The following is a 137,755-nucleotide window of genomic DNA, read 5'->3' on the forward strand; positions in this document are numbered from 1 at the left end:
TAATTAATTATTTTTGTGTTACAAATTTTCTTTTTGTCTCTTTTATCTTACATTATTTTTTTGTGCCCCTTTATCTTGCATTATTTCTTTTTTTGCCTCTTTATCTTGCATTATTTTTATTTTTTGTACCCCTTTATCTTACATTATTTGTCTCCTTTAATCTATGAACACGGAACGGTCGCACCGCTTGTCCCTCTATCTAAGTTGGCACTGCGTATGGAATTGTAAATTCTAAAAATCAAAACACATGGATTTTGAAATAACATGTTTTATCCTTGGATTTGAATCCTTCTATTTTACATTTTTAAATCCATTAAAAACATAACATGGATTTTGGAATCCAAAAACAAATCATTAAATGAATAACATGGGATTTTAACACGTATTTGTAAATCATAAAACCAATTACACATGATTTTGATAAGTATTTTCAAACCTATGATTGAATAACAAATAATTTTTGTTTGGATTTCCAAATCCATTAAAACTAATAACCCTCTCTAAGTTTCAGTCCGAATGTTTTTAAGCTGACGTTAGGACTGAAGTGCTTTCCTTCTTCAACACGTGGGGGCCTACTTGTAAACCGAGAAATGTCATAAGAAGAGGTTTGTTTTGTAGAACAATTTCATTATTCAGTAATGAAACAACCCGACCCCTTTTTTTTTTTTAACAATTAAATACAATGTATAATTAAGCATCCCATACTACTTAATTAACCAACCCAAACCACAACTCAACATTAAACTAGCAATAACATTAAGCACAGCGGAAACATACCAATAATACAAAACCAACAACATCATCAATACAATAACATTCCTAACCATTCTATCCGGCAACCTAACATAACACTAACCGAGGTTCCAACAACATAACCAACAAATCCAATAACACACAAACGAGACCCTAGATCATCTTCCTCCTCATCGCCATGATTCCACAACACAAACCTGCACACCACAAACAACAATTGAGATGCGTAACTATTATCACAAATACTTAGTGAGGCAATCCTCCCATCTACTGGGCTATACACACAAGCAACTGAGAAACCAATGCTTAACAAATGACAACCAAACACAAACAAACCAGGAAAATCACGAAACAAGCAACTTGGTGTCGACCGACACCAGAGAGGTGTCGATCGACACTGGCCAAACATGGTGTCGACCGACACCTAACTGGTGTCGATCGACACTCCCTTCGCAGACGCGAACTGCACGAATCCGAACGACGAACCTCCGTTTCCAATCATCTCCAATCCGTTCCAACCTCACCCAAAACCTTCAGGAACCTATAAGAACCATAACACAACCACCACAAGCAAGAACAACACCACTAACACCACCAATCAAGCAAGAACAATACCACAAAGCACCACCAATCAAGCAAGAACAACAAAGGATTCTCAGGCTTAGATAAGCCATTGTCATGCACTCACCTTATCAACTGATTATAACAACCAATACAACCAGTTGAGACCCTCCTAACTTCTGAAACAGCCCAGAAACGCCCTACAACAAGCCACACAACCAAAAATGACTTATAACAAAACTGGACAGAAACATCAGAAAAGAACAGTCTCAAAGACATAACCCTAAAATAAACACCAACCGTTAACTATCAAATCGCTCCGGTGAAAAGCTACCCCTAGACATCACGAAGCTTCCCACAAAATTTCAGCATGATCAGGCACCACACGCGACCACGATCTTAGTTACAATCTTCGATGGTCCCAACTCGCGTCTGAGAAAACGTGTCTCACGAAACTGCCAATAACTCATCGAGTTTAAATCCAAATCTATTTCTGTAAAAAGGCGAATGACGATGAAAGACTTGGAAATAAACCTACCAAATTTCATTACCTTTGAGAACGATTTGATACACCGAAACTATTTCCTCCCAAACCCTAACGATTCTGCTCTTTCTCCTTTAATCTCCTTCACACCACAATAGGCTCTCTCCTCTCTCTCTATCTCTGCAAACGGCGACCAGACACCCTAAAACCCTTAATTTTTCGCTTCTCTACTTATATACTCGTTTCGGTTAACTAAACCAAACCAACCAAACCAAAATCGCAAATTAAAGCAAACCCGACGAACCCAGAAATAGTGGTGTTGATCGATGCCACAAGGGTATCGATCGATACTCACACCAAAACAACAAAAATTGGTTCGCGGATGTTACAATTCTCCCCCACCAATAAGGATTCGTCCTCGAATCCCGCAACACCGTCCATCCGTCAAGGACCTCCGTGCCACCGTCAACACGGCCCGCATGTCCTCCGACCGGACTAAATACTGTCAGCCAAGGTTTCCCGTGCACTGTCGCAACAGCCCGCACACCTCCGACTGACCCTCGAGGTCTCCCTCTAGCCAATATACTCGCATCATAAACACTATTTGCTCACAACTCAGTGCTTTCCCCGTCCGTGGTCGCAACCAACGAATCATGCCGGCTCGCTATCAGGCCAACCGCCTTAAGCTACGGCATCCAGGAAGTCACTCACACACACTTCCCCCGCTCTCGGGTCGCAACCCTTGAGACATACCGGCTCACTGCCAAGTCTCGGCTCACAGCTACGGTATCCAGGGAGCCTCACATATCCCGCTCTTGGGTCGTCACCCTCAAGCGCGCTCTCGGATCGTCATCCGAAGCAACATACCACTCCCACTCTCTGGCCACAAAGTCCATCGAGCTATCGGTATCACGTGAGTTGGGCCCGCACGACCTTGAGCAAAACAAATACTGATGCCAACGAGTATCTCCCGGCTAGATCTACCTCAACATTTCCACAAAACTTTCCTTTTTTACAAACTTTCTGATTCTGGAAACTTTCCTTTTGTGAAAACTTTCTATTTATGGAAACTTCCAAAAATAGAAACCCGAGCTATTTCTCTTTTTTCCCATGACGACAACAGTCAAACATAAAGAAAAATACTCATCTTATTAATCTCAAAATGTCATAATCGTTACAACCTCAACGAAAATACAACAGAAACAATAAGATACAACAATCCAATCCATCAACCCGCATTCCGAGCACCACCTCATCTTAGTACTGAGTCGCACAACCAACCACCCCTAAGCGACCAAGTATCAAGAGAGGTGGGCTGGAATACTCCGTATCCGCTCCAGCCACAGACTACAACTCAGTCCCGGCTAGACAAGCTCAAGTCGCGGCCTGCTTCTCAAACCACTTCTTAAACCTTGCCTTCGTCCTCGCCTCAGGCTCCCAAGTCTGCTCCTCTACTCCATCACAGTCCCACAGGACTCTCATCAAAGGAATCTTCTTCTTCCGAAGTTCCTTGACTCTCCTCCCGAGTACCCTCAACGGTCTCGCCTCCAACGTCATGTTGGGCTGAAGATCCTCAGGAATCTTAGGCAACAGCCAGTCACCCTCGTGAAGACAGTTCCTCAGCATCGACACATGAAATACCTTGTGGAACGCACGCATAACCTCAGGCAACTCCAGCCGATATGCCACTGGTCCCACCCACTCAACCACTCTGAACGGACCCATGTACTTCGGACTAAACTTAGTCTCTGTCAATGACCTGTTCGGACCCCGCAACATAGCCATCTTGAGGTACACTCTATCGTTAACCTGAAACTCAAGATCCTTTCTCCTCTTATCAGCATAGCTCTTCTGCTGATCCTGAGCCTCCCTCATGTTCAGCCTCAGAACCCGAATCTTCTCCGAGGTCTCCTGAACAAATCCGCACCATATATGCTCCTCTCCCCCACCTGAGTCCAACATAACGGTGTACGACATGGTCTCCCATACAAAGCCTTATAAGGAGTCATCTTAATACTTGCCTGAAAACTATTGTTGTAAGCAAACTCTACCAGGTTCAGGTGATCTGCCCAATGGCCACCCCAATCCAACACACAAATCCTCCAGCGTCTGGATCGTCCTCTCAGACTGTCCATCTGTCTGGGGATGATAAGCTGTACTCATATGCACCTTAGTGCCCATCTCTGCCTGAAATACCTTCCAGAACACCGAAGTGAACTTAGAATCCCTGTCAAACACAATGCTCGCTGGCACCCCATGCAATCTGACTATCTCTCTCACATACTTCTTAGCCAAGACCGCTGCTCCATCAATCTTCTTAATGGATAGAAAATATGTTGACTTAGTCAACCGGTCCACAATGACCCAAATAACATCAAAAGTTCGTGACACTGGCAATCCCACCACAAAATCCATCGTGATCATATCCCACTTCCACTCTGAAATGGGTAGACTCTTTAGTAATCCGCTTGGAACCTGATGCTCAGCCTTCACCAGCTGACACACGTCGCACCTCGCGACCCAACTAGCTACAACCTTCTTCATCCCGACCTAATGATAGTACCTCTTGAGATCACGGTACATCCTAGTCGCTCCTGAATGAATAGAAAAACATGCTCGCATGAGCCTCCCTCAAGATCTCCTATCTCAAATCCTCATCCTTGGGCACACAAATCCGACCGTGCACATAGATAGTACCATTAGTTGAGACCTGATACTCTGAATCAACATCCTTAGAGACATTCACCAGCCCCAAATCCTTCTCCTGAGCCAACCACACCCTGCTCAGAAGATCCGCTCCATAAGCCGCCTCCTAACCCAATGGTTCTCGAGGAACCACACACAAGCTCAACGCACTGACCTCTCCTACCAGAGACTTCATCTCATGGTCCTGTAGTAACCTATCAAACCAAGGAAACTCCTGATCTTAGTGACATTTTGTTGTCTAGGCCAATCCCTAATAGCCTGAATCTTCTCCGGATCTACATAAACTCACTATGCAGAAACAATGTGACCCAGAAAGCCCATCTCACGCTACTAAAAACTGTACTTGCTCCACTTAGCAAACAACTCCTGCTCCCGCAGCTTCTCCATAACTGCCCTCAAATGCACTGCATGCACCTCAGGACTCTTAGAATAAACCAGGATATCGTCGATGAAAATGATGACAGATACATCCAGAAACTCCTGAAACACACTGTTCATCAATCTCATAAATGCTGCTAGCGCGTTAGTCAATCCGAAAAGCATCACCACAAACTCATAGTGCCCATACCTCGTCCTGAAAGCAGTCTTCCTCACATCTGCCTTATCTATCGGTATCGGTATCTGATGATAACCCGACGCCAGATCTACCTTAGAGAACCGAGTAGCACCTCCCAGCTGATTCAACAACTCATCAATCATGTGAAGAGGGTACTTGTTCTTGACAGTGACCCGGTTCAAACCCCATTAGTCAATGCACAAGCGGAAACTCCCATCCTTCTTCTTAATAAATAACACCAGTGCTCTCCACGGTGATACACTAGAACGTATAAATCCCTTGCTCCATAAATCCTCTAGTTGCTTCCTCAGCTCAACTAAACAAATACTCAAGTATGCCGACATCAACTCGCCGCCACCTAAATATCAACCCTCTTGTTCGTCCAAGAACCTCTAGTAACTTGCCACTTAGGGAAACTTCCCCAAGATAACTTATTCCAGAAATAGCTTTTCCACTTGGCAATTCTCCACAGTAAATCATCAATACGAGCGTAATAAAACAAACAAGTACCATACGTTCGCATATTCTGATTCACCGCGTCAAATGCTTTGCAGGCAGCTAACTCAAACCACTTGACTTATTCCCTCCAACAAGTTTACCAAAACCTTGGATCTAGCAACCCTGTCCAACTCCAATGAACTTCATCCAGCATCGTTACAACGATTAGTTTATCCTGCCATGAAGGCTTTTCGTGAACTTATGTATCTGGCAAACATGCCTCTCCCGGCTCAATCCTGCTGTAACTCCCCTTCCCGGGACTCCGGCACCACCGGCCTCACAATCCTGGCACACAGCCAAACATTCATAAACGCTATGGTCATAAAACCTTGTCCCAAAAGTCAACACATTCAAAACCCGAGATTAAATCACCGTCAATCTCTCAAGGTCTACATTCAATCGTTATGTTTATACTCACGTCCTAGGAATTTCTTGCTCCCAACTCTTCCACTCTTAGGTTGCAACCTTCGAGTCATACCGATCTCACTCTCAGACCAGCGTCTTCGAGTTATACCGTCTCACTCTTGGACCACAATCCTCAAGATCTCGGTATCAGGGGAACTACTCATCCCCTCAGGAGAACAACATCCCCTCTGCCACTCTCGGAGCCCTCAGCCCCTCGAGCTATCGGTATTCAGGGGAATCACCATCCCCTCAGGAGCAACAATCCTTAACGACTATAAACATCTCTCGACACAACTACCTCCTGTGGTCCGAGTATAACATTGCAATGTTACACCTGGCCACTCAACTTATATCCAACTGGATTAACCACCAAGCAGAGAAATATCTGCTCCAACTGCATATGTCCACCTATCCGCCTCTCTAGGCCCGATACCTCTTGAGAATAATCTTATACCGGTCATCTACAACCGCTCCATCCTCTTAACATAAGGTGGAAAGTCCTCAACATCCGCAGCCCTCGACTGCACCCCGCCACACCGAAGCTCAAAACACTACACAACTAACAACACAAAATCACTTACCGTGGAATCTCATTGAAGGCTCGAAGAGGATGATACCAGGAGTCCATACCACAAACAAATTGACTAACTATGCATAATCAATTTCTTCACACAACATCATGCATCAATCAACAGGAAAATAATTCCACCAATTAAATTCTTAAACCGCTCTAACTCATTCACTTAACCATCCTAGAACCGTAAGGGCTCTGATACCAAAATGAAACAACCCGACCCCTTTTTTTTTTTTAACAATTAAATAGAATGTATAATTAAGCATCCCATACTACTTAATTAACCAACCCAAACCACAACTCAACATTAAACCAGCAATAACATTAAGCACAGCGGAAACATACCAATAATACAAAACCAACAACATCATCAATACAATAACATTCCTAACCATTCTATCCGGCAACCTAACATAATACTAACCGAGGTTCCAACAACATAACCAACAAATCCAATAACACACAAACGAGACCCTAGATCATCCTCCTCCTCATCGCCATGATTCCACAACACAAACCTGCACACCACAAACAACAATTGAGATGCGTAACTATTATCACAAATACTTAGTGAGGCAATCCTCCCATCTACTGGACTATACACACAAGCAACTGAGAAACCAATGCTTAACAAATGACAACCAAACACAAACAAACCAGGAAAATCACGAAACAAGCAACTTGGTGTCGACCGACACCAGAGAGGTGTCGATCGACACTGGCCAAACATGGTGTCGACCGACACCTAACTGGTGTCGATCGACACTCCCTTCGCAGACGCGAACTGCACGAATCCGAACGACGAACCTCCGTTTCCAATCATGTCCAATCTGTTCCAACCTCACCCAAAAACTTCAGGAACCTATAAGAACCATAACACAACCACCACAAGCAAGAACAACACCACTAACACCACCAATCAAGCAAGAACAACACCACAAAGCACCACCAATCAAGCAAGAACAACAAAGGATTCTCAGGCTTAGATAAGCCATTGTCATGCACTCACCTTATCAACTGATTATAACAACCAATACAACCAGTTGAGACCCTCCTAACTTCTGAAACAGCCCAGAAACGCCCTACAACAAGCCACACAACCAAAAATGACTTATAACAAAACTGGACAGAAACATCAGAAAAGAACAGTCTCAAAGACATAACCCTAAAATAAACACCAACCGTTAACTATCAAATCGCTCCGGTGAAAAGCTACCCCTAGACGTCACGAAGCTTCCCACAAAATTTCAGCACGATCAGGCACCACACGAGATCACGATCTCAGTTACAATCTCCGATGGTCCCAAGTCGCGTCTGAGAAAACGTGTCTCACGAAACTGCCAATAACTCATCGTGTTTAAATCCAAATCTATTTCTGTAAAAAGGCGAATGACGATGAAAAACTTGGGAATAAACCTACCAAATTTCATTACCTTTGAGAACGATTTGATACACCGAAACTATTTCCTCCCAAACCCTAACGATTCTGCTCTTTCTCCTTTAATCTCCTTCACACCACAATAGGCTATCTCCTCTCTCTCTATCTCTGCAAACGGCGACCAAACACCCTAAAACCCTTAATTTTTCGCTTCTCTACTTATATACTCGTTTCGGCTAACTAAACCAAACCAACCAAACCAAAATCGCAAATTAAAGCAAACCCGACGAACCCAGAAATAGTGGTGTCGATCGATGCCACAAGGGTATCGATCGATACTCACACCAAAACAACAAAAATTGGTTCGCGGATGCTACAAGTAATAAAAGTGACCGGTAATGTAGGTCCAATTTATTAATTGTTGGATTCAATTTCGTACCTAATTTAGCATCTATATATATTTTGGCTCTGGTGCAGCCACCTCAGCTGCCACATCAGCCACATCTTCTTTAATTTTATGGGTCTTACAGATTTTAATAAGCCCTTTAAACAATTATAAAAATGACAAACTGATCAACTAGGGGGTGTATTCAACTTGACATTTTAAGTGATTTGTATGAAATTTACAAATTTTATGTTATTCAATCATGGATTTTAAAAAATCTATTAAAATCTACTGTTATTGAACTGATGATTTAAAAATCTACTTTAAAATCCATTAAAATCTCTTGTTATTAAACTGATGATTTAAAAATCTACTTTAAAATCCACTGTTATTCAAAACAGTTTTGTAGATTAGGATTTTAATAATTTTTAGGATTCTGGAGGATTTGTTTAGTTAAAAATATAGAAATCCAAATCTCATGGTTTTAGGTGGGATTTGAAAGAATTTTACAGAAAATCATATGAACTTTCCTAAAATCTATCAAAATTCTAAATTTCCTAAATCCCATCAAATTCTCTAAAATCATGGTTTGAATATACCCCCCTAAATTTTATCTAAAATCTGTAGGCCCAACACTATTTCATTCAAATTCTCTAGACCCATCACTATTTTTAAATCCTATGAATTCAATTTTTTATTTTAAAATAAATTTAAATATTCATTTAGTGCATATTTTTTGTTAATTATAATTAATCGAAAGTTTAAATAAAAAATAATTATGTAAAATGAATTAAATGTTAAAATAAGAAAACAATACTATAATTTTTCATTAGTGGTAATAATATAGTTAAAGATTTCTATTAAACTGATCATAATTTAAAACTTCAAATATCAAAACAAGGCAACCCAAGCAACACTTTCAAAGAATCAAGGAAAAATAACTACAAATCAGTTAAAATAATTATTTGGCAGCACTTCACAAATCCATCACCAAAGACAAAGACGCAAAGAGCTGAACACACATTTAATAAACTAAAAAGATTCAGATATATGAACGTCAGAATCAGATAACCGTAACACAAAATTATATGAAAAAGACAACCGAAGAAACAAAAAAACAACCTGGACTTTATAAAATTATAGCAAGATAAACAAGAAAATTAATTTTCCCCAAAACACAGCTCACATCGAATCAAAAATCACAAGACAAACGGGAAAAAAAATTACAACAAATAACACAAAACAACCGCCTTACAGATTTTAATAAGCCCTTTAAACAATCATACAAATGACAAACTGATCAACTAAATTTCATCTAAAATCTGTAGGCTCAACACTATTTCATTCAAATTCTCTAGACCCATCACTATTTTTAAATCCTACGAATTCAATTTTTTTTAATTTTAAAATAAATTTAAAATATTCATTTAGTGCATATTTTTTTGTTAATTATAATTAATCGAAAGTTTAATAAAAAATAATTATGTAAAATAAATTAAATGTTAAAATAAGAAAACAATACTATAATTTTTCATTAGTGGTAATAATATAGTTAAAGATTTCTATTAAACTGATTTAAAATTTCAAATATCAAAACAAGGCAATCCAAACAACACTTTCAAAGAATCAAGGAAACACAACTAGAAATCAGTTTAAAATAATTATTTGGCAGTATTTCACAAATCCATCACCAAAGACAAAGACGCAAAGAGATGAACACACATTTAATAAACTAAAAAGATTCAGATATATGAATGTCACAATCAGATAACCGTAACACAAAATTATATGAAAAAGACAACCGAAGAAACAAAAAAAACAACCCGGACTTTAAAAAATTACAGCAAGATAAACAAGAAAATTAATTTTCCCCAAAACACAACTCACTTCGAATAAAAAAATCACTCACAGGACAAACGGAAAAAAAATTACATCAAATAACACAAAACAACTCACAACTTAATTAGGAAACCTAAAGAAGCCAACATATTTTCATATAAACAAATTTGCAACCCAATTGACATTCACCTTTAACAAAATCAACAAGAGATAACCAAATATCCCCAATAGATGCGAAGCGAGCAAAGAATCAACCAAATACGCAAACCCAAAAACAAAATCAAGGGAAAATGATTACGATAGGAATGACTGAAAAAACGATTACGAGCATCAAAGACATAAGTTCAATCCTCAAACAGACCTCTAGATCGGAAAATTTCTCTTCTCCTATCCGTTCACGAGGACATCGGATTTTGAAAAAGAACAAATCAATTTCAACTCAATAACATACAAATAATGGTCCAATTAACCCACAAATTATAAGCCTTACAGAAAAATTGGATCTGAATGAAACAAACAAAAATAGCCTAGAAAAAAAGTTGACAATAAAATCCACAATAAATAACTTATTTATTTTTCTTAATAAAATCCACAATATTTTTCACTCCAAACACTAAAACATTGACAAATATATTACTCCAACAGTTTACAAAATACATATGAAAATATTAAATAACAATCCAACCACAAAATGGAAAATAATAATAAATTAATGACAACTAACAGCTACAACAAAACAACAACTTCAACTAAACAATGTTAACTTCTAATAATAACTTTTTTTAAAAGCATTATAAACACACAAGATGATCTCAATTTTTCCTTTAAAAACAGCAAACTAAATTATACTTACTCCAAAACATATTTTTATTAAAATATCCAACAAAACAACATAAGCAACCAAAATTAAATACAAAAACAAACGTAAAGATGAATTTACAAAAACAAAAAAAAAATATACACAACAAAACTCGGAATACACCTTCATCTAACTACCGCGCGTAGCGCGGATCGATTGCTAGTACGGATATAATCGAAACTTGAAAGTGTTTTTTTTCTTTTTTTTTCTAAATGGATTACAAATCTACACATCAGAGTTCGGTTTCTTTCTAAACCAATGAGAACCTGATAAAATCGATCTATTGAAATTGAAACTACCGAGTTAAGTTACGGTCAGAACTTGGAACTATACAATGTTCCTCTGTTTTAAAAATTCCCGTCTAGCACCGATTACGCCCCGCAAAATCGTTAGGCCCACCCTCTCCGCCTCGATTAATGACTAATCCCCGCCTAGCATCGATTATCCGATTATACCACTCAATCCGATTACTTCCTGTTAAATTTTGTATATAACAATTATTTTTGAAGTCAAATATAGATCAAATATATATATTTTGTTGTTTAGATATTGAAATTACGAATTTATGATGTTTTACAGTAACCAATGTACAAACAATTAAATCATATTTTTTAAAAAAAAATTATGTTTTTATGTGTTTACCGTCATTTTACAGATAATACTATAGTTTTATATTTTATTTTATTTTTTCTTTTCACATAAACAGAATTATATATATATTTAGTACTATATATCTTATTTTATTATAAATTTAATAAAATAAATCTAAAACTAGTTCCTGATTAATCCCTGTTTAATCTTCGATTTTTTTGCTATGCGCTAGGCCCATCCCGTCCGCCCGACTAGCGCCTAGCAATTTTTAAACGAGGGCAATGTTCTTTTGACCTAACCAAAGTAAATTGAATTTTGGTTCGGTAAAGTTCGGTTATATAAAAGAAAGGACGAGATTCTAATCTTGTTTTGTGAGATTCATCAGTTTCCAAAATTTAGAGAATCTCTCTCTCTCTCTCTCTCTGTGTCGCCTGAAGTGATAACATTCTCCATTATTCATTCATTCACACCCCCAAGGATTATTAGATCGGAGCTATCAAAACCCATCCTCTCGCCGGAAAATTCTCTGTTTTTTTTTTGTTTTTTTTAATTACTTTCAATCCAGATAACAACAACACGACAGGAGAATCTTAGCCTCTCTCTCTCTTCCACCTTTTATCTCTCTGTCTATAGAAGTAATTGAGATATATATCTTCAACACGAAGCTTTCATTCAAGCCAATGGATTCGTTGGTTCGAAACCAGTAGCTTCAAAAGGTCATGGATTTAGTCAGGTGTGTGTTCTATCTAATCTCCTTTTTATGTCTCACTATTTTGATTTCAAGTTCCGTAGGGGTTTAGGATAAATTAGGTTTTTTTTTTTAACCTCTTTACGATTGATTCCATGTTTTAGGGGTTTCTGGAGGAAACATAGAAGGAAGATTTTGGTAACGACGACTTGTTTGGGAAGTGGGTATTTGCTTTACAAACTATACAATGCCCATACTCGTAACCTCGCTGACTTGGAACGAGAGCTTGCTAACGAGCGTGAGAATGATGAGATTATCAAAACCCAGTTGAGTTTTTTGTAACCTCCCTCACACCAAAAGACAGAGTCTTTTTTTTTATAGCTTTTGATCAAGTTTTGTAGTGAGCTTATATTGTTTTTGGGGTTGGTTGTCTATGCTCTGATGATAGAATGAAGGCACATTTCGATAACATTCAGATGATTGCTGATACTGCAACATTGCCTCACGCAATGCATCACTTGAGTAGCCGTTTAGTTGAAGAGATCGATGTCTCTAGTATTATGGATAAGCTTAGCAAAGGCAAAGGGATATTGATTCCTTCTGAGAAGCTTCAACTCTGGAATGAGCTCAAAATTTTGAGTGCGTTGTTCTCTCTTGCTGTACATTTATCTGTGTCAACATTGGATATTCTCATCAATCAGTTTTTTCTACTTCTTGTCTTTCGTTGTGTTCAGGTTTCACGAGGCTGGTTTTGTCGCTTTGGTCAGTCACTATGCTTAGTTTGTACATTAGGGTTCAAGTCAATATTTTGGGCAGACATTTATATATCGACACTGCTAGAGGTCTTGGCAGCTCCCATTTACTTGTAAGCCATTTTTACTACTCTCTTTCATTGTCTTAAGATTCATTGTTTGTTTATCAATCGCTCAAGACTTATAAGCTTCTTCCTTCTGGTCGTAAGATTCAGTATGTATATGTTAATCTAGTAATTTCATTTTTTAACAAGCCACTTCTAGCAAATTGGCTATTCTGATAAACTTTTGTGTAAATTCGTTCTGTTCTGTAGCATTGTATCTTGAAATATCATATTTCATACTGAGACTCATGAGTGGTATAGATAACTTTTTTCTTCTTTTCCTTTCGAAAATATTGATATAACTCTTGTTCCTTTGGCTGGATTACCACAATCTCAGGATGAATTAGATCTCATAGATAGAGATGACGAACAAAAGTTTTTGGCAAGCGCTGATTTTCTTGCAACCAGTGGTATGCCTAGTTTGATATCTGATATGCAGAGTGCAGTGAAAGAAGTACTCAAGGGGTAAAAGCTACTATACTATCAAAGATCTCTCGCTTGTTTCTCATCCTTAAGAAGTGATCTTATGTTGCCTCATATGCGGGAAATCTAATTATGTGTTGTATAATTGCAGAAAGCAGTTAAAGGATGTGTTGACCACAAAGGTTCTTCAAGAAACTGTGATGCGGATTCTTGATGTGTTTATGAGCACTGGAAGTCCACATCACTGGGTAGATTATCTAATGATGTCCCAAGACACGACCACTGATGTTTCCTCTCCTGATGCAACTCTCTCCAAGTTTCACCAACTCATAACCGAGACTCGGGAAGTACTCACTAGGTAAAAATAGTCTTCTTGAAAGCCTTGTCCTCGTTTCTTGCTTTGATGCTAAAAGCAATCCTGTAACCATTTTTTTTGGTCTTTCTTTTCTTGGTTGCAGCAATGATTTTACAAATGTAGCAGAGATCTCACTCAAGTCGTGTGCTGTTGCGTTAGTAGAGGAGATGGAAACACAGACCGGTCTGGCCACGGGGATGCAATTGGCGAAGCTATTACCACAGATTGAGAAGACAATGCCGGAGATTTCAGCTGAACCGGACAAGAACCGGTTCTTGCAACTCATCCGAGATTTGCCCGAAGTTAAACTCTTTTTCACTCTTTTATACGCAAATATGCCTCAGTAGCATTATTAAAATATCACCGATTCCGAATAGCCAAATTGTTTTCTTTGATTACTTCTCTTGTTTGTTTCATCAGTTTACTTAAAAATTAGTAAAATCGAATTTCATCAAAATAATGTTGTTCAATATGTATCAAAACATTTAATATTGGCAAAAAAACATTATGATTTTATCAGTAAGAAAGTAAAAATCAAAACATTGTGTATACACCAGAGCTAATGAATTCGATTTCTAAAACCATCAAATGTGATACATGAATTCGATTTAACCAACATTTAACCAAAGGTGGTTTAAGTCAGAACATATTAATGTAAACCGAAATTTTAGGGCCTTAAAAAGTCTAAGGCCCAATAGATCCGGGTCGGGTAAATTGAACCGGTTACAAGTACCATCGTTTTTTTCTCAACTTGGGTCTCTCTCTCTCTCACTCTCAGGGAACTTTGTAAAGTCGAGGCTCGATTATGGCGACGAACAATGGGGACGTTCTGATGCTAGAGGCGGCGCCGGAGGCTGCGAGACCCTGGGCTAGTGCGGCGAACGCAGAAGTAATCGATGCGCTTCCTTATATAGACGACGACTATGGCAATCCATTGATTAAGTCGGAGGTAGACCGCTTGGTGGAGGAAGAGATGCGTCGGAGCTCTAAGAAGCCTGCTGACTTTCTCAAGGACTTGCCTCCTCTTCCCAAGTTCGATTTCGAGGTTAATTTCACTTTTATATCGATTTCTTTGTTCGTTTCTCTAGCTCGGGTTTTCAATTTTTGTTGAATTAGGGTTTAAGTGAACACGATGAAATTTTGGTGATTTCGAATCGTTTACGTTTCTGGTTTGTGCTTCTTCGTCTCGGATTTTATAGTCGGAGTGTTGATTTGAGTTTTGTTATGTTAGGGTTCTTGTTCTCTTCTTGGTGTTAATTCTAGTATAAGGGTTTTGAATCAACTAGAATCTTGAGATTGAACTGAATCCTCATGAGCAGTTCGTTTCTTTTCCTGAAGATTTCATTGTTTCTAGCTCTTTTTTTAATTGGAAGAACTGTTTCAGATCTTGTTAATAGTTTTAGGATTTAGGTGATTAGGTGAAGTTGTGTATTCAAAGTTCTGATGTATTGATTGGTTTTTGTCTCCCTTGTTTGTTCTAAAACGAATATCAGAACTGCCCTGCCCTAGGCAAAGAGTATGAGCGTCTTCGAGCTGGGAAGCCTCCAGTGCGGATAGATTTTGAATCTCGATACAAGCTTGAAATGCCGCCTGCTAATAAGAGAAATGACGATGCTGCCTGGAAGCAATATCTTCAGAAGAATCAACGGTCATTGCAACAGAAGATGATCGAGTAAGCCAAAATCTCTGAATGTTTTCTATATTACATGTTTTCTCTTCTGACGAGTGGTACATTCTGCTTTCCTTTCTTAAACTGTTGATTTGTTAATTCACAGGCTTGAGAATTTGGAGATGATGTCAAAACATGGCCCTGAACTTTGGAGACAGAACAACCATCGGTTAGAAGTATTCTTGTCCAGGTTTGTTGTTCACATTCATATTTACAACAGCATTGATTGAATTGTGTCTGTCGTTACATTGTAAATTGGGGATTAAAAGGGTTTAATATCTTTAGTTGATGAATTGTGTTTATCCTAGATGATCTGCTGAACCATGCTTCTTTGGCTTTTAGTACATGAGTCTTGCTTTGCGTTTTTCTTCAAGTGCTTTTTGCATTAAAGCTTCTTTGTTCCCATGAAACATAAGAAGCTCTTCGTGTGGTTGAGGCATGTCACTCTTTGCCAAACTCTTATCTACCTTTCTGGTCCCAACACTCTATTTGGTCTCTATTTTGTAGAATGCAAAGACTAGCTCAGGAGCAGAATGAGGAAATTGAAAAAGTAAATAGGGAAAGGAAGTATCATCAGGTGAATACTTTTTTATCATTTTGCACTGCACTATTCTTTTCAGTTTACGGGGTAAGCTGAAACTTTATTGTGTGTGTGTGGCCATACCAGCAAACCACATCATACGAGCTCAATGCCCTATCTCAAGAATGGAGACAGCTATGTGTGAAGAATAAGGAGATTCAGTCTGCTTGTGCCGTGCTTGAGACACAAATCGAGTCTTATAAAAAAGAGGCTGCTGAAAGGTGAAAAAAATATCTTCTAACCTCTTTCCAACACTCAAAAGTTGAATTTAATCGTAACACTAAAATCGTGGGTTGTGTGTTTCAGGGGATGGAACTTGGAAGAGAAACTAGAGAACGTTGAGCCACTTCAACTGCAATGAGGTACCTCCCTTGCTTGAGCCACTACAATTGCAATGAGCTGCCTCCCTTGCTTGAAGTGGTGCTCGAGTAAAGTGGATTCAGATCGAAACAGCAGCTGCTGTAGGTCAGTTTGGTTTGAGTTGTGGACTAAAGACGAGACAGTTGCAGTTTTTTTTGGCAGTTTTGTGTAACCATCTACTTTCCTGTCAGGTAGCTGTGTCGGACAAGTAACAATTTGGACGTATCGAAACTCTTAAATTTATCAAGCATGTGACGTTTTACGATGTGGTAGTGAAAAAAAATGTTGATGTTTATTATTAACCTTCTAATAATTTATCATGTCTTCCGCTATATATTTTTATTTTTATTTTGATCTTTTTCTCTGTCGCCTAAAAAAAGATTTTGATTTTTTTCTCAAACAAGATTTTTTTTTTTCCCAAAGTATGTTTTATATATAACAAACAACAGCAACAACCATCAATGGTGTAAACCATGTTGGTGAGTCAAAGTTATTACAGCAAACATGAAACTAAAGAAACTTTAGTTTACAAAGACATTGATAGAACTACTGGATGATGTGGGATAAAGCTTGACTCCAAATCATGCCCATCAAGACCAAAAGACCAATGAAAATCATTGGAATTGGCCTTAAAGCATACATCATAAGCTTAAGATGTGGAAGTTGCTTTCTTATCACCTCATCATCATCAAAAAGATTGTAGTCAAAGGTCTTCATGAGTTTCTTCTTCAACCTTTCATCATCATCTGTTAAGCAGCCCATACACCAAAAGGTATAACAAAAAACCTCCACTTTTTTTGAACTGAAAAGTGAACGTTATTATCAAAGCCAAACTTAAACCTATAACAAAAGGAGAAATCTCAGAGATATAGAGTTCGATCAGTCTCTGAGATTAAGACACTGTAATCAGTGTTCATGGAGCTTCATGCTCCGTCGGATAAAACCGAAGACCGGAGCTTTTCCTGCATTGGCGAGTGCTTCGCTCTGTTTCTACCTGAATTTGCTTCCCTTTTCTGCGTTTAGAACATTCACCGCTTTCAAACTCGACTTTCTCTTTCCCTCTAAGAACTTCCTTAGCTTTTGAAGAGGTACCAAAGCAGTCTGAGCTTGAGGAAAGTCTAGTTCTGAGTGGATGAGCAGCTAAGAACTCCTCCAGATTTGGTGCAGGAGTAGGAGGTCTTGGAGGTTGTGAGATGGGAGAGTAGGAGGAAAGTTCAGAACTGAGGGAGGAAGTCTTCTCATTCAGGAAACTAAAAACTTAGAGCCCTCTCCTTCTTAAAAAACAGGGGCTAAAGGAACATCAAGGATGTCATCATGCCTAACTGGTGGAACAAGATACGGGCAGTGGGAGGAATCATGGTTGATGCGAGAGCAGTTAGTGCAAATCCTCCTGAGTTTCTCATACTCAAACCCTATCAAAGCCTTTTCACCTGATTCAAATCGGACTTTTCTCAAAAGGCGCAGTCGGTCAGTGATTCCAACACTTATCTTTACTCTTATAAAAGCAATCCTCAAACAAGATTCTAGATGGAGTATTTTACTCCATAATAATAATTTTTTCTCTCTTTGTGAAAAAGTTGCATTGTAAATCAGAAGCATACAGACAAGCAACTCCATCCATTTTTTTTCCTTTTCTAAAATTAAACTGCCAATTTTGTCGATCTCGTTGACTACTTCTCTTTCTTTTTTTCCTCCTCATTTAGCTAAAAAAAACTATTTTTGATGTGATCAGTAATTGTCGATAAGTAAAAGTTACATACTTGTTTGAAGAGCCAAACAAACAGGAAGTTTCTGCATGTAACAAAGACACTATAGATATCATCAGTTTTGTTGAATCATGAAGTCGAGTACTTTGTTTATGGTTTCTTGTATTCTCATGTTTTGTATTCTCAATCACGTGAAAGGTACGTTACGTAGTCTGTATACTATTGTTCTTTTGACGTAAAATTTATTAGTAGTATCCACTATATATAAAACCTGCTAGCATTTATCAATTGTTTATATATATTATCCCATTATAATTTTAGAGGTGAAATCGGTGGAGAACAAGGGGAAGAAGGTGAGGAAGGTGTGCACAAAGGCACAAATTTTCAAAGAAAATTGTGGGATGGACGGAAACAAGACGTGCATCAAAGGCTTTAACAAAATCAAAGAGTACCCTTTTCATTGCGACTGTGAACTTCATGTACCAACCGAGAGCAGACGTGTGTGCATATGTAAATTTCCATATACCCCTTGCTAAGTTTTAATTATGTTATAATACGTCAGATAAATTCATCTCTAATGTATCTTCAAATTAAATTACCTTTTATATCTATCTATGTAAAAATCAATAATGTTATAAACTAGTCCGGTTATGTCGATAAATATCTTACGTACTCTACTCATTTTCAGATTATTTTTGAGACGTTCTCAAAGTTTTTGTCAATCGCGTAATTGACATGTATGGTATATGACAGTATGTACGTAACTTTTTTTTTATCATCGTTTGATATTAGATTAGGGTATTGACAAAAAAAGAAATATATATATATATATATATATATATATTACTATCAGATTAAGGCAACAATAATTATTTATGTTTTAACCACTTGGTAATTTTTTTTGACAATAACAAAAACCATGCATCAATGAGAGTCGAGAGACGCATGTAATTGAATATGATTAATACCAATTTGATCAGACTTGTAAAGGTCATTAAAGGCTTAGAGCTGCCGAAGGCACTCAGACCATTGTTAAAGTTATTAGAGCTGCGGAATGCACTCAAACTGTTGTTAAGATCACTAGAGCTTCGTAATGCGCTAAAACTGTTATCAAGATCAAAGAGCTCGGAAGGCACTCAAGTGGTTGTGAAGGTCAAAGGAGTAGCGTAAGGTACTTAGAATGATGTGAGGATTGAAACAGCGGAAGATGCTTTAAGTCATATCAAAAAGTTTATGTTTTTATTTTACTTTTCAAGTTGGGTGTTCTTGATAGACTCACTCCAACTTGAAGGGATAATAGAAAATATGGGCCACTGACTATTTAGATAATATGGACTAACACACTCCAACTCGAGGGAGTGATAAGAAATATGGGCTACTAACTATTAAGATAATATGGACTATGGGCCATTGAGTATTGTATATGGGCTTAAGTAGAGTTGCATTATGAGATTAGGGTTATTGAGTATCCTATTTATATGTATGTGTAGCTGTTTATCTCCAGAACAGACATACAACATAATCTTCTCCCAAAACCTTCTCTAAAAATTAATCTCTAAATCTATTAGAGTTTGTGGAATCATCATGAAGTCTAGTACTTTGTTAATGGTCTTTTTTGTTCTCATGTTTTGTGTTCTCAATCACGTGAAAGGTATGTTAATTAATATCCGCGATAAGAAAATATTATTTATTCAAAAATCAAACTTGCTGCATATACATTTGATCCCTTTATAATATAACACCATTTTTGTGTGTGAGTGATTTTTTTTTTCTTTAACAAAGAGGTGAGATCTCTGGAGAATAAGGTGTGCATAAAGTCACAAGTATTCGAACAAAATTGTGGGTGGGACGGGAACAAGGTGTGCATCAAAGGCTTTAATAAAATCAAAGAGTACCCTTTTTCTTGCGAGTGTAGCATTTATGATGTAGCTAATAGCAGACGTTTGTGCAAATGTAAATTTTCTTGCTAAGAGTTTTAATCCCATATTATATCAATGTAAAAGTCAATAAAGTTATAAACTAGTCCGGTTATGTCGATAAAAATCTTGTATACGTACTCACTTTTGAGACATTCTCCAAGTTGTTGTATTTCACGTTGGTAATTTGAGTTCTACATTGGGCCTCGTTATTTAAAGGTTTTAATTTATCGATAAAATATTAATATATAAAGAGATTTTCTCATTTTCATAAATTTGAAAAATTTTGACTATAAAATAAACTATTTTTGTTATCATTCACATTTTAAAAGAATTTTCTTAATTTATAATTTTGGCTATCGTAGTAGGATGAAATTCAATTAATTATTAAATTATCTAGGTAAAAATGATAAATGTTAGAAGTTTAGAGTTTATAAGAATTTGCTACTACTATCCTTCATGGTAATAATGAAGTCCAAGAAGATATTGTGATAACTAAAGAAGCAATTATCGCATTTAGGACTCTCTATAATTTTTGGATGTGATTTGAGAAGATAACAATGAAAAGGATTAGTGATGAGCTCCAACAAAAATGCAAATTCAAAAATAGGCAAACAACCATAGTCATATTTCACTATATTTTCATAAATTTATATATATATATATATATATATATATATATATATATTAGTTTAGTTGATTATTAATTTATGCTATTAATGAGACCATATTTTTACTTAGGATTTATAACAATGTTATTATCTTATTATTTTATCGAAATGTGTCATTTTTTACATCGGCTCAACTCGGGACCAGAAGAATTTATTAATTTATAGCGAGTATTAATTTATAGAGGTTCTATTGTATCGTTAATCAATATATCCTCTATTTAATATTTCGTAAGTACATAACTTCTTTTGGTAGACTATATAATCTATCTTAACATTTTTTAAGTACATTTTTGTGTCATCCTCTCTTATCTTTGTATCCAAACAAGTTCCAACTAAATTCTCTACAATCCTTACAACCAAACATAATCATTTCTTTATTTGATAATATTAATTTCCTAAAATCAATCTATCTAATTTAAATCAATACGTTAGATTAAAATATCATTCTCACTTTTATTTAATCTTATATTTAATTATTTTAATTACTATTTAATTGATAAAGTTAATAAAATTTTAGATCTTTTTCAGCATATGATGTGATTTAAATTTTTATAAACGGATATATATTTTAAAAATTGTCTTAGGTTATTTGTAACCAAACAAGTATATCCACATATAGAGCTCGGAATACATTTTTGGAGTACAATAGGGTGCCATCACTTTTTGCTAACTTCGGGTCGGGTTTTTAACTAAAATTATAACCGATTCAATTATCCGGATCCTTCTTAAGATTGCCGAATATTTGGGCCGGTTTTTAATCCAATAATATCAATTGAGAATCATAATAAGAATATGTCATATCATTCATTCCTAAATCATAACTAACCAAATCGTAAATTATATATTCTCAACTTGCGAATCAAGAGTTTCTACAAAATCCTGCCTACAACCGTTAACAGTATATGCAATTCACCATTGACTACAAGCACCTCTAAACCATTACAATATCATATCAACAAAAGAATAGACCTGTCGTGTACCACGTGATAAAACCTAGTAATTATAGGTTATAAAGTTATAGTTATATGGGTTGGCATCCTTAGTTATACCGAGATACACTTAAAGAGAATATCCCAAAGAATAATACAGCTTAAAGGAATAAAATCTTTAACAACCATATATTGTTAGACCATATATACTGTTAGACAATTAAAAAAAGAAATATAATAAATTCTCAGAAATTAATCACCCTTAAGCGTGATTTTTGATTAAGCAAACAAAATAAGATCTTACCTAACACCCTTCCAAATTTTTAGTATAAATCATTGACATTTCCATTTATCGAAATACACTATATTCATACCAAAAAAAAGTTTTTCAATCTCTAAAATCTTCAAGCTTTAGTAATATTATTCTTCTAAAAATTATCTATTCAACTAAAATTTTGACTGAGTAACGGATCAAAAATTGAATATTTAAACTCAATTTTATATACTATAATAAAAAAAATTTAAAAAGTTAATTTGAAATATTATAAAATAGTCTAATTTGATATTTTTATGAATATTATAAATATATGATAGATCAAAAAGTTAAAATTATAAACACTCTAATTTGATTTATTATAGCATGGATCAATAATATGTCACTATACTATGAAAGAATTCATATTTCTTGCTAGAGCACGGGTTGAAATTTCAAAAAATATGATTTCTCGGATTAGATTAAAGTTTGGAATAATATTGTTTGGTAAGTTTTCTCGGTCAAGATGATTTTGACAAACATACGTTAAATATTTAGTCCTAAAATTAATATGCGGTATACTATGGGTTGTCATAGAATTAACAATCAAAATACAATATATAATTCTAAACACTAACAAATCAAATAAAATTAACAAACAAAAATTAAAATTTTTTATCTCACAATTTAACTTTCGGTATGTCGCGGGTAAAAATCTAGATCTATTATAATAAATCTTATAAAATATATGTTATTTTCATAAGTCAAATTTAACATATGATTTCATGGCATAGTATTCCATAAAAAAAAATTAACAAATAAAATAATCACATATATAATATTTTGAATAAAAATTACGAAACAAAAAACATAAATTTTCATCCGTGCTCTAACATGAGTTATATTCTAGTATGTTAGTAATTGGTGTTAGGTTCGATTAATTTTGTGGCCAACAGTAAAACTCTAGTTTCCGTTTGTTTTCTTTTTAGTTCTATAAACATCGCAAAATCATTATATATTTCTTTTTAGTTCTAGTACCCGTATTTCGCCGAAGCATCCGACTGATTTTGAGGGTGAGCCGTGAGGATGTTTTTGGAACTAATATATTAGTTTAAAAATTTGTAGTTGTTGATTTCAAATGTTAATCTCTGTTATGTTACGTTAGAGATGTTAATATATACTAGGTTGGTACCCGCGCTACGCCGCGGGTTGTAATTTTTCTTCTTTCTAAAAATTTATTTTTTGGGTTTTTTTTAAACTAAATTGAAATTCAAATTGTTAAACTTATATTTTTTGGTTTTTGTTTTCTAAAATTATAATTTTTGTACAATACAATAAAGGAAGAAAAACAAAGATTTGTACTCTGTCCCTAAATTTGATTTTTTAAACCCCACTTTAATATGAACCCTTTTTTGCCAGAAAACATGCTAAAATAATTGGAATTAATCAAACCACATCTAAAAAAGAAGACCACAAAAACTACACTAATCAAAAGAGAGTAAAATGATCAAACTATTGACTTATATAGTTACATATAACAATGAGAACCCCAAAAAAAAACAAAAAAATTTCTATATATAATCTGAGTAAAAAATGTAAGTGTTTTTTTAATCACACTACTTCGTTTTAATCTCCGGTTATTGCCAACTCGATTCCAAGTTGATGAAAACCGGTCGACCCAATTCTTGTCTTCTGCAACAGCTTGGTTCCACCGTTCTTTAAAAGTTTGAAGCTCCCATGTTGATTGCCTATGTATCTGTTCAAGAAAACACACACAAATTACACTCCTGCTCTACGGACAAAACCATTTTTATCATCAGGAAATAAACTCACTTCTGTTATTGAATCAAAAGCCGGAGAACCTCGTTTCTGTTTATATAAAAAAAAAAGGTGATCAAAGTTGTGACTTGTGAGACGTCTGTTTATTTTACAGTCAGGAAATGAGTAACTGGATGTTAAAATAGTGCTTACCCGAGTCACACCACTGCGAGCTGAGTTCTGTAATAATTAGGAAGAGAGATAATTCAATATTTGGTATTTTACAAGGAGAAGATGGAGGGGGAATTGAAGTAGAGTAGCTGACCTTCTTATCAGGATCACCACTTCCACCTAGTCCAAACGCTTCATAGTCTAATCCAAATGTTGAAAGATTCATGGAACTGTCGAACAAAGCAATACTCACCAACACTAAGAGCAGGACTCACTAACAGCTCATATGGAAAAGCACAACTCAATTCAATAATCCGAGCCTTATTTAATGCCTGATTTCTTACAATGATCAATAAGAACCGGAGGTGAAGAAACAAGATTTAATTCAATAAAATCCTCAATATAACACATTACAGAATCTTGATGAAACTAACAAACAAACAAATATCAGGCACAAGAAGTATTCCCCAATATAACAAACTACAAAATTTTGATGATTCCAACAAACAAATTGCAAATTCCAAGTACCAGAAGAAAGAAACCCGTCGTCTTTGATTCGGGGAAGAAGAAATTGAGAATCAATACCATAATGACACATAAACTGTTTCTCTATCATTACCTCTCTGTTAACACAAATCAGATGAATCAAAGTCGAACTGAATCCGGAAAGAAAGATTTGAAGATTCACTTACCTAGAATCGGAGAGGAGAAATATACATTGAAGCATCTCTTCCTACGATGCACAAATCTGAGATTGCTTCGTGAAAAGTAGAAATCTAATTAGAAAGAAGAAGAAGAAATCAAGCATCGAAGAAGAGAATAAATCAGCTGACATGTAGATTCCGGTAGATCGAAGAAAAACAAAAGACAACGTCGAAGAAGAGAAAAAAAAAAGGCCAACGGAGAAGAAGAACTCGAAGAATAGAAAAAACACTCACACGTTCACTTCTATTTTCGTTAGTACACGTATGACTAAATTTAGATGAGCTGTATTAATTAAAATGTTTTCATTGGTTACCTGTTTTTACTGATATGTCAGCTTCTGGTTCAATACAGAAGCTAAGGTGTCAACTGGAGAGAAACTCCCTAGTACTTTTATAGTATTGATATTTTACAAATTGTAAGACATCCATGGCTAGCATATAATTTAACCGAGAAAATAAATAAAAGTAACGTAGTATTTATCAAATAGTTGCATTTGGTTACACATTCGACTTTTTACTGCAAATTCAGATATAACTAGGTGCTTTCCCACGCAACGCGTGGGTTGTGGTGTAGTTGACACTTGTTTTTTTTTGGTCTTTTTCGTTTTCTCTTTTGTATTATTTCGTTTTAATTAGGCATATACGGGCTTTGCCGTCACTTTTATTTATACACTATATGTTTATATCATTTCGTTTAGATGTGTATAATTGTGGCGTTTATTTTTTATGAATTATGAAGATGTTGTTTCTTGCTTTTGAGGATCCAATCTTATCATTGACTGATATTGTTTCTAATACATTTATTGTATTATAGATTTTCTAATTAACTGCTTATGTAAACCTTTCATACGTTGATGTTGCAATAATAAGATATTTTTTAAAAATATATTTCGTGTAAGTGATTATGTTTGTATGCCCATGTTTTGGTCTAATATCAATAAGATCGTTTCTGTTTTTCTTCAGTTGGCTTTGAAACCAATTTTGAGTTAAGCAAATAATGGGTCGAATTATGGTGTTAATAAGTAATATAAATTCTTATGTATATATATTGTATATATGTGACTATAAATTTAGCTAACTAAAAAATTATATAATATTTAAATACAATCTTGAACATATATATATATATATATTTTATTTGTGGGAGGAATGTATGAAATTATTGGATAGAAGTTATTTTTGAGTTAAATGACCTTTAATGTCTTTAAAGTGAGTTAAATATTAATAAATTTTTATATGTGTCTTGACTTTTTTTAAAAGGAATACCAAGTGTTTCCTTCCAAATTTGAAGTGACATAGTATCTTAGTTTTCTTATATGATTTTATGAACTTCAATGTAAAAGTTTTTCAAAGTAATAAGTACACTCACTGATTGAATTATAAAATTTGGAGAAATGTTTATTTTGATTAATCATCTGCTCTTTTAAATAAATTAAATAAGTATGTTGTTATTCCTACAAATAGGACAACATATATTATAGTTTAACCATGGAGTTAAGCAATGGAAATGGAACTTGTGATTGCAAGACAAAATGCTTATATGTTACACATTGATCGTTTAAAAATGAATAAGAACATCTAATTCTCAAATAAAATTGATTGTTTTGTTAAAACCAACATATGTGAATTTAAATTTAACTATGCAAATTTAAAAAATAAATATGAATAGATTAGAAAGGCAAGAAATATAAAAGAAATAATTTTTTATATAAATAAAATAAAAATTGAAAACAATGTTAAATATATATAATACTTTCTACATTAAAATAGAGAATCAAACTCTTACAAGTTACAACACATATAACAACATTTGATATTGGTAGGAGAGGAGGAGAGAATGTTTACTATAAGATGGTAATCCAAATTAGATAATGGAAATGAATCTTTTAAAAATAGAACAATGTAATATATATATATATATAATACTTTTTAAATTAAAATATAGAATCAAACTCTTACAACACATATGAGATATAACAACATTTGATATTGATGGGAGAGGAGGAGAGAATGATTACTTATAAGATAATAATTCAAATTAGATAAAGGAGATAAATCTTTTAAAATAAGAACAATGTAAAATATATATATCATGTAATCTCTAAAATTAAAATTTCGCATTAACAATTTACAATGATATTTCATTTGTTTTTTACAATCCATACAACAAAAATAAGAAATCAAAAATAACAAAAAAAAACGAAAAATGATTTGAGGTATTGTAGAAGAGAATGAGAGAATGTGAAAATGAGATAGTAAAAGAATATCAATATAGAGAATGATAGATTGAGAGAATGCTTATTTATATGATAAGAAATTATGGAAGTTACATTTAGAACTATGGAGTTACAATAGTAATTTATTGTGTTTGAATAAAATTGAGTGGTAGAATATGATTAATGCATAATTTATTTTATTTTCAGTTATAATTTTATTTTAATGTGTGAGTTAAATGTATTGTGTTTATTGGATCTTAAATATTGTTTAAAGCAATTAGAAAGCAAATAAAAAAATAAATAAAAATTAGAAAACATTAAATGAAAACCAACCAATAAGGAGAGACAAAACCTTACTTTTATATATATGATATATTGCTTTAAACTTTAAAATGAGAAATATATTATAAACAATAATTTTACATGAGAAATATATTAATTTAGCCAACCAAAATATGAATATAAGTTTAGCCAACCAAAATAAATAAAAAGTATTAAAATTTAACCAAAAATATTTTCTCTTGAAAGATAAATAAGTTAGTAGGAGGAATGAATTAATGTACAATTATTGGATAGGAGTTACATTTGAGTTAAATGGAGTTACATGTCTTTAATTATAAATAAATATTTTAAATTTTTATAACCTAAAATAAAAGGAATACCAAGTGGCTGAATCAAAGTTCACATGATTTGGTTGTTTGTTGATATAAACTCAACATTTACACATAATATTTCAAAATAAAAAATATTACTTTTTAAGTGACAAACTAAATTAGTTTTCTTATAAAATTATATGAATTCTTCAATCTCAATAATTTTTAAAATCCCAAGGATAACTTATATTTTTTTTGGTTTTCACTCATCAATTTAATTTATAGTGCTAGATTTCATACTAATGGTTTCATGTTTAGAGAATTTAGTGAAATGATATTTTTAAAATTATATTTTATTTTTATATTCAAGTTTCAGTTGGATATGTTTTGTTTTTTGGATCATTTTTTATTTTGATTAAAGACATAAAAACCAATTGTTTAATTATGTTCTTTTTGTTTTCAAAAACCTCAAATCATAAAATATATATATATATATATATATATATATATATTATATTGATCTCTGCAGATTTATCAATTGGATCACAAAACAAAATAATCTTTATAAATGGATAATTATATTGATCTTTAAATATTATATTGATCTTTATAAATTATTAAAAATGATACATGAATATGTGAGATAACCAGAGACATAATAGATAATTACATATGGATCATTTCAACTTTATGATCTTAAGGTGTGGTGAATATTGTAAGGAAGTATGAAAATAATGACTTATAAGATGTTAATATAAAATAGAAAATAGAGATAAACATTTTAAAAGATTAAAATAAATATATAAGATATACATATCATATAAACTCTAAAAATAAGCTTTTACAATAACATTTGATTTGAATTTTTATAACCCATACAACAACAATAACAAAAAAAGTACAAAACAAAACAAAACAAAAAAGAGATTTGAGAGTAGTGGAAGAAGATGAGAGAATAAAAGAGTGATAGACTAAGAGAATAAGATAATGAGTATTCATAGGAAGAGAAATGATGAAAAATTACATTTAGAAAAATGAGAGTTACAATTCTAATTTATTGTTTTGTTTTAATACAATTGATTAATACAACTTAGTGGAGAAATAAAGTTAATGCATAATTTATAGGGAGAATTTATATGATTTCAGTTTTATATTGTGTGAGTTAAATGTGAAAATTAATTGTTTTTAAGTTGTGTTTTAATATAAATAACTTTTTTTGGTTAAAATTGTATTGCCAAATGGACCAATAAAAAAAAGTAAAACCTTACTTTTACATATATGATTTCAGAAGTCTATGAATTCAGAGGCATTTAATTTATAAACATATAATAAGAGCACACATAGTACTACGATTCACGTTTTTGTGTTTTATTTATTACTAAACAACATATATAACGTAAGGCGGTCAAGCCCAGAGATATTGTTGTTTTTTAGTTACAAAGAGACAATACGTTTTTTCTCTTTATTAATTAAGACCAGAGACAATGCTGTCATGTTGTATTTTGGTAGATTTTGAAAGTAATATGTTTCTTCCATTAAATACCAGCATTTCTACATGTTGTTTGACCAAAAAAAATATGTTACTTGTTGTGGTTTCGTGTGGTACGAATTGAATTTTCTACTCAAATTTCTTATAGATCCATGCATTATATATATTGTCAGTTTGTCACTGATCCTTCCTTGAGCATTTGTAAAATGTTAATGAGACACACACACACAATGACGGATCCTTTGCTCATAATCTTTTTTTGATCTTATACCAATCTTGTCACAAAACATAAATTATGCATTTCTAACCGATGATTCTGCCAACTTTTTAAAAATAAGTATAGTTTTATATGTATCAACACAATTTAAAATTTCATATTAAAATTTAACCAAAAAAAAAAAATCGTATGTTGGAAGGTGCACACGTACGTCGTCATGCGACCCACCAAATAGGCTATAAGACGCGGAACTGGTTAGAATGTCTCTTTCCTACTTAACAACCTTCTTATATTGCTATTATTATTATTATTATATGTTTCTTATTACCACCTAGATTAATTAATGGAAAAGACCATATTTTGCTTCACACATTTCAATTGGATGTTGAGGTAATCACCGCACGTTTCGGATGATTAGATATAAGCTTCTCTATAAGTAGATTTAGTCCTTCAGATTCCATAGTAAGACTCAAGTTATATAGTAAACAAACAATAACAAAAGGAATCATTGTTGATTTGAAAACATGAACCAATGATTATAACCAGTAGCTAGATTTGTGATGATACAATTACACAACTATACCAGTCACATCCGCAATGACATTATGATCATAGTTCACAAACATCTAAAAGTTTTGACATGTATATGTAAAATCGTTTGTCATATATTCACTGATATTAGATTAGGGTAACGATCACTATTTACGTTTTAACTAATCTATAAAAAATTTCAACGGAGTAAGTCTAGTTAGATGGAGATAGTTAAAATTTCATAAGACCATACAGCAATTATTGAATTCAAATATACATAGAAAAAAATGAAAAAAAATGTAATGAGAGATTGTTGAGAAAAAGTCGTCCAAAGTCGACAATCGAACAACCAAGTATCATAAATCTAGAAATACTTCACCAACTGTTAGTTGATTCATAGCTTTCAGGCCACATTTTGATTCTGCCTCCTTCGTTAATTGGTCTCAAGGAAACAAAAACTAAACAATGAACAATCAATCATTTAGATTTTGGTTGTGTCTGTCATAACAGTCAACTACAAAAATTTCTTTCATTTCCATTATTTTATGAAAGAAAAGTACTAGTTAATGAACTTCTAATCAATTTCCATATGTTCGATATTTTAAGTATATTCATTTTTGTGTAAGTTGTATTCCACAATTTTGTTTGTTTTTTCTTTGGCAGCCACACATGTATATTTAAATAAAAATTTCATCATCGGTAATCTAATTTGGAAAAGAAAAGTTTACAAAAAAGTAACATACATATATGGCTTTATTAGCTAGCTCTACTGCCGAACAAGTAGCAGTCATCTTAGACATTTTTAACTAAAAATGACAATAAATTTTTGCAAACTCGTCCGGAGATTTTGAGAAACTGGGATAATGTCAGAGTTATGCGACAGTTTGATCAGCTTAGAACTATTCTATAGATTGTCTACTCCTAGTGAAATCATGATTGACAATTTTGTTAATTCTTTGCTGAACTTGGTATATTTTCAAAATATTATTTTGGTTGTTCGTTATAATTATATCTATTAAAGTACTCATATTAACGAAGCTAAAAAGAAGAATCGTGGGGAGCATTAATTAAGCTGCTTACTAAGACTTCTTCTTCTTCGACTAACTACTTCATGCCCTCCAAATCCTTCCTCTCCAATGCCGACACTCCCCCTGTTTTATTAAATTAATAAGACTCTCTCCTTTTATTAAACACTAACTAATATCTTCTTTTCTTTTTTTTTAATCTTCAACACCTAAACGTTCTCTTCTTGATCCTGTCTTAAAATCCAGACATTTTTAGAGACACGACCAATATATGTCGTAGAACAAGTTCTTAAATACCACAAAACTATCCTCTCCTTCTCTCACATTCATTCATTCCTTCCTTCATTCATCTCTCAACATTCGCGAGAATACTGGTTTCAAAAGATTTCTTGTAGCACAAGAAAGATTAGAAAAGTTTGTGTAACTTTAGAAACAAAGTAATGACAGAAAAGAATCTTCTTTACGATACAATACTTGCTCGAAGCTTTAGCAAGAACGAGCAGAAAAGACTTGGCTATGGAGCTTTCATTGCCTCTCTTCTCTTCGTCTTCACTCTTTGCACTGTCTTTAAACCTTATCTCAGCCCTCTACCAGTCGGTATGTCCCTTGCAACGTTTTCCAAAACGTAAGAAAACGCAGAAACAATCATTAACCATAACGTTTATCTTTTGTGTCTTCAGTGGAGCTGCAATTATCAGTGGACGAAGATGGTCTCCGAATGCTGAGAATAACCGAACCGCAGAAACCGCAAGCAATAACGAGCAGCAACGATGCAACATCCGAAGATTCAGAGAAACTCATTGTCCCAACGAAGCAAGATAACGTTACATCAAATGGAGTAATTACTCAGAGCCTAGTCAGTTCTGAAGATGACAAGCTTAGTGTGTGCAACGACACAAGCTTGCCTAAGAATCATCATGATTCGTTTAATTGTACTACTACCAACACTACAATCTCCGAAGAACAAGTTATATCAGGTTCGCATACATCAAATTATTTTCTCCATCTATATTTGTCTTGTATTGTTATTGGTTTTAGTCAAGTTATTGATATTTTCAATCTTTTGGGTGAATTTGAAGATGAAAGCAAATTAGAGAAAACTATGAAACCAATATGCAACAAGCTAAAAAGAACAGAGTTGTGCGAGCTAAGCGGCGACGTGAGAATCCATGGCAAATCCGCCACCGTTTCTGTAGCGATCACGTTTGCGTTTTCTGGGAATTCCACGTGGCATATGAGACCATACGCGCGAAAAGGTGATACTGCGGCCATGAATCGCGTTAGAGAATGGACGGTGAAATTGAAACAAAACGCTGACGACCAATTAGAGAACGCTAATTTCTCGCGTTGCGATAGGAATCACAGCGTTCCAGCGATGCTCTTCTCACTCGGAGGCTACTCGATGAACAATTTCCACGATTTCACCGACATCGTGATTCCTCTGTACACGACGGCGCGTAGGTTCAACGGGGAGGTTCAGTTCCTCGTGACGAACAAGAATCCACGGTGGATCGAAAAATTTAAGGAGTTACTGAGGAAACTCTCGAACTACGAAGTGATTTACATCGACGACGAAAACGAAACGCACTGTTTCAGCATCGTCGTCGTCGGTCTCAATCGCCACCGTGAGTATTACAAAGAGCTGACGATCGATCCTTCGAATTCGGAGTATTCCATGTCCGATTTCCGGAGTTTTCTAAGAGACGCTTACTCGTTGCCTAACGCCGCCGTGACCACGAGACAGACGCGGCGGCGGAGGCCACGGATTCTGATTTTGTCTAGAGGCAGATCGAGAGCGTTCACGAACGCCGGCGAGATCGCTAAAGCGGCGAGGCGAATCGGATTCAAAGTCGTGGTGGCGGAAGCCAACACCGGGCTCGCGAGTTTCTCGCAAACGGTGAATTCATGCGACGTGATGGTCGGCGTTCACGGCGCGGGGCTTACAAACATGGTGTTTTTGCCGGAGAACGCGGTGGTGGTTCAGATTCTTCCGATCGGTGGATTCGAGTGGCTGGCGAAGACGGATTTCGAGGATCCGTCGAAGGGGATGAATCTGAGGTATCTGGAGTACAAGATCACGCCGGAGGAGAGCACGCTGATGCAGAAGTACGGACGCGATCACGAGGTCGTTAGAGATCCATCGGCGGTTGCGAAACACGGGTGGGAATCGTTTAAGTCGGTTTATTTGGTACAGCAGAACGTTAGCATTGACATGAACCGGTTCAAACCGGTTCTTGTCAAAGCTTTCGAGTTTTTACAGAGTCAGTCGGTGTAATTTATTATTTTACTGCATTCGTAATACTGTAAATTCTTGTAGACGTTATCGATCTGATTCATTATTATTCGTGCAAAAGTTTAGAATTGTCAATTATTTTTATTAACAATAGTAGTTTGATAGTCTAATCAAAAAGTCAAAGGTTTGTTTTCAATTACGTAGGAAACATATGAATCGACATATCTAAGCTCAGATAAGCCGGCTCTCTGGTCTCTTCTTCGCTGATGTCTAGAGCTAGATGGAATCGTTTTAGTTTGTTTTCAAGTTAGGTTTATTTGGCTAGTCTTTTAAGCAGTTGTTTGGCCTTGGGTTGGAGAGTTCATTGGTTTGCTTAGAGTTTTGAATTGGGGTTTGTGGATGTAGTTGGAGCGATATTTTCCTTGGGGTTTGTGGTTGCAAAGAAGATCGTAGTAATTCCGAATTTGATAGGTCCACCGTACGACTCGAAGAATCCGTCTTTAGTGTTATTTCAGTTCATGTATAGTTCATCGTTTTGAAGCTGTCAGTGTTCTGTCTCAATTATTTTTTGGACCCTGAACTAAAAAAAAGTTTTAGATCCTATTTCTCATGCTAAAAAAAAAAAAAAAAAAAAAAAAAAAAAAAAAAAATTGGACCCTAAAATCAAAGGAAAAAAGTCCAAAAATTAAATGGACCATGTGTATTTGCACCCCCAACACATGTATAGAGCCGGGCCTGGGTTGTGATTGTGTTTAATTCACCCACCCTTTATCTTTCCCTCGTTCCCTTTCCTCGTTCATCTTTGTTTGTAGTTGCTTCTTCTCATTGTTGGTGTTCATAGTGGTTGTTAGCTTCTCATTCTGCTCATCGTACATGATTGAGCTCAGTATTTTTTTGGAGGTTAGACTTTGCTCCTTGCCACTGTTTTGCAGATCCGGTTAGATCTGATTGCTTTTTCAAAGTCTTCTACCTAGACGTTAATGGACGCTGTAATCGTCCTCATCGCATCCAAAAGCTTTTGAGTCTTGCTTACCGGGTTATGAAGTCTTTGGTTCTGGTTTCGAGAATGTGGCTCTCATCATGATAGGAGATGGTTTATGTTATTATTGGATTGACTATGGGCATCCCTGGTAAATCTCATCCACAAGTGCTTTAGGTAATGGTTAAGCCTTTTGTCTTTGTTGTTAGTTTATGGATTTGTCCTCTATCCGGTTTGAATTATTATTTTTTATTGTTTATTCTCTTGGTTTTACTTTTGTTCTCGGAGATTTTTAATTATCTGCGGCATTTGCCTCCTTCTTTTGGATTTTAGACTCTGAGAAAATTTTAAGAGTTCGATAAAATCATTAAAAGTGAATAAGTGAATGATTGTTGAAGATTGATAAAGAGTTTTGTGGATTAGTTTTCTAAAATCTTGTAAAGTCTCCAAACAATCCCTGTATTTTTGTGATATTTTCCATGACTTTATTTTCTAAAGAAAGTTTTTAAAATCATGAACCAATAACATAATAATTGAACTCATTAACAATCCTAGATTCTTTTGTTTTAACTGAATAACACAAAACTTTTAATGACTTTATAAAAGTCTGAATCCAATAACCCAAATTTCTTAAGATTTTAAATGACTTTTTACAAATCACAAACTAATAACACTAAACTTTAACAGAGTTTAACAAAGTCTTGTTCTAATAACAACAGATTCTACATAACATCTAAAATCTTTAAAACTCTATTCAAATCTCAAACCAATATCCCCCACTTATCTTCCGCCAGCTTAAATTGTATTTCACCTTGTATTCCACCTGGTTTTATCAATATCATCACATGACAAAAAAAAGACATATCTAGCTCAGATACAAACAAGTTAAACCAAACTAATTAATAGTAAGAGTTTGCAAAAATGATGCTTCATTTCATATTTAAGAGATATTAAGAAGAAAATATATTTATAAATCATTACTCCTTCCGTCTTTTATTACTTATCGCTAGAGTTAAAATTTTGTTTCATAATAATTGTCGTTTTAGATTTATAATGCAAATGTTTGATAAAAATTCCAATTTTATCCAACTGTTTTAATGTTTTGACCAATAAAAAAAATAGAAAATATATTAAAAAAGAATAAAATAAAAATATTAATGGTTTTCTTAATTTGTGTGAAACAATCTTAAATGACAAGTAATAAAAACTGAGGAAGCAATAAATGGGTTTGTCCAAAGAAAAAGAGAAAAATCAATAATAAAATGTTTTTTTTTTGTTAAAGAAACAATAAATGTATTACTACTTTTTGTGATTAACTATTATAATCATATATATAAAAGTAAGCTTTCACTCTCTCTTTATTGGTCAATTTTGATATTTAATATTTTAAAATATAATATTTATTATTAATTAAACTTAAAATTCAACACATTTAATTTCACTATTTACTACTAATTTGTAACTGAAATTAAATAAATTGTGAACTGACTATTGTTTTCCTCCATTCATTTCAATTAAACACACTATCAATTATAATTGGGGCATTCTCAAAAACGCCCCTTTTTCTATACCCCTTTTTAAAAATACCCCTTCATGTTGACCATTTTTAAAACCACCCCTCTTTATATACAAAATGACCAAATTACCCTTTTTTGAGTGACAGCAAGAATGTACAGTCATCAAAATTGAATATATTTCCCCGCCAAAAAAATTTCCCGCCAAAATTTTTTTTTCCGGCCAAAATCGAAAATTTTTCCCGCCAAAAATATTGAAATTTATACCTTTTAAAAACATTATAAACGCTTTTAAAAAACTTTTAAAAGTGTTTACAAGGTTTTTAAAAGGTTTTTAAGCACATTGTAAATGCTTTTAAAAACCTTGTAAATGCTTTTAAAAAGCTTGTAAATGCTTTTAAAAGGTTTTTAAACACCTTGTAAACGCTTTTAAAAACTTTTTAAAAGCATTTACAAGGTGTTTAAAAACCTTTTAATACCCTTTTAAAAATCTTGTAAAAACTTTTACAAGGTTTTTAAAAACATTGTAAAAGCGTTTACAAGGTGTTTAAAAACCTTTTAAAAATCTTTTTAAAAACCATTTAAAAACCTTTTAAAAACCTTTTAAAAACCTTTTAAAACCTTTTAAAAATCTTGTAAAAGCGTTTACAAGTTGTTTAAAAAACCTTTTAAAACTCTTTAAAAAATCTTGTAAAAGCCTTTACAAGGTGTTTATAAGGCTTTTATAAGGTAGAAACCTTATAAAACCTTTTAAAAACCTTGTAAATTTTTTTTGGCGGGAAAAATTTTGGCGGAAAATTTTTTTTGTCGAAATTTTTTATCAAAAATTTTTTGACAAAAAAAATTTTGGCGGGAAAATTTTTTCGAAAATTTTTTGGCGGGAAAATTTTGTTTTTCTTTTTATTGAATAAATAAATTTTTATCTAAGGGTAAAATGGTCATTAAAAATTAAAAGAGGCAAAAATAAAAATGGCCAAAAAAAAGGGTATTTTTTAAAAGGGGTGTATCAAAGGGGGCATTTTTAACAAATTCTCATTATAATTGTAACTCCTATAATTAAATTATTTTTGAAATATAACTTCTATCACCACAAATCCTATAAATAACCATTCTCATATCCTCCTCCACCATATTTCAAATTCTAAATACTTTTTTTTTGTTTATGTTTTTGCATGGTTTGAAAACTCATTGTAAGTGTTTTTTAACAACTCATTGTAAGTTTTTAATTATATACTTTGTTGGATATATCTTTTATTGTGTTTTCAATTTTATTTCTTTGTTTTATACATTAAATCCTTCCTTCTTTGTTTTTTTATTATTTTTTATTTCAAATTACATATGATAATAAAAAATTTACATTACATATGAGAATAAAAATTTACATTACATATGTATAATAAAAATTTGATGGCTATACAAAAAAAATTATCATGCAGATTCTAAAAATTATTAATTTTGATCATTGCACAATAAGATAATCAAACTAAAGAAATCACTTTTATTCTTTATCTAGATATATGATTATTTCTTACATATTTATTTTATTTGTAAAAGTATGCAATGTTTTAATAAAATAAACTATTGTAATACAATTAATAAATTAATTTTCTTTAATTCTCTCTTACCTCCAAAAAATTGTAATGAACATTTTTAGTATACTCATCATTATATTTAGTTCTTGTGATCCAACATATAATTATATGAAGCTTTTGATTCACTTCATATGATTTCATAGCGAATATATTTAATATGTTACATACAAAATAATTTGGATTTTAATTATTTGACTCTTTAGTTTTTTTCAGTATTTAACTCTTTAGTTTATGCATTAGTTTATCTCATAGTAAATATTCATTTTTACATATATATATATATATATATATATATATACTAAGGTTTCCCTCTCTCTTTATTGGTCAATTTACTCTTTAATGTTTTAAAATATAATACTTCTTTTTAATTAAACTAAAAATTTAACTCATTTAATCAGATACATAAATTCATACTTTAAATTCACTGTTTACTACTAAATTGTAATTGAAATTACATAAATTGTGAATTGACTATTGTTTTCCTACATTTATTTTCAATTAAACACACTATCAATTATAATTGTAACTCCCCTAATTAAATTATTTTAGAAATATAACTTCTATTACTTCAAATCCTATAAATAATGATTCTCATATCCTCCTCCACCATATGTCAAATTCTAAATATTTTCTTTGTTTGGTTTATGTTTTTGCATGGGTTGAAAACTCATTGTAAGTGTTTTTTTACAACTCATTGTAAGTATTTATTTATATACTTAGTTGGATATATCTTATATTGAGTTTTCATTTTTTTTTGTTTTATGTATTGCTTCCTTCCTTCTTTGTTTTCTTATTATTTTAATTTTATTACATATGTGTAATAAAAATTTGATGGCTATACAAAAAAAACTTATCATGTAGATTCAAAAAAATATTAATTTTGATGATTGCACAGTAAAGGTAATCAAGCTAAAGAAATCATCTCTATTCTTTGTCTAGATGTTTGATTATTTCTTACATATTTATTTTATTTGTAACAAAAGTATGCAATGTTTGAAATTATTAAATTAATTTTCCTTAATTCTCTCTTACCTCCCAAAAAATTTTGATACATTTTTTAAGTATACTCATCATTATATTTATTTATTGTGATCCAACATATAATTGTACAAAGATCATTATTATTTTTATTTACTTCAAGTTTGTAATTTAATGATTTTTCTATATGAAAGAAGATTTGATATTCCATTTCCAATCCAGTTGTACTACAAAGAGAAATCATTAGAATTAAACCTAACAATATAATTTAAATTAAGTAGAATATAAAAGAAATTAAAGATAAAATTAGTCTGTGGAATTTTTTTAAAGCTTTTGACTGCACTTCATATGATTTTATAGGGAATGTACTTAATTTATATAAACAACTTAAATTGATTTAGATTTTAATTATTTAACTCTTTAGTTTATGTAGCACTTCATATGATTTTATATGGAATGTATTTAATTTATATAAACAACTTAAACTGATTTGTATTTTAATTATTTAACTCTTTAGTTTATGTATTAGTTTATATGAACAACTTAAAATGAATTTTTGAATATCATAATATATACTAATTTTATTATGTACAATATACAGTATTTGTTTTACCTTGAATAGTCAAAAATATCAAACAAAACTAGGGGCATTTGCATAAATACCTTTTTTACTATACCTTTTTGCAAAAATACCATTTTTGTTGTTCATTTTCAATAATACTCTTTTTAAGATACAACATAACTAAATTTTAACCCTAAATTCCAAATACTAAACTTTACCCCCTTAAAACTATATCCTACATCTAAAATAGAGAATCCAAATTATAAAAAAAATCTAGAAGTTAATTTAACACATTATAATTGTGTGAAAGAGGACAAAAATGAAAATGACCAAAAAATTGGTACTTTTGAAAAGGGGTATCAACAAATGGTATTTCTAACATTTTCTCATAAAGGGGCCTTTTATGCAATCTGAACAATAAAAAAAAAAATCGAGAAATATGTATGTATAGTTATATTGAAATACTTTATATAATTTGATATTGTAATGATTTGAATAAATAAATATTGAATTTTTGAAATTTATTTGTATAGAATTTCAAATCTCTTTTCTAATACCACTTTTGAAAAATACGCCTTTTTAAAACTTTATTAAAAATGCCAAGAAAAACTGAAATATGTGTATTCTTAGAAAAATATACATAAATTACCTATATATATATATATGTGTGTGTGTAAAATTTTATATATACTTTATAAATACCTTTTAAAAAATAAAAACCTTTCAAAACCTTATAAATATTTGGATCGAATCTATAAGTAGTAGGTATTATATAGAAATATCTTATAAATCTTATAAAACTTTATAATTTTGCATATTTAAAAATAGATATTTTTGAAAATGGATAAGTGAGAGGGATATTTCTAATAGTATTGGCATACTTTATAATTATTAAATTAATTAAAGTTAATTAACATAACTAATACATCAATCCGCGCATATGCGCGGACTATTACCTAGTAATTTTTTAACAAGAATCTTCTTAAAGAGAAGTAGAAATTGAGAAATGTCCAAAGTGTTGTCACTTATTACATAGATTCTCCCATTGGATTAGTTGTATTAGAGACACTTAATTGAAATTGGAAAGGATATAATTGTACTATTGGAATTTAATTAAGGGGAATTGGACTCTATAACCAACAAAAAAACTATATTTCACCAACTAACTATTCTAACCATACTAAAGTAATATTCTCTGTATAAACTATAATATATACCATATTATCCTTATCACCACCATTCACCACCACTATCCCCACCCCCTACCACCACAATCCCCACACCCTTCAACCACCACTCCCTACCCCTATCACAACTTCCGGCAGCCAACACCACCAGCACCTCCGCCGACAACCTCCGGCGACCCTCACCTCCGGCCACCACCATAAGATTCCGGCCAACACCGCCGGGTTCCGGCCACCACCACCGGACTCCGGCCACCACCGCCGGGTTCCGGCCACCACCACCGGACTCCGGCCACCACCGCCGGGTTCCGGCCACCACCGCCGGGTTCCGGCCACCACCGCCGGGTTCCGGCCACCGCGGCCAACACCACCAGCACCTCCGGCGACCATCACTTCCGGTCACCACCGCCGGACTCCAGCCACCACCGCTGGACTTCGGCCACTCTCCGGCGACCACCTCCGGCGACCCTCATTTCCGGCCACTATCGTCGGAATCCGGCCACCACCACCGGACTCCGGCCACTATCGCCGGCTACTCTCTCCGGTCGCCGGTCGCCGGCCTCCGGCCACCACCATCACCCCTATCCCTAAAACACCAAAATAGTAATTTTGTATACCCTCACTCCTGTTCTTCTAATTTCTTCAAATAGACTGCTATATTCTTAATTATATTATTGATTTTGGTTATACACCTAATTCACCCTTTAATTAAAAGATCCGATTGAAAAAAATAAACAAGATCCGCGTTTAGTATATCAAGCGGACCCAGTATATTCGACCCGTCTTTAGAAACACGCGGATCCTGTAAAATTTGTGGCCCAATAGAAAACAATTTTGAATCAGGCCCATTTGTACTAAACCTAGTTATTTTTTGAATTTTTTAATTATCTTCTCTCTTTTGCATTTTTCGAACAGTCTCTCTCGTCGCTCCATCTAGGGTTCTCTTTTTTTGTTCATCGACTCCACATCATTTTCCCGTAGTAATCATAAACCCGAAATCTCGATCTCTCTCTGTTATTATTAGCAAGAAATGGCGGCGGTAGCAGCACCGATGGCATCGAAGCCCCGTGGATCTAAAGCTGAGTCGTTCGTAGACAACAAACGTAGAGAAGATATCAGATTCGCCAACATCAACTCTGCTCGCGCCGTCTCTGACGCCGTCCGTACGAGTTTGGGTCCTAAAGGTATGGACAAGATGATTTCCACTGCCAACGGTGAGGTTATCATAACAAACGACGGAGCTACGATCCTCAACAAGATGGAGGTTTTGCAGCCAGCCGCGAAGATGTTGGTCGAGCTTTCTAAATCGCAAGACTCAGCCGCCGGAGATGGTACCACCACCGTCGTTGTAATCGCCGGTGCGCTTCTCAAGGAGTGTCAATCTCTTCTCACAAACGGGATCCACCCTACTGTGATCTCAGATTCGCTTCACAAGGCTTGTGGTAAGGCAATTGATATTTTAACAGCCATGGCTGTTCCTGTTGAGCTCACTGATAGAGATTCACTTGTTAAATCTGCGAGCACGTCTCTTAACAGTAAGGTTGTTAGTCAGTACTCTACATTGCTTGCTCCTTTAGCTGTAGATGCGGTTCTCTCTGTTATAGATCCTGAGAAGCCTGAGATTGTTGATTTGCGTGATATTAAGATTGTTAAGAAGCTTGGTGGGACTGTTGATGATACACATACTGTGAATGGTTTGGTTTTTGACAAGAAGGTTAGTCGTGCTGCTGGTGGACCGACTCGTGTTGAGAATGCTAAGATCGCTGTGATTCAGTTTCAGATCTCACCTCCCAAGACTGACATTGAGCAGAGTATTGTTGTCTCTGACTATACTCAGATGGATAGGATCTTGAAAGAGGAGAGGAACTACATCTTGGGGATGATTAAGAAGATTAAAGCAACTGGTTGCAATGTGTTGCTTATCCAGAAGAGTATTTTGAGGGATGCTGTCACTGATTTATCACTTCACTATTTGGCCAAAGCTAAAATCATGGTTATCAAGGATGTTGAGAGAGATGAGATTGAATTCATCACCAAGACATTGAACTGCCTTCCAATCGCTAATATTGAACATTTCAGAGCTGAGAAGCTTGGTCATGCTGATCTTGTTGAAGAGGCCTCCCTTGGAGATGGAAAGATTTTGAAGATCACTGGAATCAAAGACATGGGGAGAACTACATCTGTTCTTGTCCGTGGCTCCAACCAGCTTGTTCTAGATGAAGCTGAAAGGAGTTTACATGATGCGTTATGTGTGGTTAGGTGTTTGGTGAGCAAGAGGTTCTTGATTGCAGGAGGTGGTGCACCAGAGATTGAGCTCTCAAGGCAGCTTGGTGCTTGGGCTAAGGTGCTCCATGGTATGGAAGGTTACTGTGTGAAGTCTTTCGCTGAAGCTCTTGAGGTCATTCCATACACTCTGGCCGAGAATGCAGGGTTGAACCCTATCGCTATTGTGACTGAACTCAGGAACAAGCATGCTCAAGGAGAAATCAACGCCGGTATCAATGTGAGGAAAGGACAAATCACCAACATCTTGGAGGAAAACGTTGTTCAACCCCTACTTGTGAGTACCAGTGCAATCACTCTAGCAACTGAATGTGTAAGGATGATTATGAAGATTGATGACATCGTCACTGTGAGGTAGTGTGGTAGTTTCTTTCAAAACAGGTCCGAGAACATTCCTCTTGCTCTATCTTAAGCTTTGCTTCTTCTTCTTCTTTTATCATGTTTTGTGTTTGCGCAATGGTTTGAACTTAGACTCCCTTTTGTTTCCCCATGTGCTATTGCAGCGAAGTGGTTTTATTTGTGGTTTAGTGGGATTGTATTTCTTTCTAGTGACTTGATATCAAAGGTTTCTCCTTTTTGTTTCATATATTGATTAGTTTTGTTATAATTGTCAAACGGTATGAGTAGAATCAGAACTTCGATTACTGCCTTACTGGGACTCTCAAATATTTGATCATGGGTCACAAAATTAGCATCCTATCTGGATGATCATTGACTCTTGAGGATCCTAAACTATTTTTGTCTGTTTTTGTGAATTAAAATTTGATTTTTCTGGTTTTTGAGGAATCTTTACAATGTAAGTACACAAAGCACAGTCTCAGTCATCTTCATGAATCTCACACATATATAATATGTTCACTTGTTACATGAAAGATACCAAAAATCAATCGAACTAATCAAAACTTTATCGTAGTATTAATGGTGTGTGACCTGACCAATATAGCGTGGAGTGTTCTGAATTTGATCTATGCTCAATTTTTTTCAAAAAAAAAAAAAAGCAAAAGTAAACTGCGGTCTTCATTGATTTCAATAATGGCTGGATTTCGAATGTTACTAACCGTTAGGAGAAACAACATACAATACAGTATTAGTTAAAAATGAAAGACAACCCTTCTTAAATAATAAATGGTTTATTAATAAGAATATAAGATGAAGAAGAAGAAATAGTTTTGCCAAATTTCTTCTTGGGGTTTGATGTTTTTTCCCGGTTTTTCATGTTAAGGTTTAAGATATTACTCCTGTTTCTATAATCTAATTCAATTGATGACCAAAATATATATATGCAGTAAAGAACAAGAAAAAATTACAGCTAAACAAAATTAGTAATTAACTCTGTTTCCACTACAAGATCAGATCCGAAACCAGCCAAGAGTGTTTCAAATCACAAAATACTTTTTGCATTATTATGAAAGAGAAATAGAGATAGAACATTCAATCAACCTAGTTAAGAAAAAAAAATATGAAAAGACTTGAACTTACATATAACAAACATCAATTGAAGTCTGAAATCTTCATGATAGGAACGAGCTTCTCAGTCTTTGAAGACTATTCTTGTCTCAACAAGTACTGTGTTTGCATCACCTCTTGTCCGTAACCTAGCAAGAAAAGAACAAATATAATCCAGTCATATTTTATAATGATCGGACATTATTACAACAACAACTTGTGAATATAATAGAAGCAAAAACGTCAATTCACCTCACTTCTTATCTCTTCAGGATGATGAAACTGTTTTTAAGAAAGCATATCGAGGAAGCTTATCTACTCCATGAATTTGTATTTCTTTATTTATAATGTCATCCAGAATCAAGTCGTGTAAAAGAAAGTATTGAAGCCATGAGCTCTCCTAAGTCAAATTTTAAACATCTCAATAAAACATTGGATCCTAAAATATTACATCGAAAACGATTAGAGGCTTTAGCCGAATAAAATTTGCTTTTTGAAATATGACCGAGTTAATTTGAAAACGAAAATAACCATTTTGACCGAAGAGCAATCTTAGTGGCCTATCTAAATGGGAAGAGAGCAATTTTGATTAGATAGATACTGGATGTTACAGAAACTAAAAAATAAGACTTGCCAGAATGGTATTGTATTGGTTACTTATGTCACGACTCACGACTATGTTACAAACAGTTCAGACTTACAGATACAGGTGTGAACAAAGAGACGAAAAACCAGAAAATACAGCATGTAGTATTTTTTGACGAAAGGCTTCGTTTGTGGTAACTCATCAGGACAGACTATGCAAAGACTTGAAGAGAAACAACACAGTCAAACATTGCCGCTTAATACAAAAGAACTCATTACAATGTCATCCAATTCTTTCTTTTTTTTTTTTGTTTTTTTAGATGTTGCCCAGTTTTTTTTTATTGCGTTCTAGGCAAAAAGTCATATAATCCAACTACCCAAGTAAGACGAAACATTGTTGTAAAATGCAGACCACGTTATGGATTCATTGTATGAAAGCTTAAGACAGTACACAGTTGCATGAAACATGAGTTTCTCCAGCACATTGGTCTTTCTCCAACCAGACCAGATCACAACATGCATTAACTCTTTGCTTCTATATTGTCAACTTTGAAATTAAATGTTATCATCTTTCCATTTATTCAGAAATTAATTGCAACCCAATTTTGATTACAACTCAAAAGTAAACGACTAGAATAGCAGCCATTGTATGAGAGACCCACTTGAGGAGCCTGTGTGTGTTGGCCAAGTTCTTGTGTGTGTATGTACAGAGAAGCATTGCGTTGTGTTTGCAAAAGTGTTTCCAACCTTTTTTACACTGCAGATTCAGAATTAGTCTTCTTGTGTTGTGCCTCAAGTAGATGTTTGGTTAGTGACTCTGGATCTTGTTGACTCTCTTCAAGTACTTGTTTTCTTTCTTCGTTTTTGCCCCAAAGAACTAAGTAGAGCCCTAACATTATGAACACTGCACCAACAATCCTGCAAATGAAAGATATGAATTAAATCGAGTAATTCAAAGGAAGAATAACATGATATTACTGTTTGCAATGCTTACCTTCCGGAGTATAACTGATCACCAAGAATAAGAAACGCCATTGCAGCAACAAGAAGTGTCTGGAGTGGCTGGAAGACAGCTACAAAGACTGGACCACTTTTGTAGATACACCATGTCTGAAGATAAACCACTAACCCGGAAGCTATTATTCCCTGTAAGCACGGCCAAAGAAAACTTCCTTTAGTGGAGTTCATTGATTCAAATCAGGGAAAATGAAGAAGAGGGAGAGAGAGAGGAGCTTACAGCGTATAGGATGGTGAAGAGCTCTTCCCAAGAGGCGATGATCCAGTTATTGAGATCAGTTTCCACAAACAAAGCAATGACTAGAAACTGAATCAGGCCGAAGAAACATGTGAACGATGTTAAAGTGAGCTTTGCCGGGTATTGCTTTAGAACAGGAGCTTGAAGAACCATCCAACCAGCCCATGATAGACAATGTCCCATTAAGTATAGCCATCCTAGTTTCCAGTTCTGTGGTTTGTCAGATCCGATTTCCTCTTCTTGCATGTTAATGCTCTTGTCAAAGATCGGAAATCCTCTGTACAATGTGATCACGGTGGCTCCACCGATGCTCACAATGGTTCCCAATACTTTGGCCACACCATGTTTCCTGACCAGGTCTATGTGCTCTAGCCTTGTATTCACATCGGAAGATCAATGTTAGATGCGCAACAAGAAAATGATTAGATCAATGTTAGATGCGCAACAAGAAAATGATTAGTACACTTTCCATGAAAGAAGTGGTTGTTAGGTACCTTAGGGTACAAGCCATGATGAAAGTGATGGCAGGAACAGAGTTCTGCATTGCGGAAGCAAACGTTGGAGTTGCATAGTAAAGTCCCAATAGGTAGAATCCTTGGTTGGCTGTGATTCTGATGTTGAAGACAAACAAACAGAGTTTCAGAATTATAATCATTGATTTAAGAATTAAGGAACCAGTTGCTATTATTGTCTTCTCTGGTTAAGCTTTTTACCCTATGAGTGCCAAGAAGAAGAACTGAGCCAGTAATGAGAATGTGAGTGGAGGCCTTTCCTTCCTGTTGATATACAAAGCATTGTTAAGAATACTAACAACCAAAAGATAAAAAGATATAAACTTGAGATCTTATCCCAAAAAGGAAACAAACATTCAGAAACTACCCAAAACTTCAGATGAGATCAAAGGGAAAAAGTTTCTAAATTTAGTAAGTTACACAAAGGTAACTGGGAGAGATGGGGACTTACTTTTCGAAGAAGTAAGCGAATGGACCTATGAGGATAAGGGCAAGGATATTCCTATAAACAGGGTACACAACTTTGCTGACACCAATGTTAAGAGCAACCCTTGAGACAATGTGGAAGCCTGCAAAACAGAACTGAAGTGTGATCAATGCCACAACAAGCTTCATCTTCTCTGATACTACTTTCCCCATTCTTCTTCTTCTTCTTGGGCTCTTCTCTTTTTGAAGTTTGATAAGCACATCAAGATTGCTTTTATACTAAAGTGTGGTGGTGGCTTGAGATTTAAAAATACAGAAAAAAATAATCATAAGTCACAATAAAATATGAAATGGATGATTAGGGAAAAAACAGATGATACGTCATTTCTTCAAGTGGACCACTATAAGTTGTTTACAATTAATGATTATGAATAATGCTCTGATATATAAGATGATCATTTGACTGTAATAATACGATTCGGAGGTTGAATGTTTATGTGACCTCTAGATATGTATGTATTGGTATTGGTACTAGTTCCCACTCATGTTTAATGTCAAAATTTTTGTGTCGGTTTATGTCATCTACAATTCATACAACTACACAAACAAAACTTGAATTTGGGTTGTGAAACGATTGACAAACAGTAATACAAATCACAATTTAATCAAAAAATTTCCTTCTAACGTTGATATATACATGTAAGTTTACTTATATCTTAAGAGTACGAGTCCAATTTTTTTTGGGTTTAAGAATGATAGTATATTATGGTTATGGTTAGATTTGATACATTTTGGAGGACAATTTTTTCATCGTTTTTGAATTATCATTATATTTGATTATGCTTATAGGTAATAATGAGTTAAATGGAATCGAATAGCATGTGATCTACCTCACAATTAGGCATCTTGTCTTGAATGTGGAAAACCCAATAATAATTTGACTAATTAAGTCTACTAATAAAATATACATGCAAGGAGCACTAACCACCGTTTATTCAGTTAACTTGTTCTTGTTCTTGTTCATGTTCATGTAAATAGATTCCAACAAAACGGCTGCAACCAAATGTTAATGTACCATCCATTAGCTTATATAACTAAATAAACAAAAACTATGGCATCTTCTCAAAAATAAAATGTTACATTATATAACTTGACCTAATTTCTAATGTGATTATGAAACTAGTCTGTTTTAAATAATTTTTTTTAGCAATCATTTAAATAATTTGTACTCTTGTACTCTCTCTAATCTTTTTCTTCTAGTGGCCCTAAAGAGGTACACATGCAAGATTCTCAATTTTGTTCATCCCACGATATGAAAATTCTCAGTTTTTTTTTTATAATCTAATCAAAACATTCCAACTTTTTTTTTTTTAATTACTTAAAACAGACTAGTTTCAAAAATATTCCAACTTCAGTAATATCATATTGAAAACAGACTAGTTTCAAAATTATTCCAATTTCAGAATCCAAAAGAAAATAGTAAGGATCAAAACTGAAACACAGAACTAACAACACAATCATCAGATCACCAAATATCAATAACTAACTGGCAAAAATAAAACACCTAAACATCAAATCTTTGAAGAAAAATTCAGTCAGATCCTAAAGAATCCTTTATTGAACTCAGAGATTAACATTGAGAAGATCTGTAGAATGAAGATAAATTAGTTGTGTTTTCAACGACTTAGGCACACACCTAGACATCAAATCTTTAAAAAGATTTCAACCAGACCCCTATAATAATCATTCTTATTGATTTTATAATATAATGAAGAAGAACAGATTGTGCTTTCATCTACATCGCTAAAGAAAGCTCAATTTATTTGGTATGATCATATAAACATCGTATCAACATAGATAGTCAAAAGGATACCAAGAAACCCGAGAAAAACAAACATAACTGAATTTGGTGAGAAAAATGAATGTGTAAGAGTATAAAAGAGACATAAATAACAGATCCATAATGAATAGCCTTAAAGTCAACTAAATTGGGTTGGTAGTACCGTTTCACAACCAATTTCGATTTGTCTTGCCATGAAATAACTAGACAGGAACAAAACACCTTCAAATCTTTTCTTCTCTCTTCCATTATTTAGTACAATGTGCAAATGGCCCTAATTATCCTCCTCACTATTCAACAGAGACTACTAACATAATCCAAAATCCCTTATTTGTGGCTCTAGCCATCGATGAAGAGAACAACACAGTAGAGCAACGAATAAGGAAGTTTTTTTTTGGTCAAACCGAATAAGGAAGTTTTAAGAGAGCAGAGCATCACCAAATTCAGTTAGATAACACCAATTCTTTCTTAAACTAAAAAGACAACAAAAAATCGGATAAAAATATAACTCCTTGTGGTACAGGTGAAGTTTGAGACTAGATTTCATGTACATAATTATCAAAGAGTCGAGAAACGATAAACAGAGACCCATATACTTCAAATGATTTCTACATTGGCTCAGTTTTAAGTCAGCTTAAAACAGGAGCAGTTCTTCAAGGCTTGATCTCGGATTCTAAAGTCATCCAATATAGGTTATTACTTATCTTATTAGTGTTCATCAAGCTTGGGTTTGACGTGCTGCTTTAAACAATTTCTGCAATAGCAATGGAGAACATATAATCATCGACCATTGCAGTAAACATACGGCTCTAAGCTTGATCATTCAAAAGCTTACCTTTCTTAGAGCATCAATCGACCGCACTTTCTCCTCTCTCTTTTCACAAAAGCACTCTCCACACCAGCTGGAGAATTCCTTCTGATGAGTTTTGAGCTCTCTAAACACAGAGCTGCATTTGAAAACACGCAAGAAAAAAAATAAGAAACAACAAAATTCATAAGCAAGGAAAATGTAAAGCAGTCCAGAGGCAAAATTCAGTTGTTATTTACCTTCTGCACCATAGAAGCATATTGACCCGATGCCCGGATGTTGTGGCTCTGGCACCATGGCGGTGGCGCCCACGGTGGAGTACAGCTTGTCCTGGCATATGATGATAATCATATATTTCCTGCTTTCGCAAACAAGCAGAAATTGAAATTAGCCATCAGCCATATATGGAATTGTAAGAAGACAAGAAAGTAACAGATAAAAAAAAATAGCATACATCTGTCTTTGTTGCTGTGTTCACATGTTTTTCACACCGCGTGCCTCGGAAAAATAGCTCTCCTCCCACAAATTCTTTACCCAAACAAACATTCAGCGTTACTTCTGAATCATCCACATGAAAGCCTGCAAAAATTTATAAGATCTAATTATATTCAACCAAAAATATACTTGGGAATTGGAGTATATCTGCATTTAGGACAACTAATCAGGACATGTGAAAATTATGCAGGATCTGTCGAAGAGTCTCACCTAAATCAACATCCCTATCTTTACCATATTCAACAACAAAACCATGGTGAGAATCCAGAGTCGCTCCACCCACATCATTGAAGAATACTACAAAACAAAAGATGTTAAGTAGCTTATTTAGATAACACTGTAACATATAAATGGACTTTCGAGTAATAATAGTCTCTGTAGTGGATTTAATTTTAGTTTTTTTGCCTTTGGAAATGGGACGAATAAAACCCTCCATGAGTTTGTCAAGCATGGTATCAAGACCAAAGTCGTCAAGCACAGCACCATATTTATTCATGGTGTTTGGTCTCATTATCCGGAATTTGGTCTCACCTACCCACCTTTCAAAATTGTCTATCTGCATAGTTAAACAATTGGCACATGAACAAAATATAAAAGGTAACGGAAAAGGATAGAAAAAACCAAAAAAAGAAAAAGGATCCAACAATACCTCGGATAGCATCAACTCGCAAAAGCTAGGCTGGAGCATATCAAAGACAAATACACCAGGAGATGGTTCAGATATAATGTTTCTGAAGCTTTCCTCTGTGTTATCATTAATCGCCGTTAAGAAACTGGGAACAAAGCAGACTGTGGGAACTAGAGTATACAACTCCTTGTGAAGTGGCTGCAGTAGGAAAACACATCAAAATACTAAACTGATGACTGGAACAGAACAATATGGAACAGGATTCACACCTGATAATTTGATATTATCTTCTGCCTATACTCCCTGTGCCTTTGAGCCTGTAGCATCAGCAAAAAAAAACCTACTTAAGTAAAATTCATATGCTCAATTCAATCTACACCAAACCAAATCGAACTTTCTATTAACACTTTAACTAAAGTGAGATGTAAATCAAAACTAACCAAAGTGGGTCGAACTAAAGGAACTTCAAAAAGCAATTCCCAAATCTCATCAACACACACAAAATTCAGAAACTAAAGAGTCAAAATCTAGAACTTACTCTGGAACGCTCTCCATGAGGAAGATGCCTAAGCATAATGTCAGTCATGAATTTAACTTTCTCATCGCGATTGGAGACAAGCATATTAGGAGGCAAGTACTTCTCAAGACTAGAGTAAATCGAGTTTGGGAAATCAAGCTGCAGATCTTCGTAACTATCCGGTCTATGCTCGTTGTTAGGGTTAAGCCTCAGTCTCTGGCAAGAAACCACCGTAGATGTAGCTCTCACCATTGTCGAAGGATGTGAATTATTATTATTACCTCCAATTGTTCCGTTACCTTCCACCGTCGTCGTAGTTGTCGTCGTCTCCTGCGAACCTTCTCTTTGGTCACTTGACATTACTTAATTTGACGCCTTGAGAAAGAGAAATTTACAACCCTAGTTTTATTCACACTACATTCCAAAACGAACCCAGAATCTTAAAATAGAATTGAATTCGGATGTGATTTTTTTTTTTGCTTTTGCTCTCTCTCTCTCTCTCTCGATCTGGAGATTCTGATTTTTGGGTTCCCGTTGAAGTTAGGGTTTCTGGAAATGTTCCCTCGAAGATTTTTTCTTATTTTATCTTTCTTTTTGGGTTAAAATTACGCACGAAATCTCCAGTCTCTCTCACACGCTTTATAAAACTTATCCGGCCCATCTTTAAGGCCCATTAAATATAAACCGGTTTAGTTTGGACTTTTGAATTTGTCTGTTAATGGTTAACACGTGTGACAATTCGATAGTCTCCTCTAGAGTTTGTTAACTTAACACGTGTGAGAATGAAACCTTAAGAAATTCGTTCTCAAAGTCAAAGGTAAAGCTCTGTGTTTTTTTAGCTGTCACTGCCTTGTTCGTCTCAAACTTTGTCTCTGTCCAAAATCTTTTTTTTGTCCGGCATCGGATCTTTTTCCGATCAGGGAAAGAACAGTACGAATTATCGAGTAGATTTGCGGTGAAGTAGAAATGTGGAAGGAGGAATCTTTGGATTTAGTGCTTGTGCCAGCGGGTCTCGTTGTGATGGTAGCTTACCATGTCTGGCTAGTCTACGCTATATTTCACCGTCCCAAGCTTACTGTTATCTCTCTCAACGCTGAATCTAGACGACAATGGGTCTTCTCTATGATGACTGTGCGTTTCTTTCTTCCCACTCTCCCTTTCTATTGTTTTGGTATTTTCTGATTCTGGAGATTTTGGGGGTCTAGATTAGGGTTTATGTTGTCAGAATCGTTTGGGATTTTGGATTTTAAAGGCGAGGTTTTTGGCAATGGGGCTTCTTTGTTCGGTGATTTTAGGAATTGGGTATTGAGATTCTTAAGGATCTGTTATGAAATTAGAGAAAAAGGGAAATGCTTTTTTCTTGTCCTGAATTTATCATATAGCAAAATTGAGCAAGGGTTTATGAGTAAGGATGATGAGGTTAGGAGAATTCGAGTGTTTCAGCTGTCAAATGACGTTGTTAGATTTGAATCTGCAATAAGTATGGTCAATGTTGAAGTAGATGGTGCTTGGAAGCTTTATCATTTTCAAGAACTCTTGCTTTTTCTTGTACTTGGTAAATCAATGCATCGCAGCTAGAATCTTGAAGCTAGTTAATGGCTTCTATTAGATAGGAACAGTGTCATAGACATGAGAAACATAAGAACACAGTCATGTCATGTGTCTGTCTGTTCATTAAGATGACATAAGTTTAATTATTGCTATTTGCAGGAGCCAATGAAAAACGGTGTCTTGGCTGTTCAAACAATCCGGAACAACATAATGGCATCAACCCTTTTAGCCACAGCAGCAATCACTCTATGTTCCATCATAGGCGTCTTTATAAGCAACTCTTCAGATTCAAAATCCAAGCCGACAAGTCTTGTATATGGGAGCAGAAGCCCTCTCTTAGCATCAATCAAGAACTTTGCGATCCTGATCTGCTTCCTCATGGCCTTTCTCTGCAACGTCCAATCAATCAGGTACTATGCTCACGTAAGTTTCCTAGTCACAGTGCCTGTCTCGAGAGGGAAAAGAGAACACTGTGAGTACGTGTCTAGAAACCTGAACCGAGCTAGCTACTTCTGGTCTCTTGGATTGCGGTCTTTTTACTTCTCCTTCCCGCTTTTTCTGTGGACCTTCGGGCCCATCCCGATGTTTGTCTGCTGTTGTATAATGTCATCGATTCTATATTTCTTGGACACGACAACTAGTTTCACTAGGCATCTCCATAGCCAGTCGTTCAGAGAAACCGCTGATTTAAAGGACGGTGAAATCGAATCAGCGGTCCATGCTCTGTAGACTCTTTTCTCTGACTTTTGTTGTGTGTGAGAGTTAGCAAGAGTTATATATTAACCGAGTGTGTTTGTAATTTGATGGAACAAAACCTTGGCTGCGATTGTATATTTGCGTTTTAGTTTTCATGTTATGATGATTAGTATATCATAATATGAAAACGCATATGCTGTTTGCCTAATCGCAAACAAACAATCTAAGTCTATGTAATCTCTTAGGCTCTGTATCCAAATTTAGAACTTGTACTCTATTTTCATCCATCAATCATGTTGCCTCTACAATACTATACCAACTAAACAATTATATTGTTATTTTGTTAGAATCCAGAGATCGATTTTTACATGGTTATGTGTAAAAATATCCCAGAAGAAATCTTAGGGGGTGTATTGAAATAATGATTTTGGAGGATTTGATGGGATTTAGAAAATTTGAAATTTTGATAGATTTTAGGGAAGTTGATATGATTTATAGTAAAATTCTTTGAAATCCCACCTAAAACCATGAGATTTGGATTTGTGTATTTTTAACTAAACAAATCCTCTCAAATCCTCCAAAATCCCTACAACTTATTAAAATCCAAATCCACAAACTGTTTTGAATAACAGTGGATTTTAAAGTAGATTTTAAAATCATCATTTCAATAACAGTGGATTTCAAGAGACTTTTTAAAATTCATGATTGAATAACATAGGATTTGTAACTTTTACACAAATCACTTAAAATGTCAAGTTGAATACACCCCCTTAGACTATTAGCAGGCCTCCTTAGTTTTTACAAGTTTTGTTCTTGTTTTGTTTCCAGGATCTGAATAAAGTCCATAGAGACTAAAACTTAACTAATGCTCAACCCTTACACAACTAGAGAAACATAGGCTCTCAGTGCACATAACAATTGATAACTCTATTGATGAAACCTTATACTATGGACAAGAATTCCAACTCTTCTTCTAATGCCAAGAGAAATTCCAAGGCCGTGGGAAATGAGCCAACATGATTGATTCTGAAAACGAGTCAACAGCTAGGTTCTGAGAACATAGCTGATGCGGAAAGGGAGGACATCTTGGCCTGACAGATAAAAAAAGAAGTCGAGGTATCTGAGCTTTTTGTATCTCGGGCAGATTATGCAACCAAAAAAAAATATCTATATATATATATATACAAGTGAGAAAACTGTGAAGTTGAAAATTATTGTATGTCACACTAGAGACCGTAAACAAAACATTGTTCCTCCGGAATATATCTACCACTATGAAGAGTGTATTGAGTGGCCTCATTGAAGTCGTTTTTTTTTACCTTGTAGGTGCTGCTTGCTCTTGAATGCCCTGAACGACTAGGGAGACAAATTTGCCATTGCCTCACTACTTGCGTTTTCATGTTGCAAATGATTAGTACATTATAAGTTATAACATAAAAACACAAATAAATAATCGAGATAATAGTAGTCTACTATAGTCTATGTAAATATTTCAATCTTCTTCTTCACCGAAAAGTAACGGTTTGGTTTTTGACCACTCAGGTATAACCATATATTATATGTAAATTGTAACCTCTTGCTTTGAAAGAAGAAAACTCCATGATTTTTCCTTATATTTTGTTCTTCTTCGACTTTATGCGTTGTATCCAATTTAAAAACTTCTACTCTATTTTCATCCATCTAACCTCTTAAGAAGACCTGGTTAAGACCATCATGTTTGACAGCGCCATCGTGTTTGTTGTTGTTTCCATGTCACCGAAGCTTCTTGAAACTCCTGCCAAACGAATTAAAGGAAGTATAAGAAAATTTAGTTGTAAGAAAATTTCACAATGCAATGTACTGTTGGAAATAATGATGAAACTATTTGAATCTCAAAAACAAACTGCATTAGACAATTAAGTATTGGAAATGTTATATATTACAACATTGGTTATAACACCACGACATGACATATGGCAACAAATTAAGTAAATGTTCACTAAACATAAATCACCTATGTGATATGTACCCATATGTAGTATTATGCATAAATGTGAATGTGTGCATATATAGGTAAGAGAGAAGAAGAAATAAAGGTGGTGACAGAAGTATAGAGAGCACAAAAGATAAGATGCAGGCTCTTTCTCTCCCTCTCCCTCTCTTTCTCTCTTTCTTTCTTGAATTTGTTATACATATTTTAACATCCACATGCGGTGTGATGATATATATGTATATGTACTTGCATGTCATCCTTAGTGCTCTCTATCTTCTGTCAACAACCAACATCACTCTCAAACCTATGCGTGATATGCAACATCATATGTATGTATAACTAAATATGTGTAAGCATATATGTATTTATCATATATATATATAAGCATATATATGTGTATGTATATATATAGATTATAGGAAGTGTATGAAGTGACAGAGGGGTATTGGCGAGTAATGTGTAATATATATAGGAGTAAGTTGAGAGAGCTCCTCCTCTCCACAGAAATGTACCAAAACGTTGACTCTTTCTAATCCACGTACATTCCCCTTCACACACACAAAAATATATCCACAGGCCAGAACCCAACATGGCAACATGAATTCTTTAATTAAATATATGAAACCATATGATAAAGTTAGTCTTATTGAAGATTTAAAAAACTAGGAGACTGATTTTTAATCAATAGTCCATATATATGACTTCATTGTTGGGAAATACAATACTTCGTGATGCATGAAGTATATATACATAGTTAAATCCATGAATTATAATATAATTGGTTAAAGTTAATTATGAGTTGTTTCTTTTCTGCTGTACATGTTATATATAAGAAACTTATAATAAACTCAGAATATTTATTAATATTCGGCCTTTTGTAGATGGCACCGAATTCTTCCGTAGAACAATGCCAAAAAAAAACTGGCTAGAAACACGAGCCAATCGATGTGGTAATCATGTGACATCTGGAGATGTGGAGGAGATTTTAATTGACGTGAAAGTTTTGATTGGCAATGGCTGGCAAAAATCCTAAACGCACCAACCAACCGTACGTCCTCAATGTGGGAGGGGTGGGTAGGGTACCAACACCATTTTTAACTTCTCACATAAAAACAATAGGACAAAATATGAACCTTTCGAGTGTTTCAACCGACAAAAACCAAAAATAGTAATTTTTTGCCAAATACTTATCGTGACTAGTAGTATTAGAACAAATAAATGACGACCGCACATCGATCGATCTCTAATATATCTTGACCAAAATGGTGATCGTCTCTAATCTCTATAACAATTCTTCTTTTCTTTTCTTTTTGTAATGATCAAATTAGTATATTTCATTTAAGTTTTTTAGAAAGAGTTTTTCGTTATCTGTAAAATAGAATAAGAATGTATTTGAGATATTTTCTTTCGAAAATCAGTACAATTACATGCATGAAAACATATATGATATTTCTATAAATATATCATGTTTTAACTCTTTAGGCGAAAATCTTGGATAACATTTCTTTTCTTTTTAACTAAGAAACTTTGGACCTTTTGAACATATTTTATTTCCTCTAATTTAAAAACCAAAATGTTATAATAATCGTATTCGTGACAGATATATAAATATTGTCGATTATCACTTTCAATGCTTAACTATTAACCAGAACTCGAGTCGAGTGGGGTAACATTGAAGCAACAGTACTCCTCTAACTGGTTGAACTAAACGCACTTGACTTAATTTTACGTAAGGCGATAACCGATAAAAGATGTGGCTCTTTCTTAGTCACAAATTCACAATTAAAACCTAGTTAGTGGTTAGCAAAAAAAAAAGAGAACAAATTTGTTACATATAAATTGACGTAGAGAATCACGCATGAAGAAAGAAAAAAATTAAATTAGTGACAAAGAAAAACTATTAAAAAAAGAAAACCAATTTATACTGCTATTAATTATACAAATCTACTTAGATATATATAACAGGAAGGGTTGGCGAGCGTAAACAGAGTTTTATCAAAGATTGAAGAGGGAAAACGACAGATCACCAAAGTAGGGACTATGACATGAAGAAGGGAATCAACACTTAGTGTTTTGGTTATTCATGGTGTTGTCCTTTTTCTCTTGTAATTTACTTTTCTTTTTCTTCTTCAGTTATTCTTATTTCTTGGGGACTAAAATGTGAAAAAAATCAATACATATCAAATAATAGACATGTCTTACGCAATAATGGACTTGGATAACAGTAAGTGGGGTGAATTTTTCTTTTGGAACTAATATCAGTTTCCCTATTGGAGAAAGAAAGAGAAGAGGTCAAAAAAGGTATCATAACAACTAGATATGGAGGAGGAGGACTTTAAAGAGTGATAGACAATAAAATTAAATAAGTGGGGAAGAGTACTATACTGATGAGATAATCATTAATTGATAATTGAAAATGGAATTTTCATTGCAGAGTGGCACATGTGGTAACAAGAGATTGAAATATTGAGAGAGAGGGAGAGATATAGATCAGTACCACTCTTGAATTAAAGCTGAAACTTGTGTGCCCCATATTCTTCATTACAAAACCATTTATGTCTTATTGTAGTGTAGAGTGTATGTAGAGTAGACCACAAAAATTGAAATTCAGATTTGGTGTACCTTTGAAAATTCTTATCATTATGACTCAAGAGTCTTCGTATCTCTGAATATGTTTTTGTCTTCTTCGATGCTTTTTTTCCCTTTTTCTTTTCACGATAGATATAAAATAGTTGAAGACTATATATGTATCTAGGAAAATAATACAACCACGATTTCACTCACAGTCTTCGCATTACAACCATCTAAAAAGCAATAAGGATGTGGGTGCGTTTCTACTTGTACCCCTACTTAAAACTAGTCATGAGCACGAGTTAGTCATTTCTATATCTAGCTAGTCCCATCAAATTATATAACTCGTTTCTTTCATATATTTATTAGTTCTCAACTAATTACTCATGCGGAATTTTTATCAAATGTATGGTTGAGGAAGGAAGTGTCTACTCCAGTAATACTAAAATAAATATAATTACTTATTGTAGGTAAGTGGTTACTATTTACATGCAACCGAATTATGAAAAAGTATAATGTAACTAGGATCTGTAACCTTCTTTGCATTAGTACTAATGTCGTATCTTTAATTTGACTTCAACTCTATGTATATGCAAAACAAGGTTTGGGACCTTACGTAATAATCATGTGGTGAATGCTTCGAATCCTCACCCCTACGTTTCCCATTTTTTCCCCTACAAATAATGGGCTTGAAACCCATTCTAAATAGTTGATTTGATGGTGTTTTCGATCTCTTTGTGGCAGTTTAGACAGATAAGTTTTCTTCATCGGTTGTACTTGTATAATTTGGATGCTATTTTGGTGAGTTCGTGAGAGAGTTCACCTTTTATCCCCAAATATCTATTTATTTGAGCATTGTTGTTGGTTTTAGCTTTAACATTTGTTCGATCGACCAATATGTTGGTTGGTGTCTTCGATTGTTCGGCTCTTTGTGGCCTCCTAGTGGAGGTTAAACGCTCTTATGAGATGAATGAATGATTAGTCGTTTGTTAAAAGAAAAAAAAAAAACTCATTTCTGTGATAATGAGTGATTAATGTCGGTACGTTAAAATAAATCTTCATTTAGTCAGTTTTTTTATATTTTAATAGCAAACTTATTTTAATTAATGAACACGATAATTTGGAACAAAGGAATGATCTTCATTCAGTCAGTTTTAAATATTCAACCGATAAAACCAAAAAAAAACAAAAACAAAACCTATGTCAATAAAAAACAAAAAAAAATCCAAAGTATCATAACTGTTACGAAAAACCAAAAAAGAAAATAAGTTAATTTTGCGATAAACAAATATTTTCCCATCCCATCCCAGATTGATCATTCCATTCACCGTTTCAAAAAGAAATTAAGGAATTGTTTATAGATTTATGTCAATTGTAACAATTGTAGCAGTAATAGAATATATTAATTAGGGTTTGTTTAATCCTCGACCTGCGACCGATTGATCTCGCGTTTCACCCATCAGGTATCATTTTTATCCCAAAATCTTTCTGTCTAATTGTTAATGCATATAGACATGTTTGTATGATGAATATTGTTTTTTTTTTTTTTTTTTTTTTTTTAACAAATCGTTGCGTTGATTTATGATTACGAACACAAAGACGAAACAAACCATGGGTAAAAAAAAATAGATGTAATTACAATGAAACTGTTGGTTCAGGTTAATTTGATGAGAGCCTGAGAGATGGCTAAGATAATGCTTGGTGCTCACTCTGTGAAGAGCCATGGATGGAAGGTGGCTCGAGAACATCTTTGTGACTGGCTTATTCTCGTAGTCCTCGGTCTCATTGACATTGTTCTCAATGTTATCGAACCTTTTCATCGCTACATTGGACCAGACATGTTAACTGATCTCACTTTCCCATTTAATGAAGACACCATCCCTATGTGGGCTGTCCCGGTAAGTAAACCTGTTTACCAAGAAACGTATACCTTGATCATTGTGCCTGACATCACAAGGAAATATTGCAATTGTCGCTGATTAATGATTTATATGTATGGTGTATGTGTGCGTGTGTAGATTATTTGTATATTGGTTCCTATGTGCATCTTCATAGTGTACTATTTCTTTCGAAGAGATGTGTATGATCTTCATCACGCCATTCTCGGTGAGTTAATTTCTAATCCTGTCCATCCTCAGATGTACTACTTCCTTCATTACTTGAACTTTGAACCGGCCGTAATGGTGAAATCCATACGATTATATATATATATATATATATATATATATATATATATATATATATATATATATATATATCTTGATTAGCGTGATGATAAGAATATTTGTGAATTGCGTATAGGTATCGGATTCTCATGTCTTGTGACTGGAGTCACCACTGATTCCATCAAAGACGCGGTCGGTAGGCCAAGACCAAACTTCTTTTACCGATGTTTCCCCAATGGTAAACCGGTATGTACATTTCTATGGATCCATCTCATCAGTTCAATTAAATCATCGATTAAGTTCCCGGTTTAAGTTAGTTTATCATGAGGGAATTGTTTCTTATTTTGTGCAAATCTGAAAGAAATGCAGAAATTTGACCCGGATACTAAGGATGTTGTGTGTCATGGAGTTAAAAAGATAATCAAAGAAGGTTACAAGAGTTTCCCTAGTGGTCACACTTCGTGTAAGTTCTTCTAATAAAGTTTTAAAAAGACAGGAGTAACATATGAATTGATTCTCGTTTAGTTAAACTGGCTGATTAATTACATGGTATATATACATGCAGGGTCATTCGCCGGTTTAACATTCTTGGCGTGGTACTTATCGGGTAAAATCAAAGTATTTGACAGAAGAGGACACGTGGCGAAGCTATGCCTCGTGTTCTTACCGATACTAGTAGCAATTCTCATCGGAATAACACGCGTCGACGACTATTGGCACCATTGGACAGACGTTTTCGTCGGAGCTATCATCGGACTCGTAGTCGCTTCTTTCTCTTACCTCCACTTCTTTCCTTACCCTTACGACGACAACGGTACGTAAGAAAATTAACTAAAAGAAATGTTACCAAAATCTACCATAACTTATAATTGATTTGTTGTCGATAATAAAGATTAATGAAATGATGTTATGTTATAATAACAGGATGGGCACCACATGCGTATTTTAGAATGTTGGCGGAGAGGAGTACTGGTCGAGCCACCACGACGATGACCCGAAGCAGTTCACAAGGGATGTTGGACAATGACGTCGAGCATGGCGCCTCCACCTCTTCCCCTCACGATCGCCACCGTGAAAGCACTGATTCTGAATTTTGAAATTTCCTCCTCAATGTTAAAATACGTGTAAATTTCTAATTGTATGATTGTTTTTTCAGTAACTAATACATTGTATTGTTACACCAAAACAAAAACTGATGCATTATTCCTTCGTTTAACATGTAAACTTTCATTTGACTTATAGTAGATAATAGATTCATATGTTTCTAGCTAGGTTGAGTGTGCCAATATCTTAACATCAAAACCAAAAATTGTTTCTAGGTTGACATTGTTGTTAACCATGTTTAGAAAAAAGTTTGGTTTGGTTCAAATTGGTTTACTTGTGTTCCTAAATTTCCTCTCTCGGGTTCTGGTTTCAACTTTGCATCCCCATTGGATCCGTGTCAATTAAGCAAAGTGACTCTTTGTTCTAAGTTTTTAATATTTTCAAGGCGATTTTGTATGATTTTCTGACCAATCAAAGGTACATACATAGTTAAAATGTCTATAGTATGAGCTCCCCACTTTTTGAAAAATATGAATAAAATAAAAGAAAGATCTTATGAGAAGAGTCATAATGTTTCAATGTCCATGATTGTGGCAACTGGTGGTGGTGGTAATGTTGATAACCTCTTTTCTAACAAGTTTCAACAGTTACGTCGACGGGAAAACTTAGGGAAACGAACGTGTAACGTCCGGTTGAAGTAAACCGGACACGGTAACCGAAATTTATCCACATGGGTTTTGGTTTGATTTTCCCATAAGGTCCAGATTCATCCACCTTCTTCGGGATCCACTTCATTCATCTGAGCTCAGTTTTTTCTCATTTTTGTTGATCTGTGAACCAGCTTGTTAAACAAATTGCATCGAAGCTGTAATGTTGGAACTCGTAAAAGAATTTTAACCATTGTCAAAGGACACAAAAATAATTATATAATTACTAAACATTCTACAGCAAATAAAATAATAACACACTTCTACGTACACAGCTTTCTAAACACACAAACATCAACATCATTTCTGATACATACATGTACATATCGTATTGTTTTATTAGATGTACAATACTTTTTCTTTATTAACAGATCTAAAGACAAAACTTCAGATCTTTTTATAATAAAAAAAAACAGAGAAACCAATCTTAAAATTTTAGAAGAAAAAAAAAACTTTAATTTAGATACGCGCAAACCAGCTTTTAGAGGTACTTTTTTTGTTGTCATTACATTACGTTAATTAAATATACGAAGTTGACTGTACCAATTTGTATAGTTTATGTACATATAAATTACCTGGCGACGAGTAATTTCTCCAGCAGTCCAGCTCATTCTGCAGAGAATCTAACATTTTATTTTATTTATTTATTATAATGTAAATATACAATTTATTTATGTTAATTGTTAAAATCGTTTTTTGGCAAAAATAAAATAAAAATCATATCATATAATTCATATAATACACACTGGTTATGTTTACGATTAATAAAGGGGGATTAGTTTCGAGTAATCAATCAATATATATATAAATCAATCCAAACTAACCAATCCCCCGTCATTATCGTCGAACCCATGGAGACCCCACTCCCTTCTTTATCGCAGCAACTAACCCCAAATCCTACTTCCGCCGCCGCCGCCGTCTCTTCCGCTATTCCGGCGGCAGTCAAAAACGTTACCGTTCAACAACCGATCGATGGATCTCCCCGTGCCGTCCCTGTTGATACCGGTGGTAATCCGGAGCCGCTTGCGGCTGTTCCCGGCGCTAAGCTTCGTCTTATGTGCAGCTTCGGCGGCCACATCATGCCTCGTCCGCACGACAAATCGTTGACGTACTCCGGCGGCGAGACTCGTCTTGTTGTTGTTGATCGACGCGCGTCACTGTCTTCGCTCCGATCTCGTTTATCTAGTATGCTTCTCAACGGCCGCTCCTTCACGCTTAAGTACCAGCTCCCTAGCGAAGATCTCGATTCACTCGTCACCATCACTACCGATGAAGATCTGGAGAATATGATCGAGGAGTACGATCGCGTGACTTCTTCAGCGACGGCGACTGCTACGCAACGGATCCGGTTGTTTCTTTTCGCTAACAAGCTCGAGACCGCCGCCACCATGGGATCTCTGCTTGACGGCGCGAAATCTGACACGTGGTTCGTCGATGCTCTCAATCAATCCGGTTTGCTTCCTCGAGGTTTGTCAGATTCCGCCGCTGTGAATAACACCTTGGTGAATCTCGATGAGGCTAGCGGCGGAGACGCCGAGATCCAAAACCTAGAAACTAATTCTGGCGGCGAGAACAATAAACGAGGGGATTTGTTGGCTCCTAACGGTGTGATTTCGCATCAGGAGATGCATATGAGCTCGATGCCTGACTCGCCGATGATGGAAGCTGCTGGTTCTTCGATAGAATCATCATCGTCTTCTCCTTCTACTTCCAATTTGCCACCGATTCGCGTTAGAGTCAGTGAAGACCAGAGGATTGAGGAACAATTGGCACAGATGACCTTCTCAAACATGCAGACTCAGAGGCAATTTGATGATGGAGTTAGCTTGATGACAAATCGGCCAATGATGGTTCCGTCTGGTGGTGCAATGACTGATGGTTCAGTGGCGTATAACAACGCACCTAGTGATATTGCTGCTGCTGCAAGCAATGGCCAGGTTTCACCGCATGACGATCGATCCGATTCAGGTGTATCAGCTGGCTACAGAAAGCCACCTTTGCCGATGCAGCCAGTAACGATCCCACCGAGAACTATCGGAGGGTATGGTTTGACATCCCCTGATTCAGTTGCAAGGTACTTTCATCTTCTACTGCCACTTATTCATTGACTCATACATACACATTGTTTACTGAAAGGAATCTCTCTTGCTATTTAGATAGATGATTGCTCTTGGTAATTTCATATCTCAACTTTTTGGTTTCTCCATCTCTTTTTTTTTTTTCAGCTTGCCGTTGATTTGTGATTGTCTTTATACTGTTTCTGTTCTATCATCTTTACATGTTTGTTTTGGGTTTACACCTAGGCTAAGTAGCTAAAAGAGATAGATAGAACACTGGTTTCAAGTATGGTTTATGAATTGACAATGGAGAAATCATCTTAAGCTGTGTCAAATCCGAATAATATTTGATGATCTTTCTTTCACAGTATACATTCAGAGATTCTATCAATTTGTAGTACTAGCCGTTTGTGTGGAAATTGACATACACACACTCATTGAACCATGGCATTACAAGTGATGTTAGCTTTGTTTTATGACTCTGATAGTTCTAAATGCTGATGTCTCCTTTTTTTTTTATACATACAGTGATACTAGCATTTCTTCTGCTACTTCATTTTCGAAGCCAATGTACTACCAAGACCAACATCCAGCTCTGCCAAAAGCTCCTCCAGTGACACAACCTGAAACTACCTTGGTCCAAAGCTCCCATGTCTTACCTCAGACTGAAACTACTTCACCCCACACCACCTCCCATATCCAATCTCAGCCAGGTACGTACACAACCATGGATCAACAACAACACCAACCTCCGGCTCAACAACCTTACTTACATCAAGGCGTTCAGTACCTCCCTCACCCATCTCAATACTTCCCAGTTTACTCTCATCAGCAACAACAAAACTACCCGGTTTACGTAATGTCTGTCCCGCAATCTCAGCAGTATGTCCCTGCAGGAACTCCCCCGCTGTACCCGATCTCAAAACCCGCCACAAACTCGAGACCTGAAGCTGCCCAAAACGTTTACCGTGCTGCTCCCACTCAGGTTCTTCAGCTTCAGCAGCAGCATCAATACATGGGTTACACTGGAGTTCCTCAACATACTACAAACGCAAACGCCAGTTACGGTACTGGAGCTCCTCCTCAACATAGCACAAACGTAAACGCCAATTACAGTATTGGAGCTCCTCCTCAACATAGCACAAACGTAAACACCAATTACGGTGGCGCCTACGAATACACAAACCCTCCAAACGAGACAGTGTATTACCCACAGCCTCCTGCTGCCAACACTGCTATTCCATTAGCATCTCCCTACCAAAGCATGACACCAGCTGCAGCGGCAGCCGCTCTAGCTGATATGTCCAAGCAGATGGCTCTTGACGGCGGCAAACAGCAACAACAACATATGGCTGCATCTCAGCCGCTATAAAAAGCTGGAATTTTGGTGATAAACGCGCAAAGTGTGACCGTATAGCTATTTACACGGCGCGCACTGGTCTTTTCGTTTATGACATGTAACGTCGTGTTACATCTCGTTAGATATACATAGGCTTTGCTATATCGTTTTCTAAAGTTCTTATCTTAGTTACTACTTATCTCTATCTTGTTTTTCTATATTTGGAAAATAAAAATTGTTTGGATGATTTTTCTATAAGTATTTATACAAGTTATTCTGATTCTCTGCTACTTCAAATGGAGTAGATGCTGCACCATGATCATCATTCAACTCCAAGAAACCCTGCATTATCACAGTATGTAATAAGATGGTCAAAGGTGTGTGTGTGCGTACCGTAAAATATTGTCAAAGGACAAATTGAAAACATACAGTATGAAAGTCCTGTTAAAGATCCTAGATCATTATCTAATTCTGTGATCATCCGTTTAAGCTCGGAGTCATGTTAATACAATACGTTTCAGAGACTAATCTGAAATGCGTTTGGTGCATAGTCGAAAATGTTCTCACCGATTGTAACCCTTGTCTAGAACCAAAAGCTTTCTTCCCCATGTGCTTGGAGATGCTTGAGAGAAAGAGACCCGATATGAAAACCATGTGCTTGGAGATGCTTGAGAGAAAGAGACCCGATATGAAAAAAAAAGAACACTGTAAAATTGTGAACAAGTTGAGAACTTTACACTAAAAAATACTTTGGGAAATAAAAATTGTCTGGAAAGTTTTTCTAAGTACAATAATTGGGCGTAGTAAAATGAAGAATTGTGGTTTAGATCACATTATAGTTTTGAAATTGTCTTTGACTCGAAGATTATATAAAAACCAAAACCATCCAATATATGTATAGGACTATTCTTCAAACCTGACAAAGAAATGAATTAAGAAACAATTGGTCTTCAAACAATGCTAGTGTATACATTATTTGTAAATTTCATATATATATATATACTTTTTTTTTTTGTTCAAGCACATAAACTTGCCAAATTACTATGTCGATTTTATTTTCAATTGAACGAATGTCAAATTCATAAACTGTCACTACAAATTGAAAAAAAAATAAAAATAGAGTGTGAGTTTAAAAGAGAAAATAAAACCATGTTTTGTTGGGTTAAGATTAAAAAGTGAAACGAGCTTAGTTAGAAAAACAAAGCCAGACTATAAAATTTGTTAACAGCGTTAAAATAAGCTTCTCTGCTACTTGGGGTTACGAATCCTAAAACCCTAAATCTCCGATCCACGCCATGAGAGGCGCTCTCTTCAGAAATGCCTCTCTCTGCGCTCGCAGAATCATCCTTTCTCCTCGGATACCCCATCAACGCTCCACCTACGTTCCCTTCCTCGCTCCAATCGCCGCTCCGGCTCCTTTCAAATTCAGATTTTTCTCCTCCGAATCCGACTCGCCCGGCGAGAACAACTCGACTAATCCTCCTGAGTCTTCTCCCGTAGATTCATCCGATAAGAAAGATCTAGTTGTCGAGGATGTTAGCACCAAAGGTAAAAAACACTCTATCCTCTGTTCAATCTGTGTGGTTGACCTCAAAGGTTGAAATGGTGATTCATTATAGTATTATTAGTTGAAATTGGATTGGTTTGATTCTCATCTCGCCATTGCTGGATTGAATCTAATATTTGGAGTTTTCTTATTATTGTTTTCTGATGAACTAGTAGAATTGAGTTTATGTTGGTTTTAAGTAACTTCATGTATTGGTTTGGTTTGTGTTATCAGAGTTTAAAGCCCGTATAGAGAAGTATTTCAATGAGGGTGATGAAGATGCGTTGCCCGGAGTTATTGAAGCACTTCTGCAGAGAAGACTTGCTGACAAACACGCAGAGACTGATGATGAGTTGTTAGAAAAAATCGAGAGTCTACCTTTCAAAGATGATGTGAAGGATGAAGATTTTGAATCTGATTTCGAGGAAGCACATTCGACTGACGACGAACTCGAAGATTTGTACAACTCTCCCGAGTATGTAGCGGAGAAGATGAGGAAGAATGAGTTTTTCAACATGGACGATAAGAAGTGGGATGACATGATTAGAGAAGGGATTCAACATGGTTGTCTTACTGATACTAAGGAATGCGAGGAGATTCTTGAGGATATGCTCAAATGGGACCAGCTTCTTCCTGGTATTTTTGCTGTTTTACTTTCATATTCTCGTTCATCCGCTCACATTCTTCAGAGATTATGCTAATTAGTAGAGTGATGTGCGTCTATAGCCAAAGACACTCTCCTAGTGGAACTTAGCTTTTGTAGTTAACCTTTCTATTTGGATTTTGCTGGTTGGAGTACCATTCTTTTTGAACTCTTTGAAGGTAATGTACAATGGTAGATTTGTTGCTTGTCGTATCAGTAGGGTCGTTTAGCAAACATATTGGTTTTTGTTCTTGTGTTGCGTATGTATGAACATTGGGAACATTCTCTAACTGTATTTTCATTTAGATGAATTGAAGAAAAAAGTTGAAGTAAAGTTTAATGAGCTCGGGGATATGTGTGAAAGAGGTGAGCTTGAGCCCGAAGCAGCTTATGAGCTTTTTAAGGAATTCGAAGATGAGATGGTAGTTCAGTATGGAGATCAAATGGAAGCTGAGGGTCCTCCCCAATTTGGTGAAACGGATGCTTCCGATAGGAATACCGACTTGGATGATCCTCCCGGTAAAGGCCCAATCCTCAGGTGGCAATCGAGGATAGTTTTTGCTCCTGGAGGCGATGCATGGCATCCAAAGAACAGGAAAGTTAAAATGTCTGTTACAGTGAAAGAGCTCGGGCTTTCAAAGCATCAGGCTCGAAGGCTAAGGGAACTTGTGGGGAAAAGATACCATTCGGGGAAAGACGAGCTTACAATCACCAGTGAGAGGTATATAACTATAAATCTTAAGCTTTTTTTTTTTCACGAGACAAGAATGTTGGATCATGAAATGTTTTTGTCCTGTCACAGATTTGAACACCGAGAGGAAAATAGGAAAGACTGCTTGAGAACTCTTTACGGTTTGATAGAGGAATCTGCGAAAGCGAACAAGATTGCTGAGGACATAAGAACATCATATGTAAAACAGAGACTCCAAGCCAATCCAGCTTTCATGCAGAAACTACAAGCGAAGATGATAAGGTCTAAAGAATCAGTTGCCATCAACGCCTGAAAAAACCTTTTCCCGTTGAGCTCCTTTCTTCTTGTCTCACCAAATAATCTATAGGATCGTCTTTTTTTTGGCAATCAATTGATCCGGTACGGGTTTAGGATCCATGAAGAATCTTTGATGGTAGCTCCTATTTTAGTTTATCTCATGAAGACATGAACCGTGGCTGTGTGCTGTTGGTGTCGATTAGGAGCCCATGAGACTTGGTCAATGCTTTCTTAGAATTATGAATCTCTTCGAAGATTAAAGGTTTCAATATGGGATTTGGATATGCTTACATTGGTTAAGAATGAAAATGACTCAAGAAAAAAATAAATTTTAGTATAATTTTTGTTTGGGGTTTTTCATTATATGTTTATTCTGAATTGTTAATTGTCAGTTCATCAAACTCACAGTCTATAGTGCCTTGGCCATCAAATTAACTGTTAAACTGAAGATGGAATTGGAAAGAAATAGTATTTCTTTTTCTTTATATACAAGAACTACATAACGATAATACGAAAGTAAAATGGTCCATTGTTGTGTTTTTTTTTTCCCAACGAAGACGAAAGAAATCTCTCAACCTCCGCCACAACCACCGCAACCGGCCCCACAACCTCCGCCACCGGTAGTGTTTGCCGAGTTGGGTTTTTTGTTTTTGAAAAAGGTGTTTTCGGAATTGGATTTGTTCTTGGAAACTCCATCGGCGCAAGAGAATAACATAGCCGAGAGGACACAACAGCCGATCAGAGCCAAGAACACAACATGAAACAGATAGCTAGCATCGAAATGTGTTGTTGTTGTAGCCATGTTCATTACATCTTCCAAGTGTCTCACCATCTCTCTTTCTTTTAGGTTAATGTGGATGAGATTAAGTTCTTTAACGTAAAAAGCTTTCCTACTATTTATAGCCGATAAATTCGTATAGTGGCCATTGACTTTTGATAAAATTATTCGTTGATTATACAGATTTACATTTAAATAAAAAAACTGCAAAATACCGAGTCACCCATTTTAGTCTATTATTCCCTTCTAATAAACACATTTGACTGCGTAATTCTGATTTAGATTAGATCCAGTTTATATTATTAGTTGATGCTAATACATAATTCGCATCCAGTTCATTATGATTTATAGTTAAAGATTATGTTTCTTTTAATATATAAAACTTGAAGTTCGAGGCCAGGCTTTTTTATAATTCTATATGTTTATGGTGACTACCCTAAGAAATTTGTAGTTTTTTTTTTTTCATTTTTTCTGTCAATATTGATTGATAAATTACATACATAGTTCGTTTGTCCAAAAAAAAAAACAACAAACAAAAAACATACATAGTTCTAGTTTAGGGTTTTTCAAGGAAATTAAACTTAGTTGAAATTAAAATAAGGATTTTCTGACCATTCTAAGTTCTAAACTAGGGTGAGAATAGACAACTACCGTGATATAATGTATATATTAAATTATATATCAGCTTGATTTGCCTTGTAGGTTTTTTTTTTTAAAAATTTGGTTTGCATTTATAGTGGTTAATATTTTAAGTGATCGTTCATGACACTTGTTTCCAAAATACATAAGAAAAGAGTGTGTTAGATTTTTAGTACATTTTTGAAACTTAATTAGAAAAGAAATACAACTACAAGCGAAGATGACAAGGTCTAAAGAATCATTTGCCATCAGCGCCTGAAAAAACTTTTCCCCTTCAGCACCTTTCTTCTTGGCTCACCAAATAATCATCTACAGGATCGTCTCTTTTTTGGTAATCAATTGATCCGGTACGGGTTTCGGGTCCATGAAGAATCTTTGATGGTAGCTCCTATTTTTTAGTTTATCTCATGAACACATGAACCGTGGTTGTGTGCTGTTGTTGGTGTCGATTAGGAGCCCATGAGACTTAGTCAACGCTTTCTTAGACTTATGAATCTCTTCAAAAGTTAAGGTTTCAATATGGGATTTGGATATGTTTACTCTGGTTTACAATGAAAATAACTACAGAAAAAAAAAAATTTTTAGTATGAATTCAATTGCTACAGTTTTTGTTTGGGGTTTTTCATTAGATGTTTATTCTGTTTTTTTGCCGAAGTGGGTCTGTTGTCGGAAACTCCATCGGCGCAAGAGAATAACATAGCCGAGAGGACACAACAGCCGATCAGAGCCAAGAACACAACATGAAACAAGTAGCTAGCATCGAAATGTGTCGTTGTAGCCATGCTCATTACATCTTCCAAGTGTCTCGCCATCTCTCTTTCTTTAAGTTAATGTGGATGAGGTTAAGTTGTTAACGTCCTACTACTTATAACCGATAAATTCGTACGTAAGGCCATTGACTTATGATAAAATATATTCGTTGATTAATAAGACTTATTTCTTTATAATATATAAAAACCGATATAAAAAAGACTGCAATACCAAGTCACCCATTATAGTTAAAGATTATGTCTCTTTTAATATATATACCAAACTTGAAGTTCGAGGTTAGGCTTATATATACACAAAACTCAAGAAATTTACATTTTTTATTTTTTTGAGCAAACACAAACATAGTTCTAGTTTATGTTTTTTTCGAGGTTGAGCAAACACATACATAGTTCTGGTTTACGTTTTTTCGAGGAAATTTAGTTGAAAATAAAGGTTTTTGACAACTAGGGTGAGAATAGTCAACTATCATAATATAAATGTATAAATCAGCTTGATTTGCCGTGTAGGTTAATTTTTAAAGTGATCGTTCATGACACTTATTAAATCCAAAATACATAAGAAATTTTTTTATTGGACAATAACTTTCGTCAAAAGAATATTGCACTGCTTAATTAATTGTTGTTTGTCATAGGGAGTTTTTACTAAACAATCGAAAAAAAAAGAGAAATAAAAAAACTAACGGGTTTGGCATGATGAGCTATATAACGCTCTCTCTTCTATTTCACGTGGACTCCATTTTTCTTGTTTGTACAAATTTGACTAATACAACATCAGTTTTTTTTTTTGTGTGAATACAAAAATCAAATTCTTATCGAAGGACTTTCGATGTAACCCAATGTTCTTCCCCTTTTTCATTTAGCATCTTCTTCTTCAAAACGTGTATTGATCATTGATGCTACGGAAACTTCAAAAAGTGCACTATGCAAAATTTTCAATATATGAAGTGTTTTATTCTTTCTTTCTATTTTATCAGCAATATATATCTCCTATAATATAGATCTTATATATACATCAAACTGCCAACAAAATACCAAATTTTCATTTTTCTACCAAAAGATATCCAACTTTTTCATTTTATAAGTACCTAATCTTCTAACAAAACTTAAAAAAAAAAAAATATACTATATACCCCATATTTTTACGTTTTTTTTTTTGTGTGATAAAGACGTAAACAGGATTAACTGGCTAGGTTTGAGCTTCGATTTTTGGGTATAGTTCCCGTTCAGGTTTTTCTGATTTTGTAAAACAATTAAGTTTTGGGTTAGAGTAGTCGATGTCAAAGGAGAGATAGATGTTCAGGAAACTTCAATGTTGAGTTACAACTTGCGGATTTTCTAGGTTAAAACAAAAGTTTATAAACTCATAATCATTATGAACATTGTCATTTCATTGTCTAAATAACAAAATATCTCTTTGACAATTTTGTAGAAAGACTTGTATCTAATTTTAAAGGTTTGGTGTTTTTGGACGATTTTTTTTTTTTTTTTTTTGTATTTATCCATATATATAGATAAAGAGACAAACGTAGTTTGATATATTCCAACCATGTGATGGTGATATAATATGAGGTGCAACATCTTTTTGCAACGACATACTGATAGTATGTATACCCGCTTTTCACGTTATTTGGTCGATTTTTAGTTTATACTCACCATGGTCACTAAAACTAGACCAAATTCTTAATTGGAAAGAGTTAGCATAAACGAGATCCCTAGGCTTGAACTTGATTCACACCATTTCATTTGATGATCAGATCATAACTTTTTCTTCTACTTTTTTTTTTAATCCATTAATACAAAACCAGTCAAAGATATGTATATATACTAATTTGGGTTTAAATTATATAGGTGACTAGATTATGACCCTGCGGTGTACCGCGGGTTAAGTTTTTGTTTTAATTTTTTTTTTAATGTACTATTTTAATACTAATTTTACTAATATACTCCTTTGTTAATTTTAGTGATTTAATATATAAACTGTGGTATAGCGCACGATAAATTTTGTTTACTACAATCTGAATTAAATCAGTTTGATTCGACATATTTTATAATGGTGTTATTTTTTTTTTGTTCAAATTATATTGGTGCTGTTAAAAGATTAAAATGGGGATTTAACCCGTATTGAAATATCATATTACTGTAATGTCATATAACCCGTCATGTAATATAACTTGTTTGCTAATTATGAAAATTTAATATGTTTAAATATTTATAATTTTAAACTTTTTATTAAGTTTAGATATATCAGGTATAAATTATAAACTTCTTAAAATTTTATAATTTACTATATACAGTAAATTTACTATATATGTATGTTGAACACACACTTTTTATATTAATTGAGTAATATATGTTTGTTTTAAAAAATTGAAATTTCAATATATGCAGGAAAAATACACATTTTTATTAACTTTTTGTATTATATAATGATTCACTACATTTAAAATTTAAAATAAAAAAGAGATGATATAATTTTTTTTTAATCTAGAATAAAATCTTCTAAATATCTATATTAATTATAGAACATTATATATATGGATATTTAAAATATTTTAAGTGTGTTTGGTTATAAGGATAGTAGAGAAGTTAACTAAACTTGTTTGGATATGAATATAAGCATTAAATAATAAAAAAAATTCAAAAAATATTTTTGAGCAAAACTGCTGCAAAAATACTAATATAGATATAATACATACAATAATCATAATATATATATATATATATATATATGTTAAGTAAAGAATTAATAATTAATTAAGTTTCTTGTTTTTGACAGTTCCTCTTGGAATTTTACTCAAAAGTTACCTAGAGCTAACAAGGGCTATATCACTCACAACTCCTTCCATACATCTCCTATCGGGCTTGATGATGCTGTTTGTTTAACTAGCTACTTCTCATACTCCTTTGTCCATCGTATAAGTTATCACCGAAACATTTCAGAACCAATAAGCAAATTAAATATTATTGTTTCTCAATACATTTGTATTTCATTATTCATTAATTATACATTATTTCTTGAATCTTGATACATTGATATACATATATATATATATATATATATATATATATTTCATAGGAAGTCTTAGCTTTTAGAATCGTACACTTTCAATGAAGACTATAAATACACAAAAGAACCGATAGATATATATATACTAACCAGTGGAGAAATGCATCAAACTTTTGTGATGTCTCATCAATGGTGTTGAACAGGCACAAGTTGAAGAGGTAATTTCTTGACAATGGTGAGATTACCAGCTTCTCCCATATCAATGTCGTCTTCACTTATCATTCCTTCAGGCAATCTCCAATCAAAGAAGTAAAGCAAATTCAACAGCACTAGTTCCACGGAAGCAATCGCCAATGGTATCCCAGGACAAATCCTTCTACCAGAACCAAACGGTAAGAGGTCAAAGTGTTGTCCCCTGAAATCTACGCAACTATTAGTAAACCGCTCAGGAATAAAATCTTCAGGATCGGTCCAGCGCTCGGGGTCACGTCCGATCGTCCATACGTTAAGTTGGATTTGCGTTTTTGGAGGAATATCGTAGCCTTGGATCTTGACGTGAGACATTGTTTCTCTTGGGAGCAAAAGAGGAAGTGCTGGGTGCAATCTAAATGTTTCCTTGATTATGAGCTTCAAGTAATCAACTTTGTCAATGTCTTCTTCAGTGATTCTATCCCTTTTGAGCCCGAGGGTGTTTCGGATCTCTTCTTGTGCTTTTTTCATCACTCTAGGGTTTCTAGCAAGCTCTGTCATTGCCCAAATCATGGTTATTGCGCCTGTATCTACCCCCGCCAGAAATACATCCTGAACGTCAAGACATAATTAGTACTTGAACAAATATATTATACATACGTATAGAAATGAAACCAAAGAGGCTCTTCATTTTTTCTAAAAACCAACTTTTTGTGTTTGCATGACAAAATCTACGTTTTTGATGAAATAGAATTATATCTTACAAAATGTATACATGATTTTCCAACCGTTTCGTTTGCCATGTGTGTTTACGTACGGTAGCAAAAAATTTTAATATGTTATTGACCTTATAGTTAAAGGTTTTTGTTTGGAAAACTATACCTACGTACTATATAACACAATAAGGATCAAACGCAAAGTAATTAAGTAATTAACTATGGAGAAGCAAGTGGTTTAGCGCTACTAATTGACGTTTAAAATAAAAACTTTATCACCAAAAAAATCACATATGAAGATCATAGATTCCTAGTTTTTTTTCTCCTTTTAAAAACGGAGACCGTACCACACAGAGTAGTCCTTGTTTTGTTTTTCCTTATATTTGAAAAAAGATAATAGAAATATATGAAGCGAGATTTGAGCTCTTACCATGAGGATTGCCTTGATATTATCAATGTTGAACTTGAAATAATCATTTTTTCCTTGTTTATCCATCATATCCAACAAGAGAGCAACAATATCCGCAGTAGAATCCACTGTTTTTTTACTTCCTGCTAAGTGATCATCAATCACATGTTGGTAAAAAGCATCAAGCTCTTCAAACACTTTGTTTGCCTTCTTGTGTCTTCCAAACAACCAATCTAGGAATCTCCCAATTCTACCAGGTAACAAATCAGAGAAAGTGAAACTACCTAGAACAAACAAGGCATCACTCACAAGTTCTTCTATTCTCTCTTGATCGATTACGAAATCACTCTCGTTGAAGTTCTGTCCCAAGGCTACTCTACAAATGATGCTTGCGGTTAGAGAGAAAAAAGCTTTGCTTAGATCCACAGGAGATTGCTTGGAAGCTGATTGGAACAGTTTCTTTACCATGAAGTCCACTTCTTCCTCTCTGATATTCCTAAATGATTGAACCTTTTTAAGGCTGAAAAGCTCGATAACAGCGAGCTTTCGCATCTCTCGCCAGTACTCGCCGTACTGCGCAAAGCTGATGTCCTTAGAACAGTAGGAGAGTAAATCCGTGGTGACCGTTCTTGGTCGGTTGCAGCATCTAAGGTCATGAGTTTTGAGAACTTCTTCAGCTGCTTCACTTGAGGAGATCACAACCGTTGGAACTAACCCTATGCGAAGAAACAACACAGGTCCGTATTTAATGGAGAGATGATGAAAGCATCGGTGAGGCAATCCTGCGAATTGGTGTAAGTTTCCGATGATGGGAAGACTTGGAGGACCCGGAGGAAGATTCCATTTTGGGTTTTCTCTAATCTTTCTTATGTAAAAGATTAGTGACACAACAAAAGCAAGAAGCAATGATACACAGAGAAAGATAGCCATATCTTTTCTCTTCCTCTGTTTTTCTTGAGAGATGATGATGAGCTTATAGTTTAGTCTTTGTATATAAGATAAGTCAAAGCAGTTGATATTGTAGAAAACCTTCTAAATTAAGTGGTCGAGAGTTGAGACATAAGTCGCTATTTTTGTCGTGACATGCAATATGAATGTACGGTCCAATCGAAATAGAGATTCGTCCATCTTCAATCGTTAGCCGACTTTTTCTTTTTGTGGAATGTGGATTACAAACAAAAACTAGTTTGGATTTTAGTTTGATTTTTCTTTTCTATATTAAGAAAGTATCTGTATACACTATTGTATATATAAATGATGATTTTTAGAAGTGGATACTCTGTTTATTTCCTAGGCTAGATTCACTTCAAATCATTTGATGATCCCTGATCAGATCTTAACTTCTTTTTCTCAGTACGTTAAAAACAAAACCAGTAAAAGATATGTACGTATATATATTAATTTGGGTTAAAATTATATAGTAAATACAGTAATGATAAACAATTATTATAATGAAGAAGAATTAAGTAAGTTTCTTGTTTTTGACAGTTCCTCTTGGGATTTTGCTAAGAACATTCGAGTCGACTTTCCTGTAAAGCCTCCTCATCTTCCTCATCAACTTACCCGCCACTCTATCAACGTCATCCTCGTACATCTCATACATAACCGGCAACGTCTGCATGCTTACGAACCCTGAACAATGCGACGTACGATCATTAATTATATATATTCTTCGTTAGTTAAATAGAAATTCTACAGTAGAATAAAGTTGAGGATAACTTAATTATTTACCTACGAACAGAAGATTCACAAAGTTGAAATATGTCCCGATGATGGATAAGATATAAAGTGAGATCGTTGTCTGAAAATATTGTAAACAAATTTTGAGGAAATATAATTAATACTAATAATTAATCCAAAAGTATACATGTATAAAAATGATTCAAGGAATAGCTTAATTACGAGAAAAAAGAGTGGAGGATCTCTGCCACAAGCAATGTCAAGAAGCTTAGATAGGATTTGGTTGAATCTAATATGGAAGCTTGTTGCTAAATGTCTGAAAGAAGATTCGTCTAGTATCACTTCTGGTATTATTGTCCTTTCCCTGCATTGTGTTATTGATTAGGAAACCTCAAAGATTAAATCGAGAATTCGAAAAGAGTAATCAAAGATAAATATTATAAACATACCAATTGAGAAAATCAGAAACAGTGGACCAGATGAAGAAAAGAAGCATGGAGGTCATGGAAGCATGACAAACTAGGGTTATGAAATTGTATTCAACTACTTCCATTAAGAACCATAAGAGGCTCACTCCTATCACCAACGTTGCAGCTATTTTTGGCTCTCTCCATAACAAAATATCTGCAACTGTTAATCACAAATACTAGCTGTTTAATAATTTTCACATACGACTGAACGGCCAAATACAAAGTTTTATAAAAAAGAGAGAGAGAGATAAAAAAAAATACCTTGACCACCTCCAAATATAGAGTGAATTGATCGTTGACGAGTGAAGAGCTTAGTTGTTTTATGGTACGTTCTTTCGTCTTCAGAATCCGAAGATCCCGAATATATTGGCATGATTATATTGGATGAAAATTTGCTAAGAGAAAGATGAATGCGGTAAGAAAAAGCGACAGTACATGGATTATGTAAAATGGGAAATTGCAAACAAATATAAGAAGAAAGAGAGGTTCTAGACTTGGTAACAAAGGTAACAATAAAACACATACTCAAGAAGCAAAGAATGAGAATGGTTTTGCCCTTCTTCCTTCTCCCATTTTTATTTCTTCATCTTCATGTCATGTCTCTAATTAAACAATTCAAACCCCTCCCTCACGTTATGTTATCATCTATTCTTGGCTTCTTGCATATGTTATTATAGTAACTTTCTTCTTTTTCCCCATGGTACTTTTGGTGTGTAATTTAAAAAAACACTTTACAAAAATAGATGAAATTTTAAAATATTTCACATTTGTCTTTTACTTGATAAAAAAATTACATTTTTTTAATTGGTGAAATGCTAAAATTTTTACTTAGATAAAGTAATTCAGTAGATTTTGGTGGACGAAGAAAATTAATAAAATTATTTTGATAATTAAATTTATAAGAAATTTAAAAGTGAGACTATATAAACCCTAAATTAGTTCTAAAGTCCTAAAAAAGCAAAATGTATTCGATAGTGTCGTCTTCTTCACTCATCAATTCAACTTCAAACCTCAAATTCCAAAATTCGCCGAGATCACCGATCCTTGTTATGTCGGCGGCGTATGGATTCAAAACCCTGACGGAGAATTTCACGGTAAGGGTGCGTAAAGCAGAGAACCGAGAGCTGAACGTTCCTCTGATCTCACCTTTTACGATCGCTTCCTCACGGCTTGATTCAGTCAGTAACGTTGCGATTCGGGTCGAGATTGGAGATGGGTATGTCGGCTGGGGAGAAGCTCCGATTTTGCCGTCGGTTACGGCGGAGGATCAGATAACGGCGATGGTAAAAGCGCGGGAAGCTTGTGAGTTTCTGAGGGAGCTACCGGAGATGAGACTTGGTGGTGTTCTTCTTGAGATTGGGAGATTACTCCCTGGTCATCAATTCGCCTCTGTAAGCTCAATCACACATCTGTGTAAAAATTATGATTTAAGCATTCCTAAAAAACCTTGAATTTTTAATTGTGAAATAAGAAAAGTTCTTAAATTGGTTTAGGTAAGAGGTGGGGTGGAGATGGCTGTGATTGATGCAGCAGCTAAGAGTGTAGGAGTGCCTTTGTGGAAACTATTTGGTGGAGCTTCAAGTAGTATTACCACCGACATAACAGTTCGGTTCTTACCTCTTAGCTCATTTGCTGGTACAATTCCTTTTTTTAATTTTCTGTGTGGTTCTGTCTTACTTAGATTATATGTATTAACATTGCACTTATAAGTTTTGAAGATGGAATTTTGAGTTGTTTGTAGAATGTTAATATTGCTTGGGAACTTCTTGAGTATGAAGGTTTGTGTGTGTTTTCATAGATGTGGGTCTAAATGGTGTTTGTGTTGGTCTATGCTCAGATTCCGATTGTTTCTCCTGCGGAAGCTTCGATTTTGGCTCTTAAGTATAGGAAACAAGGTTTTGAAACATTGAAGCTCAAGGTGGGGAAGAATCTTGAGGCTGATATAGAAGTTCTCCAGGCTATACGTGCTGTCCACCCTACTTGTTCCTTTATTTTGGATGCCAATGAGGGTTATCAAACAGAGGAAGCTGTTGAAGTTCTCGAGAAGCTTCATGGTAAAAAACAGGTTTTATGAATCATTTGTGGATCTTCTCTTTTAGGCCTTGAACGCTAGAGGTTTTTAAAAGGATATTGTTAGCGGACCTTTCTCGGAAAAAACAACCTAAAGTGTTGTGATTTTTTGGCCCAGAAATGAAGGTTACACCGGTTCTATTTGAACAACCTGTCCACAGAGACAATTGGAAAGGTCTCAGTCACGTGACTCGAACTGCAAAGAACAGATTCGGAGTCTCTGTTGCAGCAGATGAGAGTTGCAGGGACTTGACTGATCTCAAGAAAATCATAGAAGGTGGTATCGTAGATGTTGTTAACATCAAACTCGCCAAAACCGGAATACTCGAGGCCCTTGAGGTAATTGAATTGGCTAGATCATCTGGAATTGAGCTTATGATAGGGGGAATGGTTGAGACAAGACTAGCTATGGGGTTCTCTGGTCACCTTGCTGCAGGCATTGGGAATTTCAGGTATATTTAATATGTAAACACCACATTTCTTGCTAATGTAACCATCACCATCATAAATCTAACAAGTGAAGATGTAATTTACAGATTCATCGATTTAGACACTCCACTTCTTTTGGCTGATGATCCTGTTCAAGGTGGCTACAGAGGTAATAGTCTCTGTTTTCTTCATTTTGCATATTTCCCGGTTAAAAAGATGCCTGACTCGTAGCTCCATCTTGCATCTTTCATTGTTCAAACATGAGCGTGAACTAAGTCTAATACTGGTGGTTTTGTTGGCAGCGTCGGGTGCTGTCTACGAGTTTACAGATGAAGGCGGTCACGGAGGATATCTTCAGTGGAATGATCTTGCTTAGTAAATTTCCTTCAGTCTACTTAGGCCCCTTATCTTTATCTCATAGTATGTCGATCTCAAGTTTAATGATGGCTTTTTGGGTTTGATGCGGCAATTAGACATTGGTCCTGAATTTTGTTGTTTGTGTTAGAATGGCTGTATGTAGGAGCATTGTAACTTTTGTAATCTACAAGCTTTGTAACTTTTGCCCCCAAGACTACCAAATATATGTAGGATGATGATTCATCTCATTGAGTTGTGTCTGAAACACATACATATACTGATATACACACAAAACGAATTCACAGAGCTTGTAAATCACAATAAGTTGTTTCTGTTTCGATGTGGGCAAAAATGTTTAACCTGCGGCTGTTGAAATTTCTTCATTGGTTTTTTCACTAGCAGAGTGTTTTTTTTTTTTTGTCAAAATTGGTAGGTGTAGTGGTGGTGAGTGACTGAGTGAATGGTGTGACGGGTGCGGCGTGAAAATCTTAATAGATGTAGATTTCTGTTAAAGTTCCAATTAAATAACTGGACTATCTATTTTGTTTTAATAATTATATTAAAATTGTCAATAGCCACAGGATTACTATACAATAATTTTGTTTAAAATTATTTAAGCTAGGACTCAGACCCCGGCGCAGGAAGTATTTTAGAAAAACAAATAATTAAAATTTAAAATTTAAAATTATACATTACGAAATTATTTGAATGTAATAGAATAGTTTGAATCCATAAACTGTTAATAAAATCACAATCATCAAAATGAAAACTTATAACAAAAAATATTATGTTGAATAGACGTGACTTTGCAAAACATATTGTTTAAAGTATTATAAATATAAGATATTTTTATGAAGAATTATGGTAAAGAGGTACAATTAAAAAATTCATTATGACAAAGTGATTCTTACTAAAAATATTGAACTAATGGTTATAATGAGTAATGTAATTTTCTATTAAATAACTATAATTAAAATTATATTTAATAATGAGTGAAACAGTATCAACGGAAAACTAAAATTAAAATTAACAACTCTTAAGAACAAAATAAAATAAATTTTAAATATTAAAATAGTTTTTAACAAAAATTTACGATAAATAGACGCAACTGTAAATTCTATATTAAGTTTTATTAAATTTCTATATTACTATAATCATTTCTAAAATTTTAGTTAGATGATAGAATAACATTGAATACTAGATATAAAAAAAAATAATTCAAATTATTTAGATATAACATAAAATGAAAAATTTGTTTCAACAAACAATGATTTGTTAGTTATTGACGAAGAGACAAATATATAGAGAGTTCAAAAGATATGACGATTTAAATAGACACACCTATTATGACGAAAAGTTGTGATGAAAAAATATGAATAAAATATAGTGAAAAACACAACTCTACAATAAACAAATACAACTGTTTGAGTTTTTTTTAAAAAACAAATAAAACCAATTTTTTTACAATAAAGTACTGCGAAAAGTTGCAACTGTTATTCTCATTTATTCAGATTGTTATTATTATTTTTAAATATTAAAAAAAAATTAACGGAAAGTTAAGATAAATAGACACAACTATAAATTCAATATTAAGTTGTATAAATTTTCTCTATTGCTATAATCATTTCTAAAATTTTAGTTAGATTATAGACTCAACATAAAATGAAAAATTTGTTTCAACGAACTTGTTAGTTAGTGATGAAGAGACAAATATAAAGAGAGTTAAAAAAGCATGACTATTTACATAGACACACCAATTAGAACGAAAAGTTGTGATGAAAAAATATAAATAAAATATAGTGAAAAGACACAACTCTACAATGAACAGATACAGCCGTTTGAATTAAAAAAAACGAATAAAAACATTTTTTTACGAAAATATATTAAGAAAATTGCAACTGTTATGTCTGCACTTGATTATACCTACAAACTCATATAAACTGCTTTAAATAGAAGACATCTTTATTACTATATTCAAAAGTCAAATCCAAAAGCTCATTATATAATCCATCTAACTATTGGAAAAAGACTCTACATATGAAATTAACTAAAAGTTGTAAATTAGATTCATCATTCCAAAAATCTTTTGTTAAAACAAGAATTGGAGGAATATTTTTACTTTTAAAAGAATGAATGCTAGAGATGTAAAAACCGTTAAGATTGAAATTTTATATTATTTGGTGTCATGACAAAAAAATGAAAAAAAAATTCAAACAGACAAATATATATAGATTTCAAAAGATAAGAATATTCGAATAGACACAACTTTACAATGAACAGTTGCAACTTTACAAAAAAATCGTTACAATGAACAATCGCAACTTTGTGTAAAACACACAATTTAAATTTTTTACATATTTTTTTGGAAAATTATCCAAAAAGTACGATTGAAAAAACACAACTTTTGGTGGCATTTATTCGAGATAGATTCATCATTCCAAAAATCTTTTGTTAAATCAATAATTAGAGAAATTTCTTGATTTTTAAAAGAATGAATGCTAGAAAATAATTAAGAAAAATGAATAAACAGTTCAAACAGACAAATATATATAGATTTCAAAAGATACGAATGTTTCAATCAACACAACTTTACAGTGAACAGTTGTAACTTTTCATAAATAACCGTTTTAATGATCTATCACGACTTTTCAGAAAATATCCAAAATGTACTATTAAAAGAACATAACTGTTGGTCGCATTTATTCGGTTTGTTATTATTATATAGATTATTTTTAAAAAGGTCAGCAATCAACAAAATAATTTTTTCTAACAAACGTGATTCTCCTTCTTTTCTGCATTCTTTCAAGTTTCTACAAACCAACAACTAAAAACCACAATTTTTTTTTCTTCTAAAAGTCAACGGAAAAAATAACACTTATGTTTCTGCCTAATTCTATACTTTACTGATTTACTCCTTATGTATGTATATATTACATGACATATTTCATAACGCTAGAACTATAAAAACATTTATATAAATATATATTTTACCTCTAAGGAGAGCAATAATAACAAATGGAAATTACTCACTAGGCGTGAGGATCTTAAAGCTATCACGATCGATGTTTTGGACCCACCGTCTCTTCTTACTCGATCAATACTATTTTTTTAGTCTTGTTTCTCTGTGGTGATCTTTTCATACTTCAAACCTCAAAGTCGAAGACACATGTTTGTATGAGCTTCAACAACAACAACCAACCAACGTGTGAACATATTTTAAGTGAGCTACACACCAAACATTCCATGTTCTTCTTTTAGTTTTATGTTTCCACAAGTGGTCTTAATTGGGTTATGATAAATGAATCTAATATATATCTAGTTACATATTACTTACATGCATAATTTCTTTTTATTGCCATTCTTATATATTACTAGTACCAAACAAATGTAAATATAAAATTTATAAATTAATTCCATTCATGATCAAGGATATATCTGATTGTTCGTTTGTATTTTACATTATAGTATTATTTCATCCAAAGACAAATCTAATCGCACCACACACATAAATAAACATGGGTTGAGTTGTTGTATTCCAACAGTTTTGCAATTTTTTTTGTGAACAATCGTTTTACATGGGAATATGGGATGTACTCTTCTTGGTCGTTTAGCTATTTATCTTCTGTTTGTAGCTTTTATGAATTGTTATGAATGCCATTTTGCAAAATCTTGTTACCACAGGAAATACAATAGCTAATATTTCCATATAAATGTTACACCAAAAAGAATATGATCTGTTCATTAAAATTACTATAACTGTGCCAAAAGAAAAAGAAAAAAAAAGAATGTTCAATGAGTGATTGTGGCAATGATTATTCACACGTATCCCCAAACGCACGCTTCATCTCAAAATCATCATTTTGTATATAAATTACTAGTAATTGATTGTTATGTTGTTTTACTTTTAGGTTTAGACATTTCCATATGCATATTTCTCCATCATCAGGACGTTAAAAGGAGACGGCAACAAATATTGGGACGACACAAGTACCATCACCGAAAAGTCCTCTTCGCCTCCTAAGTCATCCACTTCGACCCTACCTTCTTTTCTTTTTTTTTTTCCTTTTGTTAAATTCCTTTTCCTATAAACCCATATTAAAAATATATATTCATTGATGAATATATCTTACTTGTTGTGCTTTATTTTAGTGAAAATATTCAAAATATTCAGTCTTATCAATTAGTTAGTTATTTTTTGGTCCACAAATAGAGTGAAGTTAGAGATAAAATATCGTCCATAACATTGAGTGTTGATTTATAGTTTTCTAAACTTTTTAATCTCAATTTGTGGTGCTAGTTCGACTCAAAAAAAAAAAAAAAAAAAAAAAGAAGAAGGGAGCAAGGTTAGCACCAATACAATGAATAAAAGACAAAAAAACGTTGACGAGAAGAAAAAACACTAAAAACAAATGAATATAGTTAAGAAAATAGTACTCTCATTATTCGAATACTTTCCCCCATTTATCTATTAATGTTGATTAAATAACGTTCCTCAAGTCAAAGTCACGAGGGTTCTTGTCCACAAATGTTTATATTTTTACTATTTTATTTTTATTATTTCTAAGCAATATTCAAAATATATATTAGCTCAACAGTGATGATATTTACAAATCGTATTCCAGCCCGTTTAAATCTGGATGACATGATAACATCATTTGTAAAAAACTATTACTCAAAAAATTAGACCCATTGCAGCATCTACAACACAATAAAATCACCACGAACTGCTCTACTATCTAATTAAAAATTTGAAATTAAGTTGCATCCATAGTCTGGTCTGGTGGGTAGATATAACATAGTCTACGATGAGAAACCCCGCATTGATACTCTTTAGATATTCCACCAACCTATTGGATTCTTTCAATGCTAAATTAAATTTTATACAAAATCTAAATAAAAGAAACAAATAAGAGGCCGCACTATAAGCAAGTGCATAATAGTTTGAAATATATTTGTAATTGTAAACCATATACGTATGTACTTCTTTATAAAAATATAGAAATTACTAGTAAAGTACTAGAATAAAATAAGAAAAAGCGTTTCACTTTCCCACTATATAAATAGGAAGAGATTACACACACAAAAACCACAAACACACCAAAACACACTTCTATCAACTCAAAATACAAACAAAAATGGTGATGATGAAGGCCACATGGGTTTCCGTTTTGGTCCTCGCGGCGGTCCTCCTAGTGGTTCTACTCCCCGCGGCTGAAGCCGTGACATGCTCGCCTATGCAACTAAGCCCATGTGCAGCGGCAATAACGTCGTCTTCTCCACCATCGGCGTTGTGCTGTGCTAAGCTCAAAGAGCAGAAGCCATGCCTATGTAGTTACATGAGAAACCCTAGCCTCCGTCGCTTCGTAAGCACTCCCAACGCTCGTAAAGTCTCTAAAAGTTGCAGACTCGCCATCCCGAGGTGTTGAATAATCAAAGAAGCGTTTGATGTTTTATGGTCATTCTATATATATATGGTATGAATTTTACTTTTGGTGTGTGTGTTTAAAGATGTTATTTATGATCACTAAGTAGTAGAGTTGAGTAAGTTGTACTCTTACGAATAACAATGTGTGGTGATGCTTTGTATGCATCTTATTTTCAATTTTTGCTATCTTATTCTGGTTGTTGTTGATATATGTTGGCGTGATAATAAGATGGAGTAATATATTTCATAAACACAAAAGAATCAATTATGGGTACATGAAAATCACTGTACAAGAACACACCAACCTGTCTGGTCTGAGACACAAACTCCAACTAGTTAGTAGTACTCACAAGAGAAAATCTACGATATCGACTGGTTTTGCTGCACTTGCATCTTTGTCAGATCGTCGTCGTGATCTATGCTTACTACTTTTCTCTCCATTTTTTTTCTTCGTCTTCTTGTCTTTTCTCAAGCTCTGTTCTTTGGTCCCTGAATCAAGACTTCTCTCGGGGTTGTCTTTTTCTCTTTCCTTCTCCTTCCCTTTCCCCATTAGAGCTGTCTGGATCGCACGAGACAGAGGTTCATGATTACTACTACCGTCTGGCTTCATCTTTATGTCATCTCCTTCGTCCAGTTTCACCACTACAGGTCTCGGTTTCGATTGGTTCATCTTCTTCTTGGGGTTAAATGAGTCCGCTAATATCTCATTCGCTGGTGGGTATTCGTTCAGCGTGTTGTTGTTGTTGCCATTGCTATCATCGTGGTCGTCGCTCTTCTGAGAGGAAAGGTAGTACAAGCCATGACGTTTTCTGTGTTCCGCAAGTAAGGATGCAGATTCAGGCGGATGGGATGAAGATGATGATGAGGCTTCTAGTTGATCACTGATTCTAAGTTTAGCAACAGAGAAGCTAATTTTTTCTGAGGATGAGAACGAATTTGAATTTGAGTCCACAACTGGTTTGAGAAATTCTCCGCAAATCTCTTGCAGATCTTCAAGATTCTCATTCAGCTCTAACCCATCCGGCAAGGGAACTTTTTCCTGTGCAGTTGAAGAAACAGGGCCAAGCTCCTCTGAGAAGACATCTTCCATGAATGCTACAGCTCTAGAAGCCTCTATTACACTCTCTGGGGATGTTACTTTCTCGATTATTTTGTGCTTTATCATACCGGTGAATCCTAGAACGTTCTTAGCTCTCTCCTGCACTTCAACATCCAGGGTCCCAGATAGCGAACACAGCCCAAGCTCAATCATATCCACCAGACTCGATATAGATTCATATGTGAAAGCATTCACCAATGAAGAAACATAGTTAGTAGACTCCTCAACCAAGGGCGAGGACGTGGAATCCTGGGCTGAGAAGTACGCCTTGAGACTGAAGACGAGAACTTTGAAAGTGGAATGTATGTAGATTGCTCTAATTGAAGGCGGTAAGAGTGACGTACGTGGTTGCAGAAGCGCCTCTGCAATGTCATAAGAAGTCTTAGAGAACTCGACATATTCCCCTGAAGCCCAAGCTGCAGCGGACAAAATAGGGTGCAAGAACTGATTACCAAGCAATGCAGGATCAATAAGCAGTGCTCGAGAAATTCGAACTAGCTCCCGTCTAGCATCTTTGACCCTCATACCAATATCAATCAACTGATGCCCAATTTCTTGCCCTCTTTGACAATGTGGGATTCTAGCCATCTCACCTAGAAGAGACACATACCAATCAAAGTCAACTATGATCTCATATGAGTTCCGGGAGCATGCCAGTAGAACAGAAGCTATAACCTCGTTGCAGAACAAAAGATCAGACTTAAGAGCATAATTCATAAGAATTCGAGAAATCTCAGACACATTATCTTCATTCACCATTGCCATTAAAAGATGCAAAGCCTCAAGTTTAACATTTGGATCCTCATCGCTCAGAGCCTTGACGATGGCTTCTCTATTCTCCAAAACTGCCCATAAATGCTTCGGAGCAACAATCGACAAGGCATGAAGACCAAGATACCTGAGATTCGGATCATCGTCCACAAGAAAATCCCTAATCCTTGCAACCGCAAGTTTCAACGCTGTTTCCTGATCACTCAAGCTACTCACTACTGTTCTAATACACTCAAACAGCAAAGACTTACCCACATTCCTCCTCATATGTTCACAGATAGGATCAGCCACTTTCTTAGCCAACCTAGGCTCAATCGAAGCAAGCTTAGCAAATACCTTAAGAACCTTAATCAGAACCCAGTTGTTCCTCGAATCTACCAGAATCTTGTAAAACTCAGGAGCTAAAGGAAGATAAGATCTTGGATCTTTTGTGGTGAGTTCACAGAACACTCCAACCACAGCTGACAGAATATGCGGATCAGAGCTCTCCAGATTCTCAACAAGACGCTTGAAACACACCTTAACAGCATCAGGGTACTTATCAAAAACCCTCAAAACCACACCTATAGCTTTCTTCTTAACAAAAGCCTTACTACTCCCCAAGAGCGTAAAAACCTCAGAAGTTAAATCCCTAGCTAGATCATCAGTTCCAATCCTAGACAAACACTCCAAAGCAAGACTCACCTCGTACTCATTCGAACTATTCAAATCCTTCCGGAGCTGGTTTGTGATTAGAAGCAGAACCGGCGTCTGATCGTTAAACGACTGAGCAATGGCGTGGTAACCGATCCTCTTATCCTCGAAGCGAGACGAGGACACGACCTCGACGGCGTGAAACGCTGCCCAAGACATATCGACGCCGTGGAGTGCGGCGAGGTAGGATAGTTTCTGTAACGCGATGGATTTCGTGGAGAGATCCGTCGATTTGATCTCGCGGCGGATTTCGTCTAGGGATTTAGATATGAATGAGGATTCTCCGTGTAGCTGGAGACGTATACCTTTGATGAGATCCTCGAGGCTTCGTTGGAACAAGCTGTCCATGAGCGAATTTGAAGACGCCATTTGATAGGAAATGAGAATGAATACGGGGAGGTTAGACAACTAAGTGTTGAATTTATATGATCTACATAGTCTTTGAGGAGCGAAATCGGAGATCAGAGTCGTGGGTTTTTCATGCCGGTGATCAGTCTCGGATTCTGATGAGAGTCGAACGGAACAGAGGAGGTGGAGGAACGTGAAATATTGTTTGGGCTTTTGTGGGAAACAAATGGGCCTTAAGAATAATAAGTCCAATAAACATTACGATTTGTTAGGTTAGATCAGAATACTAAATGATACCCATTAATGCTAAATATTTTCTAAGAAGGCTTCAACCTCTTCGCTATAGTTTATAGATAAGTTTGTAAACCAAATTACACACAAGTTGGGGGCCTAAAACTTGATAACATAGAAGCTTACTGAGTCTTTGGCAAGAGAAGTGTTGTGGCAAATGAAATTTAGATTTTTGAGGAGACTTCTTCTATTTTTAAAAAATTTCAGAACTGCCCCCACAGGATCTAAACCATAAAACTCCATGAAGACTTACAAAAAGACAGAAATTTCACTTTTGTTGAGAGGCCTTGCAAAGAGGGCTAACCAAATTATTTTCAGTCAATATATGTAGAAATTTCTATATAAACAACTCTCTATGTTCTTTGACAACACACAATATTATATGTGTCACTATGGCACATATCTTAAGTTTCATACTATTTTTCAATATGGGTAAATATAATATTAAGAATATGTTCGATATTTGACATTAAATAGGAAACTTAAATGGATGATCATATTTTGTAAGCCAATAGTTTTAAACAAAAACAAAAGCAAATATGCGAGTATAAAAAAAACTCCAATAATTATGGAAAATCTAGCAAATTTGATTTAAGGGGTTGATAGAGAGAAAATCTAGTTTACAATAATAGTATGATAATAAGGCAACATAATCATAATCAAAGTAATCTTATTATGGCATTACATAATCAAAGTACATAAACACTCTTATATATTCTTGAAAAGTAGACTGCATTGAGTAAGGAAACTTATACCAATGATTTTTAACTGAAAATAGGCTCACCGCACCTTAGTGTAAAATTGTCAAATTAAAATTTTATCATTTCAACTCAACTGCACCAATATTTTCAATATCTTCATCAACTTGAGATTTTACTTCCTTTTTTACAGGTTCATCTTCAATTTCCAATCCAAATACTTTAGCGAAGTACTCAACAAAGTCAGTACATTTTTTTTGTTATATTCGTATACTTGTATCTTTAAAAGATCAAGCTTCATTTTTTTTGTAATCAAAAAAGAAAAATTGTGATTACAATTTAAATATTAAATCATCAAAAAAATAATTTAGGCTTGTTAAAATAAAATAAAAGTGATTTGTATGCTTAAACTCATAATGGAAATAAACAAGTTTAGTAGGCTTTGAAATTGGAAAGGAAATAGAAAATAACAGATATTTTTACAACTTAGTCTAAACAATACTTCAAAAATTAAAACTTTTAAACTTTATATTTGAACGTCAGCTCCTAATTAACCAATACCTCATCAGGAGGAAAAAACAAATACCTCATTTCTTTTGATAAAGAAAAACCAATACCTCATCAAACATAAAGAAGACACGATCCTAAGTAATCTAACTATATCTATATGCAGCTATATAATATTACATGTTTGACATTTGATAATATAAACTTAAACATCAACTTTGTTTTCTATTGTTAAGAGTTCATATATCAAAACTTAAAATATCGGAATAGTTCGACCTAACTAACACACCATGCTGGATCTATACATATCCAAAACTTCCGAATATTTCTTAACTACCACCCTTTCTAACTTTTTACCCAAAAAAATATTTTTACACTAAGTATATTCTTAAACGTAGACCCAAAAGTCATGCCACATGCTTAATCTTTCTCATAATCTTTTCTGAAAATTAAGATAACTTATGTTTAGCTAAATAAAGGAAAAGTAATCACAATTATTCATGAATTAACGTAAAGAATTGATGGACGCTCTCGCTTTCGTGGACCTATTTAGGTTTTGTCGTTTTCACAAGGATATAAAAATAAAGTTGAAGTCGAAGTCGAAGTGCGGGTTGAGAGAAAAAAGATAAAAATCTTTATTTCCTAATCAAAAGAGAGCTAACTGTTTACGCATCTAATATTTTTATAAGTACGGACATACTAAATATAAACAGTTGACATACTTCATAACATAGTACTAAATTACTAATAAACACATAGAGATTCCAGTTTGAAAATACGGCATGGAACGTTTCTAATATATAGTTTACGTATTACTAGTTTGGCAACATAGTTATTCCAATACGCTGAAAACATGGAATCTGCGGGGGTTTTTTCAACGTTTGTGTTCTTTTTATATACAAGACGGACACATTGGTACATTGGAACTAGACATGGACGTTGGTAGTGTTATGAAGTTGGTACGATGATCAACTATTACCATGCATTTGTTGATCATATAAATAATAAAAATAAATATTTCTAATTTAATTAGTTGCATGGCACAAAGTATAAAATTAGTAGTAATGTAAAGTCTTGAACTGTGAAGTCTAAATTTTCATGAAAGTATTAAAAAAATCAGGACACGCCAATTAGTTATTGTTTGTAAGCTTCATATTTGATTATAATAAAGATTTTATAATGGCAGAATATATGCACTCTCACATTAATGGTACAAACTACAAAATAGTGTATATCATGTTACTTTGTTGTTTTAATCGGGGATTTTTTTTTTTGGGAAAAGGGTACGGTTTACTATTTTTTTTAATTGCGTAGGATGTTTTAACAAAAATATAGAATATTTTAACTAAAAACACGTAAATTAAGAAGTGTTTACTTTAATAATTTTAACCAATCAGAAACAATACTGCATAATACAAAAAAATTAAATTAATCTAAAAGTTGCATAGAAACTTGAAAACATGCTATATTATTAAAAAAAAAAATCTAAAACATTCTATATTATGAAACGGATGGAATATTAAGTTCCATTAATTTTTGTAATGGTGGCTTTCAATAGCTTCCACTTTGACTTTATAAATGTTTTGATTGAAGTAAGATCTGCCAAATTTAAGCAAATGGAGTATATATCTCAAATATTTGCTGGACAACTTAATCTGTATCAATCTAATCTATTTTATTATTATTATAGTAAAAAAGGTATTTTAGATAAGTTACATGAGCAGTGAATTATATTTTTTTTATGTGGGTTGTGCATTACTGGTAATGCGTGATGCACTGATCTCCACATGAGATGAAATGTCTTATCTTTGTTAGTGCAATCTGAGTATTGAAAACTATTTGCCCAGTATGTTGTGTGTGTGGGATATTGTGTGTTTATTTTAAAGGGGAAGGAACAAACAAAGAGATATTTCAGAGGACACGACTTTGTATTTATCCGACTAAGAACACGACACTCATGAATGATGAAGGTGTTGGTCGGGATTGATGTTAAAGGTGTACCAATCACATCACATATGCACATAAACCGTAATTTATAAACCACGATATAAATTAATCATAGAATAGCTTATTACCAAATAATCAAATCGCATGACATTTTTCTTTGAAAACACATACATGCATGTGACATGTCTAATTTGTGATGCAGTAAGCTTTTAAAATTGAAGGAATGTGGTAAAACAAAAATATTGTGAAATAAATTAGGTAAATGACAATTAAAGAAAAACAAATTAAGTAAATAATATCTTTGTAATTTCTTTAGGTAAACAAATTAAGCAAAACTAATTTCTTTATAACTCAGATTTTTTTTCCTTTTTTATATAGTTGTTACATAAAGCATATTTTACGTTGCAATGTTTTATTTTATACTGTAAAAGAGTATGTTTTATGTCGACCTGTAATCAATCCGAAGCACTAATTAAGCTCTAGGAAAAACACTAGATATATCTGATCTTAGTTATTACAACTTCCCGTAAAACACTAAAACTAAACGGATAAACTAAAATATGATGCTAATTATAACAAGCGATAAGTCTTGAGGATGTATTTCAGAGGACGAGACAAAAAAAAATAGACATTATCCTTAACGAAAAAGAAAGGAAAAAGGTGGAAAAAGGATAAATGAATGAAAAGAGAATGATAGGTGATGGATCATAAAAGCCAACCCATTGCATTATACACTTGCACGATTACTTAAAATTCCACATAATTCGGAACAAAAACCAGCTATATATCATTGAAATAGTCAATCAAACTATATAAATTAATTGGTATTTACTCTTTTAAATGATATACCTTCTAATCATTTAGCCTAGCTAGTTCCAAAAAAATAAGTAAAATCATTTCGCCCTACGATCTTAGTGGTTCGTAGTTGTAGATGCCTCTATCGTTGCGTTTTAATTGGACAAACATCAAAAATAAAAATCCCACCATCTATGATCGACTATAGGTAACAACAGGATCAAAAAAAATATACAACAAATCATTTTTTGTATTATTATGGAAAGCATTTTTTTAATTGAAAGACTATTTATGGTAACTTTTTTAATTATAGGAGTATAATGGGGTATTACAATCTTCATCATAATCAATCATAAAAACAATATTAATACGAAACAATAAAATTACGTTTTAACAATTTAATATCATTATCTCATATCGCTATATTATTATTTTAAATTATATATATATATATATATATATATATATTGTTACTAGTCTATTTTCATATTATATATAGCTTGGTGTTATCAATGGATCTATTGTTTATTTTTTCTTATCCGTTACTATTGGGCAAAGGTTGCCGTAGAAAAACAACGTGGAGCAATGTTGAATTGCTTACATAAGTTGACCAGTCTCGGTTTCTTCATCCTTGAAGTCAAGAATGGTGAATTAATTTAATTTGGTTTAGTTAAATAAAATAAGAAGGTTGTTGTGAAATCGGGGAAAAGAATAATGAAAACTTATAATAATGGTCCACGAATAAATGTGTTGTGATTTGGTTGAAGGAATGTGTTGTGGAGAAGAGAGCGCGAGTAAAACTTGTTGCTACCCAATTGTCGCCACACTTCCCACACGTCCCATCTTGTGTCTTTTACCCTTCACCACCACTTCCTCTTTGTTTTCTGATTTCACCAAAATTAACCACCATTTTCTACTTGATTAATCGTTCTCTTTAAACATATATATAGATTTGACATGATCGTTTACTTAGATTTTTTTTTGTTGGGGGGGCGGGGGGGGGGGGGGGGTGGGGGGGTTAAAGTCTCTTATCTTCTTTATATTATCTTCTTAACATTACATACGTATTATCATAATATCATGAACATATACAAATTTAATTTTCTTTTACTAGCTAGTTGCAATATATATAAGTGTACCTAGTAATGACACAAAAAATTAATAACTCAATCTAGTAAACCTAAGAGCACATGCAAAACAATCAAACAAGTCTAACAACCTCAATAATCGCATTTAGTTAAAGCAAAAACCATGAAGCAAATTAGTTTAATCAATAGTTAAACATAGCTATCTGGCTCCTTTAGACCACGAATGGGTAATGCATCATCATCTCTCCTCCCTGTCATTCCTGATTATTTTAAAAACAAGTTTCGAATAAAAACACGAATCTGTCCTTTAATTATATAACTTATAAGAACTTCAAAACCAAACTCATCTTTGCTTTCGAAAGTGCTCGCTCAATAAGCCAACCTCAAACTCAAAAAAAACATATTAAACCCGTAAACATAATAATCAAAGCGTAATGAAGTCCACGTAAGCATAAGGAAATGACGTTTCTGCCCCTGGTCGTAAAGCCACTTTTTACTCCGAGCGAGAACCAGCGTCCTTGTCTCGCGGACCATATGTGTCCGTATGTACGCTCGCACGTGTCGAGATGTAATCGGTCATGTGCCATCCTGGGTTGGTTGCATCAGCATCCGACGTGGCGATGTGAATGTCCACGTGCTACAAAACCTTCGTTATAGTATAGAGACTCAATGTAGATTATAGCAAACACACCCCCCACCCAATCCCCAAGCACCTTTATTTCATTCATTCATTCATAGAAATAAATTTTTTACAACAGTTTTTTTTTTCAAAAAAATATTAGTATAATTTTCCAGATAAACATTAATAAAAAAGAAAAAAAAAAAAGAAAGCAAAAGCAAAATCGAAATCGATATATCAGACAAGGCTCTCGAGAGACCTTTCTTTTCTTCTTTTCTCCTTCTCATCGTCTCCGTTGAACAACACCACCACACAACAAAAACAACAGATCATTTCTATGGTGAAACGAGCTCAGATTTGAAAATTGAAGGAGGAAGGAGCAGAAGTGGTGGAGATTTCTTGTTGAACGAACGAACGAACACGGAGGAGTATAAATCTCTTTCTAGGGGAGGAGGGAAAATGGCGACGCCGTTGCCAGATTTTGAGGCGGCGAGAGGCGGCGGAGGAGTTGCGTCTTCTTCAACAACGGTCCTCACGAGCTCTGTTTCTTCTTCTCGTCCGTCCCCTGTGGCGAATTCCTTCTCCGAAGACACCCAAGAGATTTCGCCGATCCTGATTTTTTTGTTCTTTCATAAAGCTGTGTGTAGTGAGCTTGAAGCTCTTCATAGATTGGCGCTTGAGTTTGCTACTGGTCACCATGTCGATCTCCGGCTGCTTCGTGAACGGTACCGGTCCCTCAGATCGATCTATAAGCATCACTGCAATGCCGAAGACGAGGTAATGCCCGTAACCTAGCTCTCTTCTAGATGATTGTGTCTCATCATATACTGTACACTGCTAAATTCAGAATTTGGAACCGTCTCTATTTGGAATTTGAACTCTTAATACATTTTGACGTTTTACCAATTGGGGGAATTTGAAGTCTCAATTAGTTTTGTTTGTCTCTTGCTGATCATCTTAATTTGGTTCTATGAGTGCTTTGGAGATAGGGAATCTATTTCAATATATGTGTATTGATGGAGATAGGAAAAGTTGTTGACAATTGCAAATGTGTTGTGGATGTAGGTGATATTTTCAGCACTTGACATACGTGTGAAGAATGTAGCGCAGACGTATTCTCTTGAACACAAGGGGGAAAGCACTCTTTTCGATCATCTCTTTGAGCTGCTGAATACTGCCACGGAAAGTGATGAAAGTTACCGCAGGGAGTTGGCTCGTAGTACTGGAGCACTTCAGACTTCTGTTAGCCAGCACTTGGCTAAAGAACAGAAACAGGTATTGTTTTCCTTCTCTTCTTCACAGATGCAGGTTCTCTGTTCATTTCTGTTAACACAGATCCAATACTATAGCATTATGCATTGGTCGTTATTAAGTAATTTTGTTGTTCTTGGCTCGCTGACAGGTCTTCCCCTTACTTATTGAGAAATTCAAGTATGAAGAGCAAGCTTACATAGTCTGGCGGTTTCTCTGCAGTATTCCTGTGAATATGCTTGCTGTGTTCCTTCCATGGATTTCTTCGTCCATTTCAATAGAGGAAAGCAAGGAGATGCAAACATGCTTAAGGAAGATAGTTCCCGGCGAGAAGCTCCTTCAGCAGGTAAGTTTTGAATTAAGATCCAACTTTCTAAGTGAAAAGACTTTGGCTTGTTAATTGATATTTTCCTTCTTGAAGGTTATTTTCACATGGTTGGGAGGGAAAAGTGATACTGTGGCTTCGTGTCGCATAGAAGATTCTATGTTCCAGTGCTGTCTAGATTCTTCTAGCAGCATGCTTCCTTGCAAAGCAAGCAGAGCACAGTGCGCATGTGAGGGGTCCAAGGTCGGGAAGAGAAAGTACCCAGAGCTTACTAAGTTGGATTCTTTCGATGCTCAGATGCACCCAATTGATGAGATAAAGCTTTGGCACAAGTCAATCAACAAGGAGATGAAAGAAATAGCCGATGAGGCTAGGAAGATTCAGCTATCTGGAGATTTTTCGGATTTATCTGCGTTTGATGAACGCTTACAATATATTGCTGAAGTGTGCATCTTCCATAGGTATTTCTTGCATCCTATTATTTACAATGAAAACATAATAATTTCTATTTTGTTATTGTGTATTGGCTATCTTTTGTGAGACTATTCTATACTGCGATTGATTGAGATAAATAACTAGAGTTCTTTCAAAAGTTGATGTAGTTGGCCACTTAAAAATGTTTGCTAACTGATGATGGGTGTTTACTTTCAAGTTATATGGGTCGGTGTTCATTTTTGCTCTTCTCATGCTTCAGCACGTTTCTGCATTAGAGTGAACATTAATTTTTTTTTATGTTTTGACAGAGATTGGAATATCATGGGTCTATTTCTGAGGTGATATGTTTGTTTGTCGTTGCAGTCTTGCAGAGGACAAGATTATATTTCCAGCAGTAGATGGAGAGTTTTCATTTTCCGAGGAGCACGATGAAGAAGAAAATCAGTTTAATGAATTTCGATGCTTAATTGAAAATATAAAGAGTGCTGGAGCCTGTTCTACTTCGGCTGCTGAATTTTACACCAAGCTTTGCTCACATGCTGATCAAATAATGGAAACTATTCAAAGGCATTTCCACAATGAGGAAATTCAGGTGAACTATTGCTTTGCGTGCTATGACATTTGATTTGGTAAAAAGGTGAATTATGAAAGTTTGGCATAAGATCAGTTGATACCAATACCATATGCTATGAGGATCCAAGATGCCAATTAAGGATGTTGGCTAACTTATAATGCTTGCAGGTGCTACCCCTTGCACGAAAGAACTTCAGCTTTAAAAGACAACAAGAACTTCTCTATCAAAGTCTGTGTATAATGCCATTGAGACTAATTGAACGAGTTTTGCCATGGTTGACGGCATCATTAACAGAAGAGGAAGCTAAGAATTTTCTGAGGAACTTGCAAGCTGGAGGTGTACAATCTACCATACATTTAAAAATAATGAATTTTAACCTTTTTTCAAATTATTAGTTACTCACAGTTTTGCAAAATTACATGGTTTCCTTGTGGTTTCAGCACCTAAATCGGATGTTGCTCTCGTTACTCTTTTCTCTGGTTGGGCATGCAAAGGACGCAAAGCCGGGGAATGCTTGTCTCCAAACGGGAATGGTTTATGCCCTGCTAAAACACTAAGCAACATTAAAGAAGTCAACCTTCAGTCATGTAATGGTTGTACGTCTGCGCCATGCGCGAGTAAGAGTATACAATCGTGTTGCCAGCATCAGGATGAAAGGCCTGCTAAGCGAACTGCTGTGTTGTCTTGTGAAAAAAAGGCCACCACTCACTCGTCAGAAGTTGCAAATGGGTGCAAGCCATCTGAAAATGGTAGGTCATGCTGTGTTCCAGATCTCGGAGTCAACAATAACTGTCTGGAACTTGGTTCTCTTCCAGCAGCGAAAGCTATGAGATCTTCTTCGCTAAATTCTGCTGCGCCCGCTCTTAATTCCAGCCTCTTTATTTGGGAAATGGATAGCAACAGCTTTGGCACTGGACATTCCGAGCGGCCAGTTGCTACAATATTCAAGTTTCATAAGGCCATTAGCAAAGATCTGGAGTTTCTTGATGTTGAATCTGGAAAGCTCATTGATTGCGATGAAACATTTATTCGTCAATTCATTGGTCGGTTTCACCTACTCTGGGGTTTCTACAAGGCACACAGTAATGCTGAAGATGATATCCTATTTCCAGCGCTGGAATCAAAGGAGACGCTTCATAATGTCAGTCACTCTTACACACTCGACCATAAACAGGAGGAGAAGTTGTTTGGAGATATTTATAGTGTCCTTACGGAACTTGCAATTCTTCACGAGAAGTTACAGAGTGATTCTATGATGGCTGACATAGCTCAAACTGACACTGTTCAGACTGATATTGATAACGGTGACTGCAAGAAGAAGTACAATGAACTGGCTACAAAGCTACAAGGGATGTGCAAATCCATTAAAATCACATTGGATCAGCACATTTTCTTGGAGGAACTGGAGCTATGGCCTCTATTTGACAAACACTTCTCCATTCAAGAGCAAGACAAGATTGTGGGTCGTATAATCGGAACGACGGGTGCTGAAGTTCTTCAGTCTATGTTACCATGGGTGACGTCTGCCCTTTCTGAAGATGAGCAAAACAGAATGATGGATACCTGGAAGCAGGCAACCAAGAACACAATGTTCGATGAATGGCTCAATGAGTGCTGGAAAGGATCACCTGACTCATCCTCAACAGAAACAGCCGAACCTAGTCCACAGAAAGGTAAAAGCAGTCACTTAACTTTATTTCACCAGCTTAATATCGAGATAGTTTAATGTAACCTTAGTTGTTTCTGCTTTTGACTTCATAATTCATACTTAAGCTGGCTGCTGTAGTTTCTCTGTGCCAAGTTTGATTTGCTTATGTCAAGTTCGTTTTCCGTATAGATAATGATCATCAAGAAATCTTGGACCAAACTGGTGAACTATTTAAGCCGGGGTGGAAAGATATTTTCCGCATGAATCAGAACGAACTAGAGGCTGAAATCAGGAAAGTTTATCAGGATTCAACACTTGATCCGAGGAGAAAAGATTATCTTGTACAAAATTGGAGGACCAGGTCAGATTTGTTTCGCTATTTACATGCATGGAACCTTTATTCCACATTTTCATGCATACCTGAATCAGACTTAAAACCCCCGATAGATAATACATTTCCCTGTATTACTTGAAATGTTTTTCCGCAAAGTGGAAGAGTATAAGGGGTGCGTCTTTCCCAGTTTCCTAATCCGAAATGATCCCCTCAGTTTGTTTACCCCTGTGTATGTATATGTGTGTGCTTCATTGATTGAACAATCTTCTGAACTATAGTGAACCTAAAATCTCATTCACATGTCTCTCATACCTGGATACTGTTTGTTCTAGAGTGACATTTATTTAAATTATCTGTTGGTGCTTTTATCAGTCGATGGATTGCGGCTCAGCAAAAATTACCTAAGGAAACAGAAACTGCATTAAATGGGGATGTTGAACTTGGATGTTCCCCGTCTTTTCGAGATCCTGAGAAGCAGATATATGGATGCGAGCATTACAAGCGTAACTGCAAGCTTCGAGCTGCCTGTTGTGATCAGTTGTTTACTTGTCGGTTTTGCCATGACAAAGTTAGCGACCATTCCATGGATAGGTAAGATCTTATGCCAATCTCCCTTGCTTAGATTACAACTCCCTTCTTTTTTCTTCTGTTCTCAATGATATGATTTTGTATCTGGAACACTTAACAGAAAATTGGTGACGGAAATGCTCTGCATGCGGTGCCTCAAGGTGCAACCTGTTGGCCCCATCTGCACAACGCCATCATGTGACGGATTCCCAATGGCAAAGCACTATTGCAGTATTTGCAAACTTTTCGATGATGAAAGGTAAGCAAAAACCCAACAGTTTGATGCATAAACGTATCAATTTACCACTGTCAGAAACCAAACTTGAGAAGCTTTTCTAACCTTCGGAAACTATTATCTGCCTTCAGGGCTGTTTACCACTGTCCATTCTGCAACCTTTGCCGGGTCGGGGAGGGACTGGGAATTGATTTCTTCCATTGCATGACATGTAACTGTTGCCTGGGGATGAAATTAGTAAACCACAAGTGCCTCGAGAAGAGCCTCGAGACAAATTGCCCCATCTGCTGCGAGTTTCTTTTCACATCGAGTGAAGCAGTTAGAGCCTTACCATGTGGTCACTACATGCACTCAGCTTGCTTCCAGGTTTGGAAATCTCTCTTTCTGTTACTAAACTCGTTTGTTTTGATTTATCACCTTAAATCAATACACTTACTGTTACTCCGTTTTTTTTTCAGGCTTACACTTGCAGCCACTACACATGTCCAATCTGTGGAAAATCATTAGGAGATATGGCGGTAAGATGATTCCCGCCCTTCAAAAGCGTGATATGCAAATCACATCACAACAAATATTGTTCACTGAACTTATATTCTCTTTTGTTTCTTTTGCAAACTCCACAGGTTTATTTCGGTATGCTTGATGCACTGTTAGCTGCAGAAGAACTCCCAGAAGAATACAAAAATCGCTGTCAGGTGAGAAACACTAAAAACTGCTGCTCCTTGAAAATCTCTTTTACTCTTTGTCATTTCAATTATTGACACGCATACACAAATGTTTCAGGACATTCTATGTAATGACTGTGAACGCAAAGGAACGACACGGTTCCATTGGTTGTACCATAAATGCGGCAGCTGCGGTTCTTACAATACCCGTGTGATCAAGACCGAAACAACTCCCCCAGACTGCTCAACCTCATCCTGAGAACACTGTGAGAGGATTCACTCTTTTTTTTTTTTCTTCTTAAATTCGGGTATTACTTTCTGTTTCGCACAACAACAATGTGGAGAAGGTTTGATAACCAAAATGCCCGTTGATAGAATTTTTTTTAATTTGTATAGTCTCCTGAGATATTAAGATTTTGAAAAGAGTCTTATTTAGGTTACCATACATTTTAACTCGTTTGTTTCTAAAACATCCCAATACCATTTCTTTCACATTCACATATCCGATATTTGTTTTTCCGTAAGCTGACACTTTTTTCTTTGAAGAGTGTAAATAGTTACAGTTTTAATGTAAAACTTTTATTTCTTCTTACATTTACTAGTTTTTAAACGTTTACGAGGGAAAAAAACTATCAGAGTTGGTTAAAAGAAAATGACAGTTTACTACTGGTATTGTCATTGCTTTTAATAAGATGGGTTTTTAGTTTGATTTTTCTTCATTACTATTAGAAATCAAACTAAATTCGAAAAGCTGACAGAATTAACCGAATCGGAAAGCAAGCAAAAAACGTAGTCGACGAAATCCTCTCAAACAAGCTTTGTAATGTCTAATACTTTTTTATACGCAACAACAACATATATATCATAATAATTTGTAATGAAAAGTTAAAAGCAGCAAGAGAGCCTAAAAATTGTCGATCGTAAATAAAATACTCGTTGGAACAAAACAAAAACAAAAGGATCTTAAGTATTCAATTTTAATAGTTGTTGATTAAAGAAGTTCATATGGTGTATATAATCACGCTAATCCTACTTACATTTAGTTTGTGATTCTACTAATTGGAAATTGTAACAACCAAAAATACAAGATATTTGCATTCTATTTTGCTACAATACAATTTTTTACTTTGTGTCTTAAAAAGAAAACTCACTTAATTTTATCTTATTATTGGGCAGAAGAATTCCACTAAATTTGAATATAACCGCATTTTACAGTAATCAAGTTGTGAAGGCTGGTCTAGTAACAATAAGACGAGTCCGGGAAGAAAAAAAAAAACCACGAGTACAACGTTACAATCGCGTCCCTAACTCTCTCTTTTTCTCTCTCTCTCTCTCTCCGAATAATTCGAACAGAAAAAATTATAATTTTCCTGAGAAATACAAAACACACAAAAAAGAAACACAAAAAAAAAAAAAAAAAACTTTGAACTTGGTTTCAAAGGAAAGGGAGAAGAAAAAGAAAGGAATCTTCAATCTTCATCTTCTTCTTCCCACGGCGGAGAGAAGAAACCAAAACCAATTTCTCAATTTATCAAAATTTCACAAATGGAGCTTCCTCCACCTCTACCGGAAAGATCCAAACGCCTCCATAACTTCACCTTACCTTATCTCCGATGGGGTCAACAAAGATTCCTCCGCTGCGTCAAGCTTCCTCCTCACCACCACCACCACCACCGATCTTCCCCATCTCCTTCTGATCATCGTAGTAGATCCAACAACGGTGGTAAAGAAGAGCTCACCCTCGATCTCCTCTACGATTCCGGCAACAACAACAAACCTAAGCGGCTCTCCTCCGTTGAGAGGAACAACACCAGCGGCACCGGCGATGTTGTTGCTGTTTCTGTTGCAGCAACTCGGCCGTGGAATTTGAGGACCAGGAGAGCTGCGTGTAACGAACCTGGAGACGAATCAACGAGGATCATCGAGTCTTCTTCTTCTTCTCTTCTACTACGGAGACATGAAATTGTTGGTGGACTGAAGAGAGGTAGCAGCGAAGATCATGGTGATGGAAATTTGAACAACAAAGTCAAATTCTCTGTTTCTTTGTTGAGAGAAGAAATCGAACAAGACTTCTCTGCCTTAATTGGTAAAAAACCTCCCAGGAGACCAAAGAAGAGACCAAGATTGGTTCAGAAGCAAATCAATGTATATGTCTTCTTCTTTGTTTTTGTTTTTGACTCTACCGTTCCATTGATGCTTTCTTTGTTTGTTGCTTAGAATTTGAATGTTTGTCATGCAGAATCTTTTACCAGGATTGTGGCTAGGAGAAGAAGTAACAGCAGACTCATACGATGTTCCTGAGGATGTGGAAACATGAGATAGATAAACAAAACCAATTTGGGCTGGTCAGCTTCTTTTCTATCCAAGAAAAATGTATCAACTTTGTTTTGTTTTTTCTACTCTTTGTCATTTTCGATTGTAAAAAGGAAGGAAGAAAAAATATGTAGCAATGTGCTCAGGTTTTTTAGTGATTGAAGAAGCCATTTACTTTGGTTTCCTTTAATATTCTTCTCTTGTTGTAAAAGAGACAACTTGGAGGGGTTTTTTTTTTCCGTTACCAAAGCTAATTGTAATATCTCCTTGGCAATGGAATCATCTCCAGGCTGTTTCTGTTATCAATAATGCAGCTTTTTTACATCTTTGTTCCCAGACTTAGTTTTGTCTTGTTTGCCTTACTATTAGCATCCCCCAGAGAGTTACTTTACTTAGTATCTTGCTAAGATTATGCGTAAAATATCTGATCTTGTTGTTTGTGTCAAGAACTTGATGAGAAACAGTGTATGTGCTGTTAGACAACTTTGCAGGGGTCAGACCAAGCTTCCCCTTTACCACAACTTTTTACCATTTCCAAGGGGTTTTATGAACAGCTCTCTCTCTCTCTCTCTGGTGAGTCAAGTTTTACCTAAGAGTGTTTCATTTATTGAACACCTGATGTGGGACACTTGTTACTAGCTGCAGTTAGGTTCTTTACATACTGATTCTATGTTTCATTGTTGACTGTTGTAGGGAAAAGAAAAAAACAAGATAATGCAAGGATGATCATATATGCTGATAACGGATCTTCAGAAAGCTTTTTCTTCTTCTTGAGTGTCCAAACCAGGTTGCAGTTGAAAGCCATGATCAACATGATAACAAATCTCATTGAAACACACTTCAATGTGGCTAATGTTAGCAGTCACCAGCCGGTGAGGCGAGTTGGAGGGTCCATGGTCGATGAGCAGTATCAATTGTGTGGAAAACAGAGAAGAAAGATAGAATACACTGTGTGCTGGGCGCCTAAAGTAGAGGTAATGTAATTTATTCAAACCCCTGGAAATCTAATTAGATATTATGTTCTTTTTCTCAGCCATTGTTTCCTGCAGTAGTGGCACACCACATCCATTATTTTAATTGAAGTTTTCAACCTCTAATACGTAGACTAATGCGTTTAATTCAAATGTTTCCAAACATCATGATCCCCTAAACCTTTCCTTCATCATCTTCTCATGGAAACCTTATTTCCTTTACATCTTTCCCATTCATCCTTAATCCAACTTTAAATCGCTACATTACGTGCCTTGACTTTTATCACTCCTCACGAAGGTTAGTTAATCATTTCTATGGTTCTCATTGGTTTCACTAATTTGTTTTGATAACTTCAGCAAAACGGACCATCATGATCTGCACGGAGTCAAACCACCAGCGGATTTCGTTTGCTGGTGATCTTGGCCAATCCGATAAAGGACCTGCTATGGAACAACAACAACCATCAGGCCCGGTTCGAAGAGACACTACTCTATTAGATTCATCAAACTCTGATTTCGAGTTCCACATATCAAGAAACTTTGATCCTGAAGATTCCTCACCAGCCGACGAGATCTTTGCGGATGGTATGATCCTCCCAGTCCTTCCTTTCCACGTAACCCCTGCATCCGCCACGCCAAAACGTCTCTACAAATACGAGCTCCCTCCTATCGTCTCTACTCGTTCCTTATCCTCCTCCTCCTCTCTTCCTCCTCCGCCTTTACCATTGCTTGAATACTCGAGAAAATACAGCGTGAAAGAAACTCGGGGAAGCGTTAATGGTCGAGGGAGCAGTGTAAATTCGGTTTTGGAGGCAGAGAAATCATCAAAGTCGTTTTGGAGCTTCAAGAGAAGCTCAAGCCTTAACTGCGATATAAAGAAGAGTCTGATGTGTTCGTTTCCTCGGTTAACGAGAAGCAACTCCACAGGATCAGTAACGTATTCGAAGAGGGAAATGCTTAGGGAAATTAACAAGCATAGCTCGCAGAGACATGGAGTCCCACGTCCAGGAGCAAATCCGTCATCTTCTCCTCCACCTCTCTGCTGCAGCTCGTATCAGTTCAGGCCACAAAAACAAGCCAGAAAGAATGGCGGCGGAAGGGAAGGAAGTTTTTGGATTGCTCCGGTGATCGGTGGTCCATCTCCTTTCGGGTTAGGATCCATCTTACGACTTACAAAAGAGAAGAAGAAGAAGTAATAACTGTGTGTTTTTTTTCCTTCCCAAAGTAAGTAGGAGCAGTTTGATACCATACTCTTCTCCTTACGAACTCTTTGTTTGATTTTGTTAACACATTGAGATTTATGCAACAAAATCCATGTTGATACATTTTTTTTAAATCTGATGTGACTTATTTTTCTAGCCAGATAATGTTGCAATACATGCAAATTTTGTTACTCTTCAAATGGTAATTACGTAATTTGAAGAAAAGTTCTATTTATATACCGAGAAATCTACGATAATTCTCAAAAATGAATATAACCGAACATTGGAAATTACAAAATTGGTGGGTGAAGAAAGAACAATAAAAACAAAACAAAAAGACGTGGAGATATCTCTCATTTTTGGAGATAGTACTGAGAAAGAAACTCTTGATATGAAGATGATCGTTGTTGCCATTGAGAGAGACGTAAGCAAAGCTTTTGTATCAAAATTCACTTTCCGATTTTCGAAGCAAATCTCGACTGGAGACAAGGCATCGAACAGTTCAAACAATATAAAACTATAATATACATCAAACAAATTAAAACTATATGTATACAATTATTTCACCAAAATGAAACTCTAATAATATTGACTAAATCAATTTTACACTAATAACCATACTATACCAACAAAGTTACCGTTATCAATATACTAATAAACATCAAATATTAATTTACCAATAGTTGCAATGATGATGATTAAGACTAATTCATGATGCACCTTATTTGTACAGCATTATAATGTATTTTTTGTCGATTATGTTGAATTTTTTTTTCTCCTTCTAACATACTTTTGAAATTGAATTGTTTGTTTTGTCTATTACATGATTAGTTTATTTATTTTTGGTAATCAAATTTATAACATATTCATATTTTATGTAGTTCTTAGGCTGGAATGAAGTCTTTCAAAGTAAGTAGTTCATTTCACCGTTATGAACAAATCAACTGCTAAGTGAACTAGTATTACCTTATGAACAAGTCATTCAAGCAAGTCTTAGGGATAAAGAGAGATTTACTGATAACATACTTAGTAATATACAAACGATTGCAAATATAGCAAATCAAACATTTGATCCAAAAATACAAAGATTCTCTGTGTAAAGGTGCGGTAGAGAATGCTAAACCGGTTATGTGCTTCTTGTGGCCCTTCAACTTTGTTAACACCTATAGATTAAAAGAGTTTACATTATAGATTCATTTAAGCAATGAATCAATAATTATGGTGAATCAATAATTATAGGGATATTTTTAAGAATATACTAAAATTTTAAAGAAATTTGAAAATTAAACTCAATATTATAGTTATTTGAAAACTACACATTTTGAAATGAAAATGGACATATATACTCTTTTTATTAAAAATTATTTTAACAATTAAATAAAAATAGAGGGATTTTCAAAAACACTTTTTTTCTTATGTCACTTTTCAAAAATACCTTTTTATGTTGTCTATTTTCAAAATTACCCCTTTTCAATGTATAAAATAACTAAATTCTAAGCCCTAAACTCTAAATACTAAACCCTAACCCCTCAAAACTATATCCTAAATGTAAAATAGAGAACCTAAACTTAAAAAAAAATCTAAAAATTAATTTAACATATTGTAATTGTGTAAAAGAGGGTAAAAATGAAAATATTCAAGAAAATAGGTATTTTTGATAGTGATATTTCTAACAAATTCTCATGAATCAATTATTAATAAATATAATTTGAAACGAAAATGTATTTATTGTATTCTAAATAAAGATTACATGAATCAATTTTTGATCTTAAAATTTTGAATAAAGAAAAAGAATTTAAATATTTTTGTTGATATCATTTACATATCAATTTATTAAAAATAAATAATTCAAAATTATACAATATATAGTATATATATATATATATATATATTTATCAATGTTTTAGACTTATTCTAATTAATATTGATTTATTTATAATGTCGACTTGTTGATTATCTTTGTCATCGAATTATAATAAAACAGTTGATTTTAGCTATAGCTAGTGGATTTATAACATAGTCCACTTTTTAAATTGTTGACTTCTTTTTTTTTTCATCCACTTATTACATTTATAGCCAGATGATGTTGCAACTCATGCAAATTTTGTTTCTCTTCAAATGGTAATTACGTAATTTGAAGAAAAATTCTATTTCTATACCGGGAAATCTACGACAATTCCCAAAAATGAATATAACCGAACATTGGAAATTACAAAATTGATGGGTGAAGAAGAAACAACAATAAAAGCAAAACAAAAAAAGACGTGGAGATATCTCTCATTTTTGGAGATGGTACTGAGAAAGAAACTCTTGATATGAAGATGATCGTTGTTGCCATTGAGAGAGAAGCGTCTTGGACGTAAGCAAAGCTTTCGTATCGAAATTCACTTTCCGATTTTCGAAGCAAATCTCTACTGGAGACAAGTCATCGAACAGTTCAAGCCCTGTTGTTCCTCCATCATCAATGTCAGCTTCTTTACAACGACGCACTCTGGAGACAAACGTAGTGAGTTCTTGCTGTTTTCTGTCTGAATCAGTTGTCTTTGTGATCGGACAATAAGAAATGAACGCCTTCTTCTCCTTCTGTGAATCACTGTTGAGCCACATGTCATCGTCTCGGTCATCGCCAAGTGATATGGTCGTCTCATCTTCTTGACCTGAGTTTGCGAGCTCGCGGGTTACTTTGGATATTTGATTGCATCGGTTAGAGAACTCAGCTTCAGGCGAGAACTCTTGTTCTGAATTGAGACATCCGTTGCGGAACTCATGTAGTGTTGTGAGAACTGGAAGTGGAAGAACAGGACCAACGAGCTCAACACTGGGCTGCTCCTTCTTTGACCATTTACTACTCCGGCGTGAAGGTTTCCTTAACAAGAAAGGCGGTAGCTGAGGGAGTTCTGGAACAGCTAAGAACTCGAGAGACGGTTTCTTCTTGTCTACCAAAACATCTTCAAACTCAGAGTAGTTCGAGAATGCAAGCAACAAAATTTCTATAGGTAAGTTTGACCAGGTTTCTCTCAACGCAATGTCGAAAACGCTTGTCGGTGAATTGATATTCTCAAAGACTGCGGTTACGCTAGAGGAAGATCTATCTCTACCAAATCCGCAAATCTTCAACTTCTTACATAACTCCTCATGGCAGCTTAAGCTAAAAGATTTATTCTTCTGCAAACCTGATGATTTGGTCTTCATCTTTGAATCAATAAACCCGGCGAGCTTCCCTTTTGTGTGAGCAGAGAGATACTTGAGGTCGAGATATTTAAATCGTCTCGGGAGTTTGTATTCATCTTCATCAGGGAGGTACAGTAAGTTCACCTCGTCAGGTTTGCAGGCTGAATCTTTGTGAGCTACTAATTCTAAACTATCTAAAGGAGAAGCACAGAACTTGACTGCTTCAAGCTTCCCCGAGGATGTTAACCGAATCAAAGTAAACCCGGATGATTGATCTAATGATTCAAGTGGAAGGTACTTGTTTAGAACGCCAAAACCGAGAAAAATAACACTCTTTTTCTGCCAATCGATCCACTCGAGAAGAGACTCCTTCATCATCACTTCCCTAAAGACACAATCTCCGCATAGACACTTTCCGGCAGGTAAGAGTAGATTGTGTGGAAGCTCCCATACATACAAGGAAAAAGGATCATTCACAACAGATGGGGAAGGTCCATAACAGAACATTTGAGATTGCGCATTCCAAAACGAGCCAATTATAACGCAAGAAGTAGTTGATTCAAAAGTCCTAATTCCAAGTTCAGACAATCTATAAACATCGATAAAGCAAGGCCTCTCAACATCATGCTGCCACTTCAACAAAGGCGCTCCTGCTCTCGGATCACAGAGAAATACATAGCTCTGAGAAGCAACAACAAACCGAATACTGTCACTACCCGCCTTTGCAAAGCCAACAAACTCTTCAGTTCCAGCTATATTAAGACTCTCAACTTCCAATAAACATCTCACACTGCAATCCTCAGAGCTTCTGGTAATAGCAAAGACCGCATCAGACCGAGCAACAAGATAAACCCCAAAAGTCCAACCAAAATCACATCCTAACCAATTCCTCCTATTGACCTCATGACCTTCCCAAGAAACTTTCAGTTTGGAACCTCTAAGTCTACAATGACTCTGATTCAAATCAAACAAAAAGACCTCACCGTTCTCTAACAAGACTAAACACTCTCCAGTAAGATGAGGACTCCAAGAAGCGCTCACAATCATACACCTCTTAAACTGCTTACAACCAAGGTTTCTCAAAACCGGCTTCCCTTGAGATTCATCATACTTGACACTGAACCAATGAATCGAATACAACGAATAAACCAAAACGTATCCCAATTCGTCAGAAGAAGAACTCTTATCCGATCCAAAAACACTAACCGGTTGCACCAAAATCTTCAAAATCCGAGAAAATAATCTCTCTGTTGCCACAAAGACGTCACCTTCGTTCGAACCCATGACTTGTAACCCACCGGAATCTCCAATAGAAAGCAGCAAGAACCCAATCCGATCAAGGTTAGTCCCCGTGGGGAAAAACACCAAGACTGAATTTTTACTGGGGAAAGGTAGAAACTGGAGACGATTGTAGGAGAGAACCCTAGCTGTATCATCGTGCGGATTGAAAATATTGAAAGAGGCGCCGACGATTGCGGAAGAATCCGACGGAGGGACGCCGGAGACGGAGAGAAAACGCGCGGGAGTTAAGTGAGGGACAGTAGAGAGAATCGGAGGAGAGAGAGAGGGAGAAGAGAAGAGTAGCTCCGAATCTGATGGGTTCGAGAAGTAAGGACCAACGGGAGAGGAGATGCAGGTTTTGCGTCCCCATTCATCTGTAATCTCCATTACAACCAAAGCGGCTTTTGTTTTCTACGGCGATCGGCGGTCAACTGAGCACTAAATTAAATAGGTTGGTCGTTAACCGAGCCAAATTCCAAATTCCAAATTTTTTTATTTACTTCGAGTAATAAGTATATTTGCAACACATTATGATGTAATTTGAATATGATTTGATTTGAAATTTTTTAAAACAAAATATATCATCCAATCTATAAAAAAGGGTTTTCTCCATGTTCTAGATTAACAGGTTGGTAAATTAAAATTTATACAGGTTGACAAATAAATAAATTTTATTTACTCATAATTACAATATTATAATTACTACTTTAAATTATTTCAAAAATAATAATACAAATACAAATACTAACGCAGACAATATAAAACTATAACTAGATTAAGACCTGTGCTAGAGCACGGGTTGAAATTCATTTTATTTATATTGTATTTTTTTTTATAAAATATAAGTTATGTTATTGTTTTTAAAAGTTTTTTTTGGATAAAACATTATGTAATAAAATCATATGCTAAATATGAAGGCTTGAAAAAAATACATATTTTGTAAGTTTTATATTGTTAATGACTCTAGATAATTATCCGTGCTATAACAATGGTTAAATTTTATTTCGTAATCTATCTTGTAACCCAATCAATCTATCAATTTCGTAATCTATCTTTGGTTAACGTTGTGGTCTATCGATAAAATCTGTGGAAAATAAATTTGTAATATTGTGTTGAAATACCTTTGGAAACAACGTGATATATGACTAAAATCGTCCAAAAATACAGTTTGGAATATCCATGATTTCATTTGTTACTATTAATATATCAATTATCAATTCGAATATTCATAATATTTGGGTGTAACCATTAATATTAATATATAGATTAATTTATAACCTATTTGTAACTATTTCTAACCATTTATTAGAAATAAAATGTCTACAACAATTATGTTGTGTACTTCTCTTTTATTAAAAAGAGGATATACATATAATAAATTAAAATACTCTAATATTCTAACTTAATTGGTATAATAAATTATACAATTGCTCAGGTATAATTCGACAAGATTATGAAATAATAAGTGTTTTAAAACTATATACATACAACTATTTCGTCATATCCAAAATGAAACTCTAATAATATGGACTCAAGCAAATTAACACTAATAACCATGCCAACAAAGTTTCAATTATCAATATACTAATATACATCAAATATTAATTTACCAATAGTTGCGATGAATTTTTTTTTTAGTTTTTTGAATTTTATTGCTACTATGTCGTAGACAATTTTTTGTTTGAACTGAACTTATTATTATTATTTTTTTTTAACACTGCATACTTTATTAATTATTAGGAAATGTTGACATTGTGAAAGATAGAACGAATACATAGAGGAATTGATAAATGAAATATGAAACCTGTGGTTTCATGTCTTTGAGATTTGGCCAACTTATCAGCTAGGGAGTTTGTTTGTCTTGAAGTCCATCTTAATAGAACAACATCAAAACGCCTTATCCACCCTCCTATATCTTGAATCCAGTTGTTGATATCAAACCTTCTTATTCCAGAATTGATAATTCCTACTAGAGTTTGGCAGTCTCCTTCAAATATGACTTTACGGTACCCACTTAACCACGTTTGACGCATCGCTAATACTAGGCTTTGACATTCAGCTTCCAGCGCAGAAGTAACAGCACAACCTGTGGCTTGACTTGCTTCACAAAACTGCCCTTTCTCATCACGAATAATCCAAGCTGCTGTTGAACGTCTCTCATTGTTGATAAAACTTCCATCATAGTTGCACTTTAACCACCCTTGTGGGGGTGGCTGCCACGAAGTAGAAAGGTTAATTCTGTTGGTTGACCGTTGTGATTCTTGGAGATTACTTCTTTTCTTCTCTTTGTCGACTGCTAACCATTCATCAGTCTCTTGTTTTGCTTTTTTGAGATCTTGGAACCAATTGTTATTCCTGTTTTGGAATGTTAACTTGTTGCGACTCGTCCAAAGCTTCCATAAGATCCAGAACGGGAGAAGAGATAGACGGTCAAATATCCTTCGATGCTTGTGAAACTCAAAGATCGCCTTCAGTTTTGCTTCGAGGGTGACGTTTGGATTTAGAAGGCATGTGATCGGTATATTAGATGCACGCCAAATTTGCATCGCGTGGGGACAAGAGAAGAAGAGGTGCTCAGTTGTTTCCATTTCAGTAACACATCGTTGCAGGTGCCATCCGAAGACATGTGACATCTTTCCAATTCATTTTCGGTTGCCAAGGCTCGTGACATTAGACGCCAAAGGAAATGTTTGAACTTCGGAAGGGTTCTTGTTTTCCAAATTTCCTGTTTGATGCGTGGATCACCATGAGGGGGTTGTGCTTGAAAGTCAAAATCTGGAAGGTGAGTAGCTAGCCAGTATCCTGATTTGACCGTATACATACTACTCTCTGTATAATGCCATCCTAGAAGATCGGAAGGCTGCCAAGCACTTACCTTATTTCGAAGGAAATGGTTAACATCATCCGGATGAACTCTGTCTTGCACCAGTCTCTCATTCCAACCACTCATATCTGGGAGCATTAAACTATTAACGGTACTATTGTCAACCCGGAAGGAAGGGTGTACTCTCGGTGGACGTGGTGGATGTATGGGGAGCCATAGATTTATCCAAGTATGAATAGAACTGCCGTCTCCTATATTGTATCGTAGACCTTTGAAGAGCAAGTCTCTACCAGCTAAAACTGATTGCCAACCAAAAGATGGTTGTGTTCCTCTGCCTACAGTGATTATTGATGAGTCAGAGAAGTATCTTCCGCGTAGAGTACGGGCTAGCAGGCAATTTGGATTTTGGAGTATTCTCCAGGCTTGTTTAGCTAAGAGAGCTTCGTTGAACTTCTCGATGTCACAGAAGCCTAGGCCCCCTTCCTTCTTTGGATATTTCAGACGGTCCCACGCAACCCAGTGCACCGGATGATTATTTTGGTTTTGGCTCCACCAGTAGTTAGCAATGACTTGTTTTATTTCTCCACATATGCTCTTAGGGAGCTTGAAGCAGTTCATCGTGAAGACAGGCATAGCCATGGCTATCGCTTTCAATAAGATTTCTTTACCGCCTTGAGAGAGAAACTTGTTGTTCCATCCTCTTGTCTTGCCTCGTGCATTTTCTACTATATACTGAAATAACTCCACTTTCTTTCTACCAAATTGCTCAGGGAGTCCAAGATACTTACCACAGCCACCCTCATTGTGCATTTGAAGGAAATTTCGAAGTTGAGTCTTTGTCTGTTCGCTGACTCTTTTACCAAACATCACTGATGACTTCCTCGTGTTAACCTTCTGTCCAGACGCACGTTCATATTGTGTTAGGATTTTTTTAACAGCTGCACAAGAACTCAGGTTTGCTTGACAAAAAAATAATGAGTCGTCTGCAAACAAGAGATGACTGATTGATGGACTTGCATTGCTAATCTTTAAACCTTTAATGCCTCCTTGCGCTTCTGCTCTTTTCATCATGTGACTGAGAACCTCAACACATAAGATAAACAAGTATGGAAACAGGGGGTCGCCCTGTCTGATTCCCCTCTCCAGTTGTATAAAGCCCTTGGGACAACCATTGATTTTAACCGAAAACGTTGGTGTACGAACACACGTCATGATCCATTGGATCCACTTGATATCAAAACCGAACCTAAACAGAGTCTCTTGGAGGAAATCCCACTCCAAGCTGTCATATGCTTTGGTGATATCTGTCTTGATCGCCATATACGAATTAGAGCATCTTCTTTTGACCTTGAGAGCGTGAATGAGTTTGTGAGCGATAAGTACATTATCCGTGATGATCCTTCCAGGTATAAACGCAGCTTGTTCCTCAGATCTTAGTTTATCTAGATGTTGTTTCAGTCTTGATACCAATATCTTCGATATTATCTTGTAGCTTACGTTGCAGAGGGAGATGGGTCTATAGTCCGTCATATGCCTTGCAGCTTCCATTTTGGGGATCAGACAGATGTTTGTATGATTCAGAGCTTGATCGAAAGTACCTGAGCAGAAGAAATCTTGAACTTCTTGTATTAGAGCATCTTTTGTTGTTTCCCAAAAGTTTTGGTAGAAAGCTCATGTGAAGCCATCAGGATCAGGGGCTTGTGTAGGACCAATTGAAAACACTGCTTGTTTAATCTCCTCTTCAGAAACTGGTCTCGTCAAATCGTCATTTATCGCCGGTGTAACACGTTGCTGAAAGTCGCGAAAGACATGGAAATGGTTGTTTTGTGGTGTGAGGTCTGTCTTGAATAAGTTGGTAAAGAAAGCTTGTGCCACCGTACCTATTGGATCGTCTCCACAGTGTTCTTGATCCTCATCATCAATGATAGAGAACATTTTATTTCTTGCAGTGTGGCCTTTTGCAGTGGCAAAGAAGTATTTCGTATTTCTGTCACCACTTGATAACCAGTCTTTTCTACTCTTTGTACGCCAGAATTCTTCTTCGTTGTCGTATGCGATGCTCAAACTCTGTCGTAGGTCCCTGATATGTTGTGATGTGGATCCATTAGTATGAGCTTTATTGATTTGTCTCTTAAGTGTGATTATCTCCTCACGGGCATTAGGCTTGTTCTGTCGTTTCCACTTAGATATAGCTGCTCTGCATTTCTTTAGCCGTGTAGTTAGGTTCGTATCCTGATCAAGGCGTTGGTGATTCCAGCAGCGGTTAACTGTATCCTGGAAACCTTCTCGATTGATCAGACGGTTGTCATAATAGAACTGGCCTTGTCTTGGTGCGAAGTCATTGGTAATGGTTGTTACAACTGGTCTGTGATCAGACTCGATAAGTTCAAGAAACTCAACATGGGAAGCTGGATATTGAGCTTGCCACTTGCTATTAACTAAGGTTTTGTCTAGACAACAAGCCACATCGTATGTGTGTCGTTTTCCTACCCAGGTGAAAGGGTCACCTTTGAACTTAAGCTCATGAAAGTCACAGACTTGAAGCATGTTATGGTAATCCACAAAGGAACTTTCTGGTCTAAGGGGTCCCCCTCTTTTCTCATTATTGTTCTTGATTTCATTGAAATCACCTATGGCCATCCAAGGACCTGTTCTATTTACTGCAATCCTCTCTAATCTTTCCCATACTAGGTGGCGGAGGGATGGGTTCGGGTTACCATAGACACAAGATAAATAGAAACCAAATCCATTAATTTTGACATAAGTGTCTACAAGGTTAGGGGATTGATAAAGAACTGAAACAGAGATACAACTATTCCAAAGTAGAGCTACACCACCACTTAGACCAACAGGAGGAACCGTTAAGACATGATCATATCCTAACTCAGTGCTAACTGATCTAACTACATCGTCTCCTTGCTTCGTTTCCATCAGGCAAATGATGTCTGGAGAAAAGTCTTTCTTGAACTCCTTTAGACGTCGAACTGCAAAGTCATTGCCTAGTCCTCTACAGTTCAGAGAAGTTGTCCTCATGGGGGAAGAGGTGGTTCTGGGCCACCGCGCCTCTCACAAGTCCTTGGAGGGAAAGAGTTTCCCCAGAGCAGCTACCTTCGATATCCAGACAGCCCCTCACATTTGAGCACTCAGGCCTATCCAACGGATCAGACATGTCTTCCCTCTTTTTTTTTACCTCGAGATTGCATATCTGCATCAAGGTAGTCAGCACCATGTAAAGGATTAGGAACAAGCTGAGTATCCTGTTCATCAGGGTGGAGGTTTTGAGCGAAAGAGGCTTCAAGGTGTTCTTCAGGGTCTGCAGGATTAGCAAGGAGAGGAACAATGTCCTCAAGCTCATTGCGGTTTTCAACATGGAGGTCAGCGTTGGGGATAGGATCCCTCTCACCCCCATCGTCGTCCTCTTCACCATCACCAATCTCACGAATAATAACACCCTGATTTTGGGGTCCTGCAAATGGCTCCATCCCCTCATCATCATCCGGATCATCAAAATGTTCCTCACCACCGTTTTGCAAGATACATGCTCCTGTGTCATGAGTGAGCATTCCACAAACTTCACAGAAGCCTCGGAGACGTTCAAAGCGGAACTTAAGCATAGTGTTGATACCCTCTTGGAATTGGATGTGTCTCTGGAAGCGGAGCGGGAGATGAATGTCCCAGTGAATCTGCACATGAACAAATTCCACCCTAGCAGCCGCTTCTGCGTCATAGTCCACATCAAGGAGGTTTATGATTGAGCGACCAATGTGGGAGATGACCTCACGGTTAAGGAACTGGAACGGGATGCCACGGATTTGTACCTAGAAAGGGATGAAATCAATGAGAGGTGGGTTGTCATTTGGATACTAGCGTTGGAGGACCAGCATACGGTCGTTGAAAGCCCAGGGACCTCGCCGGAGGACCAGTTCCAATTCTCCTTCAGTGGGGAAAATGAATTGAAATTGATTTCTGGGAACGATACGGCCATAGACCAGTCCTGTTTGACCCCAAATGCGAGGCATTGAGGCAATGATGGCACGAAGATTCTGGCGATGTGGGATCACGGGACGTCCCATGAGGATGAAACGGTTTTCAGCAGCCGCATTGGCCACCAAGTCCGCCGGGATAGCGAGAGGAGCATCATCTGCTCCCAAATTGATCTCTTGGACCGCTCGTCGTAAGTTATCACCCATTTTCAACAGGACAAAGTAGAATCGAAATGGATATAGAATTACAGAGGAGATCGTGAGAATGTGAAGAAACCGGAAGCACATCGGACTGTATTTATAGAGAGGGTAGAAACCAACTTCCAAAGAGGCATTGCGAGGAGAGACCCACTTCGCGGAGATAACCGTCACACGTACGCGATCGTGGGGGATACCACGTCGCCGGCATAACTGTCAGTTACCGTCTCCGGAGAGACGTGATGGAAAAAGCAGAGAAAGGCTCGAATCGCCTTTTCAATCGCCAATAACCGTCGCATTGAGAGAGTATAACTGAACTTAATTATATTCTAAAATAATCTATATTTCTTCAAATAACTACATTTAATTACAAAGTTGTGTCCTATACATATTATTTGTTTATTCTTGCCATCACTCTATTTGATTATCTATATATACAAAATATACATGTCAAATTCAAAAAGATATATGTTTTTTTACTAAATAGTTGTAATATTAAAAATAAATATTGTTTCAAACAAATAAACACTTGATCAAACTTTGTAAGATATTTGATCAAACAGCATGTATGCAAAATCTAAAAACACATATGTTCATAAACTCTATCACATCTAAAAGCACACTTGAACACTACAAACTAATTAGTAGATTAAACCCTAGTACTAGCTTATCAACTATATGTTAATTACTTGAAGATTAAGACTAATTCATGATGTACCTTACTTGTACAGCATTATAATTTATTTTTGGCGGTAAGTCGTCGAGCGACTAAATTAAATAGGTAAGCGCATCTTTCTCGTTAACCAGACAAAGAAATTTAAATTACTATTTCATACCGAAATCAACCAAATCAAACCATATACCAAACTATATATATTTACTTCTAGACTTACTCTCTTAAGTGGAATAATGTATTGTTGAGAATCACCAATACTTATATTTGTGTTGTGCTCAATGAAAATACAGCAAACAAAAAATATTATTTTCTCAATAATTATAATATTATAATTACTACTTAAAAAATATCTTACAAAATAATAATACAAATACAACAAACAAACAAATTAAAACTATATACATACAATTATTTCACCATATCTACAATGAAACTCTAATAATATGGACTAAATCAATTTTACACTAATAACCATACTATATCAAGAAAGTTACGATTATCAATATACTAATAAACATCAAATATTAATTTACCAATAGTTGCGATGACTTATATTTTTTTTTTACTTTTTGCATTTTATTGCTACATGTCGTAGACAATTTTTGTTTGAACTGAACTTCAATTCCTTCAAAAAACTAAAACTCTTAGTTATATTCTCAAATAATCTATAATTCTTAAAATAACTAAATTTAATTACAAAGCTGTGTCCTATACATATTATTTGTTTATTCTTGCCATCACTCTATTTGTTTATCAATATATACAAAATATACATGTCAAATTCAAAAAGATGTATGTTGTTTTACTAAATAATTGTAATATTAAAAATAAATTATTGTCTCAAACAAAATAAACACTTAATCAAACTTTGTAAGATATTTGATCAAACCATGTATGCAAAATCGAAAAACACATATGTCCACAACCCTAGCACATCTAAAAGCACACATGAACACTACAAACTAATTAGTAGATTAAACCCTAGTACTAGCTTATCAACTATATGTTAATTATTTAAAGATTAAGACTAATTCATGATGTACCTTACTTGTACAACATTATAGTGTATTTTTTGTCGATTATGTTGGTTTTTTTCTTCTCCTTCTAACATACTTTTGAAATGGAATTGTTGTTTTTTTGTCTATTACATGATCAGTTTATTGTCAATTATTTTTGGTAATCAAATTTTATAATATATTCAAATTTTATGTAGTTTTTAGTCTGGAATGAAGTCTTTCAAAGTACAAAATAGTTCATTTCAGCCTTATTTCCTCTGGAGCCATAATTATGTGAAGCTAAAATAGCATTTTTCACATAGCTGACAGGTCATAGCAACTTTCATGGTTGAAAAATACTTAGATTCACAGTTAATATAATATAAGTTGGTTAGCGAATCTTTACTAAGCTATTATATAAGTTGATATAACCTCTACTATGCCATATAGGGTTTGGTCTGATCCAGTGCCGGCCTGGATACCCACTTGGGCTTTCGGCCCTAAGTCTTAAAACATAGACGGCCGCTAAATGATTTAGATGTGAGTATGTGACACGTATCTAGTTCGAATCTTCTCTTCAGCAATAACAAGTTAACAACACTACAACAGTCATTAAAAATTTTCCTTTCTCTTTTTAAAAAGTCACTGTTGAGCCAAATTTTCATCGTCTCGGGCATCGCCAAGTGAAATGGTTGTCTCGTCTAGACCTGACTTTGCAGCTCGCGGGTGGAGATTTATTTGCACCCGTTAGAGAACTCTGCTTCGGGCAATATATCTTGTTCTAAATTGAGACACCTCATGAAGTGTGATAAGAAGTGAACTGGAAGTGGAAGAACAGGGCTAACGAGAGAGCTCAACACTGGGTCCCTTGACCAATTACTACTCCGACTTGAAGGTTTCCTTAAATCTCTGTAGATAACCAGGTATACAAGGCGATGTCAAGTTATGGTTCATTAACTGGAATTCTACGCAAATCCCTCCAAAACAACGAGCCCAAAATTCTAACACAAACACTTTGGCAGAGAGTCATATCAAAATGCATAGAAGAGAACGTAACTGAGCGTCTTGAACTCGAACGATCAAATGTGGAAGGCTAAACAGGTCGATGAAAAAGAAAAACAAGTGGTAATTGACTTCTTTCACTTGATCTACTGTTATGGCTTTGGTCTTGATAAGTTATCCCATGCTAGCTTCTATCAATTGTGTTGTCACAGCAATTGAGCCCTAGAGAGTGAGAGGAAGATTGAATCCACAGTAGAACAGCATGGAGCAGAACAATTAGACTGAATCGAGAAAGAGACAGTTATAGCTGGTGATGTTGAGAAAGATAGATTGAAACTTGTCTTTTAAGAAGACAGGAAGTGGAGAACTATCTGACTCACAGTCGATTCACACTATAGAGAACTCATGCTCTTTCCACACAATGAAAACAGAGAAAATACATAAGGTTATATCATGGCAGCAGACATGCAGAGGAGAAGCTAGAGATTACATAAAACATTAGAGTCAGATTCCAAAAACACTTTACCATGTAATGACCCTAAAACAGTGTGGCTGATCGTCAGGTTGTTATGCAGAAAAAGAGTTCTTGTTTTCCGTTTTGGCGTTCTAAACAAGTACCTTCCACTTGGGTCATCAGATCTGACGGGTAAGAGTAGATTGTGGGGAAGCTCCCATACATACAAGGAACAAGGATCCTTCAAAAAAGATGGGGAAGGTCCATAACAGAACATCTGAGATTGCGCATTCCAAAACGAGCCAATGATAACACAAGAAGTAGTTGATTCAACAGTCCCAAGCCCGAGTTCAGACAATCTATAAGCATCGATAAAGCAAGGCCTTCTCAACATCATGCAGCCATTTCAACAAAGGCACTCCTGATCTAGGATCACAGAGAAATACATAGCTCTGACAAGGAAGAATAAACCGAAAACTGTCACTACCCGCCTTTGCAAAGCCAACAAACTCTTCAGTTCCAGCCATTAATCAGACTCTCTCAACTTCCAATGAACATCTCACACCGCAATCCTCAGAGCTTCTGGTAATTGCAAAGACAGCATCAGACCGAGCAACGAGATAAATCCCAAAAGTCCAACCAAAATCACATCCTAACCAATTCATCCTATTGACTGCAGCTGAGTTCCCATGACCTTCCCAAGAAACTTTCAGTTTGGAACCTCTAAGTCTACAATGGCTCTGATTCAAATCAAAGAAAAAGACCTCTCCGTTCTCTAACAAGATTAAGCACTCTCCAGTAAGATGAGGGCTCCAAGAAGCGCTCACAATGATACACCTCTTAAACTGCTTACAACCAAGGTCTCTCAAAACCGGCTTGCCTTGAGATTCATCATACTTGACACAGAACCAATGAATCGAATACAACGAATAAACCAAAACATATAGGTAAGGTAAAATGAAATGAAATGAAATGAAATTAAATGAAAAGGGAGATTACATATAACCGGGCAAGATAAAAATTAAATGAAAAAAAAAAAGACTACAAGGAGTACAGAAATTACTTTGTCTTCTTTCCTCCAGAGTCCAAACTATATAATAGTAAAATCCAGTTACAATGTTGCTTATCTAATTAACAAATTTAACCAAATCGGTATATGTCCCTGTTTTATAACTTTTCTCATAATAACATACTAGTAAGTAGTAATGTATACATACGTACGAGAAGTAGAGAAGGAAAAAGACAAGAATGCTCGGAAGAGAATTATCGTGTTCCGGTCCACAAATTGAGAAAAGTCAGCACGCGGATCGTAAAGCGCCAAAGGGAAAAAAACGTGAAAGCACAGAAGACAACAAGGCCAAACTGGTCAAATCACAATCCATTAAGTTCAGTCCTCGTGGACCTCAAGACAGGACCATGCATGCCCCATTTTCCCATCTTCACGTGACTACGTAAGTTTTTCTTTTTTTTGCTTCTTCCTATAACTCTCGATCGAAAGCACAACAAACGGTGAGTGAAGAAAAACAAAGAAGAAATCAAGAAAATAATTTGTAGCCGACACATTTCAAAGAACGTTCACGATACGGAAAACGACTAAGATTTTTTTTGGTCTAATTAAGAAACATGTGATCTGAATCGTGCTATAAGATTTTCCGTGGTATAGGAATATGATTACATCCATTATTGAGAGTTGAGTGACTTCGAGTGTAGCAAAGCTTTGTAGTATAGCATCTTATTGTTTAATATCGCAACGCGACAGTTTATCATGATTCCTTTTTGTCATTTACATGCAACATATTTTCTGATAATTGATAAAGGTGTCACTTATACATATACGAGCTTGGTAAGTATATTCTAAGTTACCCTATAGATTTAACATCAACCTAAGTATATTCTAAGTTTAAACTTATACGATATAAGATCAGGTTTCAAAAACAAACATAAAACGTAATAAGAAAGAAAAAATCATGCAGTCTCAGTAAAAAAACTCAGTGTATTATATGCCCACACACACATTACTGAAGTTACTAGAAGAATTTTTGTTTTAATTATATACTGTTGCTGCTTTTGAATAATTTGAAAATCAAAGGGAGAGTTCTCAAGTTTTTTTTTTTTTTTTGTTAGCAAAGATCAGAGAGTTCACAAGTTACGCAGTCGCATGCATAGTCACCTCACAATCCATCAAAGCTCAAAAGGGAGATAAACAACCCTATAGTTCCTTTAAGGCTTTTACAATCACTTGTAACTCAATCATAATCTATTCATAGACACATTGAGCTCAGTTTTGATCCCGTTTCAGTAGTTGTTTGAACCATAACGCAGACATCTTGGGGTATCTCTTTAAGTCCTTCTAATCCACGTACACAATTCCAAACCTACGCGGAGGAGAGAAGTCATTAGAACATATACTATAACAATTTATCAGAAAGAATCATATACCAATACCAGATTCATTAGTTAATTCAAAACCTTGAGGTATATCCTGATAACCATTCGAAATTATCAAGCAATGACCACGCGAAATATCCAGTTACATTGGCTCCATCGTCTACGTACTGCCTTTTTAAGCTGCGCTAAGTAGCCTCTATAATAATTTATTCTCGTTATATCATTTAGTCCTTGAGCTAGAGTGATGTTGCCCGGATCATCCATACCTACGAAGATAGTATTCAAATTTTAATACTCAACACTTCTATAACAAACAAACAAAAAGATTAAACTCAAGACTTTATCGCTAGAATACCATTTTCGGAAAGAATCATAGTTGGGTTACCATAGTGTTCCCTAATGTACATCAAGGCCTTGTACATTCCCCATGGTTGGTTATATAACCATTCCGAATGTGCCTAAATAAATTTAGATCACTTCATAATCAAACACTAGTAATTTAAGAGAGTTAGCAATAAACAAAATAAATTATATATATGTATCTCACCCACGGGCCAATTGGTGAATAAACTGCGCCATTGCTTGCAAGTAGATCTTAACGGTTTCAGAGATATGGCCTGAACGCGATAGAATATCTCCTCCAACAGATCCTGTGAAAGCTCGAACATCGACATCGTCGTAGAGCGCCGGTGGCTTTTGAGTTTTTGACTGATTGTTTAGGGTTTTCAGTGTTTTGCTCTTCTCTTATACGTCTCGTTAAATGTATAAATTATAAGGACCAGTTTTATTATGGGTTTTATTGTTTGTTTGGTCTTAATAAATATGGCAGCAACTCTAATCTTAGGATGTTTTAGAGTAAAATTGGAAAACCACACTCTTTTTGTTTACTTTTTTTTTCAAATATCCCTTTTATTACCCTTTAAAATTTATTTTAAATATATAAAATTAATAAAGATAACCTTACTTAAAGAATAATAATTAACCAAAAAAGTAATAAAAATATATTTTATATATCAAATTAATTAACTTATTGGTGATAATTAAATGTTTTTGTTTTACAAAATTGTTATATAACTAACAATTTTTAAGATTTATGATACTAAATATTTTGAAAAAATAATAATGACTAAAAAAATCTACCGATGTTAAGTCATATGTTATCATCATGATGCAGATTTTGATGATCGATCTGCATGTATATATAAAAAAATGGATAACAAAAGAGAGTGTTTTTGCAAAATGGTATAAAAAAACTTATAATTTAAACTAATTTATATGTTTTTATCCATTCTTATTAAAAACATATAGGTGAGGTTAGTATACTAGACTACTAACATTCACCTCTTTTCCTTTTGCATCCAGCTCGCTTGATTTGAGCTCGCTCAACTTGAAAAAGACTTGGAACATAATTAAAAATAACAGGCCAACATTCCATATCTTTGTCTACGCCAACATCAATTACTTTGAGGTCGTTGTCCTCCCCAAACATGGATATCTTGTCTACACCAAAATCAACATTCAAGTTCAGCCATGTCTCAAACCACACGACAAATTTCTTCTCCTCGTCGAGCAAGAAACTTCCAAATTCCGAAAGTTGACGATCAAAGCTCACATCCAATGCTAAGAGCTTGGTCCAAGAAATTGCTTGGCTGGAGTCATCATCAATCTTATTTGTCACCCATATCTCAGTCTTGGATCTTACACCGAGCTGAAATAACACGGAAAGCTTATCTTCTCTAACAGCGGATAGAGAGGCGGCTACGTAATCAAGACGAGACTGATAGGGAAGAGGCAGACGTTGGGATCTCTCCGTTGAAAAATCAAATCTGAGCAAGTAAATGGTTCGGTCGGATATGGGTCGGCCTTGACCTTCTTTAGCAATCCAATAAATGTTTCCTTTGAAAGACACGCTGCGACAATTAGAGTAATCAATGGTCCAGCCTGGAGCGATATCATGATCAACAAGCCTCCATGAATCAGAGTCAAAATCGTAAATTTCCGAATTATTAGTACCACGAGAAAAGTTCAATACTTTGTAGCTCTTACGGCAGGAGGAAGATTTCTTCTTGTCTTGGGAGTATCCGAGGACAAAGTGGTGGCCTTCGGCTTCGATCCACCTGGCTTGGCCAGTAAACGGGTTCCAAACCACGATTTGAGATCCGTATCGTGGGGTGCATAACAATAAGCCATCGCAGTGAGAGACCTGAGCTATATCGAACTGACGTGAATTGTTAAAATGCGGATCTGGATCTGGTAGGCTAAGCGCCCTTTTTACCTCTACAAATGGAGGAACATCTCCACGGACGCTCATCGGACTAATCCCGAGCTCCTTCGTCAACATGAGAGCTCGAAACTCCTTCGCGGCTTTATCGCAGTGTTCTCTTACGAATCTCCGGTCATCTTTGAATAAACGGTTCCATCGTTTGCTGGTACTTCGTAACCGTTTCATGGATGTGGCCGGAACCCGACACAGTATCTCATCTACCAAATCGTTTACAAGCTCCGGTATCGCCATTGATCTCAGTTTCAGACTTTCAGCTGCTGCTGTATTAAAGTCTTAGGTCTTTTTTTTTTTTTTTTTTTTGGGCTTAAAAAAAAAGGGAAATTGGCATAAACAATTAAACCGAATATAACCGGATAATCTATGACTTGGGATTTTGATTTTAGTGGTTTGCCTCCATTCCAATTTCCAATTGAAGATGGTCAAGAGAAACGAACAAAATTGACAACACGATCTGTATTAAATTCTTATGATCTTAATTATCATATAAAATCAATCATTTGAAATCTTCTTATATAGAAGCCTTACTAGCTAAATTTAACGGCTTGACGACATTTGACGACATGTTAAATCACTTCTTCTAGTGATACAATTTGTAATACAATATGAGTAATGAGAGCTCAAAGGATTATTCCAAGGACTTGACGACGACAAAGACAAACTAATAGAAACACACAAAGAAAGAAAATGGCTGCGAGCGTAGAGCTTGTCTAGTCCGGTAGTCACCACTTTTACTCTTTCCGTTGAGGGTGCTCGATTTGAACCAAACTTGGAATATAACCAAACAAATGTGGAACACATGAAAGAATGGAATGTTCTCCAAAACTTAGGTTTGTGACTTTATTATCCTCCCCAACAATGTAAACCCAGTCGGCCCCATAACTGGCGTCGCCAGTTCTACTTCTACCTCTCTCACAACACACGATTTTTCTATTCTCCTCGTCGAACCAAAAACTTGTAAAGCCATGGCGAAGATAAGGGTTGTCCACTGTTAAGACCTTGGTCCACAACAACACTTGAGAGGTGGTCTCATCAATCTTATCTGTTACCCATATCTCTTTACTTGAGGTATAGCTCAGTTGTAGTAACAGTGAAAGTTTCTCGTCTCTCACACTAGATAGAGATTTAATAAAATAACTACCAATAGGAAACTGGTACGGAAGACTCATACGACTTCCAAAACTCTCCGTTGTATAATCAAAACTAACCATATCGAGCTGACTCTCTTCTTCATCAAAAGCAAAAAAGTAGTTCTTACCCTTGAAAGATACGCAGGAATTACAGGGATGACCATAAAAACTCAAGTTCGGAGTGACATCAAGGATCCTCCATGAATTAGAGTAAAGCTCACAGATTTCAAATACTGGTTTGTTGCCAACACTATATCTCAGTACTTTGTAGCTGGTAGTGCCGGATTTATTGTCTTGGTAGGATCCAAGAACATACCTGTAGGATCTCCTGTTAAGATCTATGGGTTGGATCCACCTGGTTTTACCCATAAACGGGTTCCAAACCACCATTATATTTTCTACTTCGTTGATGTATAGCAACAAGCCATCACAGTGAAAGACTTCATATATGCCGATTCCGCTAAGTTGAACACCAACCTCTTCGGATGGTGTTTCGTTTAGATTGACGTTCAAGGAACAAATCCTAGAATTCGTTGTAAACATGAGAACCATAGACTGTTTTGGGGCTTTGTCAAAGTGCTTTCTTCTGAATCTCTCGTCGTTGAATATACTGTTCCATTGCTTGCACGTAGATGTTAACGGTCTCAACGATCTGTCCGGAATGCGAAAAGAGTATCTCCTCCAACAGATCCTGTGGAAGCTCCGACATCGACATTGTGGAAGAAAGTGTGTAGTGCTTTGAATTTTAAGGGTTTTTTCTTCAATCGTATATATATAATAAACTATAGGCCCATCGTAATATGGGCTTTATCGTATATTTAGCCCAAGAAAACATGGCAGCGGCTACTCTGTTCTAGGATTAACTCTGTTAATAGGTTGTTGTTATGCAGACCAACGAATGCATAATTTGAAATGAGAGGAAGATACTGTGTCTGTGCTGGTCAAAATCGAATGGAACGTTCCCTGCATTTATTTGTGGTTTGTCTTTTGGTCCAATTTTTGCAACTTTAAGCGGTGTATTTACTAAGCTATAAAAGAGAAAACACCAATTCCTTTACTATATTTGCATCATACATTACAACCGTGGTGGTGGAACTTTAAAAATTGAATGGGGGTGATGATCTTGTAACTTGGGTGAAAAAGAAGACTCATACAAGTTTTTATGACCCACTTTTGCCATTGAATTAGAAAAACTTAAAGTTTTAGAAGTAATAATTACTCTCTTCCTTAAAGAGAGGAACACTGTTTACAATACCACATCAACACAAAAAACATGTAGAGGTCAATGTATATCTCTTGTCGATGGACTTGGTCTCGTCTTCTATATCCATCCATGTCTTGAAACACACGGCGACTTTCTTATCCTCGTCAAGCAAAAAAGCTTACCGCACAAGTAATTTGAAGATTACGACTCAATATCGAATGCTAAGACCTTGCTGCTTCAGGACACCACTTTGGTGGTGTCATCAATCTTACTCCTCACCCATATCTCAGTCTTCGATGGACTAAATGAATGAATGGCTCAGAATTCATAAACCACAATATTTGGATGAGCACTATTTAGGTTTTGACTTTTGAGTCACTTTAGATAGAAACGACGGAAGGGTTATCTGAAAAACCCTGATTGAGAGACACGTGTAGGGATAAGATGAAATGAGTAGGGTTTTTTATTTAATCTGAACCGTCAAATATGATGACATAAAAAAACACGTTATGCATCACGTGTTTAGTGACCGTGTCTTATTAAGTCTTGCGGAGAACGAATCAGAGTTTTATTTTATCCGTCGCTCTCTCCTCCTCCTCCTCCTCCTCCTCCTCCGTCTTCGTGCTTTCGCTTCTCTTTGCGGTGTTTTCTTTTTTTTTTTTCGACAAACCCCAAAATCAAGGCAGAATCTGAGAATCAAGAGGGGCTCATTGGCTAAATTGTCTTGGAATCAAGAGTTAAAATCCCTAGATTGGTTTATAATTCGAGAATGAAGCGTATCGATTGTGGGCAAATGTTCGATTTTTTAATAAAAGTTTGATCTGATCACATGCTCGTCGTGATATAAACAGTTTTTATGCATTGTATTCGACTTAAGTCAGCTTCGACGTTGCTTCAGATTTGAGGTGATTTGATTTAGTCTCTGTATTGTTTATTTTGTTCAACAATTTTGTAATTTAGCTTTGAGTTGATGATCAATGAAGCAATAGAGATCGTGTAGGCAAAACCCATTTTTAAAAAATGTTATGACTGTTCGTTCGCGCTCTGTGACCAACTAACTACCTTGAGAGCTGGATTGCAAATAAAGTTATTATGGCATTGAACTCGATTCTAAAGGGGATCAATCAATCTAATGTATTGAATGATTCTGATGTGCTGATTGTATTTTTAGGCAAACCAGGGGTGTGTCGGTAACAAGGACTAACTAAAGGAGTTTTTTTTTTTCTAGTATGTCGAGCAAAACTCGGAATATGCTTGAAGGTTTGGTTAAAGATACTTCTTTTAAATGGTTGCTCGGTAAACAAAGTTCTTTCGATGAAGAAATCGAGGAAATGGGAAGATCCCCTTCTGCTTCCTCCAATTGGATTCCTGAGCTTTCTCCTGTTGCTAATGTCGTTGTCCGCAGGTGTTCTAAGTAAGTACCATTCATTCATCTCTCTTTTTCCATTTATTTCATTCAGCATATTTTTGCAGTATGACTCTTTACCTGGCTCATAAGAGTAGTTTTTTTGGTGTTTGATGTCTCTTGAGTCTTTACGATATGATGCTGGAATAATTTGTCCAAGAATGAGTTTAGTAATAGGTTTCACTAGGGGTAGTTCTATCTAAAGAGGTGCCTTCAGAAAGGGGTTCGGGTTTTTATCAAAGAAGTACCACTATTAGATTTCATCGGACCTTGATTTATTATTTGGATATGCTATTGACGCAGGATACTCGGTGTTCCTGCAAACGAGCTGCGAGATAGTTTCAAACAAGAGGCATTTGAGTCTCTCAAGCAGCCGTCGTTATTTGCAAGGAATTTTCTAGAGTACTGTTGTTTTAGAGCACTTTCACTCTCTGTTGGAGTAACTGGTCATTTAGCCGATAAAAAGTTTCGACGGTTAACCTTTGACATGATGGTTGTCTGGGAAGTCCCAGCTGTTTCTAGCCAGGCTTTACTCAGCGTAAGGCTCCTTTTTCTCATTTCCTCTGCCATCCTTATAGGAATCTTTTCTTTATTATCTTTTTTTTCTTTTTCAATAGGTAGAAGAAGATGCAACAGTGAGTTTAGAAGCCTTCTCAAGGATCGCACCAGCAGTTCCTATAATAGCTGATGTGATCATATGTGAAAATCTGTTTGGAATGCTTACTTCATCAACGGGTGGTCGGCTTCAGTTCTCTGTTTATGACAAGTATTTATATGGACTTGAGAGGTAAAGAAATTTATGTCCTTATTAGAAGCTGACTCCTTTGTATCTAATCACTTTGCAGACATTTTTAAAAGTCTCTGTTTTGTTTGTAGAGCAATAAAGAAGATGAGGGCACAGTCAGAATCATCTTTGCTTTCTGGTGTTCGATCAAAAAGAGAAAAGATTTTGGAAATAGATGGGACAGTTACTACCCAACCAGTTCTTGAACATGTTGGCGTCTCAACATGGCCAGGTATTGTTTGCATTTTCTCAATATCAACGTGGCCAGGTATTGTTTGTATTTTCTCAATACTCACTTTTGCCACGATTACTACTCAGGTCGCTTGATCCTGACAGACCATTCACTATATTTTGAGGCCTTAAAAGTCGTGTCTTATGATAAACCAAAGCAGTATGACCTATCTAAAGATCTAAAGCAAATAGTTAAACCTGAGTTAACTGGTCCTTGGGGCACTCGGCTTTTCGACAAGGCTGTTTCTTACAAGTCTATATCTCTGTAAGACTGTCTTTTCGCATTAAATCGATTGGAATCTCTTGTATGAACTGAAATTATGCTCCTTTTTGTGACTGATCAGTTAACAGCTTTGTTAATGGCTATCTGTCGTAGATCAGAACCAGTGGTAATGGAATTCCCAGAGCTCAAAGGCCACACACGCCGTGATTACTGGCTCAATATTGTACGAGAAGTATTATACGTTCACAGATACATAAACGAGTACAAGATTACCGGTTTGGCTAGAGACGAAGCACTTTCAAAGGCTGTCCTTGGCATTATACGTGTGCAAGCTATTCAAGAACTCAGTTTGACAAATGCAATGCGTTACGAAGATATTCTCCCGTTCAATCTCTGCGATCACCTTCCTGGTGGAGATCTGATTCTTCAGACGCTTGCAGAGATGTCTACTGCAAGAGAGCTCCATCGATCAAATAAATCCAAAGATACAGGTTACACTGCTTCTTATCAAAATAACTTATACCTAATGGTATTTTCTTTTTCTTGACCAAGAGTGTGATGATTGAAAGTATGTGCCTTAAATGATTATACAAGATTAAATCTCCGAGGAAGTTGATGTAAGATGTATATGTAATCTATTTACCAGGGACATTACATTCCTCAGCTTCAGATATGGTTTCACAGCTGGGTTCTGTGTTTGGAGGATCAAGTCCTAGGAGCAGAATGAGTGAGACAAGTAGTCTTGTGGTAGGTGAAGTAGTGGTTGGAGATGTGAATCCACTAGAGAGAGCAGTGAAGAAGTCGCGTAAGAACTACGAGAAAGTAGTCCTGGCGCAAGAGACGATTAATGGAGTCAAAATGGATGGCATTGACACCAACTTAGCTGTGATGAAGGTAAAGAAAAAAAAGAGAACAAAATGTTTGACTGGAAATTTTTAACTGCGTTCAATAAAATGTTGAATTGCTTCTCCTTTGCTTTGGCAGGAACTGATGCTTCCGATTATGGAAACAGGGAACTGGATTGTCTCGGTGGTGTATTGGGATGATCCTGTGAAGTCTATTGTTTTTTGTCTCGTCTCCACTTTCATAATTTGGAGGGGATGGCTTGTTTATGTATTTTCTCTTGCGTCTCTCTTCTCTGCAATCTTCATGGTTCTCACAAGATGTTTCAGCAGAGAAAAGCTCATGATCGAGCTAAAAGTAACTGCTCCTCCACCAATGAACACAATGGAACAGCTTTTGGCGGTCCAGAACGGTATCTCGGAGCTCGAACAGAACATTCAGGATGCAAACATCGTTCTTCTCAAGTTCCGAGCTTTGTTATTCTCGCTTTTCCCTCAGGTCTGCCTGACTTCTTATATTTTTAACACAAATGTTTCTCCACAACACTGTGTTTAACCGTGGTTTGAAACCGCTATTTCAGGCGAGCGAGAAGTGTGCAATTGCGATTGTGGTTGCAGCGACGATGATTGCTTTTGTTCCGGGACGCTACTTGCTTTCGGTGGTGTTTGTTGAGCTTTTCACAAGATACTCGCCGCCACGGAGAGCTAGCACGGAACGGTTGATAAGGCGGTTGAGAGAGTGGTGGTTTAGTATACCGGCAGCTCCAGTGATCCTCCAACACGACAAGGACAATAAGAAAAAGAAGAACTGAGTAAACGCCTATAGTTTGAACAGACACAAATGTATGTACATACTTAAAATCTTTACTTAACTATATAAAATGTATGTTCGTATGCAATTTATTCATTTTTTTGTTGTGGTTATAAAATAATCTCGTGAAGCAAGTCTTGAATTCTTTGCAACTTTCCAATATGTGAGATGTTTTGTAACGAAGACACAATTCGGAGCAAGGGATTAGAGACTTTTTTAATAGTACACTTTCAAAAAGACATTTTGAATCAACCAATCAATTCTCAGACAAACTATAATAAGCATAATTCAATCTCTTCATACACTTGAAAAATGTCATATAAAGGGGATTAATCTAATTTGTCTAATAATCATTGTTCACGCCAAGTGAACTCGCACTTCAACCATCTATATACTTTTTCAAGTTATTTGAGTTTTTTTATGAGATTTTAAATGATTTTGATAATGTTAGAGGAGTTGATATAATTTTTTGTATAAAAAATTCAAATTCCACCTAAAAAACCATGAGAATTTAATTTTTGTACTATTCAAATCCTCTCAAATACTCAAAAATCCCTAAAAATCATTAAAATCCAAATCCACAAACTATTTTGAATTATAATGGATTTTAAAGTAAATTTTTAAATCATAAATTCAATAACAGTAGATTTCAAAATACCCTATAAGATTTTGGTGCATTGGTTTCCTAACAATTCTTATAAAAAACTGATTAAACCATTCATTAGAAAGTAATTAACTAAACCGGGGATTATAAAAACTCTTATCAACCCCCAAAAAAACTAGAGATGAAACATAAAATTGGGAAAATTGAACAAAATGAAGAGAAAACAAAAAACCTGTGAACAAAAAATTAAACCGGATAAACCAAAAAAAAAACTAGGACTAATGCAAAATCTTTATTAGTCTCTTGCCAAACCACCAATTAAGAGAGAAAAAAAAATTCAAAAAATTTATTAGCCAAAATTGTAACGCCGATGATGATTGATTAAGTTTTAAAAATCGCGAAACTCGGCCAAGCCGTCGAAGCCAGAAGATGAAGAAGAAGAGAAAGAGCTTCTCATATTGTTCGCCAAGTAAAGCTGATCATCAATACTCGCAAACGTTTGATTAGTTATACCACCACCGCATAAGAAACTATCAGCTGGATTCGTCGCCGGCGGGAACATCGGAAACGTCGGTAAGTAAGCTCCGTAATTTAACCCCGTCGCGTCGTACATCGACGGCGGCGGCGGAGGAGGAGGAGGATGAGGAGGAGGATGAGGAGGCGGTGGTGGAATAGCCACTGCCGAATACGGAATCGATGAGTTAACCTGTCCGTGTTCTCCTCCTCCTCCTCCTCCGTTCTCATCGGTCGTTATCACCGACGACGATTCACTATCATCGCTTATCATCGCGTTATTAAAAAATATACCCTTTCCGGTGCCGGAATAGTTTCTATGGTAATTGTTATGTCCAATACCACCGCCGCCGCGATTCCGATTGTTTTTTCTGTCGACGGCGAGATCAGACACGCTCTGGCTCTGGTTGATTGATTTACCTCCGCGATCCGTCGTTGTATTACCGCCGGGATCTTCGTCGGAAGGGGACATTCCGGTGAGTTTTTGGACAAGAGCCATGAAATCTTTAGGATTCGTGTGTATGATTTTGGGAGTGTGTGTGTAGATGATCACCGGGTGGCGATGTTTTGCGGCGGCTGCGGAGGAGGAAGAAGACGGAGACGGTGGTTTTTTAATAACGTGAGAGTCTTTGTTGACTTTTAACGTCGGCGGTGACAGTGACGGTGAAGGAGGGTATAAGATTCCGTTTTCATTTGGTTCTCTCTTTGGCTGGTGATGATGAGTGTGGTGGCCATTGAACGTTGAGCTCATTAAAATAAATAACAAAATACTGTTATGATCAAAAATAACACAAAACAAAAATTAAACAAGTAGTAATGTTTTGTTTTCTTTTGATTAAATTGAAAAGTGAACGAATCATACAACATGAACCAAAAAAAAAAAAAAGTATTACTGAAAGTAAAACAAAATGACAACAAAATTGAGATTCATAGTTTTGGGAGATGATGATGTGTGGGAGGAGAGGAGTGTGGCTTTTTTATAAAGTTCCAGCCTTCCAGTGAGTGTGCGAGCCACGTGTCATCTGGAGAGTGTTCCAAGTGAGCACTATGTGCCACGTCAGTATTTTTAGAGGCTCTAAATAAATAACGGTTTGAAGAGATTTACGCCACTAGATATGCTAAAATCCAGGTTTAAACTTTTAAAATTCTTTCTGAGGATTCTTTGAGAGGATAATTAGTGGGAGATAATTATGGATTATCACAAAAAAAAACTGTTAAGTTCCGTACAATCGTGAAAAACTTGCATGGATTTTGCCGATTGAGGACAAGAAATGAATCGAAATTAACATTTGGATCATTGTTTGTCACTACTTGTCAAGAGATCTGAACCAAGTAAACCGTACCGCATATAACCATCCTAGAAGATTGCAACATTGTTGCATATTGGCAGGCCTTTTCACATACTGACGCAACTTATCACATGAAAGAACAGAGTCCGATCAGTTCAGGTAATGACTTGATTTGCACAACTCGTTATTGTTGTTAATATTGTTGCATCTTCACTTGCTTAAGTTTGTACCTGTTTGGAAATTCAGATTCTTTGCTTATGTCTCGCAAGTCCACCAGGTTGTATAGTATTCCAGGGGCATCTAGTAAAGCATGTCTCACTTTCTGGTGTTATTACCTTCATTGTCCGGAATTCTCCTCGTGTCTTGTCCCACTTTACCATTGAAATAATCTGTTTTCAATTTGTGAATGATTGATTATTGATTACTCAGAAACTTATATGCAAGGACTTTGGTACTCTAAACTGAACTGACAAAAAGCATGTACATGTCATCATTGCCTGCAAGCAAAAGGCTTTTGTGTTTGGAAGTGGCTTTGCAGGTTCTATTTCACTTATTTCAACTACTTTAATGCACTCTTGATCACAAAGTAAAGGTGTGTGTAATGAATCTGCAGGTTTCTGACAGGTAATGAGCACAACAACAAAATTCTTTACCGACGATGAATATGAAAGAGTACTGACAAATAACAATCTGTACAAGGAGGGATCTCAAATGGTGAGATAACAAACATGAGACTAGCATCAAGACAACATCAACAATTGGAGGAAGTTGTTGTTTGATCACCTCTGAGATAATTGAAACCCCTCTTTATGCAGTTTGCTTGAGGAAACTGGTGAAAATGGACTGTTGAAGGAAAAGGCATATATAAGATTGTAGGTGGTGGTAACTGTGGCAGAAGACATACAGAGATTGCATCAGAAAACATTCAGATTCCGTAGGTGCAGGCACCCGCTCTTAAAGCTACAAGGTACCGTACATTATTGGCACATGCTTTATTGCTTGACCATGTGATTCACCCCCAACATTGTGGTTGACTGTTAGATTGTTATGCTGACATACATAATTTGAAATGAGAGGAAGATGCAGTGCTGGTCGAAATCTAATGGCGCCTTCCCTGCAGTAACTCTATGGATCTCTTTTCAATATACATTCTATATTTGGGTAGCTTTTGGATGCCCCAAAAGTTTTAAATAGTTTGTGGGTTGTGTTTTTGGTCCAATATTTGCAAGATTTAGCGGTGTGCTTGTAAGATATAGAGAAAAGACCAATAAATATATTTGCAACATACCAGCTCGGCTTAGTAGTACAAGTTAAGAGGTGAATGGGTAATGATGACTTCTAATTGTTGTATAACTTGTAGTCACTTTTGTCATTGAATTATAAAAATGCTTGAAATTTTTAGACATAACACACTTCTTCTTTCTTTAGACATATGTTTTAATCATAAAACTGTTTGTTTAAAACTTAAAAGCAAGCAAGGAACACTACAATACCACATCTTGTAGATTCGTTTAAGACATAACACTTATTTGTTAGACATATGCTGTACGAGACATGTTTAGACCATAATAATACTTACAAAAAAAACTGTGTTTAAAGCAAGCAAGAAACACTACAAGACCACATCTTGTAGAGGTTGTTTTTAGTCTCCAGCAGGTAGCTAGATTTGGACCAAACTTGGAACGTAATTAAGAGGAAATGGCCGAGGTCCTGTCTGATCTGTAGTCGGATCAAAAGCAAATTCACTGACTTGATTATCCTCGCCGAGAATGTATATCTTATCGATCAATTGGTCGTCGTCGTGATCCATCAATCTCTCACAACACAGGGCGACTTTCTTATCCTCGTCAAGCACAAACGTTACATCCTCAGTAATTTGAAGATGAATGATTATCAAATCGAATGCTAAGACCTTGTTCCAGGACACCGCTTTGGTGGAGTCATCATCAATCTTACTTGTCACCCATATCTCAGTCTTGTATGTAGCATCGTGCTGTAAAAACAAGGAAAGTTTCTCGTCCCTAACAGCAGAAAGTCTCAAAATTTCCCACCTTGGACGATGATATGGAAGAGGCACAAACAGAGATGATTTCTCAGTAGAGAAATCAAATCTGGCCAATGACAAATCTCCAAGTTGCGGTTTAGATTTCTCCTTAGCAAAAAAGTAAGTATTTCCCTTCAAAGACACGATGTCTTCAGAGAACATACCGCCCCAGCCTGGTGGAGTGAGATCACCATCAGGAATCCTCCTCCACGAATCAGAGGAGCTAAGGTCGTAGATTTCTGCATCTTTGACACCAAGACCAAAGCACAAAATTTTGTAGCTTCTTTGACTGCCGGAGGACTTGTTGTTGTTGTACCCGAGAACAAATGTGATGAATGGCTTCCAACCATTGTTGGCTTCGATCCACCTGGTTTGACCAGTAAACGGGTTCCAAACCACTATTTCATATTGAAGATGATCGCGGACGCATAACAATAAGCCGTCACAGTGAAAGACTTCGGTCTCAAGTGACTTGTTAAAGAAATCTGGTAGGCTAAGCTCTCTTTTTACCTCTACATATGGAAGTGGAGGAACATCATCTTCATCTCCATCATCTTCATCATCTTCATCTTCATCTCCATCATCTTCATCATCTTCATCATCTTCATCTTCATCTCCATCATCTTCATCTCCATCGTCTCCATCTCCATCATCTTCATCTCCATCGTCTCCATCTCCATCATCTTCATCTCCATCATCTCCATCATCTTCATCTCCATCATCTCCATGTGGGGGATGATTGATAATGCTCAACGGACAAATCGTCTGCTTCTCTGTCATGATGAGAAATAGAAACTCCTTTGGGGCTTTATCCCGGTGCTCACTCGCGAATTTCCTATCTTCTTTGAACAAACGGTTCCATCTTTTGCAAGTAGCTCGTAACCGTTTCAGGGATGTGGCCGGAACGCGATAGAGTATCTCATCTACCAAATCGTTAGGAAGCTCCACCGGTCTCGCCATTGATCTCAGTCTTAGCTGCTGTAAACAATCTAGGTTTTTGCTCTTTCTTTTAAGGGTTTGTTTGAATTTTAGTACGTTTACTTCTGTCTTTGATATAGTGAGAGAAAAGAAGGTGGCTGAGTGAGAGAAAGGTTGTTGAGTGAGAGAAAGGAATGTGGATGGGTGACTGAGAGGTAGAGGGGAACGTAGAAGTGAGAGAGAGGAAAGTGGATGGGTGGTGACTGAAAGATAGAGGGGAACGTCGGGTCAGCCGCAAATATTTATTTTTTCTCTGTTTTCTTAATCCATCGACATATCTTTATTTTTCTTTTCATTTTTTACTGTTACACTTTCTAATGTAAACCTAAAATACACTCTAATACAAATTAGTTTTTTTTTGAAACTTTTTTTTTTCAAGAGCTCAAACAAGCCAATTTGGTGGAAAATTGTTTACAAACACAACATGGTGCGGACTTGAGCGCGCTTGGCATGCCAAGGAATCCACCCTAACATTAGCATTGCTAGAAACATAAATCAAAGAAAAAGAAGAAAACTCCTCCATGTCCATCTCTATGTCGTCTAAATATGGTGAGAAGGTCGGCCAGTCGTGAGGAGAAGACACCATCTTCACCAAGTCGGAACAGTCCGTAATGAAAGTCAAATCCCGGAAGTCATGGCCAATCATACATCGCATTGCCCACTGAAAAGCTTCAACTTCAGCATGTAGCGGGGAAAGGCTACGTCGGTAATTGGTAGCTCTGAGCAGCGGGGACTCTCTCTGTACAGAAGTACAACACCATCCTGCACCTGAAAAACAATCAGACTCCTTCCAAGAGCCATCAACAAAGCATCGATACCCCGTGTAAACCAAGGGAAGAGAAAAATTACTTCCCCGAGACGTAGGAGAAGGGAAGAGTGGAATGGATGAAAACTCCAGATCCCCTACTTCCTCCTGAGCCTGAAACCAGGAGGACGCCTCCCCTTCCGCCAACTGCACCACTTCATCAGGATGTTCCACCTGATTCTCAAAATCCCTAGCATTCCTTGCTTTCCAAATATACCACATGAGCCAAGGAAAGACCCCAACTTGTGAACTCGGATTTTTACGCCCTAGAAAATGGTCGACATTAGAGTAGATAGACTCCGTCGGGAAATTCTGGGGACCTACAGGCACATGGGCCAAAGCCCAGACCTGACGTGCTGGAGGACAGACAAAAATAACATGATTAATTGTTTCCTCCTCTGCCCCACATCTCGTACACCCGACATCACAAGCAAAACCACGCCGTTTCAGGTTCGCCGAGACCGGAATACAGCCAGTCAAACCTTGCCACATAAAATGTTTTATCTTAGGTGGACACCGAACTTGCCAAACCCCGGCGAGAAGGGGGTGATATCCGGTCCTGACTTTGTAAAGTGCCTGTAGTGACCCTCACTAAGGGCAGAAATCCCAAAATAAAAGTTCGAAGAAATGGCCCGGAAAAGGCTTAAGAAGGAAGAGGAAGTAAAATAAAAAGGACCTACCGAAGTACGTCCGAGGAAAAAATTCACGAGTCGAGAAATGGCCGAGCCAAGACTGAAGTGACCGGAGGTGCGATCGAGACCTTACAGCCGGTCGAAAACCATCAGTTTATGCGGAAGGTAGCATCCGCGGAAAGTCGGGTAAATACCGGGAAAAGTACCGAGATAGTCGAGAAAACTGGTCGAGATAGTCGAGAAAACCGGTCGAGACAATCTGTCGAGAATATCGAGAGAAGTGGTCGAGGAAATTCGTCGGGAGTGTCGAGAAAATTCGTCGAGGAAATTCATCGAGAGTGTCGAGAAAATGCGTCGAGAGTTGCCGAAGGAATCGACAATGTCCAAGAGACCGAGAAATTATCCGGTTTCGTCGAGGGGATCGATAACTTCCGAGTTGTCGAGAGAGTTGTCCGAGAAATGCCGAGAGGACCGATGATGGACCGACGATGCTCGAGAATGGTCGAGAATTGTCGAGAGTATCGGACGAAGGGGACGGATTTGGTCGAGAAAATGCGGAAATCATTTTCCTCAAGAAATTGACCAATCATCATACATGCAAGACATGCAGAGATATTTTGGGAGATTTAAGCAAAATGGTGATCGAGTATTGGGCGGTGTAATGCACGCGCCGCATGCATCAAAAATTTTGCCACTTGGCAAAGCGCACTAAGGAAGAGAGAGAAGGGGGTCGAGCCTATAAATAGGGGCTTGGGGACTTCATCTTCTCATTTCTCTCATTTCCTCAAAGTTAAACACCCTAAAGCTTGCTTCTCTCTCTAATTCTAGAGAGAGAGTGTCGAGAGAGAGAGAGAGATTCTCGAGAGAAAGAGAGAGA

The 137,755-nt window shown here is 35.6% G+C and overlaps 23 protein-coding genes, 3 long non-coding RNA genes and 5 pseudogenes across 38 annotated transcripts; 16 read left to right on the forward strand and 15 right to left on the reverse strand.

The window, feature by feature from the left end:
• Positions 1-606: 606 nt before the first annotated feature.
• On the reverse strand, positions 607-2,559 carry LOC147926428 (uncharacterized). Its single transcript, XR_015581806.1, has 4 exons — positions 1,866-2,559; positions 1,615-1,769; positions 1,442-1,514; positions 607-950 (listed from the first exon to the last, which is right to left on the reverse strand). It is a non-coding gene; the product is annotated as an uncharacterized LOC147926428 (long non-coding RNA).
• A 9,362-nt stretch (positions 2,560-11,921) lies between these two features.
• On the forward strand, positions 11,922-14,368 carry LOC104746179 (peroxisome biogenesis protein 3-1). The gene is made up of 7 exons (XM_010467596.3): positions 11,922-12,322; positions 12,442-12,603; positions 12,726-12,916; positions 13,012-13,142; positions 13,471-13,598; positions 13,708-13,914; positions 14,015-14,368. The coding sequence occupies exons 1-7, from the start codon at positions 12,309-12,311 to the stop codon at positions 14,256-14,258; spliced, it is 1,077 nt and encodes a 358-aa protein (XP_010465898.2). The 5' UTR covers positions 11,922-12,308; the 3' UTR covers positions 14,259-14,368.
• Positions 14,369-14,664: 296 nt separating this feature from the next.
• On the forward strand, positions 14,665-16,852 carry LOC104746181 (pre-mRNA-splicing factor SPF27 homolog). 2 transcript variants are annotated; one of them, XR_760833.3, is made up of 7 exons: positions 14,665-14,956; positions 15,405-15,583; positions 15,687-15,770; positions 16,088-16,157; positions 16,248-16,381; positions 16,467-16,625; positions 16,712-16,852. XR_760833.3 is itself a non-coding variant. In XM_010467597.3 (6 exons), exons 1-6 carry the CDS (start codon positions 14,717-14,719, stop codon positions 16,519-16,521), a joined length of 762 nt encoding a protein of 253 aa, XP_010465899.1. In that variant the 5' UTR covers positions 14,665-14,716; the 3' UTR covers positions 16,522-16,852. The 2 variants fall into 2 exon arrangements, 1 of the variants encoding a protein (XP_010465899.1); XM_010467597.3 differs by having other exon boundaries at positions 16,467-16,852.
• Positions 16,853-17,261: 409 nt separating this feature from the next.
• On the forward strand, positions 17,262-18,937 carry LOC147926429 (defensin-like protein 229). The gene is made up of 3 exons (XM_087489593.1): positions 17,262-17,987; positions 18,253-18,424; positions 18,548-18,937. Exons 2-3 carry the CDS (start codon positions 18,358-18,360, stop codon positions 18,760-18,762), a joined length of 282 nt encoding a protein of 93 aa, XP_087345719.1. The 5' UTR covers positions 17,262-17,987; positions 18,253-18,357; the 3' UTR covers positions 18,763-18,937.
• Positions 18,938-19,738: 801 nt separating this feature from the next.
• On the forward strand, positions 19,739-20,269 carry LOC109129257 (defensin-like protein 229). Its single transcript, XM_019237084.2, has 2 exons — positions 19,739-19,877; positions 20,009-20,269. Exons 1-2 carry the CDS (start codon positions 19,811-19,813, stop codon positions 20,194-20,196), a joined length of 255 nt encoding a protein of 84 aa, XP_019092629.1. The 5' UTR covers positions 19,739-19,810; the 3' UTR covers positions 20,197-20,269.
• A 3,220-nt stretch (positions 20,270-23,489) lies between these two features.
• Positions 23,490-24,874, reverse strand: LOC104748294 (uncharacterized). Its single transcript, XM_087489471.1, has 5 exons — positions 24,617-24,874; positions 24,079-24,154; positions 23,967-23,993; positions 23,829-23,864; positions 23,490-23,751 (listed from the first exon to the last, which is right to left on the reverse strand). Exons 1-5 carry the CDS (start codon positions 24,649-24,651, stop codon positions 23,524-23,526), a joined length of 402 nt encoding a protein of 133 aa, XP_087345597.1. The 5' UTR covers positions 24,652-24,874; the 3' UTR covers positions 23,490-23,523.
• Positions 24,875-30,448: 5,574 nt separating this feature from the next.
• On the forward strand, positions 30,449-33,067 carry LOC104746182 (beta-1,2-xylosyltransferase XYXT1-like). The gene is made up of 3 exons (XM_010467598.2): positions 30,449-31,296; positions 31,380-31,676; positions 31,779-33,067. Exons 1-3 carry the CDS (start codon positions 31,140-31,142, stop codon positions 32,972-32,974), a joined length of 1,650 nt encoding a protein of 549 aa, XP_010465900.1. The 5' UTR covers positions 30,449-31,139; the 3' UTR covers positions 32,975-33,067.
• Positions 33,068-34,520: 1,453 nt separating this feature from the next.
• On the reverse strand, positions 34,521-43,619 carry LOC147926430 (uncharacterized). The gene is made up of 2 exons (XR_015582119.1): positions 43,504-43,619; positions 34,521-34,734 (listed from the first exon to the last, which is right to left on the reverse strand). It is a non-coding gene; the product is annotated as an uncharacterized LOC147926430 (long non-coding RNA).
• Positions 40,566-42,608, forward strand: LOC104746183 (T-complex protein 1 subunit delta). The gene has a single exon (XM_010467599.3). It carries the CDS (start codon positions 40,772-40,774, stop codon positions 42,380-42,382), a length of 1,611 nt encoding a protein of 536 aa, XP_010465901.1. The 5' UTR covers positions 40,566-40,771; the 3' UTR covers positions 42,383-42,608.
• Positions 43,620-44,603: 984 nt separating the features above from the next.
• Positions 44,604-46,573, reverse strand: LOC104746184 (WAT1-related protein At3g18200). The gene is made up of 6 exons (XM_010467601.3): positions 46,274-46,573; positions 46,024-46,086; positions 45,805-45,921; positions 45,293-45,683; positions 45,050-45,201; positions 44,604-44,973 (listed from the first exon to the last, which is right to left on the reverse strand). The coding sequence occupies exons 1-6, from the start codon at positions 46,459-46,461 to the stop codon at positions 44,808-44,810; spliced, it is 1,077 nt and encodes a 358-aa protein (XP_010465903.1). The 5' UTR covers positions 46,462-46,573; the 3' UTR covers positions 44,604-44,807.
• A 1,979-nt stretch (positions 46,574-48,552) lies between these two features.
• LOC104746185 (2-oxoglutarate and iron-dependent oxygenase domain-containing protein CP2) lies at positions 48,553-51,149 on the reverse strand. Of its 2 annotated transcripts, none has more exons than XM_010467602.3 (9): positions 50,558-51,149; positions 50,289-50,336; positions 50,041-50,217; positions 49,797-49,947; positions 49,602-49,688; positions 49,351-49,475; positions 49,136-49,254; positions 48,924-49,035; positions 48,553-48,842 (listed from the first exon to the last, which is right to left on the reverse strand). In XM_010467602.3, exons 1-9 carry the CDS (start codon positions 50,894-50,896, stop codon positions 48,807-48,809), a joined length of 1,194 nt encoding a protein of 397 aa, XP_010465904.1. In that variant the 5' UTR covers positions 50,897-51,149; the 3' UTR covers positions 48,553-48,806. The 2 variants fall into 2 exon arrangements, with proteins under 2 accessions (XP_010465904.1, XP_087344367.1); XM_087488241.1 differs by having other exon boundaries at positions 50,041-50,205; positions 50,558-51,137.
• LOC104746186 (uncharacterized) lies at positions 51,113-53,091 on the forward strand. Its single transcript, XM_010467603.2, has 2 exons — positions 51,113-51,667; positions 52,247-53,091. The coding sequence occupies exons 1-2, from the start codon at positions 51,503-51,505 to the stop codon at positions 52,814-52,816; spliced, it is 735 nt and encodes a 244-aa protein (XP_010465905.1). The 5' UTR covers positions 51,113-51,502; the 3' UTR covers positions 52,817-53,091.
• Positions 53,092-53,472: 381 nt separating this feature from the next.
• LOC104746187 (uncharacterized) lies at positions 53,473-55,106 on the reverse strand. Of its 2 annotated transcripts, none has more exons than XR_760835.3 (4): positions 54,777-55,106; positions 54,469-54,557; positions 54,103-54,167; positions 53,473-53,874 (listed from the first exon to the last, which is right to left on the reverse strand). It is a non-coding gene; the product is annotated as an uncharacterized LOC104746187 (long non-coding RNA). The 2 variants fall into 2 exon arrangements; XR_015582189.1 differs by having other exon boundaries at positions 54,792-54,956.
• Positions 55,107-58,528: 3,422 nt separating this feature from the next.
• LOC104746188 (putative lipid phosphate phosphatase 4) lies at positions 58,529-60,762 on the forward strand. Its single transcript, XM_019236990.2, has 7 exons — positions 58,529-58,789; positions 58,985-59,224; positions 59,345-59,432; positions 59,628-59,737; positions 59,861-59,954; positions 60,057-60,305; positions 60,416-60,762. The coding sequence occupies exons 2-7, from the start codon at positions 59,009-59,011 to the stop codon at positions 60,586-60,588; spliced, it is 930 nt and encodes a 309-aa protein (XP_019092535.2). The 5' UTR covers positions 58,529-58,789; positions 58,985-59,008; the 3' UTR covers positions 60,589-60,762.
• A 1,172-nt stretch (positions 60,763-61,934) lies between these two features.
• On the forward strand, positions 61,935-64,928 carry LOC104746190 (uncharacterized). The gene is made up of 2 exons (XM_010467607.3): positions 61,935-63,316; positions 63,828-64,928. The coding sequence occupies exons 1-2, from the start codon at positions 62,094-62,096 to the stop codon at positions 64,669-64,671; spliced, it is 2,067 nt and encodes a 688-aa protein (XP_010465909.2). The 5' UTR covers positions 61,935-62,093; the 3' UTR covers positions 64,672-64,928.
• Positions 64,929-65,706: 778 nt separating this feature from the next.
• On the forward strand, positions 65,707-68,155 carry LOC104746189 (uncharacterized). Its single transcript, XM_010467605.3, has 4 exons — positions 65,707-66,186; positions 66,419-66,820; positions 67,134-67,548; positions 67,630-68,155. The coding sequence occupies exons 1-4, from the start codon at positions 65,934-65,936 to the stop codon at positions 67,829-67,831; spliced, it is 1,272 nt and encodes a 423-aa protein (XP_010465907.1). The 5' UTR covers positions 65,707-65,933; the 3' UTR covers positions 67,832-68,155.
• A 1,543-nt stretch (positions 68,156-69,698) lies between these two features.
• LOC104746191 (uncharacterized) lies at positions 69,699-70,051 on the reverse strand. The gene has a single exon (XM_010467610.2). It carries the CDS (start codon positions 70,042-70,044, stop codon positions 69,832-69,834), a length of 213 nt encoding a protein of 70 aa, XP_010465912.1. The 5' UTR covers positions 70,045-70,051; the 3' UTR covers positions 69,699-69,831.
• A 2,915-nt stretch (positions 70,052-72,966) lies between these two features.
• LOC104746192 (cytochrome P450 71B2) lies at positions 72,967-75,322 on the reverse strand. The gene is made up of 2 exons (XM_010467611.3): positions 74,345-75,322; positions 72,967-73,810 (listed from the first exon to the last, which is right to left on the reverse strand). Exons 1-2 carry the CDS (start codon positions 75,251-75,253, stop codon positions 73,196-73,198), a joined length of 1,524 nt encoding a protein of 507 aa, XP_010465913.1. The 5' UTR covers positions 75,254-75,322; the 3' UTR covers positions 72,967-73,195.
• A 375-nt stretch (positions 75,323-75,697) lies between these two features.
• Positions 75,698-76,939, reverse strand: LOC104746193 (reticulon-like protein B9). Its single transcript, XM_010467612.3, has 5 exons — positions 76,735-76,939; positions 76,453-76,633; positions 76,226-76,367; positions 76,055-76,124; positions 75,698-75,955 (listed from the first exon to the last, which is right to left on the reverse strand). The coding sequence occupies exons 1-5, from the start codon at positions 76,844-76,846 to the stop codon at positions 75,786-75,788; spliced, it is 675 nt and encodes a 224-aa protein (XP_010465914.1). The 5' UTR covers positions 76,847-76,939; the 3' UTR covers positions 75,698-75,785.
• Positions 76,940-77,378: 439 nt separating this feature from the next.
• LOC104746194 (L-Ala-D/L-amino acid epimerase) lies at positions 77,379-79,577 on the forward strand. 5 transcript variants are annotated; one of them, XR_015581510.1, is made up of 6 exons: positions 77,379-77,864; positions 77,967-78,108; positions 78,311-78,538; positions 78,662-78,995; positions 79,080-79,141; positions 79,275-79,577. XR_015581510.1 is itself a non-coding variant. In XM_010467613.3 (6 exons), the coding sequence occupies exons 1-6, from the start codon at positions 77,436-77,438 to the stop codon at positions 79,346-79,348; spliced, it is 1,227 nt and encodes a 408-aa protein (XP_010465915.1). In that variant the 5' UTR covers positions 77,426-77,435; the 3' UTR covers positions 79,349-79,577. The 5 variants fall into 5 exon arrangements, 2 of the variants coding, with proteins under 2 accessions (XP_010465915.1, XP_087343010.1); XR_015581509.1 differs by having other exon boundaries at positions 78,311-78,527; XR_015581508.1 differs by having other exon boundaries at positions 77,426-77,864; positions 77,967-78,077.
• A 4,887-nt stretch (positions 79,578-84,464) lies between these two features.
• LOC109129029 (non-specific lipid-transfer protein 2) lies at positions 84,465-85,012 on the forward strand. The gene has a single exon (XM_019236476.2). It carries the CDS (start codon positions 84,465-84,467, stop codon positions 84,753-84,755), a length of 291 nt encoding a protein of 96 aa, XP_019092021.1. The 3' UTR covers positions 84,756-85,012.
• Positions 84,974-87,984, reverse strand: LOC104746195 (AP-3 complex subunit delta pseudogene; annotated as a pseudogene). The gene has a single exon (XR_015582120.1). The product of XR_015582120.1 is annotated as an AP-3 complex subunit delta pseudogene (transcript).
• Positions 87,985-93,659: 5,675 nt separating this feature from the next.
• Positions 93,660-100,236, forward strand: LOC104746197 (zinc finger protein BRUTUS). The gene is made up of 14 exons (XM_087488835.1): positions 93,660-94,387; positions 94,676-94,885; positions 95,013-95,207; positions 95,283-95,647; positions 95,985-96,213; positions 96,363-96,531; positions 96,636-97,868; positions 98,033-98,204; positions 98,550-98,768; positions 98,866-99,003; positions 99,111-99,345; positions 99,438-99,497; positions 99,603-99,674; positions 99,763-100,236. The coding sequence occupies exons 1-14, from the start codon at positions 94,070-94,072 to the stop codon at positions 99,901-99,903; spliced, it is 3,756 nt and encodes a 1,251-aa protein (XP_087344961.1). The 5' UTR covers positions 93,660-94,069; the 3' UTR covers positions 99,904-100,236.
• Positions 100,237-100,866: 630 nt separating this feature from the next.
• LOC104746198 (uncharacterized) lies at positions 100,867-102,283 on the forward strand. The gene is made up of 2 exons (XM_010467617.3): positions 100,867-101,789; positions 101,884-102,283. The coding sequence occupies exons 1-2, from the start codon at positions 101,190-101,192 to the stop codon at positions 101,959-101,961; spliced, it is 678 nt and encodes a 225-aa protein (XP_010465919.2). The 5' UTR covers positions 100,867-101,189; the 3' UTR covers positions 101,962-102,283.
• A 1,016-nt stretch (positions 102,284-103,299) lies between these two features.
• Positions 103,300-104,290, forward strand: LOC104746199 (uncharacterized). The gene has a single exon (XM_019236577.2). The coding sequence runs from the start codon at positions 103,300-103,302 to the stop codon at positions 104,122-104,124; it is 825 nt and encodes a 274-aa protein (XP_019092122.1). The 3' UTR covers positions 104,125-104,290.
• Positions 104,291-106,263: 1,973 nt separating this feature from the next.
• On the reverse strand, positions 106,264-109,090 carry LOC104746200 (uncharacterized). Its single transcript, XM_010467620.3, has one exon. The coding sequence runs from the start codon at positions 108,967-108,969 to the stop codon at positions 106,408-106,410; it is 2,562 nt and encodes an 853-aa protein (XP_010465922.1). The 5' UTR covers positions 108,970-109,090; the 3' UTR covers positions 106,264-106,407.
• Positions 109,091-122,331: 13,241 nt separating this feature from the next.
• On the reverse strand, positions 122,332-123,663 carry LOC104746201 (F-box protein ETP2 pseudogene; annotated as a pseudogene). Its single transcript, XR_015581916.1, has one exon. The product of XR_015581916.1 is annotated as an F-box protein ETP2 pseudogene (transcript).
• A 451-nt stretch (positions 123,664-124,114) lies between these two features.
• LOC104748295 (putative F-box protein At4g09870) lies at positions 124,115-125,228 on the reverse strand (annotated as a pseudogene).
• A 983-nt stretch (positions 125,229-126,211) lies between these two features.
• Positions 126,212-130,147, forward strand: LOC104746202 (uncharacterized). Of its 2 annotated transcripts, none has more exons than XM_010467622.2 (10): positions 126,212-126,622; positions 126,946-127,131; positions 127,426-127,660; positions 127,740-127,909; positions 127,999-128,138; positions 128,225-128,402; positions 128,514-128,851; positions 129,007-129,254; positions 129,345-129,701; positions 129,784-130,147. In XM_010467622.2, the coding sequence occupies exons 2-10, from the start codon at positions 126,947-126,949 to the stop codon at positions 130,012-130,014; spliced, it is 2,082 nt and encodes a 693-aa protein (XP_010465924.2). In that variant the 5' UTR covers positions 126,212-126,622; position 126,946; the 3' UTR covers positions 130,015-130,147. The 2 variants fall into 2 exon arrangements, with proteins under 2 accessions (XP_010465924.2, XP_087345426.1); XM_087489300.1 differs by having other exon boundaries at positions 126,242-126,622; positions 128,519-128,851.
• Positions 130,148-130,708: 561 nt separating this feature from the next.
• LOC104746203 (VQ motif-containing protein 20 pseudogene) lies at positions 130,709-132,074 on the reverse strand (annotated as a pseudogene). The gene has a single exon (XR_015582744.1). The product of XR_015582744.1 is annotated as a VQ motif-containing protein 20 pseudogene (transcript).
• A 1,780-nt stretch (positions 132,075-133,854) lies between these two features.
• LOC104748296 (F-box protein ETP1 pseudogene) lies at positions 133,855-135,580 on the reverse strand (annotated as a pseudogene). The gene has a single exon (XR_015583019.1). The product of XR_015583019.1 is annotated as an F-box protein ETP1 pseudogene (transcript).
• Between the last annotated feature and the right edge of the window lie 2,175 nt (positions 135,581-137,755).

Source organism: Camelina sativa, chromosome 15, assembly GCF_030686135.1.
Source record: "Camelina sativa cultivar CO46 ecotype springtype chromosome 15, ASM3068613v1".
Taxonomy (NCBI): Eukaryota; Viridiplantae; Streptophyta; class Magnoliopsida; order Brassicales; family Brassicaceae; genus Camelina; species Camelina sativa.

Coding starts and splice junctions, on each gene's coding strand:
- LOC104748294 (XM_087489471.1), bottom strand. CDS start 24,651: ATGCTTCAATGTATATTTCTCCTCTCCGATTCTAG. Junction 23,865..23,966: donor CTCGCAGTGGTGTGACTCGG/GTAAGCACTATT, acceptor TTATATAAACAG/AAACGAGGTTCTCCGGCTTT. Junction 23,752..23,828: donor CTTTTGATTCAATAACAGAA/GTGAGTTTATTT, acceptor TTTCTTGAACAG/ATACATAGGCAATCAACATG.
- LOC109129257 (XM_019237084.2), top strand. CDS start 19,811: ATGAAGTCTAGTACTTTGTTAATGGTCTTTTTTGTTCTCATGTTTTGT. Junction 19,878..20,008: donor TGTTCTCAATCACGTGAAAG/GTATGTTAATTA, acceptor TCTTTAACAAAG/AGGTGAGATCTCTGGAGAAT.
- LOC104746184 (XM_010467601.3), bottom strand. CDS start 46,461: ATGGGGAAAGTAGTATCAGAGAAGATGAAGCTTGTTGTGGCATTGATC. Junction 46,087..46,273: donor TTCGCTTACTTCTTCGAAAA/GTAAGTCCCCAT, acceptor GTATATCAACAG/GAAGGAAAGGCCTCCACTCA. Junction 45,922..46,023: donor TTCTTCTTGGCACTCATAGG/GTAAAAAGCTTA, acceptor CTTCAACATCAG/AATCACAGCCAACCAAGGAT.
- LOC104746199 (XM_019236577.2), top strand. CDS start 103,300: ATGATCTGCACGGAGTCAAACCACCAGCGGATTTCGTTTGCTGGTGAT.
- LOC104746192 (XM_010467611.3), bottom strand. CDS start 75,253: ATGGCTATCTTTCTCTGTGTATCATTGCTTCTTGCTTTTGTTGTGTCA. Junction 73,811..74,344: donor ATATCAAGGCAATCCTCATG/GTAAGAGCTCAA, acceptor CTTGACGTTCAG/GATGTATTTCTGGCGGGGGT.
- LOC104746197 (XM_087488835.1), top strand. CDS start 94,070: ATGGCGACGCCGTTGCCAGATTTTGAGGCGGCGAGAGGCGGCGGAGGA. Junction 94,886..95,012: donor TGGCTAAAGAACAGAAACAG/GTATTGTTTTCC, acceptor GCTCGCTGACAG/GTCTTCCCCTTACTTATTGA. Junction 99,675..99,762: donor AATACAAAAATCGCTGTCAG/GTGAGAAACACT, acceptor CAAATGTTTCAG/GACATTCTATGTAATGACTG.
- LOC104746189 (XM_010467605.3), top strand. CDS start 65,934: ATGAGAGGCGCTCTCTTCAGAAATGCCTCTCTCTGCGCTCGCAGAATC. Junction 66,187..66,418: donor CGAGGATGTTAGCACCAAAG/GTAAAAAACACT, acceptor TTGTGTTATCAG/AGTTTAAAGCCCGTATAGAG. Junction 67,549..67,629: donor CTTACAATCACCAGTGAGAG/GTATATAACTAT, acceptor GTCCTGTCACAG/ATTTGAACACCGAGAGGAAA.
- LOC104746188 (XM_019236990.2), top strand. CDS start 59,009: ATGGCTAAGATAATGCTTGGTGCTCACTCTGTGAAGAGCCATGGATGG. Junction 59,738..59,860: donor GTTTCCCCAATGGTAAACCG/GTATGTACATTT, acceptor AAAGAAATGCAG/AAATTTGACCCGGATACTAA. Junction 59,955..60,056: donor CCCTAGTGGTCACACTTCGT/GTAAGTTCTTCT, acceptor ATATACATGCAG/GGTCATTCGCCGGTTTAACA.
- LOC104746198 (XM_010467617.3), top strand. CDS start 101,190: ATGGAGCTTCCTCCACCTCTACCGGAAAGATCCAAACGCCTCCATAAC. Junction 101,790..101,883: donor TGGTTCAGAAGCAAATCAAT/GTATATGTCTTC, acceptor TTTGTCATGCAG/AATCTTTTACCAGGATTGTG.
- LOC104746191 (XM_010467610.2), bottom strand. CDS start 70,044: ATGGCGAGACACTTGGAAGATGTAATGAGCATGGCTACAACGACACAT.
- LOC104746181 (XM_010467597.3), top strand. CDS start 14,717: ATGGCGACGAACAATGGGGACGTTCTGATGCTAGAGGCGGCGCCGGAG. Junction 14,957..15,404: donor TTCCCAAGTTCGATTTCGAG/GTTAATTTCACT, acceptor AACGAATATCAG/AACTGCCCTGCCCTAGGCAA. Junction 16,158..16,247: donor GGGAAAGGAAGTATCATCAG/GTGAATACTTTT, acceptor TGGCCATACCAG/CAAACCACATCATACGAGCT.
- LOC104746183 (XM_010467599.3), top strand. CDS start 40,772: ATGGCGGCGGTAGCAGCACCGATGGCATCGAAGCCCCGTGGATCTAAA.
- LOC104746182 (XM_010467598.2), top strand. CDS start 31,140: ATGACAGAAAAGAATCTTCTTTACGATACAATACTTGCTCGAAGCTTT. Junction 31,297..31,379: donor TCTCAGCCCTCTACCAGTCG/GTATGTCCCTTG, acceptor TTGTGTCTTCAG/TGGAGCTGCAATTATCAGTG. Junction 31,677..31,778: donor CGAAGAACAAGTTATATCAG/GTTCGCATACAT, acceptor GTGAATTTGAAG/ATGAAAGCAAATTAGAGAAA.
- LOC104746179 (XM_010467596.3), top strand. Junction 13,143..13,470: donor TTGGCAGCTCCCATTTACTT/GTAAGCCATTTT, acceptor CCACAATCTCAG/GATGAATTAGATCTCATAGA. Junction 13,599..13,707: donor GTGAAAGAAGTACTCAAGGG/GTAAAAGCTACT, acceptor GTATAATTGCAG/AAAGCAGTTAAAGGATGTGT.
- LOC104746193 (XM_010467612.3), bottom strand. CDS start 76,846: ATGCCAATATATTCGGGATCTTCGGATTCTGAAGACGAAAGAACGTAC. Junction 76,125..76,225: donor ATCCTCCACTCTTTTTTCTC/GTAATTAAGCTA, acceptor CAATATTTTCAG/ACAACGATCTCACTTTATAT. Junction 75,956..76,054: donor TGTGAATCTTCTGTTCGTAG/GTAAATAATTAA, acceptor CGCATTGTTCAG/GGTTCGTAAGCATGCAGACG.
- LOC104746185 (XM_010467602.3), bottom strand. CDS start 50,896: ATGTCAAGTGACCAAAGAGAAGGTTCGCAGGAGACGACGACAACTACG. Junction 49,948..50,040: donor GCGAGTTGATGCTATCCGAG/GTATTGTTGGAT, acceptor TTAACTATGCAG/ATAGACAATTTTGAAAGGTG. Junction 49,689..49,796: donor TATTCGTCCCATTTCCAAAG/GCAAAAAAACTA, acceptor TTTGTTTTGTAG/TATTCTTCAATGATGTGGGT.
- LOC104746186 (XM_010467603.2), top strand. CDS start 51,503: ATGTGGAAGGAGGAATCTTTGGATTTAGTGCTTGTGCCAGCGGGTCTC. Junction 51,668..52,246: donor GGGTCTTCTCTATGATGACT/GTGCGTTTCTTT, acceptor TGCTATTTGCAG/GAGCCAATGAAAAACGGTGT.
- LOC109129029 (XM_019236476.2), top strand. CDS start 84,465: ATGGTGATGATGAAGGCCACATGGGTTTCCGTTTTGGTCCTCGCGGCG.
- LOC104746194 (XM_010467613.3), top strand. CDS start 77,436: ATGTATTCGATAGTGTCGTCTTCTTCACTCATCAATTCAACTTCAAAC. Junction 77,865..77,966: donor CTGGTCATCAATTCGCCTCT/GTAAGCTCAATC, acceptor AAATTGGTTTAG/GTAAGAGGTGGGGTGGAGAT. Junction 78,078..78,310: donor GTATTACCACCGACATAACA/GTTCGGTTCTTA, acceptor GTCTATGCTCAG/ATTCCGATTGTTTCTCCTGC.
- LOC104746200 (XM_010467620.3), bottom strand. CDS start 108,969: ATGGAGATTACAGATGAATGGGGACGCAAAACCTGCATCTCCTCTCCC.
- LOC147926429 (XM_087489593.1), top strand. CDS start 18,358: ATGAAGTCGAGTACTTTGTTTATGGTTTCTTGTATTCTCATGTTTTGT. Junction 18,425..18,547: donor TATTCTCAATCACGTGAAAG/GTACGTTACGTA, acceptor TTATAATTTTAG/AGGTGAAATCGGTGGAGAAC.
- LOC104746190 (XM_010467607.3), top strand. CDS start 62,094: ATGGAGACCCCACTCCCTTCTTTATCGCAGCAACTAACCCCAAATCCT. Junction 63,317..63,827: donor TCCCCTGATTCAGTTGCAAG/GTACTTTCATCT, acceptor TTATACATACAG/TGATACTAGCATTTCTTCTG.
- LOC104746202 (XM_010467622.2), top strand. CDS start 126,947: ATGTCGAGCAAAACTCGGAATATGCTTGAAGGTTTGGTTAAAGATACT. Junction 128,852..129,006: donor AAATAAATCCAAAGATACAG/GTTACACTGCTT, acceptor TCTATTTACCAG/GGACATTACATTCCTCAGCT. Junction 129,255..129,344: donor CCAACTTAGCTGTGATGAAG/GTAAAGAAAAAA, acceptor TTGCTTTGGCAG/GAACTGATGCTTCCGATTAT.